Source organism: Hermetia illucens, chromosome 5 (assembly GCF_905115235.1).
Source record: "Hermetia illucens chromosome 5, iHerIll2.2.curated.20191125, whole genome shotgun sequence".
Lineage (NCBI taxonomy): Eukaryota > Metazoa > Arthropoda > Insecta > Diptera > Stratiomyidae > Hermetia > Hermetia illucens.
The window spans coordinates 13341971-13486149 of NC_051853.1; the positions used below are offsets into that span (position 1 = coordinate 13341971).

Consider the following 144179-nt stretch of genomic DNA (forward strand, 5'->3'; position numbering starts at 1 on the left):
TTCGCTGGCGCGTGGTATGTCCTGGTGCGTCAGTGAACGCTACACCCACAGCGATCACCAGGCAGTTTTCTTCGAGACATGTGTCGAACCTCAGGGCAAAGAGCTATCATGAGATTTCAGGCTGGTCTGCAAAATCTTTGGATGAGCAGAGCTTCTTAGAGGTGTGGTTGGATCAACCTGATATAGCAGGCGCCTCTACGGAAAGAGCTGTCCATCTGGCTCAATGCATCGCCAAAGCATGTGATGCGTCCATGCCTAGGAGGTGCGCATTCCCCCGTAGAAGACCAAACTACTGGTGGAATGATGAACTGACCGGCCTTCGATCAGCCTGCCACCGAGCGAGAAGAGCGGCTCAGAGGGCGGTAGGTAGAGTAGATCAAGGGCAGAAAGAGTACAAGGCAGCCCGCAAAACCCTCGAGCTCGCCATCCAGCGAAGCAAGAGGAAATGCTTTAGGGAGCTCTGCTCAGAAGCGGACGTAAATCCGTGGGGAAGAGCTTATGGAATCGTGATGGGACGATTTAGAGGCCGTTCGTCTCCGCAGATCACGTGCCCCGCCCTCTTGTTGAAAATCATCCAGGGGTTATTCCCCCAGCAAGAGGAGAACACCGACACATTCCAACCAGCTCCGAATGTGACGGCAATCCCGCCAGTCACCAGAGACGAGCTCCTCGAGATCTGCGGCAGAATAGGAGACAATAGAGCACCGGGTCTGGACGGAGTACCGAATAAGGCCCTTAAGCTTGCCGTGAAATCCAGGCCGGACATGTTTGCTGAGTTGTTCGAAGCGTGCATGTCCGAGGGAATATTTCCAGCGGTATGGAAGCGGCAGAAGTTGGTGCTTCTGCCTAAGCCTGGTAAACCACCAGGTGAACCATCCTCATACCGACCCATATGTCTTTTGGACACGGTGGGGAAAATGTTAGAGCGGGTAATCTATAATAGATTACTCCCAGTTGTTGAGAGCCAAGGCGGCCTTTCACATCGGCAGTATGGATTCCGTAAAGCCAGATCAACCATTGATGCCATCAAATTGGTTACTGGCTTGGCCGAAGATGCAATTCACGGAAAGGGTAGTACCAGCAAATATTGCGTGGTAGTAACCCTGGACGTGAAACATGCATTCAATTCGGCCAATTGGAATCTAATCCGGAAATCCCTAGCGAAGGTTGGTATTCCCGCCTACCTCGCCGCAATTGTCGATAGTTATTTAACTGAAAGGAGGCTCTGGTACGACACTGATGACGGACCGCAGGAGTACGTCGTTTCCGCGGGTGTCCCGCAGGGCTCCGTATTGGGCCCACTACTGTGGAACATCATGTACAACGATGTACTTAATCTTCCCCTTCCGGAGGAAGCCACAGTGGTGGGTTACGCTGACGACATTGCACTGGTTGTTGTCGCAAAGCATCTCGAAGATGCTGAGTTATACTCAAGCGAGGCAATCAGTGCTGTCAAATGCTGGTTAGAGAGCTCTGGTCTGACGCTTGCGGAGGAAAAAACGGAAGCGGTCCTCATCACGAAGCGCCGGAAGAGAAATTACGCCTGTGTTAGAGTCGGGAATCATATCATCACTTCCAAGCCGGCCATCAAATACTTGGGGGTGGTGATAGACAGGAAGCTCAGCTATAAGCAACACGTACAGTATGTTTGTGATAAATCATCCACTGCCAGTATGGCCCTGGCCAGGATGATGCCGAACGTGGGAGGGCCACGGCATACCTCTAGGTTGCTTATAGCCAGGGTGGTGACCTCAATTATGCTCTATGCGACCCCAGTTTGGAGCGAGGCGTTGCGGATGTCAGTTAACACTAGCAAACTGAATGCAGTCTACAGGAGGACAGCCCTGAGGGTATGCTCTGCCTTCAGGACTGTCTCAGATGATGCAGCATTCGTCATCTCTGGAATGATGCCCATTGACATCTTGGCAGATGAGATGGCGAATATATACCATGCGAAGCCAATCTCTCCCTTATTGCAGACGAAGAAGGCTGAGAGGGAGAGATCCATAAATAGATGGCAAGAGCGGTGGGAATGCTCGGGAAAGGGTCGGTGGACTCACAGGGTCATTCCTGCCATCAGGGAGTGGTTGGAGAGACGACACGGTGAGGTTAATTATAATCTCACCCAGTTTCTCACGGGACATGGAGGATATCTCCAATACCTTCACAGGTTTAAATTGGAGACCTCACCCGACTGTCCAAATTGCGATGGAGTCCCAGAGGACCCAGAGCATGTATTCTTCCACTGTCCGAGATTTGTGGAAGAAAGGAGGAACCTAGAGGAGACTCTAGGAGAGGTGCTGGTACCAGAAAATCTGGTGCCGAAAATGCTAGCACATCAAGAGAATTGGGATGCGGTCAACTCCATGATCGCATCGATTCAAGATAAGTTGCGAAAGGCAGAGGAAAGCAGAAAAGCGCGGTCACGTGCGCCGCGTATAGAAGAAATGGGATTAAGCTAGAGTGAGCTGACTCCGCCCCGTGTTGTAATACCTTATGGGGGTGCCGCGGGGCAGGGAGGGAGTCGGGGGTGGTTTTAGTGGGTAAAAATCCCACACGCTGGTGTGTCCAGACCGGTGTCTTTTGAAGATTTCCACCTCCTCAAAAAAAAAAAAAAAAAAGTCTACGGTCCTCTCCCTTCGACTTTGATGTGACGAAGGGTTTGACAGACAGCACACTAGAGAGACCTTGGGCCTTCAGATCCTTGGTAATGTCCTGCGGAGTAGCTCAAGTCCTGACCACAAGTAATAAGTGACGTGTTTTTTTCTGACGGGAGAATGTATGCGAAGAACTTCGCCTTGTTCTACATGAGATAGTTCTTTGTTGGGGTCCTCTTTAGATTTGAGGAGTATTTGGTAGTTGGATTGTTGATTGCTTCACTAGGACTTTGTTTGTTATGGCATTGGAGATGGTAGTCTCTGTCACCAAGAATTTTTGCGCGGGGTGAATAATAATAATAATTCAGTATTTACCGGCTTCCTTCGAGGGACCTGTGGCGGTGGTTGTGGAGGTTTGGGTTTTATTGGGATTTGCAGGTTCCTGTTGGATTTCAAAGCAGGTCTGCTTGGAGCGAGGTCCGCTGTAAGCTGATTTAATAGATGTCTCCAGTGAGGCAATGATCGACTGCAAACTCCGGATTAAGTCCTCCAGGTAATTGGTTTTAGATAGGACCTCTTCTTGCTTGATCAGTTGGCCTTTGTTTTGTCTCCGTAGGGCAACGATCTCATCGTTACCGTGGGGTTAGCGTCCCTAATTGTTCCGTCAAATCCATTTTTTGAAGAGCCGGTTTTGTATCGCTTTTACATGACCAATGGACGCATTTTACACAGGTTCGACTTTTTCCGGGTGGCTGCCTTTGTTTTGCCAGGCGGCGATTGTTCATTAACTTCGACGCTTAGGCGCTTGGGCCTATGCACATAGAATATTTGCTTGCACTCAGAAGGAAGACGAAATTTTAATAATCTAATAACAGTTTCCTGGATATCGGATTTACAACAGTTCCCTTTATCAGCTACAGACAATAGCAAATCAATTAAATAGTCCCGCGTATATCATAATAAATTTTCAAACTTATACGAAACTTTCCTCATAAAGGAGAACCACCTGACAATAGCAGATCTGATGAAAGTCTGCATTAAAAGTACTCTTCATTACCCCGGGAAGGTGTCTACCCTTTGCAGGCATTAAGTTTAGAATGTGTCTGGAAGGAAAACTGTTTCCTTTCAGCCGTGACACAGCAAACAAGCAGAATAGTCTAGATTGAGTTTTCCCTGAGAAAATGCCTTTTGTATTAGGAAGATATATTAGCGATTGTATGGCTATAACCTCCTTGCATAGTAACATGAAAGGATACGCCATAGTCAGAGAAAATTTTCGAGCATAATTTAACCAGCTTTGTTCTTAATAAAATACAAAAGGACTTTTGTCTAACCTCAAAAATACCATGAACGGTTTACTTTTCATGACCTTATTCCTCGCTCGGAATATAATTTGAAACAATGGAACAACCGAGATTGTGTGTGTCGTCCTGAAAACGCGTTATCCTTTGGTATTTAGATAGACAGTGGATCTTTCCAAGAAGTAAGATACATGCATCTATGGGTACACATGCAAAGCTTCAGCTTGCTGCAGTACTTGGTACGTTGAATACAATTTAGGAACAATCCTTCGGAACTGAAAATTTTGAAGTCAAATAAGAGTTGTATTTTCCGGCGCCAGGTGCAACTAACAGCTCCCTTTTGGAAATTAGGCTTAGTTCACGACGAAGCCAAAAAGGAGCTCTTTCGCCGGAAGCTGCAACTCTTGGAGATACCGAGTAGGTTTGCCCATCCTCCACACATTCGGTTCCACAAGCCAAACAAATTACAAATGTCCCAGGAGTATAGCCATAGTTTGTGGCTTTCAGGATATGGCCTCAAATTGAACATATTGCAGTGTATCAAACTGGAATTGTTTTAAATGCTTTCAATTAAAATGTCACTAAATGAACATCTGCCTAAACTGAATTACAGTCTGTGAAATTCCTGGTCATATTCGGATATTATGCAATATCCAATATCTAAATGCACGTTCATCTATATATATCCAATGAGATTAGGTTATGAGCTGTCGGGTGTTTGGCTTGGCCTAATATTCAGTATAATCCTTCCGGCATAGTGGTTTATGCTGGATGATATTTGATGAGGTTCATTTATCAAAATTCCCACAGAATCAGCAAATTTTCAGTATTTAATAAAGCAATTTATTACGATTCAATAGCAAACCCAATTTATCTGCCATTTGCTTTTATAAATAAATTCAAATTTTAGATGTGGAAAACCGGGATATGCAAATAGAACAAATTCATAAAAGTCAATGTTATTATGTTCACGGTTGATTGGGGTGTACTGTTTGGGGCCAAAGGGGTTTAGGCAGACAGAGCAAAGTTGCTGGAAGGCAACGATCTTTGTTTACTTCCGCACGAAGTGGACTCACACCTCCTAGTTGGTAACCCCGGATAGCTACCGGGCTGACAGCTGTGTCATTCTGTTACCTCACTACACTAGAGTGTCATCTCATGGTAACGGCTTTCAGGCTAATGTTACAGCTTCCTCCGACCCGATAATAATCTTGGCAGGGCTACAAGTACGTACACAGCCATGACACCATTAAGTTGTCAGTACAGGTTCACCATCCCACACAGGTTCAACCATCGAGGGTAATAGTCTTTACGATCCAGAAGGAGAAAGTTTTAGGGTTGGAGCTTGGGAAAGCCACAAGGAAGTTTGATAAACTCAGAGCTGTGTGGCATTTCGTTGTTCAGAAATAGACTGACAGAAACGAAAGTCATCTCACCATAGAGGATGAACCTCATCCGAAAGGCAAGGGTAGAGGAGAAACAACTATTGAAGAAGCGTGGGTGGTTTCACGGAAAATGAAGGCTGCGTAAAGCCGTCATCGCTTGACTTTTTTGAAAAGTTTGGGTGCAAGCCCTAAGCGAGGGGTCCGTGAACCAGGAAAGAGAGAGTAAGTTGCTCCCCATTTGGTCCGGTCCAGCATTAAGTTGATGCGGACTTAGGACCCCATCATTCTCAAAACGAATATCTCTATAAATGTCAAAAGTGGAATAAAAGACGTAGCGATTCCTTCTTCCTAACTCTCCTTATTACACACCAACGAAACTCCTAGAAGACTGCCGAGCTGAAGAAAAAGCTCATAGCTAACGCAAAGTCTAACTCCATAAAATGCGGCGTCAATGGAGGAACAAACCATTGATGAAAGTAGGCGTGGGGAAAACAGTGTAGATCCATCGTCAAGTATGCAAGGTGGCAACCAAACAGACCAAGCAATTACGAAAATTTAACTACAACAAGGGTGGCAGTGACTCGACTATGGAAACTCGAGGTCAACTATAACTACAACATCACCGTCAAAGAAAGAAAGAAGCGACAGACCACGTTCAAAGGACCTTTTCATCAAGCTGAACGAAGGAGGATCTTTCGCTGATCTTCATCAAGAAATCCGGAACAATGTCAAAACAGAAGATGCTGGAGTAGATGTTCAATTTATCTGGCGAACTCAAACCGGTGATATACTTGCAAACTTAGGTCGAAAACTAGTAAGAAGAGTCTCCTTGCTTTTTCCTTTAGACTTTGTCCCGTTCATAAGCAGGGTCAGCTAAAGCTAGTAAGAAAAGTACGTTCTGTGAAATAGTCAGGATTCTTAGCATGAAAGGAGTAATTTGCAGCCTAGAACCCATGTATACCCAGGAGATAAGGGATCTGTATAAAAACGGATTACTCAGATATGAGCACCCTCAAAATGGGAGTTACATCTGTCAATTCCAGAGGACAAAAGTTGGTCATTGTCACTGTTCCTGAGAAGACGGCGATCCAGATTTTTCATTGCCAGAAAATACGGAACGGGTGAATCATTTACAGGATAAGGTGGAGGATAGTTCAAACCCATTTCTCTAAGTGCTGCGAGTACGGGCACGCAGCGGAGTTTTTTCAAAGGGCAGGACAGAAGCACTTTGTGTTACAAGTACGGCGAAGCCGGGCACAAAAGGCAATTCTAACGAGTCGGAAAAATGCTGTTTTTTTTGCAAGGTCCGCGGTTTGCGAAAAAGAAGATTTGGAAAAAGTGGAAAGTTAAGCATCATGATCTATATATGGGAGCGAGCATTCATAGGAGTACAACTGGTCACGACCTGATGGACAGATGGTGTGAAAAGGAAGAGCTGTTGTTCCTCAGCGCGCAGTAAAAAAATAGGAGTTCATTATCATAGTGTATCTCGTATTGGTGCCATCTTGGTGAAAGATACGGTCAATTTGCTAGTGTGGGCCCATGGTTGAGGAGATGGCATCGTTTGGGTTCGTTTTGCGGATGCAACTTTTTTCATCGTTTACAACACACTGAACAAATCTACGTCCGCTTTCTAGAATAAGTTCGGTGTCTTTGAGAACAAGATTCGAAACTTGGAACGGAGACCAGTTGGAGAAGACTCTACCGCTGGAGCCCTTGATTGGGACATGTCTCAACCCAGATTCTCGTGGCACATAATTTTTGAAAATCGTTGCCAGGACGGACTTCGGTAGCATTTCAAAGTTCCGATGCCCTGGTTGCAGGACACTATATATATCTTCAGCGAAGAATGGCCAGTAATCATCAGTACATTTCCTTTAAAGTGACAATGTTCTGAAGTAAGGCAAAAACCTACAACAACAAGAAATATCACGAAATTCGATTTTGGCAAATTTGCCGAAGTTCACTCAAGAGTTGTATATGCGCTAGAAGATCCAGACACGGATCAAAAGACAAGGACTCAATCCTTCGAACCTTATTATCGCAGTTTGCAATGCATCAGCGGCCAAAAGAAGACTCCGTCACGGGAGCTCGCTAGTGTACTGAAACCGCCTCAGACCGCGGCCGATTGCATAGCATACCGGAGACCAAGATGAGGCAATCGTAAGATGCACAGAATACTGGGGGGCTAAAAGAGCACCAAGAAGTTAAGAAGCCAAAAGCACGCTGCTAGCAAGACCTAATCAGCGGCATTAATAGGGTCCAATGGGCTTCGAATATCACCTGGTTACCACAAGACTCGGTACTTATCGATCATTCTGTTACATGGAGGTAGTGAAGATGAAAGAAATCGGGAGAATATATTTTTCTGTCCACCGCATTCCAGCTGACGCTATCAATGAACTGAGGCAGTCCTGTAGGAAAAACGCAAAAAGCACCGAGACAGAATGGTATTCCAGCGAAGCGCTGGAAATTGTGTAAGCTGGCGTTGTTACTCAGCGTGTTCAACGCCAGTTTAACAGCCGGTGCATTCCTTTTCTCTGGACGGAAACCAAAGTGGGTATCCTGACCGAGCACAGGGTTCCCACAGTCCACCGGCAGCGAAATATCTCTGCACCATGAAAGACAGGAAGATGCGCTTTTTTGAGCAGATTCGAATCACCGCAGATAAGGCTGCAGCTGGAATGGTGGCGATTTCCCAGCTGATGGTCAACGTCGGAGATCTCTTATTCAGAAGGTATCATTTGCTGATGAGTGCTGATGAGTTTTATTTTTTACCCAATTTCCGGGTTACCAGTTTGTAGCTGAGTCCCCACAGCCTCCCTTTTACCTCGTCGACTAGATCCTGCCAGAAGTAAAATTTGCTCCTATTTGTTGAAGCCACCCGTGACCAGAATCCTCTGTGCCTAAAATATTGTCCTCCAGAACATCAAGTCTACCTTAAAATTCTGACATCGTCTCATTCAGTGTTAGATAGACACTAAAAAACGTTGCTCCTAAACCGCCAATCTAGACAACTGTCTCGGCCTTAGCCAAGAACCATAAGGTGCTTGCCATTCCGACCCCAGATGGCGATTTTACCTGATATATCAGGGTGCCATGAAGCTCGGTTCTTGCTTCGGCACTGCTCACTGATGAGCAATAGATCAACTTTAATCCCCGGAGCGAACTGTGCTAGCAACTCGTGAGTGGTTACTCTGCAGTGCATATTTATCTGTAGGATCCGCATCATGTTAACCTCCCAAAGCCCGCAGTGTGCGCAACGCTCTCATCAAAGTCACTACGACCGCTGTATAGAGCACAATTTTCCTTTTTGTTTCAGGTAATCGCTTTATGGCCTACCTGGTCGCATCTGCGGAATATTACCCTCTTGTCAGGTCCCCGGCAGATTGCACACGTTTGCCCAAAATCTATAAGTCTGTAACGTCTGGATGGGGTGGTCGCATTTGTGTCCTACGTATTATCCAGCCAATTTTGATTTTCCCGCTGTTAAGAAGCTTCCTCATGTATTGCTCGGCAACTTCCTTTACAGCGAGTTTTTGGCCTCGGGAGTTAGCAAAGGTGATACATTGGTTACCTTTGGACATTCGTACTTGATGTACTCATCAATTTTATTTTTTGTCGGTAAGGCAGTGTGTTATCCTCAGGCCGAATTCGATTAAGACTCCACCGTCCTTTGCTTTCAGAATGGAAGACACTTCCGCTCCGCTATCTTCACACTTCATCCTATAAAGGATTTCTCTGAGGACTTCCGCAAAAGTCTTGCCTTCCGTCGGCTTAATAAGCATAACTCGTGGCCTAGTCCTTGTTCGTCCCACGACCTTTTCTTTTGGTGCTTCACCATTCGAACTCGCCTTAATTTTAGGTAGATGTGTTTCTAATGACACGGGGTGTTTTTGCCTGTTGTCTCCCTTTGTCTTCTTGTTTTGAGTCCTGGAGAGTACCTGAGTGAAATCTCCTCCAGATGCCTCTTCCTTCTTTCGTTTTGTTATCAGTTCACTTTGCGACGGGTCATCTGCCATCCGTTTGGAGCTTGCGGTGTTTTCAGGGAGGGGCACAGTTGCTTTTGCTTTTTGCGCATTCTTTGTTGCTTTACATGTCTGCCTGTAGTACGAAATTCGAGCCAGGAGCTCCTTCAGCTCCAGTAGCAGGCTTTTCACGTCTTTGCTGACATTTACCTGGAGGAATGTCGGGCTTCGTAGTCGGCTTATGGTCAGTTTCAGCAGTTTTCCTGTGTTTTTTTACCGCAAAAATAGCACTGCGTGGTACTGTCGTTACTACCGCCTCTCTCCCATATGCTGCATCACTTTGCAAGACTTTTTCTCTATTTGTGTATCCCGATGTTTCGTCGGGTATTTCGCCCATTGCTGCATCGTTCGCTGGGCACTGCAGCGAGCCACACATTTTCGTGCTACATACAAACGCAGCCAACTCTTTCTCCATTGCTTGCTTCTGCTTCCTCACTAATGCCGTTTTTATTCTCGAAGGGAGCGAGCGGCAATAGTTAGGATTGGATATACTCTCGGTGACAAAGTCCCTATCCCAGTTCTTGGAGACCTGATCTACGCTTAGCTGATCCCGGAACTCATGGACAAATCAGCGCTAGCTCGGGGCAATGATGTGTGCTAACATGGGTTTAGTGCGCACTAACTGATTAGGGTCCCTGAGGGGCTGGCTCCTAATACACGCCACAACTATTGCCTTGGCAGAGCTAGGTTCGCATCACCTCATCGACGTCGAAAAGGAATTGTCGACGGTTCGTTCGCTCATCACCGAGAAACTTTCTCGAGGCTACCATCGGGGATGCAGGTATATCGCCAGTTAGGGGGTCAGAAACTACTTGCTTGGCATCTCGAAGATTCCCCGTATCGTACGCGAACCTGAGGGAATAGTGTTTCTTCTGTCGATGGTGGCTCAAAACTGGACCTTAACCAACGACATAACAGGGCTAGATCGATCTTCGCAATTTTGTTTAAATTCCAGAAATGTAGATGCCTCTGCACCAGTGTCAAGTTAAGGCTGTTCCGAGCTAGTGTTCTCTCCATGAAATGGAGCAAGTGAACTGTTAGTGACTCAAAGATTCCGATCTTCCGGGACATAATCTCGAACAAGAAGCTGCGTGGGCAAATGGACCAGGTGCCAGCAGACGTGTTGATTACAGGACTGAAGTGGCAGTAGATAGGTCCGATAATGCCATTGCTTAAGTAAGGAGTTTATCCTTTGTTGATGTTCCTACTGCAGTGCAATAATTGCCCAGGACATTCAATTCTTCAGTTAACTTCGTCTTTTAATTAGTTTCATCTGAAATGAAAACATTTCGTTTACATTTGAGAGACAATTTTAAAAAATGTCTGTAATTCAACAACTATACAATTTCTAGGAGTTTTTATCACTTCACCATTTCTCAAAGTTAGTCACATACAAAACTCAAAAAGTAATCTTCTCATGTACATCCGCTTACATTAGCTTTCATCAGCACCGAACAGCAGAAGCAGAAATAGGAAAAATAGCATTCCCTCGTGTTGCTTGAATAAACATTAATTTGCATTTTCCACGACGGCTTAGCAACATTCATTCAAACTAGACGCTTTCCCTGTAATACCATTTTCCATCACTGATGCTGGGTCCATGCCAGCGTCGCAGACTACAAAGTAAAATTAATACAACTGTCGTTAAATAACAGAAAAACCGGAGGTGATACACCTTCGTCCTTGCTCCCATAGGCAGGGTAACATCCCAGCGGAAGTATTTTTTCATTTTGCCACGACTCTAATGGCGACAAATATTTTTATTCTGCTCGTGTAATTTTTTATTCTGTGCCGGGTGTTGTTCTTATGACTTTCAAGTGCTATTGTAGTCATCCTTTTTATGATGTTAACTTCAGTCAAGTACTTTTTGGCCACTTGAACCTCGCTTTTATGTGCGTTCATTTGTACGTTTGCGCTTTTTGATGTTGATACAAGCGATTTTGTGGAATTAAATTGGATGGGTAAATTAAAAAGACTTTTTTTTAGCAATTTACAGGGGTGATGCAGTAAATAAGGGGATGAAATCTTATTCAAATATATTTTCAATTAAAATTTAACGCTTGGTCAATTATTATAAACTGCTAGTGTCGCAACAACATAAGGAGGGCTAAAAGAAAGTTTGTGGCTTCACAATAGAAGTTCTGATTTTCGAGCCGACCTCACATGCCGGGTCGGCAGGAAAAAGGCTCCTCTGTCTTGTGTCAAACTGACAGAAGACAACAACACCGACCGGGTGATTGCATCTTTCAAGGTGACGTACCCTCACGAATTTGACGTCCTCGGTGACCCTTCTTTCTGGCCTGAAGGTATATTCATCAAGCATGCAAGTGCCCCAATTTGCCTGTAACTGGATCCGTGTCTACTGTCCGTCTATTTGATCAGAATGTTTGAGGCCTAAGAACCAAGCTAGGGGCCTTCTATCTGTCCGCGCTGGCTCAGCAATACCATGCCATCTGTATCTCCGAAAGCTGGCTGGCTGGGTGATGCCATATTAAATTCGGAGCTCCCCGAAGGGTAGTCCACTTTCCGCTGTCACAGGGACCGGGGTACATCTTGTAAGTCCACCGGCGGTGGGGTCCTAATTGCAATAAAAGATACACTCCCTGCCGAACTCGTTTTCTTCCCCTTTGGCTTTCCTTTTGACTGTGTTGCTCTTCGTGTCTTCCCGCCCAGCTTCCTCGCATTCATTTTATTTTGTGTATACGTCTCCTGTGCTTGCCCTTCTCACCCTCTCATTTCCTTCCTATCAGATTTCCTTCCCTCGCTTTCTTCCTTTGCGGAGATTTTAATCTCCCCATCCTCCAATGGCCTAGTCATCTTTTTTTTTGCGGAGGTGGAAATCTTCAAAAGACACTGGCCTGGACACGCTAGCGTTTGGGATTCCTACTCACTAAAACTACCCCCGACTCCCCTAAGCCCCGTGGAACCACCGTGCGGTACTACATCACGGGGTGGAGTCAGCTAATTTTAGCTTGATCTCCTTTCGTCTCTACGCGGCGTACGTGACCGCGCTTTTCTAGACTCCTCTGCCTTTCGCAGTTTGCTCTAGATGGATACGACCATGGGGTTGATCGCATTTCAGTCTTCCTGACATGCTAACACTCTTCGCACCACATTCTCCGGTATGACCACATCTCCTAGAGTCTCCTCTAAGTTCTTCCTCTCCTCCACAAACCTTAGACAGTGGAAGAATACGTGCTCTGGGTGCGATCCCAACGCTCTTGCCATCTACTTAGAGATCTCTCCCCTTCGACGTTCTTCGTCTGCGATAAAGGAGAGATAGACTTCGCATTATATATATTCGTCATCTCATCTGTCAAGATGTTAATGGGCATCATTCCAAAGATGACGAATGCTGCATCATCTGAGACAGTTCTGAATGCCGAGCATACACTTTTAGGGCCGCTCTTCTGTAGACTGAACTCAGTTTTTTAGTGTTTAATTTAACCTGCAATGCCTTTCTCTAAACTGGAGCTGCATAGAGCAGGATCGAACTCACTGCCCTAGTTATAAGTAATCTGGAAGCACGCCATGGCCCTCCCACGTTCGGCATCATCCTTGCCAGGGCCACACTTGCAGTGGATGGTTTGTCATAAACATACTACACGTGTTGTTAAGCTTCCCGTCTATCATCACTCCCAAGTGTTTGATGACAGGCTTAGAAGTGATGATATGATTCCCAATTTGAATACGGGCAAAATATCTTTCACGGCGCTTGATGATGAGGACCGCTTCCGTTTTTTCCTCGGCAAATGTCAGACTAGGATTCTCTAGCCAACTCTTAACAGCACTGATCGCTTCGCAAGAGTATAATTCACCATCTTCGTGGTGCTTTGCGACCACAACTAGCGCTATATCGTCGGCGTAACCCACCACTGTGGCTTCCTCGGGAAGGGAAAGGTTAAGTACATCATAGTACATGAGGTTCCACAACAGTGGGCCCAGTATGGAGCCCTGTGGGATACCCGCGGAGACAACGTACTCATGGGGTCCGTCATCGGTGTCATACCAAAGCGTCCGTTCTTGTAAATAGCTGTTGACAAAGCTGCAAGATAAGCGGGAATACCAATCTTCGCTAGAGATTCCCGTATTAGGTTCCAATTGGTCGAATTGAATGCATTTCTCACATCCAGGGTCACTACCGCGCAATATTTGCTAGTACTGTCCTTTCCGTGGATTGCATCTTCAGCCAAGCCAGTAACCATTTTGATGGCATCAATGGTTGATCTGGCTTTACGAAACCCATACTGCCGATTTGGGAGACCTCTCTGGCTTTCAACATTCGGGAGTAATCTATTATAGATTACTCGCCCTAGCATTTTGCCCATAGTGTCCACAAGAAAAATAGGTCTGTAGGAGGTTGGCTCACCTGGAGGTTTGCCAGCCTTAGGCAGTAACACCAACTTGTGTCGTTTCCATGATGCAGGAAATATCCCCTCGGACATGCACGCTTCGAACAACTCAGCGAACATGTCCGGTCTGAATTTCACGGCAAGTTAATGGCCTTATTCGGAACTCCATCCAGACCCGGAGCTTTGTTATCTCCTATCCTAGCGCAGATCTCCAGCAGCTCGTCACTGGTGACTGGCGGTATTGCCGTGTCGTTCGGAGGTCGCTGGAAGCTGTCTATGCCTTCCTCTTGCTGGGGGAATAACCCCTGGATAATTTCTAACAAGAGTGGAGGGCAGGTAATCTGCGGAGATGATCGGCCTCTGAATCGCCCCATCACAATTCCATAGGCGTTCCCCAACGGGTTAACGTCCGCTTCCGAACACAGCTCCCTCTTGCTCCATTGGATGGCGAGCTTGAGGGTTTTTTCCTTATAGGCGCGCTTTTTTTGCCCTTGGTCGATTCTGCCTACCGCTCTTTGAGCCACTCTTCTAGCTCGGTGACAGGTTGATCAAAGGCTGGCCAGTTCAGTATTCCACCAGTAGTTTGATCTTCTACTGGGGAATCAGCAACTCCTTCACACGCTTTGGCGATGCATTGTGCGACATGGATAGCTCTTTCGGTAGCGGCGCCTGCTTTATTAGGTTGGTCTAACCACACTTCTATGAAGGTCTGCTCATCCAGAGCTTTAGCGGACCAGTCTCACATCTTTCTCGGTTTCGGGTATGATGGTCTTCTGCCCGGTGACTTCACCCATAGCCCAAAGAAGATTGCCTGGTGATCGCTGAACTTAGTGCCTTCCTAAATTCCGGGCATAATCATCCTAGCCTGCCAATTCCTTCCAACAGCCAACAGCCGATGGTACCTAAGCCCTTTGCGACGTCTGAACGCCTTGCCTGATGCGACTCTGGAAGTCTGTTCTCCCGATAAACTTGCTAGCAGCAGCAGAGGTTCAGACGCGCATCCTTCAAGCAAGGGAGACACAGGAGAGGAGTTACAACTTGCGATCCAGATTAGATGAAATTCGTGAGAGGATGCTGAGAGGATACGTGTAGGGGAACTTGAGGCTATTGTGCGGTGGAGTAAACCAGGCCAGGGCGATGTCTGTTTTATGGACGGTGGTATAGAATTAGCCTATGGTCGTGGTAAATGCTGCCTTTGTTGTGGAGGTTGAGGCAGTCTACGGGAGTGGAATGGTATCTGAAGAAGTGAGTCGTGGGGTCTGTTGTGTGGTAGCGTAGGAATGTATTAGGTCGTTATCGTGAGATTGGGATTTGGTGAGAAACTTAATGAGGGAGTTGAAAAGGAATCTTTCGATATGAATTGAGTTGACATTGTTATAAATGAACTGGTTGGAACGGATATTGGAGTCAGGCGTGTCTAAACGGAGGAATCTCCTGTCGCATAAGCGCAATCGCTCCATTTGGTGCGAGGTCTCCCCGCACCAGGTGACAAAACCGAATGCGATAAGAGGCCTTATCAGTAGTTTATAGCAAAAAAGCTTTATTTCAGGGAGGATTGAGGAGTTCCTGTTTAAGATGGCGTAAGAGTAATTGAGCCGGTACGGATGTTAGAGATAATGGAGTTGACGTGGGGAATTGGTCATAAGCGGGAACTCAGGTGGAAATCCAGGTATTTAAAGGAACGAACGGGGGGATGGAAGCTGTTCTAACATTAATGTTCAGGTTTCGTGTGTCACCTGTCATTCCGAGAAATTTTGGCTCTACCACGGAAGACGATGGCTTCGCACTAACTTGGATTAAGAAGGAGTTTCCAGGAGCGAAGGAATTTATTGAGGGATTGGATGGAGAAGTTAAGTCTGCTTTGCACAGCTGGATTATTACGGGATGCGGTATACAAGATCAGGTCGTCTGCGTGTTGGATGGTTTCAACAGCGTAGGGAGTGTGGACAGGGTGTTTGAGAGGGATGTCGGCGGTCTAGAGGGAGAAAAGGATGTCTGACGAGACTGATCTTTGTAGAATCCCTGCAGAAGGAGAATAAGGGTCGGATAGTGAGTCAGAAATGCGGATGTGAGATTGGCGGTTGGATATGTAACTAAGGATTAATCTGCGAAGGTGGGGGCTGGAATTTGAAGAAGTTGCATAGTTTAAAGTTGAGGCCTTCGTGTCAGATGGAATCAAAGGCCTTCTGAATATCAAGGAGGCCGGCACTGGTAGGTTTTAAAAATAAGGAGGGGGTAGGATGTACTATGGGCACGCTTAGTAGCAAATTGGAAAGGAGGTATGATATTGTTTTTGAAGATGCGGGAGAGGATGATGTTATGTGGGACATGTTAAAAAATGTTGGATGTGGAGTTGACGAAAGAAATTGGTTGCTAGTTGCTTGGGGAAGCGGAGTGGTGCTGTTTTTGAGAATCGGTACCATGTGGCATTTTTCCAGGCTGTGGTGAAGTAGGCTGAGTTGGGACAAGAAGGGGCTAAGCGTCTTAGCACCCTTCTTTAGAACAATGATCGGGATATGGTCACGGCCTGTGGATTTCATGTTGTTGTGGGATATTATAATGGATTCTACTGTGTGGGGGACACGGTTTGAATGGAGGAACAGATTTCAGCTGTAAGGTTGAGGAAGGGATCGGGAAGTGCAGAGAAGGGGGACGGGATGCTGTAAGGTTTTGAATATATTGGCGTACGGTTGTGTCGACATCGGAGTCGGTAATGTGGAGCCAATTATGGTGGGCTGCAAGGAAATTCTTGGCAATGCAATGGGAGCGGTGTTCTGTGGGAGAGAGCTGGCTGATCTGGGTTTGGCTAGACGGGGGCAGGTGCGACGTAGTTGACTGAAAGTATGCTGGTTGAGGGATATGCCTGTATGTTGAACACTGAAGTATTCAACATATAAGGATTGGATTTCGGATCGGATGCGTTAGGTAATGATGTGTATGCGGACTTTAAGGTGGCTGAAATGTGGAAAGTATCAACGAAGGGTGGCTTTCTCCTTGATGAGGTTAAGGGTTTGGGGAGGGATGGTGAATAAACCTTTGTAGGTTAGGGCTCTTGAAGGGATGGTACGGCGGCAAACATCTTGCATAATTTCTATTTATTTTTTATAGCATAGTCGATCTGGGAAAGGGATGGGGAAGGAGGGCAGATGACGGTGGACAATTTGTCCGCATAATTATAAAGGAGTTTGGTTTGGGTTTTGGGTAGCTGTTCGGAAAGATTCACTAGTAGAACTACACCATCGTGGTCAGTGAGGCTCGGGATGGTTGGAAGGTCGATAGAAGTGGTGGTACCATAGGATAGAGTAAGAAGTTTGTTGCTTATTAGGAAGAAGTCAAGGGAGGACTGCATGTTCGGACATTGGAAAGACGATCGGTTGGTGGGGAGGCGGGTTAGTTGAAGAGAAAGGGAGTTTAGAGCGTACCAGTTAGCCTACCTGTTGCCATTCCGGTTCATGGCGGTATTATACCATGAACTATGTTTAGCGTAAAGGTCGCGATTTAATACGATAGAGGTGGGTTAATTGTGGGCTATTGGGTGTATTCTGATATGGTGGGGTAGATGTGTAATATCAGCAGGATCATCGGATTGGTTAGAACAATAGATGCTGGCGAGCAATACGTCGGACAATTGGGTGTTGGCGGAGACGATAGTTCGCACAAGGGAATGGGCGATTGTGGTGGGAATGTAAGGGAAAGGAAGTTACTATCAAGATGGGGGGTTCCTCCGCCTCCGCTGCCAGTTCGGTCGAAGCGGAATGTGGTATAATTGGGGATGTTGAATTTATGTCTGGGATTAAGTTTGGTTTCGTTAAGGTGGTGGAAGTCAGGTCTATGAGTGGGGAGAAAATTGGATAATTCGTGACGTTTCTGTCTACTGACTGTTGAGCAGAACTACCTTAGCAGATATTGTTTGGGGAGACTTGGCAGAAGAAGGTGAGTAACGCTAGGCGCTTCTCCATTGGAGAGGAGAGGGTGTTGTAGATGGGGAGGAAGGAGGTGAGATGGAAGGCAAGTTGAGAAGTGGACGTGTTGAAGAGAACCTGTATCTGCTAGTTTAGATTGGAAGCTGACGGGGGGCGAGTAGCGTTCCCAGTAATGCATGTTTAGGATAAAGAGTGGGACTGAGGTTAAGGAGCAGAAAATGTTTTTTGGAAGGTCTGAGCTGACGGGTTGAGCTGGTGGAAGGGGCGGGGCCAGGTTTGGAAGGATGGACAGATTGAGTTTGGCGGGCGCGAGCTTGAACAAACATCGGACAGTTGCGATAACTCGCCGGATGCGTGTTTGAGAGGCACTTGATGCAGGTGGCATTTTCCCCTGCTTTTTGGGGCACTGTCGCGGACCATGTGGGGGGTTACACTTAACACAACGATAGGGCAGGTTGCAGTTGGACGCGGCGTGTTCAATTCGTTGACAGTTGCGACATTTACAATCTCATGGAACTGGACCCCTTCGAATTTTACCGTACAGTGCAACATCGCTCTGGCCTTTGAGAGTGAAGATTGCTGGAACTAAGGGGAAAAGGTAGCGAGGAAGAGGTGTAAGGGTTTTGCGTTACAATGAGATGTGCTCGTCTTGTATGGGTGGACACTGGTTGCCTCGCTAACTTCTAGACGATGAATTTCGTCTAGAATCTCTTAAGGGGAGTATGTAAAATCTAGTGTGTGCATTGATGAGCGACTGTGTAATTGTTGTTTTGAGCGGGCTGCGAGTTACTTTGAACGACAGTACATTCTTCTTGGTTCCCATGGGTACCGGGGATCTTCTTAGGAAGTACCACAGTTCTAGTTGTTCGTAATTGGAGATCATTTGTGAGCCGTTTTTCTCGTTTTTCTCCTCACTAGCCTCAGGGGGATGAATCCTTTTAGGGCCAGGATCCAGTTCCTGGGGCGGTAGGGACCTATTGACTACATCGCGTTGTCGACGCGCCTTCTCACTAATACTGTTCAAGTTCCAGATAGTCACTTAAATAATTCATGTGCACACACTCACACTATCGCACTTATCAAATATTCACTTAAGCCCAAGGTTTGAACCGCGACCAAAAGTCATCTGCAGAGTTGGAAAGGTTCAGTATGAATTGGAGGAGATGGACGGTCGCAGTCTGCTCGTCACTCACGCGAAGGATCCCAAAGTCTAACCAATTGCTTGGAACTTTGGATGTCTTTCCTGGTACAAGACTGAAATATTCAGCCGCTTACCAGTAGTGATTGCCTCACTGGTCTTGAACTGCATTTCCATGAGCGGGTCTCGAAAACCCAGTTGCCATGTAGTGTCCCCGGCTTCGTGACCGGAGTGGAATTTCGTTTAAATATCAAAATCTCCTAAGTTTCACTACAAGGGAAATATGCTCCATCCAAGGGAATGAGTGATTCAAATGCTGCGCAGCTGCGGACACTTCAACCTTGGGGGAGTCGGTGTTCAGCAAACTGAAAAGTCGATAACTTACTTACGTTTCCTAACTTTACGTACTTTGGAAGTACTTTGCTTTAGTTCTCTCCCCTTCAGCCCTAAAATTAAATTAAAAGGACTAAAAGACCTTAAAAGGGCAGATGTGAGGATATTTTGGTATTCCTAAGGATACTCTTGCAATATTGTATTATTATTATTCTGTTAAGGGAAAGTCGCACCGCGTCCTTGAAGAACTATTGTACCCCTTTTACTGGTTATAGTGTACCTATTGATAATAGTATCTCAAGCAGGCCTGTAACCGTTAGGAACTTTGGTATCTTCCCTACTTCCAGATGTTTCAGATTTGCATCTGGTATTAAGTGTTCTCCCAGATGTCTCGACCTACTTTGCACAAGTGCCGGAAACTGTCCCAGGACGTGTATAGAGGTTTCGTCCTCCTCCTCACAAAACCTGCAGGCAGTGTCCGTACGTATCCCTAGCTTCCCTAGGTGATAGTTCAGCCGACAATGACCAGTGAGAATTCCCACTATGATTCGGAGGTTCTTTTTGGTGAGGTTTAAGCAATCCTTTGTGCGCATGGGTTCGTATCTCCCAATAAGCACCCTGGACTGCTCCATCCCTGGTAGGCCCGCCCAATATAGTTCCCTCAACCGTTTCTCTTCATTTGTTAGATTCATAGCCATGAAACCGTTTCCGATTCCACAGAAGGGTTCTGGCCCGTGTAAAGGCGTCTCTGCTCTCTTCTTGGCTAGTTTGTCCGCATCTCGTTGGAACACAAAGTATCCAGACCTTGTTGGACGAGCCGAGTGTATTCAGTCTCTCAAGGCATTCCCATACCAGTTTAGAGTTCACCTGGTTGGACCTAAGTGCCTTGGTCGCTGCTTGGCTATCGGTGAAAATAGCTATGTTTTGCTCCCTGTATTTTCTTTGCAGATTAAAGGAGGCACATTTGTCTATGGCGTATATTTGCGCATGGAATATGCTAGTGTACCTGCCCATTGGCTCAAAGTACATTTTCCTTGGACCAATGACACCGGCACCCGCTCCCTCTGCTGTGAGGGTTCCGTCAGTGTACCAAGTAATCAGTTGTTGGTTTAAGCCGTATGTCGCAGCGACGCTCTCCCAGTTTGCCTTGTTACTCCAACGTGTTTCAAACTTCTTATCGAAGTGAAACCTCGTTGTCATGTCATCTCTCGGTATCAGTAATTCGGGATACCGCCTAGAAAGAATATCAATCGTCCTTCGATTTAGGCAGCTCCCCGCCTCACTCATACTACCAGCCATCCTGAATATTAATCTCCTTGCCTGCATCTGTATGTGCAGATGGAGAGGGGTTAATCCCAGAAGGACCTCCACGGATGCCGTTGGGCATGTCCCGATTGCCCCACTGATACACACGCAAGCCAGCCTTTGGAGCTTATGTAATTCCCTGGCTTGTGTGCTGAGTTCGGTTCTTTCTGCCTAGATTACCGCTCCATAGGTAATCATTGGCCTTACTATTGCAGTATATATCCAAAGTAGTATCTTCGGGCTGCAACCCCACTTTTTTCCTGCTATGGATCTGCAAGTCATCAGAGCTCTCGTGGCTTTCCGACAAGTGTTTCCGACATGTGTCTTCCAGAGTCATTTTTGGTCTAGCGTAATTCCCAAATATTTTCCCTTTGTTTCTCGTTTAACCTCCATATCATGTAATGTTATGGCTCTCAGGTGATCCAGCTTACGCCTCCTAGTGAATGGTACTATGGTGGTTTTGGTTGGGTTGATCCGCAGTCCCACCTTCCTGCACCAGGCACTAGTAACCCGTAATCCAGTATGGATTCTATCACATAGGGTATCTTCATATTTGCCCCTACAGATTAAAACAATGTCGTCCGCGTAACCCTGGACTTGTGTTCCAGTATTTGTTAGCACGTCCAGGAGTTCATCAATTACCATATTCCACATCAGCGGCGATAGTACTTCACCCTGTGGACAGCCTTGAGTGGTGTTCATGATAATAGAATTTGTACCTGTTTGTACCTCTATTTGTCTGCTTTCTAGCATTTTGCCCATCCAGAGTGCCAGGGTGTTTTCCACTCCTTTGCGGCTCAGGGCATCCTGTATCACTGTGTGCGATGTGTTGTCGAATGCTCCTTCGATATCAAAAAACGCACACAGTGCAATTTCTTTTGTTTCTATCGCATCCCGTAGTACCTCTATCAGCAGTTTCAGTTGACCGTCCTGCCCGGTAAGCGTGTTGACAGTGATGAAGGGGATTACGCTTTAGAACGTTAGTTCTAATATAGTTATCCATGACCTTCTCCACCGTTTTGAGTACGAACGATGTTAAGCAGATTGGTCTGAATGATTTAGGGTGAAAAGGATCCTTTTTACCCGCTTTCGGAATAAAGACCACTTTTGCCCGTCTCCGTGCCCTTGGTATGTAACCCAGTGCAATGCTCCCCCTTACCACCCTCAGAAGAGACTCTAAGATAACTCCTAGACTTCTCTGGATAAGTGCTGGGAAAATGCCATCTACTCCGGGAGATTTCATTGGTTTAAATATTCCCACCGCCTATCTTAGTCTAGCTTCTGAGCATACGTCTTTTGCTAGTTTCCAGCTCTCCTTTCTTCCTCTTTTATTCGTTGTTGGGGTGTCAGGCAGATTGTTGTCGCCTGCCACCGAGGGGTAGAACCCCGGGAAATGAGTTCTGAGAAGCAGGTGTACCCTGTCCTCGTCATTTTCGGTAAATGTCCCATCTTCCTTTTTCAAGCAGACAGAGGATATTCCCCCGTCTTTGGTTACAGCCTTGTACAGCCTGGTTGCTTCTGTGATCTGTTCAATCCCTTCACAGAATTCCCTGAAGCTGTTCCGTTTCGCATCCCTGATCGCGTTGCTATACGCAGTCAGTGCATTTTTATACCTCCGCCAGTCCCCGGTTTGTTTTGCCCGGTTAAAGAGTTTTCGTGCCTCTGTTCTCATTCTGGCTAGGTTCTTGTTCCACCATTGTACATCCCTTGATGACTTGACTGTCTTAGCCGGACAGCTGGCCTCATATGCGTGAATGACGATTGTGTTGAGGTCTTCCACCACTGTTTCTAATTCCAATTCGCTCCTGATGTCACCGCTCCCTTGAAGGTGGGCAATGTTGTTGCTCAGGTGCATTGTGTAGGATTCCCAACCCGTTCTCTTGGAAATCCTTATTATTCTTTTTATTTTGGAGTTACCCTCAATGTCGAATCTGATTATCCTGTGATCAGACATTGATGGTTCATCCGACACCCTCCAATTCCTGACCATCCCGTTCATCAGGGTATTTCCCAGTTATATCTAGTACCTCCTGTCTGGTGCTGGTCACAAATGTTGGAGTGTTCCCTACGTTGCATATTTCTAACTTATTGCTAAGAATAAATTCGAGAAGGTACTCACCTTTAAGATTGGTGTCGCTGCTTGCCCAGACTTCGTGGTTGGCGTTGGCATCGCAGCCGAGAAGAAGTGGTATCGCCTCCTTCTCGCAATATTTCGTCAGTTTTGCAACTTGTTCCGGTGGAGCCCGGCTTTCGTCTCCTAGGAAGTATCCCGATGCTACAACTGCCTCTCGAGTGCTCCTCCCGGCTTCCAATGAGACTTGGATAGCCACAAGGTCCCCGGTTAAGAACTCTGAAAGACATATGTATTTTAAATTACGTTTAAGAATTATGCAAGCTCTTGGTTTTTCACAATTACCTGCATTCTTCCTCCTTGCAGACCGCGAATTTGCCCCCGGTACACCCAGGGCTCCTGAGCCATCACTATTCCAATGTTCTCCTTGGAATTTGCCTTTGCAATTATTGCAAATGCAGCTCTCGCATGGTGGAGGTTTATCTGGACTATCTTAGTGCTGGCCATTGGCTCCGTTATTGTTTGGAGCTCTTCTCCACTGTCGGAGTGTCACCCTCCTCCTCCGACATGGCGCTTTCCTGTGCGTCGCTGTCCACCCTGAGCCCTAGGAGTCCTAGGTCTAGGTCGTCCAGCTTCTGCTCTTCACTGGGCAGCAGGTCTATTTCCCTGGTTGATCTAGTCCTTTCCGCCTCTATGGCTTCCGAGACTTCTTCAGGGACCTCTGTAAGTTTCCCACCCGATGCCTCCTCCGAGGTCTCTTTCCTCGGCTTTTCCCTGTGCACATGCACGGGCATGTTGCCAAATCGGTAGTTGATATGACAACTCCGACGTTTAATTGCCTCCAGGGATCAGTCATCTACCCCGATCGTGACGAGTTTACCCTTGCCCTCCACCTTGCTTCTGAAGACTCTCCATAGTCGAGTATGGAGGTCTTCATTCTGAGCAATTAGGAGTCTCATAAGGTCTTCCGTTTCTATTGCCTTTGGCAGAAAAACTGTCACCATGTGGGCTCCTGGTATATCATCCCCAGCACATGCAATACTGTAGCAATAAACTGTAGCAGTTTGGAGACCTTAAAACTGCATAAGGTCAAAACTCTTCTGGGTAGTTTCATCTGACGCTAAGCATCACCTATTAGTGTCTGAACATAACAGAGTTACTACCTTCTGGTAGACTCAAAGGATATCTCAGTAGCAGCTCCTGAACCAGGTTCGATCATAAGGAATATACTACGGTACTTTTACGGTGTTAATTTCGAAAATTTTAATATTTTGTAGGTCATTTATTGGGTGTCTAAAGGATTGTGGGAATTGACAACTTCGGGCTTGAGATGTTCCTTGCCGACTTAAAGTCCCTTCCTGAAAATCTATTTTAATGTGAAGCTGAACCGGGGATTTCCGAACCTACCTCTTCCCAGCCTTTTCAGCTTCCATACTCTAAATAAAAAATACACAAAACAAAAATATGCCACAAATATCAAAGACAACGTCTCCAGGATGAAATTTATATCCTGTGGTACCTTTCTGTTGTCATGTTGAACCATAATGCAATGAAATATTTATTAATCCCGAAGGTATCCAAGTGAGTGGTTTTCACATTCATACGTCTCATGTATGTCGAAATGAAAATAAAATGAAGCCTGAAACTCTTCACGGCAGGATGTGGGAAAGCTTCCACGTTTCCAGAAACACATTGGGAACAGGCTCGTACACATATCAAATATACATAGAAGTCCCTGGACCGATGTTAAGAGACTGACTTTGAGATTTATTTCCACTTATTTTTCTTTGTCCGTCAAAGTTTGGGAGGCTTGACATCTATGTGTTTGGTTTTCGGGAAATTATGGTACTGAGTTGACTTATCGAGCTATCAGGGGGTAGTTGTTTTCAGAAACGATATTTCGTTGGAAGTTGACATGAGTTGGATGTGCATATAAAATATGTAGGTTGTTTCGCTGCATTGATTTATGCCTCTCTCCATTTTGAATCAAGATGAATATTTAAGTCCAGTTCGGTTTTGAATAATCTACAAACATATTTACAGGAAGAGGTGAAAAATTCTATCCGCCCTAATATTAGGAAGTCGAAGAAAGTGGAAGTGACTAAGCTCGTTCGTATACCAAAACTGAAAAATAGGAAAAATGAATGGCTTTGCGGGGCACCGAACCGACAAATTCAAAAACTATTACCAACATTGTGCAGGCAACTTCCGAGAATGCGCCTTTGAAATAAGTGACTCCTGCCTAACCCTATACTCCCACACTTAACACCTGATCCCAAAACTTGCTTTTCAAAAGATTTTTCAGCTTTTCACCAAATTTTGCCACCTGCCGACCTCAGACCCGTATATCAGCTTCATTGGCTCTGTAGACTGGTGGTCTCAATATTGTGTCGTCTCAAGTTCCATATTTTTGCAGTACGGAGTAGACTTGACAAATACTGGAATACAAGTCCAGGGCTACGCGGACGACATTGTTTTAATCTGTAGGGGCAAATATGAAGATACCCCATGTGATAGAATCCAAACTGGATTAAGGGTTACTAGTGCCTGGTGCAGGAAGGTGGGACTGCGGATCAACCCAACCAAAACCACCAGAGTACCATTCAATAGGAGGCGTAAGCTGGATCACCTGAGAGCCATAACATTACATGATATGGAGGTGAAACGAGAAACAGAGGTAAAATATTTGGGAATCACGCTAGACCAAAAATTACTCTGGAAGACACATGTCGGAAACACTTGTCGGAAAGCCACGAGGGCTCTGATGACTTGCAGATCCATAGCAGGAAAAAAATGGGGCTGCAGCAGGATATATACTGCAATAGTAAGGCCAATGATTACCTATGGGGCGGTAATCTGGGCAAAAAGAACCCAACTCAGCACACAAGCCAGGGAATTACATAAGCTCCAAAGGCTGGCTTGCGTGTGTATCAGTGGGGCAATGAGGGCATGCCCAACGACATCCCTGGAGGTCCTTCTGGGATTAACCCCTTTCCATCTGCACATACAGATGCAGGCAAGGAGATCAATATTCAGGATGGCCGGTGGTATGAGTGAGGCGGGGAGCTGCGTAAATCGAAGGAAGATTGATATTCTTTCTAGGCGGTATCCCGAATTACTGATACCGAGGTTTCACTTCGGTAAGAAGTTTGAAACACGTTGGAGTAACAAGGCAAACTGGGAGAGCGTGGCTGCCACATACGGTTTAAACCAGCAACTGATTACTTGGTACACTGACGGATCCCTCACAGCAGAGGGAACGGGTGCCGGTGTCATTGGTCCAAGGAAAATGTACTTTGAGCCAATGGGTAGGTACACTAGCATATTCCAAGCGGAAATATACGCCATAGACAAATGTGCCTCCATTAATCTGCAAAGGAACTACAAGGAGCACCGATAGCCAAGCAGCGATCAAGGCACTTAGGTCCAACCAGGTGAACTCTAAACTGAATACGCTCGGCTCGTCGAACAAGGTCTGAATACTTTGGGCTCCAGGCCATGCTAGGTTGGAAGGCAACGAGGCAGCGGACGAACTAACCAAGAAGGGAACTTGGACGCCTTTACATTGGCCAGAACTCTTCTGTGGAATCGGAAACGGTTTCATGGCTATGAATCTAAGAAATGAAGAGAAACGTGGGCGGGCCTACCAGGGATGGAGCAGTCCAGGGTGCTTATTGGGGGATACGAACCCATGCGCATAAAGGATTGCTTAAACCTCATCAAAAAGAGCCTCCGAATCATAGTAGGAATTCTCACTGGTCATTGTCGGCTGAACTATCTAGGGAAGCTAGGGATATCTACGGACACTGCCAGCAGGTTTTGTGAGGAGGAGGACGAAACCTCTATACACGTCCTGGGACAGTGTCTGGCACTTGTGCAAAGCAGGTCGAGACATCTGGGAGAACACTTAATACCAGATGCAAAGCTGAAAAATCTGGATGTAGGGAACATACTAAAGTTCCTAACGGTTACAGGCCTGCTTGAGATACTATGATCAATAGGTACACTATAACCAGTAAAAGGGGCACAATAGTTCTTCAAGGACGCGGTGCGACTTTCCCTTAACAGAATAATAATAATAACAAAGGCTGCTGCTATTCCGAGAGAAATGGTGAATGGTGCTGAAAGTTTTCTGGCAACCTTTGGGAGATTCGCTTCGAGAAGAAGTCTCTGCTGCGAGATTTGTAGTCATCACTCTACTAATTTCGCGGTAGGAGGCAATCTATTAGACGAGGAACTGCAATAGGCGGTCAAAATGGTAGAGGATAAGTTCGGAATTGTATATCCAAAGGACGGAATAACCTGAGAATTGATTCTGGCAGCCACAGGTTCTGAAATGCTGGATTGAAATCGGCTAAAGCGCACCTAAAATATGTTCGTTATGTTCTATCGCGGGGGGTATGTTGGCGACGTAGTGACCTGAGGTGTCCACCGAGAAGTAGCAAGTTCGGATTATGAACCTTTGATCCAAAAATTATCCCACCGTCAGAATGTACCCTGCAGAAAGGGAAAGATGTTTGCGGTATTCATCGAAAGCATGAAAAGGTAGTGTGTCCTTAGCAAATACCGCAGGTGTTATATAGCTGCCGGACAATCGAAAGCTGATGCTGGGAAGGAGCCCGTTAGCGGCGGTTGAGATGAGCTACACAGGCAACTACGTAGCTTCTTAAAAAAGACTTTCGGAATAACACAAAGAATTGCTTCAAACAGCTGTTTGGCCATGCCGATATAAACACTTAGAGTTAGGTCTACAGGGCGGTAATGGAAAGGCTGCAAAGATCATCCCAGGTGACCTGTTGTTATCACTCCCTTTCCTTACCATGAAAATAGCGGAAGGCAAATGGATGTCCAGTCTAACGGAGGCATAATACCTTCAGTAACTATGGAGGAATTGCGAGAAGTATGTGGTAGGATTGGCGACATAAAAGCCCCAGGTTTGGATGGCGTTCCTTACACAGCTTAGAAGCTGGCAGTGAAGACTAGGACTAACACTTTCGCGGCTTGCCTTGCTCGTTAGAAAAAAAGCAAAAAATTGGTGTTGTTTCCCAAAGCCAGCAAGTCACCTGGGAATCCAGCATAATATCGCTCTATATGCCAACTAGCTTGTCGGATCGCCAGTTTGATTTCCGGCGTGCCCACTCTACGGTGGAATCTGGCAAAAGGCACACTAGTTTCTAGCGGCTGATGTCCCATGTTGGCATTGCATGTCAAAAATGCATTCAGCTTGACCATCTGAAAGTGAATTAAAGGGAGGGGGCGTTGGCTGACATAGGTGCTCCCGAGTATTTAGCGAATCTGGTTGAAAATTAGCTATTAGATAATAGGGGCCCAAAAGAATGCATTGTCATAGCGGCAGTATCATAGGGCTAGGAGTACCAAGCAAGGAACTAGTAAGTTCCCCTGTTGTTTTACGTTCATTGGATAGCAGCGGGGTGAAGGCGGTGGCGTATGCCGACGACTTGGTGATATTAGTATCAGGGAAGTTTCTGTCCATTATGAGCGACATCATGGAAGGAGCGTTGCGAAAGGTGTGCCTATGGGCCGCAAGATGCGGACTCAGCATAAACCCAACCATAACGCAACTGATGCTATTCACCACCAAGAAAAGGATACCTGAATTCCATCTACCACGGCTGAATGAATAAAGATTGGTTCTTTCCTCTAATGTAAAGTATCTGGGTGTAATCCTGGATCCTAAGCTAAATTAGAGGTTGAACATAGAACTGAGGGTTAATAAGGCCTGCATAACCTTCTATGCCTGTAAGAGAACCTTTGCGAAGAAATGGGGTCTCCGGCCGAGGATGGTTCTCTGGCTGTATACCGCTGTAGTGCGTCCGATCCTGACGTACGGATCTATTGTATGGTGGCAGGCTTTGAAGAAGAAATACAATAGAACGAAGCTTAATAGGATTCAAAGAACCGCGTGTGCAGGTGCTACTGGGGCTCTGCAGTCCTGCCCGGCAGATGCTCTCAATGTACTCCTGCACCTCCTCCCCCTAGACCTCCACATCAAATATGTTGCAGCGTGCAGTGCCGTCAGACTACGTGAGTCCGGATGCTGGGCAGCGAAGTCCTACGGCCACAGCAACATCCTAGATGAAATACCTCGAGAAATCTGGGCATCCCCCACGGACTATGTCACACGCAAGCTGAACTTGACGAGAAATTTTGCTGTGGACCTTCCAACCAGGGCAAAGTGGAAGACCGGTGGCGTGTTGCAAGACTATGACACGGTATTCTTTACGGACGGATCAAATATGGCCTATGGAGTCGGTGCGGGGGTTTTCTCGAATACACACGGTGTATTCGAATCGTATGGTCTCCCAGGTTTCACCAATGTATTCCAAGCGGAAGTACTGGCGATATTGGAAGTCTGTCGACGGCTGGAGCGTGATTCGAGCCCCAAGCGTAACATAGCCATTCTGACCGACAGTCAAGCGGCCATCAAGGCCTTGTACTCAACGACGACATCTTCCCGGCTGGTGGGGCAGTGCAGAGACGCGCTCAACCATCTGGGCGGCATGCTCAAGGTCACTCTCCTCTGGGTTCCCGGGCATAGGAACATAGAGGGAAATGAGCGGGCTGACGGATTGGCCAGGCAAGGCTCTGTTCTTGGCAGTCCCTCGGCGAATACAGTCGGTGTTCCGCTGGCGGCTGTCGGGGGCCGAGTATACTCGCACTACCTAGCAGCCGCGGGCCTGAGATGGCGAAGGCTTACAAGCTGTGCCAAATCAAGGAGAATTTGGCCCGCTTATAACATAGCCCAATCACGAGAGCTCCTGTGTCAGACGCGTGCAAATGCATTCAAGATTACGGCGGTCTGCACGGGGCACTGGCCCATAGGGGAGCATGCCGCTAGGCTCGGCTTACCATACAACTCGCATTGCCGAAGCTGCGTAGAAGGAAGGGAACCCCTCATGCACTTTCTCTGCGATTGCCCAGCTCTGGCTCGAGTCATGCTGCGGACACTGGGTAAACCATTCTTTGGGGACCTCAGAAAGATTTCTAGCTGCAGGGTCGGAGAGCTACTTTCCTTCGTGAATGCTACGGACTGGCTCTGAAGATCCGAGCCGGCGGGACTCTGCTTCCCTGTTCCTATAACAACAATCACGGTCTTAGGAGTTTGTGGCATCAAAACGGCGCACCAAAGCGCTAATTGGGCTCCTCGGAGCGGCCTCTGATACCTACCCCTGTTGTGGAATGTCATGCATAATGGGGCGCTTGCTTTTCCCGTCCCAGAAGAGGCTTTGCGAATGACCTGGCTGAAGTTGTTGCAAACGATGTGGGTGTCTACGCAACGGAAACTGTGAGAGTGGACATTATCGGACGAGAAAACAGAAGCGAGCGCCGTGAAAGTGGAAGTCGTCTCAAAGCCGGCTATCAAATGCCTGGGAGTGGCTATTGAGGCAAAAGTGAATTTTAGGGAATACCTAGAGTATGCAACCGGAGTGGTGGGATCCGTCCAAATTTACTCGTAAGAGGTACTTGCAAACTCTCAGAGATCAAAGCGGGTATTCAGTTTACTGGCTGATGACTTTAAGGGTTTACAGCACTTTGAAAACCACATGAGATATGTGAGACACAGCGAACGAAATGAGTGTGCTGGACCATGCAAGACGTATGGAGGGTCACATAGAAAGCGTTGAATGAGGTCAGAGTCGAATGGTCTCCGGCAACGCAGAGTTTATGAAGTTTTGATGCACGTAGAGGCTCATTCCCAACATTAGGGTGTGGCTGGAACCTAAACGTGGGAGGATCAACTACCACATTGGGTGGTTGCTACAGACACTTTCTGCATTAGGTTGGATGATTCACCGGATTGTGCTAGATGCGCATGTGATGTTTCACTGTCCAAGTTTCGCAATGGAGAAATGGAATTTGAACCAAATGTTGGCTGGGCATGAACTTATTGAGGAGATGCTGAGATCGATTTCCTCCGCAGCCGTGAAAATACAGCGGAAGTTGCTGAAGGGAGAAAGCCGAAAGGAGCAACAAGAAGAGTGGCTAAAAGCAAACCCACCCTGGAAAGTAATACCTGGTGGTGGCTCCACAAGGTTGGGGTTGGAAAACCCGGGGGTGGTTTTTAGTGGGTGGGAATTCTACACGCGCCTGCTCTACCTCCGCCGTTTGTGCAGCGGAGCTGGAGCAAACGTGGTTTTCTAAGACGCAAAAGGAGCTGAGTAGTTGGACAAAAGGGTCTAGAAAAATAATAATGACTCACAAATGGAGCTCACCGGCGTCCAAATTTCCCCAGATAAGATAACACAAAGCCTTTCATACCTGAAGTATCTAGCTCTCGACTTCATTGAAATTTATTTTTAGTGTGAGCTATTCTCAGATAAATTGACTCCAGGTGATGCATATTTAGACGAGGAAGCTCTAACTAGGTCCTGGAACACGTTATAAGAACAGAACATTTCCATATCCTTTAGTTTATTTTATTATCTTCACCCAGGGCGGGATTTTCAACCAACTACGAAAATGTGCAGAGTCTTTTACAGATTGTTGTGCTCTTTCCGAGGAAATCGTTTATGAATATCACATCAAAACAATCTGAAAAACATATTTGTTCCCAATCCTAAAGGGTAGATTTTTGGGGAACCATTTTCAACTTTTGTAAAAGCTTTTAACAAATTTTCCGCATCTATTGTGACTTCAAAGAGTCGTATGTGCATTTATGGCTTGTTAAGATAATTCTTCCGACTTTCGAAACAAATCTAAGAAACGAGCTTACATGTGTGATCCTTTAATGTCTTCACGACTGTGGTTCAAATGTCAGTGCCTGGGAGCATATATGCATACGAATTTAGCTGGAAAGGGATCGAATTAAAAAGATGATTGCATTAGCCAAAAGATACAATTCCATTTTCCAGATTTGCATATTTAACTCAAAGGGAATAATATGTGAAAAGAAATACCACTTTAAGGAGTTTCGAGTAGGCCCCGATTGTGGTTGTGTAAATTTACGAGGAACTGTGAAGCGTTTATGATGAATATGTGATAAGGGGATGGGGATGACACGACTTTGATATCTTTTTATGGAGAACTTCAGTATTCTATAAACATTGAGTGTTTAGTTGATCCATGGATGGAATATCTTCCCCTATACGAAGCCCACTTGCTTGAGTAATTCTAAGTGTGCAGGTTTCCAGCTTACTTACCGTGATTTTGAAGCATTTACACTCGCGACTTCCACCATTTTCCGCCCAGTACCCGCTAGTTAAATTTGCATTCAACTCATATTTTTCGCTACAAAGTAGATTTTATCAAAGGCTAGAACAAATTTGTCGTGAACAGGACTGTCGCATGCATCCCCTTCCAGTACGTAAATATGTTTACAGAGTTTGCCAGCACGGTAGCAAACAGATTTTCTTAGGGAAACCCCTACATGGCGGTGGTGCAGTGAAAAAGCGTTGCCTTTCACGAAGTGTCTATTTAGCCGCAACCATCAGGGTCGTTATCAACACTCCCTAAAACACGACTTTAGTTTGCAGTAAAAGAGCTGACTTGCACCTGAACAGGTTCCCACATTCTTATCTACGCCAGATTATAAAGTTCATTTGGTATGTGCCGTAAACTGCAATTTCCATGAGTAATTTTGCACCGATCCGAATCCAATGGCTGGCTGGCACCTACCTACATACCTGGCTTTATCTTGTGCACGTCTATCACGACGCATATGAATCTATAAAGTAAATCTGTACACAACAGTGTGGGGATATTTACAGCAAGGATGTTATCACACTACATGATCGCTTAGAAGTATCCGACCAAAATTGTTAATTATGAAAATCCGCAAAGTTTGCCTGCCATGAAAAGTGGGGTTTTCACCTGAACACTCACGCGATAAGATGGCAAATATTAACTGAAAATTTGGGAAAGCAGTTAAAAACTTAACGATATGGTGGGCCCTTGAACACTTTTGGTGTTTATCGCTATAAAAAGTGCAAGAACAGAAAAGACTGTGTAACTGAGAATGAGTGTTGTTGTCGCTAAAATTAGCGACGCCTGGGAGGGTGTAAAGCTCAAAGTCATCCCCTTCGACGAGACCCCGAGAGGATCAGTCGCTTACATCTCATTGTCGAAGATTCGCATGGGTAAGGACAAGCTTGGGTAGTTACCAAGGTGGAGGAACCCCAGGCGCACAGCCAAACTTTTCTGTTCCTTAAAAGCGGAGAATGTGTAGAGGCACTGGAAAGTGCGGTTCGGAGTAAGGAACGCAAAGGAGAAAGTGCTCCACTCCATGAAGCCGTTTGAGGATAAGTTTTTCCCATTATAATTTTCTGATAATAACAACACTTTGGCTTTGCTTTGGTTTACACTTTTCTTTCTTTGACCACTTTTCAAGTGACTCTCTCGGTCTTCTCAAGAGCCTCTGTCATCTTGGCATTTTTCGCCTCAGTCTGCTGTAGGCAGTCAACTGTTTCCACGGCCGTTCAATATGGCGTCAGAGGCGAATTCGCGGTGGCGCTCAGGTTCGGGCATCCGAAGTGCCGCCACATCATTCCGCCCCAAACTGAAACCACGTGAGTTCAGCTGAGCAAACCGACCACAAGATGCCGGTCACTGACATTTCGCTAATGCTTTTTGAAGCGACCACGGGCTCGTCGAATGCTTTCGGCCTCGAGAAGGAGACCCACTTGGGCCCGCTTCGGACGTCGCGCTTGAACGAGTGCTCACCTCGCTCCAGAACTCTAAAGGGGCCCTCATGTGGTGGTTGCAGCAGTCTCCGAGGAGTGTGCACCCGAATGGGAACCTGTGAACACGTCCCGAGGTTCTTGGTGGTGTTGACCTCCGCCGTCGCATGTCGGGAAGGTGGAGTCGGTCGCAGCTTCAAAACCGCGTCTCTGAGAAGACGCAGCATTCCAGAGTCGCTTAACCCTGCTTTGATGTCCAACTTCGAACGGGGAGGGCGCAGATTCTCTCCATACACCATATCCGCGGGGTTGGCCGCGAACTTCTCACTTTAGGCTGTACGGACGCCGAGGAGGACGAAAGGAAGCCATTAGGGCGGCCTTCAGCGTCCGGTGCCAACGTTCCAACATAACAATGAAGTGTGGATGGTACGCAGTAGTTGTAAGCCGCTTGAAAGCAAGGAGCTTTCCTAACTCCGCGAAAAAGTAGATTCGAATTGCACTACCTGGTCCGTATAATAACGAGCAGAACACCAAAGCGCGGAATCCACTCTCGACAGAGGGCCTCGACACATGATTGTGCCATAATGTTAGACAGAGGTTTTGCTTCAGGCCACCGCGTAAACCTGTCAATGATTGTGAGGCAATACTTGTACCCGTGTGAGTCTCGCAAAGGATCGATGATGTCGAGATGGATAATGTGGAAGCTCTTGGTTGACCTAGGGAATACACCTAGCTCCTTTCGAACGTGCTTCATGACCTTGCACTTTTGGCACGCGATGCACTGCCTGGCCCAAGAATTTATGTACTTGTTTATGGACGGCCAGAAGTATTTTTCAGTGACTAACAGATTTGTCGTCCTGTTACCTGGATGCGCAAGATCCTGCATTCCCTGCGACAATGTGCGGAATGAATGGCCTGGGTCCCTTATCAACGTTCTCGCAAAGTAAATAAGAGTTTAAATGAAAAATAGGAAACTCCTTGAATTTGTATTTGGAATTTGTCTTCAGGCTCTGAAGTTCTGCGTCGTCTTTTAGTGCCTCGGTAATTGCCGTATAATCGAGCGTGGCCGGGACTGTGATCTCCGCGATTCGAGACAAAGGATCAGCAATCACGTTGTCTTTTCCAGACACGTGTTGGATATCCGAAGTAAACTGGCTGATATAACTCAATGGCCAAGTTGGCGAGGGTACGCTTTGTCAGCTTTTGTCTAAGCGCGATAGGAAGTGGCTTGTGATCCGTGAACATGGGGTACGATCTGCACTCAACAGAGAAATTTTATGCCGAGGTACGCAGCGAATGGCTCACGATCATAGGCGCTATAGTTACGCTAAGCTTGCTTGAGCTGTTTTGAAAAGACCCTCAACGGTTCACAGATTTGATTCACCCGTGGGTGAAGAGCGGTGCCTACCGTTGTAGCTGAGGCATCGAGGAACATAGCTAGGAGTGCATCTGGCTGAGGAAATGCCAGCAGTGTTGCATCAACAAGCTTTTGTTTGACTCAAGCGCATGGACGACCTTAACTGATCACGCAACCTTGCGGGGGTCTTTAATTTTTGTTCCCAGACAAGTAAGCATTTAGGATCACTTGAGGAGGAGCGTCATTGGTTAAGAAACGACGATAGAAGTTTAACATGCCAAAGAACCTTCGCAGATCCTTTACCGTGGTTGGTACGGGGAAAGCTCTTTATCGCCTCAACCTTTTATGGGTCAAGTTGGATACCGCCAGGGGTTATCAAGTGGCCTGTACCGTACTTGACTCTGGAGGAATCTGCATTTCTCAGCGTTTAGGACAAGGCCGGCCGCAAGGAGATGTTGAAAAATGCACTCGAGATGTTCCAAGTGGTTAGATTCGGAAGAGGAAGCGACCAAAACACCATCCATGTGGACGAAACAAAAGTTCGAGTTTCGTAAGACATAGTGGATGAACCTTCGGAAAGTCTGGGTAGCGTTGCACAAGCCGAAAGTCATCCTAGTGAACTCAAAGAGTCCGAAAGTTGTGCAGATAGCCGTCTTCGGGAGTGATAGGTATTTGATGATATGCCTTCGTTAAATCCAAAGTCATAAAAACACGGCAGTTCGTACGTGAGTGCGCAAAATCATGAATGAGTGGGATATCGGTCTGGAATTATCTGAACATTCAGACACCTATAATTTCTACATGGCCACCATTCGCCGTTTGACATAGGGACCAAATGAAGTGGAGAGGACCAACAGCTGTTCGATGGTCTGCAGATACTCTGTTTCATCAATCAATCTTGAGATCCTTTCTGCGCAACAGCAAGCTTCTGGGGTGAAAGTGGACGCACCTTTGAGAAGATTGGTGAGCCGGTAGTGTTGATATGGTGCTGCACATCGTGCTTCACCGGCTGGGAGAAACTACTTTCCGTAAAAAAATTGCGATATTTTCTGCGGAGTGCTGCGTCAAATACGGGGACGCTAAGGTGCGCCAGATCGAAACGCCACGAAAATATTCGGCGCAGGCTAAGACTCAGGTCAATCTGCCTATAGTCATAAGTGCGGTTGGGTGAAGGCCGCTAGTCGCAGGTGGTCCGTGTCGACCGGGAAGGAGGTCCAAGATTGTAAGGCCACGTGGTACCACACTTCAGGTGACCATGGCCGAGGCACCCAACGAGTCGAGTCTTTCTTTGTTATATTAAACGTGCATCCGGTGGTACATTTAGTCGCTGAAGTTCCGTATTTACGAAGTTCCGTATTTACGATGGTATCAGCAAGTTGCGGAGGCCGATGAGTGTCCTGGCGTGCGGCCACTCGAACGCCCATTTCGGGAAGCGGACTTTGACCGTAATTACTATCGAGATTTACCTCCTGAACGCAAAGTACCAACCGTCGCCGCGAGCTTTGCGACCGCGTCGGGCAGTGTTGTGTCAACATAGAGTCGTCCGTTTCCCGAGTTTTGTCTCGGGAAACCTTTACGACAACGGCGTTTGCGTACACCTCCTGCATTTTATCGGTCGTGGCGAACAACACCTCCACCAATTCCGAATCCGCGCAGGCCAAGATGTGCGGGTGCTCCCCGGGAGTCGGTGCAGCCAGAGAGACTTTAACAGCTGAGGGACGTCCTTATCCCCACCCAGCTGAGTCATTTCTCGTAGCAACTGGCTAGGGGTGCAGTCGCCTAGCGTCAGCTCATTCAGGAAGTGATTCAGCTTTGATTCCTCACGCAATTGCAAGATTCCTTTTGAGTGTCTTGGTTGTTGCCGAATTTCTTTGGCAATATGATCAGCTTGCCGCGATTGGGACAGTGCCTAACGACTTATACGAGTGTGAGTTATGTCGTTTACTTAATATTGACCATTGCCACCAAATATGTAAAACACTCTCTTTGTGCTATGTAAACTGCGCTCCCACACTTTCGCTACAAGGTAATGCCCTGTATTTGATGGGATCAGAAGGGACCGATCCACTACATTTTGTAATTAACTCAAATTTGTCGGTCTGTAAAAGGGACAATACATCTACCTTCCATTTTCCCAACTCTGAGAACTGTGACGGTTTAGAGGAGGTCCTTGATGTCATCCTACTAACTAACAATAGGATTCTTACGGTGAAGAACCGGAGAGTGTCTGAACAGAAATCCTTCTTAGATAATAGTTGGATATTTTTCAGTCTAGATCTTGCCGCAGAGGTCTCCAAATCTTTCAGACACCCCAGGAGGATTGACTAGAGGAAGTTTGGTCAAGCTATCTACAATAAATTCGCGAAATTTGGGAAGATTGGCATCACAGACGAACTCAAAGTCTCAAAGAACTCAAGTCAAAGGTCTGGGCTCTGGAAAAGGCATTCGAAACTGCCAAGAGACGGTTTTGGTTGGACGTTTGTCAGAAGATTGCAAGGACCAGCGGATGTGCGGAACTCAGTAAAATTGTATCCATGAAACATAGCAGCCCATCCTTTCTTAAAAAGTTGGAAGGCTTCTAGACGGAATCTTCTGGAGAAACTCAGGAGCTGCTGATGCAGACGTACTTCCTTGCCAGTGAGGAGAACTGTGAGTCTCAGCGTTGTTTGGAGGGTATTTAACTCTAATTGGGCGGGACTATCAAATCGGTAATTACCGAGGATAAATTCACCTGGGATAGATGACTATCTCTGCAATGAGGACGTGTAAAGATTAAAAAAGACCGGACATAACACGTACCCTTGGGAGGTACCGTTGTTAATCAAGGTTGAGTCTCCATCAATCAACAGTTGCCTGGAGTTCCTGAGCCTAAGGATTCAGATTGAGATATCTGTAGGTACCTTGTGTTCCAGCTATACACCTTCCAGCACTTCCCGGTCAAGTCGCCGGTCAGCGTTTTTGATGTCAAAAAAGGCTCGGCTTTTGACCACTATTATGTGAAGGACTCCATTTAGGGAGCCGTGCTGGACTTTTCTTTTCTGTATGCGTAACATTTGTTAGGTAGCCATTGGAAATCCTCAAGGAAGCGAACCAGGTTGAATTTAATAAGGGATCTGAGCAATTTAGCAAAAACATGTGTCAATCAAATCTTGTCTAAAAGTCAGTTTGACGAAAACTTTCCCTTCTTAGTGTTCCCTTTCGTCGGAACAAGGATAAACAGCACACAAACCACCCACTAACCACCAAGTTAACTGGGAGTGGGGGTGGTCTTTCCTATCTTGATTGGAACTGCCGATAGTATTTCTGTGCAGTATTCATTGTGGTCGGTGAAGCCCAGGTAAACGCATTATAGTTGCAAAGCTGGTGAGATATTACAACACTTTAGGTTTCAGTTGGGCCTCGGAAGTGCTGCAATGCTTCCAGCCTGTGTTTGCTCGCATTTGTTGTTTTTGTTTGGCTAATTAGTTGCTTTAAATTGTTGCCTAGCGTTGAGCGATAATAGAATTAGTATCTATCGAGTTGATTGATTGAAATTATTGCTGATTTGCAGGAACATGGAAATATTGTTTATTAAATCAAGCGGAAGGAAATTACATGTTTTAGATCTGCTTGCAAGTATCGTTTGGAAAGTTTGATTAAAATGTAATTGAGCGTCCCCCAATGACCGAGTTTCGATGAATCCTTGCAGGCGTAATATATTCCTGGTATTATTTCAGTTGAATTTTGCATTTTCCAGGGGCTGTTCAGGGTAATTTCAAATACGCAACTAGAGATGGATTTGTTTTATTTGGTGCTTATTGGGGCACATAATCCGGTTGTTATGAAAAATGGTAATCCGGAGTGGAGATATGTGAAACTATTGATCATTGAAGCGGAAGTTAACTAACAAAAATTCGGATGTATATTAAAATTTGAGCTTTTCAACAAAAGAGTATAAAATGACTGCCATATTTTATTTAAGTGCATAATTCCTCTCACAACATCCTCGCGGTGTCCGTTGGAAACCATCTTCGGATGGGCCAAGAGTATGTAGCGCTGGGCTGGGAGTAGGCCCATCCAACTGACGAGGATCCGTTTGTCTGCTGGTCATGTGCTAGGACCATCTGGCGGGGGGATGAGCCGAAGCAACAGCCTGGGGATCATCCTCTCTGCACTGGAGAAGGTGCTAATAGGACCCCAAGCCAAGGTGGAACAGCATACGCAAAAGGCTGTGTGGCCAATGAGGTGCTTGGTAAGACCCTTACCTTGATGGTCAGGCTAGCCAAGGTGGACATTCCCGGACTACTTGTGGGACTAAGACATGGGCTCAATTAAAAAAAAAAAACAAATAAACCGACGATAGAGGGGTGGTGATGCCAGGCGCATCATCGGAGGACAGGAGCCGTCTAAACCAGCAAACTCGGTGCCAGCTGTAGGACTGGTATGCTGAAACCCCCCAGAGTAAGGCGGCAGACGGACTTGTGATTTCCTGGAATCCACTGCCGTCAAGATGGGTGTAGCGAGTACCAGACGAAGTACTCCTAACCTGAAACCCTCGCCGTCGGGGGATCTCAAAAGGAAAAACCGACAAGAACGTCTGTCACCAGAAACCGGCTAAGAAGCGAAGGTCCACTGATGTCCTGCTTAAGAGCCAGTACCAGAAGGCCATGCATATTCCCAGGAATATTGCTAAGAATAAGAAGGCCGGCACTGTCGACGAGCGGGATGAAACAAAATCTCACTAAATACCACGCGATTGTTGAGGAATACAACAGGACACGCCTAGCAAACAAGCAGAAGGCGAATCCCATCGTTCTGAAACGCAATCGATCTCAAGACGAGGTCGAACAAGCTCACAAGTGGAGCAGAGTGGGCAAGAGCTCGGGCATTAAACAACATCTGCAGTTGACGGTCACGAACTGCGAAACGCTTCAGTGAAGTGGCTAGGAGTCAGCGGAGATGGTCATTGAGCATCTCCTGGATGCCAAAGGCAGACACGCGGGATCCATCTTCTGCGTTGATTCCTCTCAGCTTGTCCGTGGACTCCATGTTTTGGCTTGCGAGAACCAGTTGTCCAGGGACTCTCGGGGTTCGTGTGTAGCCAAAGTCATCCCTTATATCTCAAGAGGCAGCATGCGTGGGATGATCCCAGTGAATATTCTAGCCGATGAGGCAAACCGTTTGTACTCGAATCATGAAGCGGGCCTGAGCAAGCAATGTGAGCGAATGAGCTCATTGGCTGCAAGGCAAACGACATTGGACCATGCAGAGAATGGACGGTGGGCACACTGGCTTATCCCAAACACAAGTATGTAAACTCTGCGAAACCAGGGTGAGACGAGGTACGATCTGACTCAGTTTTTAACCGAACACGAGAGTGTGAAGAAAATATGAGAGATTTTAGTCGGTAAGAGTCCGACGTGCGGTCCTAGATTTCAGATGCGTATCCATGATGGATTTTCCCCGGCCCAAAAAAAAAGACAGAGAGACAGGCAGACATTGAAACAATTTTAATAAGGTTTTGTTTTAGAAACAACACCTTAAAAAAGAGCCACAAGTGCAGACCACAGCACTAGTCTAGAAACGTGACTACTGTAGGATTTTTCAAGTAGACCCGCAGATACAATCCGATCTAAGTAGGGTCGATCAAAGCGTTGGTTTTGGTTTGGCGGTATATTCTGGACTGTCAGTGAACCCTCCACCCACAGCGATCATCAGGTAACCAGCAACTCACGGATCTAAAAATAAGGAATCAGGTTGACTTGCGAAGACAATTGACGAGTGAACATTCACGGAAGTGTAGTTGGAGGAGGACACCCTTCCGTCAGACTTATCAGACTGACAATTCAATTGCATACAGGTAGATCAACTGGTTAGTGGCTTGGTTAAAAATGTCATGCATGAATAGAGAAATACTGGAAAATATTATGCAGTGAGTGCTCTTGATGTACCAAAGGCATTGAACTAGACCAATTGGAACTTAATAAGGAAGTCTGGAGCGACAATTGATGTCCGTATGCAGACGACTATGGCTTAGTACACGGAAGATCCAATTGATTAGACGCTGCCTCGTTCCTAACAGCAGAATACAAAACAGAGGCAGTGTTTATCGCGAAGCATAATAAGGAATAGAATAACAAACTACACCAAAATGTCAAAGCAATCAAATACTTTAGAGTAATGATAGACGCTATGCTTAACATCCAACAGGATTTGCAGACTTTACAGAAGGACTGTTTTAAAACTGTTCTGTGGCTTCAGATCCAACCCAGACAATGTGTGAAACAACACAGAAGTAAGGGGATAATTCTTGTGGCTTAAAAATCCTTCCAAACAGATGGACAGATGAACAATGCATAAATTTTAAATAGTCCTTGTTTTCTACGAAAAATTAAGACGCTTGAAAAATTCATAGCAACTATTATGCTAGAAACATGTTGAGAACTCAAGATCGATGTTCACCAATTATTTGCTTACTTCAAACAAACGACTGCGTTGACCGAAACGTACTGCCCAAGATGGTACTTGACTTGGAAATCCCAGCAGGAGTCTCAAATTTTACAAGAATGACAATGACCAACTCGATAACACAAGACAGCCTGATGGATACCTTTGTCAGGCTAAATCAAGGAAATGAGCTGGCAGCAAATGAGAGATGAGTAGGTAATGTGAGTTAAAGTGATATCACCTACCATCATCGACCACGATTCAAACATCACCGAACATCACAACATCACTTAACATCACCACTCAGTAGAGAAATGGTAATGACATTACTCTTGTGATAAACAACGTTTCTTACTGACTCACTCGCAAGAGAGGCAAACGAGCCACAAGACCCGGACGCGGATAGAAGTGCTGCGACTGAATCTTTAGTGAACTCAATAATGAGCCTTATCACGGTTGGAGTTGCAGGCCTGGCCTCAGACTTCGGTAAAAAGTACAGCTTGCTTGAGGATAAGATGGAGTAACCCTTGTATCGGTGAATACAAAAGAGCTTCCGGGAAGCATATACGCGAACGAAAAAGTATGTGCAGACGTCCAGCTCCTTGGGGGCGTTAATATTCGTCGGAATGAAATGGCGGGAGTGATCTGAGCATGAGCACGGGGTCTCGAAGCAAGCGCAAAAACCACACAAAGTGGTGGAAAGGGTTGACTTGGTATCGAACACAGGATCGCAAGGGAGTCTCAAATTCTCTCCGCATACTAGTTCGACGGAGCTAGCGGGAAACTCTTCATGATGCGCTGTACGTAGGCCAAGTAGAAGAAAAGGCCGGACTTGCAATCAGAAAGAGTTATCATGTGCCATTACTGCGACCTTCAGTGTCCTATGCCAGGGTTAACATCCCATTGAATTACGGATGGTACGCAGTCGTCCGATGGAGTTTTAAGCTTAGAAGTTTGCCTAACTGTGGGTAGACTCGAACCGCACTCACTGATCAGTAATGACTTCAGCTGAAACTCCAAAGCATAGGATGCATTCCCAACAAAAGATCTCGGTGATCGATTGTGGGGAAATGTCGGCCGGTGTTGCCTCAGACCACCGCGCGAACTTATCGACGATTGTGAGACAATACTTGAAGCCATTCGAATGTAGATCATGTGAAACCACTTGGAAGACCGAGGGAATGAGCCTACTTCTTTTTGTACGTGCTTGGTGACTTTAGACTTCCGACACGCGATACAATGTCTAGCCCAGGAGGTAACATCCTTATTCATTGAGGGTCAAAAATATTTGCTAGTAACAAGTCGATTCGTTCCCCGAATGCCTGGGTGCCTAAGATTGTGTACTGTATGGAATACTTCCTTGCGAAAAGTGGCGGGAATATATGATCCAGGTCCATTTTCAGAAGTCTCGCAGAGTATTTCGGAGGTTGAGACGAAAAGGGAAAACCCCCGAAATTTGTATTTGGGGTTGTCTCTGAGGCGCTGAAGCACTGTACTTCGGCGGTTGTCGAAAAATCGAACATGGCAGGGATTTTCACTTCTGAAATGTGTGACAAAACGCTGAAGCTACAGTGACCTTGCCAGACATGTACTAGATGTCCGAAGTAAACTAGCTTATGAAGTTCACGTGCCGAAGTCGGCGAGGGGACGCTTTGTCGGGCTTCTGCTTTGAGGTAATGATGATTGAGGTATTATTATTATTCTGTTAAGGGAAAGTCGCACCGCGTCCTTGAAGAACTATTGTGCCCCTTTTACTGGTTATAGTGTACCTGTTGATCATAGTATCTCAAGCAGGCCTGTAACCGTTAGGAACTTTAGTATGTTCCCCACTTCCAGAAGTTTCAGCTTTGCATCTGGTATTAAGTGTTCTCCCAGATGTATCGACCTACTTTGCACAAGTGCCGGACACTGTCCCAGGATGTGCATAGAGGTTTCGTCCTCCTCCTCACAGAACCTGCAGGCAATGTCCGTAGATATCCCTAGCTTCCCTAGGTGGTAGTTCAGCCGACAATGACCAGTGAGAATTCCCACTATGATTCGAAGGTTCTTTTTGGTGAGGTTTAAGCAATCCTTTGTGCGCATGGGTTCGCATCCCCCAATTAGCACCCTGGACTGCTCCATCCCTGGTAGACCCGTCCAATATAGTTCCCTCAACCGTTTCTCTTCGTTTCTTAGATTCATAGCCATGAAACCGTTTTCGATTCCACAGAAGGGTTCTGGCCCGTGTAAAGGCATCGCTGCTCCCTTCTTGGCTAGTTCATCCGCTGCCTCATTGCCTTCCAGCCCAGCATGGCCTGGAACCCAAAGTATCCAGACCTTGTTGGACGAGCCGAGTGTATTCAGTCTCTCAAGGCATTCCCATACTAGTTTAGAGTTCACCTGGTTGGACCTAAGTGCCCTGATCACTGCTTCGTTATCGGTGAGAATAGCTATGTTCTGCGCCCTGTAGTTCCTTTGCAGGTTAAAGGAGGCACATTTGTCTATGGCGTAAATTTCCGCCTGGAATATGCTAGTGTACCTGCCCATTGGCTCAAAGTACATTTTCCTTGGACCAATGACACCGGCACCCGCTCCCTCTGCTGTGAGGGATCCGTCAGTGTACCAAGTAATCAGTTGCTGGTTTAAGCCGATGATTGAGGTAATGCCATTAGTGAAGCGTCCGCCAGCTGTCGTTTGGCTAACTCCAATGCCTGGACAGGTCTCAGTAGACCACGGAATCACACATGAATTTTAGGTCGTGGGTCCAGACAAGTAGACATTGAGAATCGCTTGATGTTGTACGGTTTTGGGCAAGAAACGACGATAGAAGTTTAACATGTCTAAAAACCAACCGAGAAACCAGATCTTTGACCGTTTTAGGTTGTGGGTAACCTGAAACTTGTCTGGATGCGAGTGGGTTCACTCAGGGGAAATCGTGGGGCCTAAAAGCCTCACCAGTTGTTGAAAGAATTTGCATTTTTCAACGTTAAGTACCAGACCGGCCTCAAGGAGACGTTGAAAAAAGCATTTGAGATGTTCCAATCGGACTCAGAGGAAGAGGTTACCAAAACATCATTCAAGTACAGGAAACAAAAGTTAAGGTTTCGCAGGACAGAGTGGATGAACCTCTGAAAAGCTTGCGCAGCATTGTACAGACCAAAAGAGATCCATGTGAACTCGAAGCGTCCGAAGGGTGTGCACATTGCCGTTTACGGAATATTTTCTGGAGCTACAGGGATTTTATTGTAAGTCCAAAGTCGTGAAAACATGGCAGTTAGCGAGGTCGAGCGCAAAGTTGTGGATGAGTGGTATGGGGTAGTAGTCGAGAATGGTCTGAGTATTTAGACGTATGTAATCGCCACATGGTCTCTATTTGCCGTTCGACTTTGAGACCATGGGTAGTGGAGAAAACCAGCAGCTATTTGATCGTCTGCAAATACCCTGCTTAAAAGTATGTCAAAGTCTTTTTTAGCGGCAGTGAGCCTCTGGGGTGGTAATGGACGCACCTTCGAGAGGTTAGGTTAGCCAGTAGTGCGGATGTGGTGCTGTATGTCATGCTTAGCTGGCTGCGAGAGACTCCTTTCGGTAGTTATGTTGCTGTACTTTTAAAGAAGCGCACGAATGCTAGGGTCGGCTACTTCTTCAAAAATGATAGAAAGACTGACAGTTGAGCTGGTGGCAAGTTTTCCTGAGGAGTTGAGCGAGGTTACGGGGTCTATAAAGCAGTCCTTTATAGACCCTGCAACTTGCAGATCCACTAGCAATACATAGTGGCCTAGAAAATGTGCGCCTAATATGGGACTGCAAATGTTCGCTATAGAGAAAGGCCATGCAAACGCTCATCGAAGTCCCAGACTTATATCCACTTGCCTCTAGCCGTAAGTGTGTATTGTAGAAGGGTTCGCGGTCGCTAGTTTGAGTTGTTGCAGGATCAGTTTGTGATTCGGAGATACCGGGAGAACTGAGATGCCCGCGCTCATGTTGTTTAGGTAATTGCGCTTGCTCAAAGAATCGTAGATGGTAAGGCGGCGTGCAGCTGCTTTCTGGGAAGCCGCCGCCAGATCTCCCAACGAGTGTAGTTTTTTGGTGCTGTGTACGTGCACGGCCTGGTATACTTTTTTGCCTTGTCGGTAAAGATGCGGTGGTACCAGCGTACTGCAGGACTCGTTGAGGTCCCCAAGGCGCGACTACTCAATCGCCCATTTCTGTTGGCGGATCGCGCACGAATCCGAGAGTGACCTGACAAACACAAAGCTCGCTTAGAGACCGTAGCCGTGAGGGTGGCCACCGTCTGGTCAAGCTCGGCAATTCAGCCCCCGACACGAACTGGCCAAGATGGCCTGGGTGCCAAAGCAAATTCAGAATCTCCACTCCGACCTTGTCCCCATCCAACGGCTTAATCTCACGCAGCAGTCGCCTAAAGGGAGCTACAGCTTTGCACGCTTGATGAGAGTGTCCTTTAAGTAAGAGCACTCTTCAAGCACGTCAACGAAGAACTCAATGGACTCCTCCAGGGGGAAGAGTGCATGATTAAATTATCAGTAGGGATGGCAGAATTAAATTATCAGTAGGGATGGCAGAAATAGGGGGTTTCTAAGGTTTTGTAGAACCTTTTTAAGTTGACTTATTATTTTTAAAAAAACTTATACTTACTAACATAACATCTTTTGAAAAGGGTAGAACTATGAATCCTACCAGATAGAACCTTCCATACCTGAAACGCCGAGCTTCCGGTTTCCGACTTGGTATCTTTTCTAATAATTTGTATTCAGCATAATTAACATGTCCCCATACCATATATATAGTTTTGCATACTTTCCAGCCCAACATAATACCACGCAGGATTTATGGTGTCTCGCACATCTGTCTGCTGCAAAACGTTCGTGGGACCATAATTATTGTGTCACCGACATTCAAAACCATAGAAATTGTGGTACGCGTACATATGTCTAACCACGAAGCCATCATTGCTTTATTTTTACACTGAACCATTTTACGCAGCTGAAATGAGCAATTATTCAAATATTCAAATGCATATCAAATAATGGGCGGGAAATCGTAGTTAAATTTGGCCATTAAATTTTTTAAGGGTTGTTGGGAAATAATGTTTTTTTACGTACATGTGACATAATATGTGTAAGAAACCTAGAGTACTTCATAAATGTACGTAAGTTAATTATATGTTTACGCATACATGAGAGGGTATGTGCAGGTCACATGGTCGTGTGAATTACGAGGACACCCCGCAGTCACCACCCTGAAATAGCAATAATAACCACACTTGGATCCATGTTCGTTTTGATATCAATGTTCATTTGGCACAATTCAGACCGGCAAAATGGATTTAATACGCTTCGGATTCAAACTTTAAACTTCATAAAGTTTGCGGTTTACTGCGTCCTGTGTAGGACATTTCGGGTTTGAATAGAACAGAGGGTGCAATAGTTGCGGTCTACTCATGTGAACATTAAGTTAATTCGTTTAATTATAGGAAGTATAAACACGGAAATTTATACGATATGTTGATATATGCCAAGATAGCAGGTGTTTATGTAATTCAGTGCTCTTTTAGTATCCTTTTTAAAACGGTATAACATGGTTGTGAATAAGGAATTTTCATATGTATACATGAAGGGTGATCCATAAACAAGGGGGTAAGGGAATTTGTTAAAAATAGGTAAAAGATGAAAAAAATTGATAAAAGCATGAAAAAATAGGTGAGCAGATTCACTCTCACTCCTTTCTAGTCACATCCGCAAAGATGCTATTTCGGGGAGTATTCAAATTAATATGCCAGCACTCGAAGAGAGAAGAAAAGTAAGAAGACCCCACTTGTCCTTATACCACAGTTGCACGTCGGTTCAAGTAGTTTAAGCCTGCATCCTACGTGAGTTGGAGCTTTAGAATATAAGGAATATAAACAGGACATTCTGGGCCTAAGCGGAGTAAGATGGTGGAACTTTGGTGAGTTTTCCTCTCCTTCTTGCCGTGAGTGGTAAAGTGTTTTTGTATTCTAGAAATCCAAGTAGTAGCAGTCGCGAATCTGGTGTCGGGTTGTTTCTGACGCCTAAATCAAGGCGCACTCCTTTGACCTGGGAGTCGGTTTTTGACAGACTTCTGATTACAAGATTCCGGTCCGGGTGAAGGAGTATCCCAATTGTTCAGCGCTATGTACCAACGGAGACTTCCGATATAGTGGAGAAGGATGCTTTCTGCGAGCAATTAAATGCAATACAGGGAAATCTTCCTCAAGGTGACAGTGTGATTGTGATGGGTGATTTGAATGCTAAGGTGGGATCTGACAACAGTTTGCGCGGACATGTGATGGAGAAACACGGTATTGGTGACCGCAACGGTGAAGGTGGAAGGTTCATGGATTTCTGTAACTTCCACCGCCTCGTCATTGGTGGCACATTGTTCGATCACAGAGTCTGCCATGAGGGTAATCAAAGAACGCAAGCAGTAGAAGGCTCCATTGACCGCTTCGGGTGATGGTGTGCAGAACGCCCTCGAACTCCGATACCGAACGAAATCCCGAAGAGTTCTGGTAAGTATACGCGTGGCAAGAAAGAATTTGCTATTATACTGAGCAGGGAAGCGGAAGATGCCGTAAAACGCGAAGTTCAAGTGCTTCACCCGGAGTGGCCAATAGAGCCTTCAACATCTTCCGTCCCTTGATCCGCTTGCACGATCTTATTTCACCCCAAAGCGACTTGGCAGACCACCTGTGTAGCACCCGAGAAAAGAGCATTTTTGATGGCAGATAGCGTTTGATCAGCAAGATAGCTCTTCCACCTTCTAGCAAAGGCGGGATCATACAAGTGCAGCGCATGATGATGATGCTCTGAAACTTGGGTTTATGGGAAAGCACTTTGAATAGGTGCATGGAAAGAATGTCCATAATTTGAAAAGCAGCCTGAACGATAAGACGATTCTACAGTTCAGTCCTCCAATCCAGGCTGATTTCATACCGAGTGATCATCTGCTTGATTACTTTTTCTCATGGGGAGAAATCAACCTCCATATTTCGACGGGTGAACAATAAGAGATCATTCGGTATGGATGAAACTCCGTTGAGGCATCTACTGGGCGTTACCATTCGAAATTGTTACATCCTGGTTAACAATCTGTTGAACAGTTCCTTCTTTTCAGGATAGTGGAAGAAAGCTCATGTGTTCCCGATTTTAAAGAGAGGGAAGGATTCGTCAGTCCTAAGAGCCTTGAACGGGTATATCAAGAAGAAGGAATTATTGTTAAGTGCGTAATTCGCATTTCCATCTGGACATTCGATAATACATGCAATAACGGACCTCTTCTTTTTCTTCAGCCTTTGTCCCGTTCACAACGGACCTAACATCAGATATTTGCTGACGTTTGCCTTATAGACAGCCTCCTGAAGGACGAGTTGCACAGCCATCTCTTAGCATTGATGTGTAGTATGCTGCATAGCAAGTGCTTCGCAATCACCGATGGAAGTCTCATTACTAACAGAGAATTTCATGTTCTGAATGGCTTGCAATAAGGAACAGTGACAGTGAACGAGAAGATTGTGGGAATGGAGAGGGAGCCGGCTGCAGCGCCCAGAGAAGGACACAGTAAGGGCTGAAATAAACGACGAGAAACGGGATGCGTAAACAGGGAAGAAGACTCGCAAAGTGATGCGGCACCCGCAACGGAGACAGCAACCCAGACAGTACCGCGCAGTGCTATAGTTGCCGAAAGAGACACGGTGGAAACTACTGAAACTAACTAGATGATTTCGATTAAAGCCGAGTAACGCTGTCAACTACTCTGACGAAAGCTGAAGAGGAAAGGCTTATTAAGAAATGTGCGGCAGTTGTGAAGCGCATGCGATCTGCGACGTTCCTCCAGAAAAATGTCAGCAATGGGGTGAAAAACGGTCTGATGAAGCTGGAGGAGCTCCTGCACAAAATTCCGTATAATAGGCGGACATGAAGGGTAAGAGAAAATACGCGGGAAACAGAAACAATCGCACCAAGCAGATCGCAGACAACCCATTCTAGAGCGAACTGGGAAAAAAAAGAAAGGAGGAAGGGGCATCTTAAGAAGACTTTACTCAGGTACTCTCCAGGGCCCAAAAGAATAAGGCGAAGAAAGACAAGAGAAAACAACACATCGCGTCATCAGAAAAACCTCTGTTTAAAATTAAGGCGGACACGAAAGATGGACCTCCAAAGGAAAAGATGGAGAAACACAGAGGGACTAGACCGCCAACTCTGCTTATTAAGCCGATGGAAGGCAAGACTTTCGCGGAAATCTTCAGTGAAATATGTTACAAGGTCAAGCCCGAAGATAGCGGAACGGAAGTGTCTTCCATTCGAAAAACGAAGCTGGAGTAGACCCAAGGACAACAAATAAAATTACGTTCTGTGAAGCAATCAAGGGCCTTCTGGGAGAGAAAGTTTTGTTCCCAGGCCATCAAACGCGAATGTCCGGAAATAACCAATATCCGTATTGGTATCACCTCTGCGAACTCCCGGGTCCAAAAATTCACTGTGATGGAAGTTGCGGATCAATACGCGAGGTAGCTTCTAAACAGCGGGAAAATCAGAATTGGTTGGGTAGTGAGGCGTCCCAACCAAATGTTACAGATGTTTGGATTATAAGCACACGTCTGCAATCTCTTGAGGACCCGACAATGCCCCAAATGCCATCCGGCATGCAAAGAAAAGGAGCGCTGCGTCCTATACAAGGACGGTCTCGCGTCTGATGAGACCATAGCTGATTTAGTGCTTATCCGTGAGAAGTCACCCAGCTTCATGGCACCCTGACATATCAAGTACCGCTGCCATTCTCGGTAGGGTTCTTGCCCAAGGTCGACCGGAAGGTTTTGTCTGGATTCGTTGTGTAGAGATAACGTTTCCCGTATCTACCTTACGCCGAATGAGACGATGCCGGACTTTCGACGCAGGCTTGATGCTCTGAAGGATGCTATCTTGGCCACAGAGGGGCAGATCCGGGCCGGGAGTGACTTCAATGTCAGGGCAGTTGAGTGGGACATGCCTCACACAGACTCCAGAGGGAAACGAATTCACGAAATGGCAGCGAGAACAGGACTGGTAATTTTAAACACTGGATCCACCTCAACGTTCCAGTGCCCAGATTGCTAGATAAGCATTCCAGATATAACCTTTGTGTCTGAGTCACTGATGTCGCTGGTGGACTGATGACGAATTCTGAAAGACTTCTCGACAATCGACAATCAATACATTTTCTTCGAAGTGGTTGACTTTTTCTGTGCATGGAACGTTGCAAATGTGAACACGGAAAATTTTGTCGGAACTCTTGAATTAGGTGGATCCACACTGGAAGGTGGGGGTGGTGGGGCGCTAGCTGACACTGCCGTAAACTCAGTTGCGAACCTGATAACGACGGCCTACGGAGCCTCCATGGCCAAGACGGCATTAAGGCGTAGCAAACCTTCTATTTATTGGTGCACGGTGGAAATTGCAGAGCTTTGGAAGGAGTGTCATAGACCCCGTCACTTAACACAACGTCTAAATGAATGGGAGGAGGCATGTATTTTAGTGACAGAGTACAGATCAGGCTAAAGGAGACTTCGCAGCGTATTAAACAGGAGCAAAGCTCGCTGCTGGCTGGATCTAGTCGAGGAGGTGAATGGGGACCCGTGAGGACTCGGTTACAAACTGGTGACCCGAAAAATCGAAAGAGGGCATTTTCCCTTCTTGTTGGAAGATATCGAGATTTTTTGCTTGAGACTGCTGGAAAAGTGCTCGAAAAGCTGATCAGAAGTAGACTCGCTGAAGCGATACGCTCCTGTTGGAGACTTGTCCTCACGGCAGTTCGGTTTTAGAGTGGGAAGATCCACAGTTTATGCTGTCATGCAAGTTGTAGATGCCGCTCGTCCGGCCAAGGCACATAGCCGCGGAACTCGATTAGGCACACTAGAAAATACTTTCCACGTGCTGAACTATCTCCTTGCTATGTGAAATGCTAGAGGGTCAGATGAAGATGCAGGTGACGTTGGGAGTAGCACAGGAATCCGCCCCAGGACCGGACTCTGGAACGCTACCTACGATAGTCTACTCGACATGCCAGAAGAATGGCGCCTAGTTAGTTATGCGGAGGCACTGTCGAACAGGTGCAAAACAGACGTGGCATATTGAGGTGACGGGTTAGCGGATGGATGACTGCCCATGGTGTCAACCTTGCACTGGAAAAACCGAAGTAATCATCCTGACTCAAAAGAGAAATCCGACCCGGCATCCTATATCATTCGGCAATTCGATAATCGAGTCAAAACCAAGGGTAAAGTACCTTGGACTGACTGTTGACTCAAACATGATCTTTTTCGAGCAAATCAAGCCAACAGCGAACAAGACTGCAGCTGGAGTTTCAGTCCCAGCTAGACTAAAGGCAAATATTGAGGATCTTACGATTAGTAGGCGACGTCTCGTGATGAGTTCAATGAAGTCCGTCCTGCTCTACGGTGCAGAGGTATGGGATGGCCCTCTTGGCAAGGGGTATAACGCGCAACGTCTTGCGCAAGTATAGAGACGAGGAGCTTTGCGGGTGGCATCTACGTACAGCACTGTCTCTGAACCGGCCGTGATGGTGATCGCGGGAGTGATCCCCGTTGGCTTCCTTGTCACCAGCAAAGGTTTTGCTTTTTGGATGCAATAAACTTGGAAAACAGAGTGGGGAGTATGTAATTAATAAGTGTCGGATAAAACGTCAGAGTATTCAAAGCAGAACTACGTATGTAGGTAGCACTAAAGTTTCCATTATAACAGAATTGCCAAGAAAATGATGGCCAGGCTTCATTTGTTCCTCTGCAAAACAGAGAGAGGGAGACAGCGGTAAAACCTTCTCGGAAATTTCAAGAGCATCCTTAAAACACATTTGTCTGCAAGAAGAGTGCAGCTTATACGGCAGCTCACTCAGGTTTATTATTCATAAACGTCCAGAGGACAAATAACAATAACAGTTTAATAAAAATGTTTTTTCCTCCAGAACGGTTACCTTTTAGGCTTCTTGGTCGGAATTCAGTCGCAAACTCATTATCCCAGATATGTATTTCAAAACTGAAAATATACTTAAGATTTCCCAGTTAATTTTAGCTAAAATCTCAAATTCATTTCCATAATTACACAAACTGTGGACTTTTGGGCACTTTGTTTTTAATTCTCCAAGAAAATGATACACTGAAAGGAAGAATCCTTCTTAATTTTAGGGTAAGTTAGTTTAGGATAATCACCTTCTAAAAATTTAATAAACTCCTCACTCTTAATTAAATATTTTAAACAAAATTAAGCAACCATTAAGGGAGTAATTTTCCGCTGGTCTTGAGCCATTTCCAGAAGTTGGCACGGTTATTTGTTTGGTAATTGTTATTATGCAAATGCTCAGGTGGTCATGTTACTTTTCTCATTAGTTGACTTAGGCCCAACAGGATATTGTTAGGAATTTTATCTTGTTTTATTTATTACATTATGTGGAGATATTTTGGAATGAAAGTCATACCGGCGGTAATGAAATCCTAAATTTAGATGCGAGTTTCATGGTGTGATATATGAATTGGTAAGGGGATGTTTGGGGATATTACGGTTACCGAAATCTTAGGACTGGATCTTCGCCTACGCCAAAGTATGGCTCCTGACTATATACTTAGCTTCCCCTAGAAATTTCTTTGAAGATTTCAATCACCTTAGTTTAGTTTAAACTGCTTTGAAAGATAAATGGATGATACTGCGTAGCATCCTCTAGCACCTCTGAATTTAGAAAGCCCTCGGAAATTTAAAGCCCCGGTACCGTTCGTAACGTAAGCATTTTCTGGTGGGCAGTGAGATTTCCATAGGAATTTTCCTTTGATATATTAGCATATGGTATGGTATGGATATTCTGGTGCAGCCCCATACTGCAAGTCGTTTCACCACCCAAGCGATTCTTGGTGTGCAGGTTAGCTTGCTCTACTTCCTCTGACGATATTTTCGATATGATTAGAAACTACTTTCCATTTGTTCGTAAGGGATTTTTATTAAACTATACCAAAGAAGAAACTAAATTTTCTTGTTGTTTGCCTACCCCAAGTCGTTGTGCTGCAATACCCACCCCCGACTCCTTCCCTGCCCCGCGGAACCATCATAAGGTATTACATCATGGGGCGGAGTCAGCTCACTCTTCTATACGCGACGTACGTGACCGTACTTTTCTGCTCTCCTCTGCCTTTCGCAGTTTATTTTGGATAGATGCGATCATGAAGTTGACGGTATCCCAATCCTCTTGTTGTGCTATCATTTTCGCCACCAAATTTTCTGGTACCAGCACCTCCCCTAGAGCCTCCTCTAGATTCCTCTTTTCTTTCACAAATCTCATACGGTGGGAGAGTACATGCTCTGGGTCTTCTGGGACTCCATCGCAATTTGGACAGTCGAATGAGGTCTCCAATTTAAACCTCGGCAGGTATTGGCGATACCCTCCGTGCCCCGTGTCGTCTCTCCAACCAATCCTTGATGGCAGGAATGACCCTGTGAGTCCACCGACCATTTCCCGAGCGTTCCCACTGCTCTTACAATCTATTTATGGATCTCTTGCTGTCAGCCTTCTTCGTCTGCGATGAGGGAGAGATTGGCTTTGCATTGTATATGTTCGCGATCTCATCTGCCAAGATGTCAATCGGCATCCTTTCAGAGATGACGAATGCTGCATCATCTGAGACAGTCCTGAAGGCAGAGCATACCCTCAGGGCTGTCCTTCTGTAGCCTGCACTCAGTTTGTTAGTGTTAACTGACATCCGCAACGCCTCCCTCCAAACTGCGGTCGCATACAACAGATTGAGGTCACCACCCTGGCTATAAGCAAACTAGAGGTATACCGTGGCCGTCCCACGTTCGACATCATCCTTGCCAGGGCCATACTTGCAGTGGATGATTTGCCGCAAACATACTGCACATGTTGCTTATAGCCGAGGTTCTTGTTTATCATCACCCCTAAGTATTTGATGGTCGGCTTGGTAGTGATGATATGATTCTCGATTCTAAGACAGGTTTAATTTCTATTCCGGCGTTTAGTGATAAGGACGGCTTCTGTTTTTTCCTCCGCAAGTGCCAGACCAGATCTTTTTAGCCAACTTTTAACAGCACTGATTGCCTCGCTTGAGTATAACTCAGCATCTTCGAGATGTTTTACGACAACAACCAGCGCTATGTCGTCGACGTAACCGACTACTGTGGCTTCCCTCGGAAGGAAAAAATTAAGTACATCGTTGTTCATGATGTTCCACAGTAGTGGGCCCCATACAGACCCTTGCGAGACACCCGCGGAAACAACGTACTCCTGGGGTCCGTCATCGATGTGATATCAGAGTCTTCTTTCAGTTAAATAACTATCGACGATAGCAGCGAGATAGGCGAGAATATCAACCTTCGCTAGGGATTCAGGTATTAGATTCCAATTGGCCGAATTGAATGCATTTTTCGCTTCCAGGGTTACTACCACGCAATGTTTGCTGGTACTACCCTTTCCGTAAATTGCATTTTCGGCCAAGCCAGTAAACAATTTGGTGGCATCAATGGTTGATCTGGCTTTACGGAAGCCAGACTGCCGATCTGAAAGCCCGTCTTGGCTCTCAACAACCGGGAGTAATCTATTATAGATTACCCGCTCTAACATTTTTCCCATAGTGTCCAAAAAATATATGGGTCTGTATGATGATGGTCCACCTGGAGGTTTACCAGGCTTAGGGAGAAGTACCAATTTCTGCCGCTTCCATACCGCTGGAAATATTCCCTCGGACATCCATGTTTCGAATAACTCAGCAAACATGTCCGGCCTGGATTTCCAGGCAAGCTTATTATTTGGTACTCCCTCCAGGCCCGGTGCTTTATTGTCTCGTATTCTGCCGCAGATCCCCAGCAGCTCGTCCTTGGTGACTGGCGTAATTGCCTCACATTCAGAGGTGGTTAGAATGTGTCGGTGTCCGCCTCTAGCTAAGGGACTAATCCCTGGATGATTTTCAGTGAGAGGATAGGACACGTGATCTGCAGAGATGAACAGCCTCTGAATCGTCTTATCACGATTCTGGAAACACTTTCCCACGGGTTTACGTCCGCTTCTGAGCAGAACTCCTTAAAACATTTCCTCTTGATTCGCTGGATGCTGAGCTTAAGAGTTTTGCGGGCTGCCTTATAGCCGCGTTCTTTTTGCTCCTGATCGACCCTACCTACCGCCTACTGAGCCGCTCTTTTGGCTCGATGGCAGGCTGATCGAAGGCTGGCCAGTTTACCATTTCGCCAGAAGTTTGGTCTTCTACTGGGGAATGAGCACCTCCTAGGAGCCATATGGACGGCTTTTCCAGTAGAGACGCCTGCTTTATAAGGTTGATCTAACCACACCTCTATGAAGGTCCGCACATCCAAAGCTTTTGCAGACCAACCCGGAATCTTTCTCGGTTTCAGGCATGATGGGTCTTTGCCCTGTGGCTGGGCACATGTCTGAAAGAAGTTTGCCTTACTTGCGGTACACTTTATGGCCCGTCTATAATAAGCCCATATCGCCGCTCCGCCAGCCATCTGCAGCCCATATGCTACCGTGATGGTTTATATACGGTTCACTTAAGATGGCAATTTCCACCTAAGATTCGAACGTGGTCTGCTCAAGTAAATCCTGATGGACCCGGCAGTGACTGATTTTCTCATTGCAGTGAGCGTCTTCCTAAATTTCGGACATTTGCCACTCCCGGTAATATGCCGGTTATCCTGTCCCTTTTTCACCTCGCACAATAGGCACTTGGGGTCCCTATTGCACTCCCTGGCAATATGACCCTTCTCCCCACACCTTCTGCATCAATGCTGCTGTTGCATACTTTCGTGAAGTGCCTAAACATACGGCATTTAAAGCACTTCTTTAGTGAAGTTGGTGCTGTTAAACTGCAGACAACACATCCAATCCGAACTTTTCCGGCCGCCAACAACTTCTGCGCTGCCTCTGCTGGTACTACTATTGAGGCCGTTTGAGTACCACCATAAGCTTTTCATAAAGCCACAACAGACTACTCGGTAAGTTCTTCCAACTTGAATTGTTCCTTCAGAGCAGCACAAATTCCTCTTTTCGATGTCACTTCCTCGAGATCCTCACATTGTATGTAGATCTCATGTTTTAGGGCACGCATTGCGGCATTCTCCCCAAGTGAATGCTTGACTTGAGTGCGAAAATCATCAGTTTTGTCTACGCTGGATCTGAGATCCTCTTTCTGGGTTTTTCGGATTCTGTTCACATTTTCGCTCAGATCTTTCAGGTCGGGATCAGTTTTGACTTTTCTGAGTATCTCCCCTGCCCTACGGGGGCAGGCGGGTACTGGGGATATCAATCGCATCTGGACGAATTCGCACTTTTGCTTTTCCTTTCGCTTTTTGCTGGTATCTTTAGTCCGTCCATCGTTTTCGTTCGTCTTGGACTTCGCAACGCTGGTCGACTTTTCTACATTCGCTGTATGCTTTCCTCCTTCTGAACTGTTGGTGCTGGTTTTCAGAGTGTCCTGTCTGCCTCTTTTCTCTTAGGCGCCTGCTCATTATTTAGAAGATCCTCCTCTTTTACTTCGTCGTGATTCGATGGTAGTACTGTTAGACGTCACTTGGGGCGCTTGTGACACTGTTGGTACAGCAGGGCTTGGCGTATCCTTACTTTTCTTTTCCTCCATCTGCGATCTATTATAGAGGACTATAATAGCCCTCACCATATTCTTTATGGCTTGGTGCATGTTGTGCTTGTCCTTGATAAATTCGGACAGCTCAACTATTTTTGCTACAAGCTGGGTGAAGGGTAATTCCTCCGGATTGGGCCTCTGCTCTATATGAGGCCCGACATTGTTACTCCTTTTATACGCTCCTTCACCCTTGGCGTTTATTGACCTTGCATGTATCTTATCCTTTACCGCCTTTGGCATTAGTGGAGATTTCATAGTTGACGAGCTTCTTTTGAATGGATCTCTTTCTTGGTCCTGGCGCATCTCCTGCTGTCGCACATCTTGAACATATGCAGTGAGTGTTATCACAGTTTTTGCCGTCCAACGATCTACCTTCAGTTCATCTTTTTTTGGTCTTGTTACTGGTGTTCTCGGTAAGGTCATACTTCGCTTGAACACTTCCTTTTCCGCATCGAAATCACTTGTAGCATTATATGCCAAGGTCACCAAGTTGTCCACCACCGAGGCATTGCGGTCGAGGCATATCGACGACCGGGAGCCCGCTTGCTCACTCCCGAAAGCCGCCGTACTAAGGTTCCGAGTCCCTGCACCGTAAGTTCCCTCCTTCTCTCGTTTTCCATGGTGGTTTTATGTTCTGTTCACCCTTGGCGTTTATTGACCTTGCATGTATCTTATCCTTTACCGCCTTTGGCATTAGTGGAGATTTCATAGTTGACGAGCTTCTTTTGAATGGATCCCTTTCTTGGTCCTGGCGCATCTCCTGCTGTCGCACATCTTGAACATATGCAGTGAGTGTTATCACAGTTTTTGCCGTCCAACGATCTACCTTCAGTTCATCTTTTTTTGGTCTTGTTACTGGTGTTCTCGGTAAGGTCATACTTCGCTTGAACACTTCCTTTTCCGCATCCAAATCACTTGTAGCATTATATGCCAAGGTCACCAAGTTGTCCACCACCGAGGCATTGCGGTCGAGGCGAGGCATATCGACGACCGGGAGCCCGCTTGCTCACTCCCGAAAGCCGCCGTACTAAGGTTCCGAGCCCCTGCACCGTAAGTCCCCTCCTTCTCTCGTCTTCCATGGTGGTTTTATGTTCTGGGTACCCTTCCCATAGCCATTTTGGTCCACGCACCAGGGATGAGGAAACACTAGTCCATACCCACAGAAAAGAAAGTGCATGCACATTTATTGACACATCAATAGGTATGCCCCTATCCACCAACTGGGGTCGCACCTGATCGGAGATCTGGCAACTTCTCACAGGTCTGTCTGTCCGTCTGTCCGTCACACACATTTTTCTCGGAGATGCTTATAGCGATTGACACCAAATTTGATGGAAATGTAGGAACTGTAAACGCTCACGCATACACTGAATTACATCCTTTCACGCAAATTTAGGAGTGAGGGGGGAGGGTCCCCATACATACAAAAGGGAGGAGTACATTTTTTTCGAAAGGTGGAGAGTGCGGGGGTTTAAAGTGAACATTTCTTTAACGGAGCCATTCTCAGAAACTACCCAACCGAAAAATCTGAAAAAAAAACAAAAATCTGGCGCTACATAGTGCCTAGGCTTCAAAATAGCCTACATACCGATATACGGTAGAAGATGCATATGAGGCTATAACATACAAAAACTAGTTACCATTGATATTTCTTCCGGAAAAATTGAAAATTACAGAGAAGGATGTCATTTTCATTGCTTCGACAAATACAAAATTGAATTTGAAAGTGAGAAAAAGGACCTTAATCCGTGAAAACTGGGCAAATAGTAAAATCAAAATTAATTGAAACAAAGGTCATTGTACTCCTCAGTGCGAATATATAGGTATACATGTATAAATTACAAATTAATTGTTAAAATCAACAGACGGTTCCGATTCGATATTACGGCTCCTAGTGCCAAAATGCTCCTGAAAATTACATTAACCAAGTGCAAAGCAGGTCGGGCAGCTTTCCATACTTTTCCCTCATTTTATCGCACTCAGAGCTCAAATACTGAATAGGAAAATTTATGATATTCTAATTGATTTACTCAGAACGTGACATGAAATTCGAAAAATGTATTACCAAGAGATTTTCCGAATTTGTGCTTAATGCAGCGGCAAGTAGCCTGCCATGTCATCCAGGAGCAATGTCTGGCTGTCGCTTCCTTGTTGAGCAGCAAATCGATTCAAGCTTCGTTCCAGTAAATGTACTATGTGTATTGATCGTCAAAGTATCTATAGATTTTTTTTTGCGTATTGTGTACTATCTGAAGATATATCCACTTGGACAAATTTTTATGTACTTCAATCATTCTCATAAAAGAATTAAGATTGTGGACAGTAGGGATCAATTTGTAAAGCATTGTGGAAACAAAACCTTATGAAAACCGATTCAAGGTCTGTGTGTTTGCCGCAATCTTATTATTTTTTAGGAAAAAAATTGGATGGCAGTTTTTAGTCTGGAAATTTCCAAGCATACAGCAACTGTGCGACCGCCTGCTCCCCACTCCTGTGGCGAGTTCTAAAAATGTGTGGAGAGCGCCCATGGTGTCATCTGATCGCTCACATTCGCAACATTGGAAATAAATTTCGAATGCCGCGAATCCTGCCACGCCACACCACCACGTGTTGACTGTTGCCAACTACTAGCGGAGCTATGCCTCATTTTGGGGAAATATGCCTAATCGTACCTCTAACAGAGCTTATCAATAAGCTGCCTCCCCGATCTACCGAGGAAGGTGGTATATAAGACCACCTTCCTCGGTAGATCGGGGAGGCAAAGTGAACAAAATTATTCACACAACCTCAAAAGTCATTCAGCAAATATTACACGTCGTATTTGACCTGGTAGGAGGGAGGGATAGCTGCAGCCGGAATGGTTGAGTTACACCTATGTGTCTCAGGTGAGAGGGATGTTACGAATTACGTAGCCAGGCCGGAAATATAGTTGTGTGACCTCTGGGACGTTTCGAACCACCTGAAGCAGCTATGACCGAGGCCACCCGTGGATAGGGTTTTGTGATGGGTCGACTACCCATCCTTGTGAAAACTACAGCATCTCAAGAATCCTGGAACATTTGCCTCGGATTGGACAGATAAACGATGACGACAAACCAGACGTCAAGCGAACTATTCTTTCGGATCCTGTAATATACGCTCTCTGATCAAACCCATGAATCCGCCAAGGGCATCCTTCAATAGGTCAAGATTTACAAATTGAGCATGATTGAAGTCAAGGAAACAAATTGGATTGATGATGATGATTGGCTTATCAACGTGCACGCCTGACCGAAGTTAAGGAAGATGCAGTGACGGATTAATCTTATGCACGACTGGAGGACACTGTTTGACTCACTCCCCACTCCTGATGACAAAATAGAGTTGGAGGATTTTAACGCGAAAATCGGAAATTAAAGCTGGCATCGGAGAACTAGTGGAGGTCACAGCCTTCTTGGGCGTCTTCGACGTCGGAGGAAAGTAGTTCGGACCTCCAGAACTTTGTGCAATGGCCTCCGGGCGGCATCAGTCCTTATTAAGACGCGCTTGCACGACTTAAAATCGCTGGCCAAGCTGGCGACGTTTTTCGCATGGTTTGTGGGTGGCGGTGGTTTGATCCGTCTCACGGCGTCTGTGAGGAGATGCTACAGGTCGCTTGAATTTTTATGCTCGGCCGCATGTTGAGAATTGGGTCGCTTGGGGGTTTCAGGTTTTACCCGTAGACAAATTCCGCGGGGCTTGCGTTGGCCAAGTAGGACGAAAGCTTGGACTTGCGACCAGGAAGATCGTCTTGTGCCATTATAGTAGCCTTCAGCGTCCTGTGTCATCTTTCCGGCATACCATTGGACTAAGGGTGGTAGGCAGTTGTCCAATGGCGTTTGAAGCCAAGGAGTTTGCTTAACTCCGAGGAAAGAGAGGATTCAAACTACATTTGCTGGTCAATGATAATGTTCGCCGACACATCAAAGCGTGAAATCCACTCTCGACGGAGGGCTTCGGTACATGATAGTGCCGTAACGTCTTTTAGGGGAATCGCTTCAGACTAAAGCGTGAACCTATCGATGATTGTGAGGCATACCTGAAATCGTGCAAGTCTCGCTATGGACGAACAATTTCGAGATGGATGGTATAGAAGCGCTTGGTGGACTTGGGGAATATACCTACTTCTTTTCTCACATGCTTCCAAGTTCTACACGTTTGACATGCGACGCATTGTCTGGCCTAAAATTGATGACGGTTAGAAATATTTCTAAGTGACTAGCCGGTTAGTTGTCCGGATGGTTGGGTGCGCGAGATCGTGAACAGTGTTGAATTCTCGCTTGCGAAAAGCGGCCGAGCAAGGCCATGGTCCCTTTTCTGAGGTCTCACAGTATAATGTAGAGGTCGACCCGAAAATGAGGAACTCCCTGAAAGTGGATTTGGAATTACACGTGTTGGATGTCAGAGGTTAGCTGGGTTATGAAGGTGCTTGAGTTGATGAGGGGACGCTTTGTCGGATCTCTGCTTTAAGGCAAATGTAAGATGCCTGTGGTCCATGAAGACTGTGAACGGCTTGCTTTCTAGGCAATAGCGAAAGTGCTTTATTGCAAGATACGGGGGTAATAACTCACGATGGTTGGTACTGTAGTTCTATTAGGCGGGGTTGAACTATTTTAAGAAGAAGCTCAACGGCTTTCAGGTTTGGTTCGCCTTTCGACGATGGCTGTGTCTGAGGTATCGACGAAAATGGCTAGAATTTCATATTTTTGAGGAAATATCAGAAACGTGACGTCCACCAGCTGCTGCTTGGTTGACTCAAATGCCTAGATAGCAGCTGTGGACCACTCAATCAGTCGGCTACCTTTGATGTTGGGTCAGGACAGATAGTTATTAGGGATTGATTGATGGTGGGCGGCCCTGAGCAGGAAACGACGGCAGAAGTTTATCATGCCCAAGAACCTCAGATCCTTAAAAGTTTTAGTAAGTGGGAAGCTCGCAATTCCTTGCTCCTTGTCCGGGCCCAATTAGATGCTATCTGGGGTTTTGTTGTGGCCGAGAAATCCTACCTGTGGCTGGAGGAATTTGCACTTTCCAACGTTTAGAGCAAGACCGACTTCAAGGAAACGTTGAAAAATGCACTTATGGTGGGCTATGTTCTCAGATTCTACAGAGAAGGTGACCAGCACATCAACCATGTAAACAAAACAAAAGTGTAGGTTTCGTAGAACACAGTAGATGAATCTCTGGAGTGTTTGCATCGTATTGCACAGTCGAAAAGTTATTTTGGTGAGCTCGAAGAGTTTGAAAGATGTGCATATTGCCCTTTTCGGAATGTCTCCAGGAGCTACGGCAATTTGGTGGAAGCCTGGGCTAGATCCAAGGTAGAAAAAGTGAATTAGTGGTTTGGGATATCGGCCCGGAATAGTCTGAGCGTTTTAGCGTCTGTAGTCCCCACAAGGTCTTTATTCGCTGTTTGGTTTATGGGCCAAATGGAGTGGCGACCAAACATCATGCCTTACCGTGTGATATTTTTAAAGAAGTGCATCAACGCGGGGTACGGCAACGTCTTCGAAAATTATGGATAGAGTATCCAATCGGCAGGTGGAGATCGTCTCTGATGTAAAGTCGGTTGTGGGATCAATTAGGGGCTTGCATTGGAGATCCACTAGCATAGTGGCACAGGAAGTCTGCGCCCAAAATGGAAATGCTAATGTCCACTGTAAATCCCATACTCAGGTCTACTTGCATGTAGCCATAATTGCAGATCGACGATGAATTTACTGCCGCCAATTTCAAAGCCTGAGGCGTTAGTCACTAGCGCTTAGATATAAGAAGAACCGATGTGTGGGGTCTGATGTGTCGCGGGCCAGCGCAAATCGCGCCTCGAGCTGGCGGAACCACGCCTCGAGACTTTTGCACCGTAAAGATGGTACGCCCACGGTCACGAGTTGTGGACAAATGAAATTTTCCCAACATCTTCCTCCAATATCGTAGCGCTTTTGATGGGACTTTTCTGTGAATTGCGAATGGGGTCGCTTTGTTTTTGAATTGCCAATTTTCACATGAGATCATTCCACGTTATGTTGAACTTAGTGGGTTACTTTGTACCTTTTATGACGAGGTGACCTGCATTGACCGATACCATTTTGGTCTATTTCACGAAGTGATGACAGGCAACCTAATATTGCCAGTTCGACTTTTCGATCATTTTATCATTCACACAAGTGATAATGTTAAATATTAACTCCGTTTCGGTTTGTGTTGAAAAGCACTGAAAAGTATCTTTTTAACTAGAAAAGTACTGAAAAATGGGAAAAAGTACTAAGGTACTAAATTTAGTACTTTTGGTACTAAAAAGTCAATACTGTGTGTTCTTAGCTCTCAAAAAGAAGGTGGTAGTTATTCTACAGTTTCCTAATATGATTGAATTTCAATCTATAATATCCAAGAAAAAGTGAAGCACCACATGATGACTGTCCTTCATACTCTTTTGGTCAAATTCGAACAACAAACTGAAACTCTCCACGTTTGTAGATTTGTCCTTCCTGGCTCTCATGGCCTTTGCCCGCCAGTGTTCGAAGTCAGTGCCCGAGTTTTGTTAACTCACCATGCGGGTAATGCCTCTCTTCGTTAGGTATTCAACATCCGCCAAGTTCCATCTTGGGTAGCCTGGTATTCATAATCCTCAGCTTGAGCTCGCCGCCAGAACTCAAAGCTAGTATTACCTACTGAAGTCACTTTAAGGCACCCTCATCAGATCCACCATGAAAATATTTTTTCCATTTTTCCGTGAGGATAGGAAATTATCCCTCCAACATTTTGCTATTCTAAGGGAAAACTCCCGTGACAGCGGTCAAAAATGGGACTGCAGTTTGCGGATATGTCCTCTTCTTTCCCGCCTTCGTGATTCCTACGAGGGCCAGCTTCATTGAAGTCCCTCTTGCTGATTTGCTCACCCCCCGATCGTAGTCCCCGCAGAAAGCGTGGATAAAGGCAATAGTACGAACCACACTAAGGCTACTCACCACAGATGCGTTGCCCTTATGCTTACTGACAGAAGAGTCTGCTGTGTCCAGTGTTGGCTTCACCGAGGTTACCCATTTGTCTCTACCTTCCACCGAAGATTCTGCTTCCTTTTGTCTGATTTCTCTGGACATTACTGCCCTTGCTGATGCAGTCACATCCATATCTCGGAAGCTCACCTTTCTTCCGCTCATCCTCGTGACGGTGAAGAAATCTGTTCTGCTAGGCAGGATTCAGTGTTGTCCGAGGGGAGCCAAAATGTATTGCAGTATCAGAAAGGTATCTACCCAATAAATCATCCTGAGTAGTCAAAATATTTCGAAGAGTTCCCCTTATTAACTGATACGAATGCTGTTTGTTACAGCATTCTGAATGTCCACTATAAAAGATATGTTTCAAGCGAAAAGATAATTTTTATAGCTTTCTCTTCTAATGTCAGGGCAATACCGTTATTACATCATGAAAAAAATTTACAGGCACATAATTCAATTGTTCATTCCTTCTCGAAAACGAGGAAGGAAGCAACATGCTAGCAGCTAAAGCACCAGCAAATTTGTCGAAATTCTTATCCAAAACGATTAAGGTACAAAAAATAGAGCTTCGAAATAACGAGATCTCAGCGTCTTTCTCATAATAATAAGATATAAATTTCAAGAACAATTTCATTCAACTTAACGTACATTGCCATCCCCCATACACCCATGTACCTAGGAATGTGCCAGGATACTCCTTGAGCATGACGTGGTAAGAAATGCTTCTGCTTCCGTAAAGAATGGAGTTGAAAGCGATTCACCCCCGAACGTAATTTTTCTAGTTTAAGCCACTTTTGAGGCGTTCTAATGCGCCCCTTAAGGAAATCTTCATCTTAAGTTCTACATCCTTAAGACGTCTGTTATTATATTAAATTTTCGACGAGGGTTCGTGGATTTTGCTAGGGGGAAATTTGTGGCAGTGCAAGTTTAAGAGGCGTGAAAAAGAATGCTTTTTTTCGTGTTGATTTTAGTAATTTGTAGGGTCGGAGCGTGGGGGAAAATAATGATTTTGAAAATGATTATTATGGGATATTAAAGAAATTGCCATGTTTTGATTTTTTTATAACCAAAAATTGTATTGTTATTTTTGAATTTTATGAACTACGTATCTGTGGGGTTATGGATGACTGGCTCAATTTATGTCATTATATATCAGATATCAAGGAACTCTTTGACTCACAGATTAAATTATCTGAAATTGATAATTGAAAGTATAACTGATTAAACCGCGAATCGATGGCTGCAGGTATTTCCGTGTACCAGTGCCAAATTATTATTGACTTCAAGCGTTTATTGTCTTCTGGCTAGTGAACTTTGCCTCGAAAGATTTCATGTGAGCTGTCAATTAAGTCCTTAAACTCTTCCAAAATTATCCTGAATTCCGACACAGAAGATAGAGGGGTAGCATATGAAATGATTACCAGTAAAACCAAGGATTACAGTCAGGACCGCCGGGAGGATGTGGTTATCCTCCTCTCGATTACATCAAAACTCAATTTTCTGCGAAATGTATTAAAATTTTAATTGAATTAAACCTTTTCAGTAAATCGACCAGGAGATTTAAAAAAAACGCTACTGCGACAGGATACGCTCTCACTCTTCTGCTTATATACCCGCGGTACAACCATAAAGTATTTCGTTGCTGGGAGAGCTCTGGTCAACACTACCATATTTAGGTCACAATTTCAAGATGCTTTCCGATGGGTTTCCCTGGTATCGAATTTAACTCTGGTCTTAGTATTTTCTCTTTCAGATTATAAGCCTGTGTGGAGTTGCCAAATATCCCATCAGGAGCGTTCCATCGTGCGGATAAGGGAACGCCCACCTGTGGATAAAAATTGGCTATGGGAACGATACCCAAAAATCAAACTAAATGTGGAGGTCGAAAAAGGTAGTTTTTTTACGGTGCAAGGCTTTGGAAACCCCCCAGTACCGGCGGCTTTCAGGAGTGGGCAAGCAGGCTCCCGGCCGTCGATATCCAACGACCGCAGTGCCTCAGTGGAAAACTTGGCTAGTTTGATATCTAATGTGATAAAAGATCTTTGTGGAGTGGAAATGAGATCTCTACCGGTTCCCTTTCGCAAAAGCTGAGGGCAACATTACCCCTAGGGAGTCGAGATTCGTCGCGGGACTCGGAACCAAATATGTAAAGCCCCCGGACTGAAAAAATTATCTATGCTGTAAAATGCGACCGTGGAAGGCAGCAAACTGCAACAGCGTTTGTTTCATTGGGGAACGCATAAATGAACTCTGTGAGTTCATTAAAGAGAGACGGAATATCCGCCAAAATATCAGGACTCTGATACGTGGCATTAAGTTGTGCTATATTAGGGCCGTGGAGGAGAAATATGCCCAAGCGTCATGTGGCAAGGTAGGTAGGTAGGTAGGTATCAGTGGCCGCTCCGAGGAGCACAATTAGCGCATTGGTGCGCCGTTTTGATGCCACAAACTCCTAAGACCGTGACTGTTGTTATAGGAACAGGGAAGCAGAATCCAACTGGCTCGGATCTTCAGAGCCAGCCCGTAGCATTCACGAAGGAAAGCAGCTCTCCGACCCTGCAACTAGAAATCTCACTGAGGTCCCCAAAGAATGGTTTACCCAGTGTCCGCAGCCTGACTCGAGCCAGAGCTGAGCAATCGCAGAGAAAGTGCATGAGGGTTTCCCTTCCTTCTCCGCAGCTTCGGCAATGCGAGTTGTGGGGTAAGCCGAGCCTAGCGGCATGGTCCCCTATGGGCCAGTGCCCCGTGCGGACCGCCGTAATCTTGAATGCATTTGCACGCGTCTGGCACAGGAGCTCTCGTAAGCGGGCCAAATTCTCCTTGATTTGGCACACCTTGTAAGCCTTCGCCATCTCAGGCCCGCGGCTGCTACGTAGTGCGAGTAGACTCGGCCCCCGACAGCCGCCAGCGGAACACCGACTGTATTCCCCGAGGGGCTGCCAAGAGCAGAGCCTTGCCTGGCCAATCCGTCAGCCCGCTCATTCCCCTCTATGTTCCTATGCCCGGGAACCCAGAGGAGAGTGATCTTGAGCGTGCCGCCCAGATGGTTGAGCGTGTCTGTGCACTGCCCCACCAACCGGGAAGATGTCGTCGTTGAGTACAAGGCCTTGATGGCCGCTTGGCTGTCGGTCAGAATGGCTATGTTACGCTTGGGGCTCGAATCACGCTCCAGCCATCGACAGACTTCCAATATCGCCAGTACTTCCGCCTGGAATACACTGGTGACACCTGGGAGACCATACGACTTGGATACACCGTGTGTATTCGAGAAAACCCCCGCGCCGACTCCATAGGCCATCTTTGATCCGTCCGTAAAGAATACCGTGTCATAGTCTTGCAACACGCCGCCGGTTTTCCACTTTGCCCTGGTTGGAAGGTCCACAGCAAAGTTTCTCGTGAAGTTCAGCTTGCGTGTGACATAGTCCGTGGGGGATGCCCAGATTTCTCGAGGTATTTCATCTAGAATATTGCTGTGGCCGTAGGACTTCGCTGCCCAGCATCCGGACTCACGCAGTCTGACGGCACTGCACGCTGCAACATATTTGATGTGGAGGTCTAGGGGGAGGAGATGCAGGAGTACATTGAGAGCATCTGCCGAGCAAGACTGCAGAGCCCCCGTAGCACCTGCACACGCGGTTCTCTGAATCATATTAAGCTTCGTTCTATTGTATTTCTTCTTCAAAGCCTGCCACCATACAATAGATTCGTACGTCAGGATCGGACGCACTACAGCGGTGTACATCCAGAGAACCATCCTCGGCCGGAGACCCCATTTCTTCACAAAGGTTCTCTTACAGGCATAGAAGGCTATACAGGCCTTCTTAACCCTCAGTTCTATGTTCAACCTCCAATTTAGCTTAGGATCCAGGATTACACCCAGATACTTTACATTAGAGGAAAGAACCAATCTTTGTTCATTCAGCCGTGGTAGATGGAATTCAGGTATCCTTGTCTTGGTAGTGAATAGCATCAGTTGCGTTTTGGTTGGGTTTATGCTGAGTCCGCATCTTGCGGCCCACAGGCACACCTTTCGCAACGCTCCTTCCATGATGTCGCTCATAATGGGCAGAAACATCCCTGATACTAATATCACCAAGTCGTCGGCATACGCCACTACCTTCACCCCGCTGCTGTCCAATGTACGTAAAATTTTGTCCATTACTATTAACCAGAGCACCGGTGAGATAGCACCGCCCTGGGGCGTGCCTCTGTTCACTGCTCTGGTCAAGCGGTTGCCTCCCAAATCGGACTGGATTATCCTGGTACTCAGCATGGATATAATCCAATGCGTGAGATACCCCTCCAATCCAATACCGGTCAAGGCTTCCTTGATGGCGTTGGTACTGACGTTGTTGAAAGCTCCTTCTATATCCAAGAAGGCAGCAAGGGTATACTGCTTGTACTGCAGCGACCGTTCAACCGTGCCAATTACCTCGTGGAGGGCGGTTTCTGTGGATTTTCCTTTGAGGTAGGCATGCTGGGACTTAGAGAAAGGCGTTCTCTCCATAATCGTCCTTAAGCGAATGTCCAGGACGCGTTCTAGGGTCTTCAGCACGAAAGAGGTCAGGTGATTGGCCGAAAGTCCTTCGCGGACTCATGACCTCGCCTGCCCGCTTTCGGTATGAAAACCACCCGTGCGCGCCTCCAGGACTGCGGTACGTATCCTAAAGTGATGCAGCTCCGGTAAATCTCAACAAGCCATGGCATAACCCTTTCCTGCTGCTTCTGTAGCATGACTGGCATTATGCCATCTGGGCCTGGAGATTTGTATACGGAGAAGCTGTTTATAGCCCAGCCGATTCTATCCCCGGTAATTACCGATTTGATAGTCTCGCACAGCTGGGGTTGCCGCAAACCCTCCAAGCGAGGTTCTGACTCACAGTCCTCCTCGCTGGAGGGAAAGTGCGTTTGCACCAGCAGTTCCAAGGTTTCACTAGAAGATTCCGTCCAGGAGCCTTCCGACTTTTTAAGGAAGGATGGACTCTTATGTTCCTTGGACAGAATCTTATTGAGCCTGGCGGATTCACTAGTGCTTTCAATGCTCTGACAATAGTCTAGCCAAGACCGCCTCTTGGCGGACCTGATGGCCGACTTGTACTTCTTTAGGCAGTCCTTATATGGCTGCAAGTATTTTTGCCTGGCAAAGTCACGCGGAAGACGCAGGTGTCACCTCCTCAACATAAGATATGAAAGCCCTGGGGGTTTAACGTGAGTACCTGCCGTGAAGGCATAATCCCATGGTCCTCTTCGGACATGGACTGATTTTGGGACCACAATCAGAACCCTGCCATGCAAGCACAGCGGTCCTGGTTTATATTGAGTGCAGGCTCAGCATTCATACCAGTAGATGCGAGGCCTATCTAACACCTCTGCCGCAACTAAGGAGTACGGCATCCGAGATGTACAGCGCAACTCCACGCTCGAGCTCCGAGGAGCTCTACCCGCGATGTAGGCATAACCACAATCACCATGAAACTCTCACTAGGGCGCCAACCGCAAATAACCGGGCCGAGAACACATCCTCCAGGAATTCTCCTGGAGCATACGCTCTCAGAGGGCCATTCCGGTTCCCATGGTACCAGATAACCTCCGGTGAGGCTTCGTGGTGGAGCCACTTCAGATGAGTCCCTTGCAGGCTCGGGTCTGATCGCCCTCCTCGAGTACGTGGGGACGGAACTCCCCAACGGGAACCAACATAAGATATGTGAGAACGCGGGCAAACGGAGTAGGGATGGAATAAGTAAGTAATGGTATCCAACAAGCGGCCAGAAAGACAAAGGCCTCTTCACCGAAGAAAGCTGCGCCAGAGAAAGTTTCGAGAACCGCCCCAATTTTGAAAAAAGGGGAAGAGCGTGCAGCTCGTAAACCCGAAGGATGGACAGAGATGGACTGCAAAAAGCAGCAGAAGGAGAAATAAGAGATCCGTCCAGAGATAATCATCATTTCTAAGAAATAAGATATGTCCTACGCCGATATCCTTCGGAAAGTCAAAGATGATCCGAAATTAACAGACTTAAGCGGCAGTGTGAGTCGTATCAGGCGTGCGCAACAGGGAGATCTGATGCTGGAGATAAACAAATCCAGCGAGAAGACAGCTTTCGGGGTCAAGTTGAAAAGATGCTAGGTGAGCAAGCAAACGTGAAAGCTTGAAAGCAACAGATAGTGATCGAGTGCAAAGGCCTAAACGAGGTCACATAACGAGAGGATATCTGTGCTGCGCTAAGGGAACATTTCAACCTTAGCGAAATAAAAGAAGGTGCCATCAAAATGATGAAGAAGGTATATGGAGGTACACATACCGCTTTTATTAGCCGGTGGAATCAGGGATTAAACTGATTACTACGAGCAAGCTAAGAATAGTTTGGATCGTGTGCCGACTTAAGGCGCAAGTATCTCTTAAGTGATGCTTCAAATGCCTCGATTTCTGTCATTTGCGGTAGCATGTACTAGTGAGCATGATAGGTCAAGAAGGTGCAGGAAGTGTGGAGAAGAGGACCACCTTATCAAAGACTGTACGGGAGATCCACGATTCATGTTGAACAAAGGGAAAAAGGGGGTAGACGACCGGCACGTTGCGGGCAGTGGCAGGTGCCCGGCATATAGGAGGAAGCTGAATCGGAGCGTCAAATGAGGTTGTTACAAATCAACCTCAACCATTGTGAGGCACCTCAAGACTTGCTCTTGCAAACTATTCGGGAGTCGAATGTGGACGTGGCGGTAATATGTGAACCTTATCGAAATTACGTTGGAGCTACGTGGGTGAAAGACTCATCGAAAAACACGGCGATATGGGCATGTGGACGGCAAGTCATTTAAGAAACAATGGCATTCCCAATAGCCGGCTTTGTAAGGGCGAAAGTCAACGGCGTCCACATCTACAGCTGTTTTGCTTTTGCAAGTGCAACAATAGTGCAATATGATGCTAAGGACCGCAGCTCCGAAATCATTACCGGTAATTGGCTTAGACTGGGGAAGTCGAGTAACAAACACCAGGGGCCAAATCTTGCTTGAAACCTTCGCGGAGCTCGACATCAAGCCAAGGTTGAATGCGTGCCCACTTTCCGAGATTATACCTCGTTAGCGAAAGGGATGGTAAGTGAACACTACACCCACACAGACCATCAGATCATCTTTTTCGACATTAGGAACCGAAAGGGCGACGGTCGAGTGAGCCAACAGGAGTGAAAAAATCAGGATATCTGGGTGGTCTTTCGGAGCTTTTAAGGAACAGATATTCCTGGCGGCTTCAGGAGGAGGTTACTACCATGAGCCAGTTTTGTCACCAGGTAACTGAGATATGTGACTCTACAACGTCGCGACGGAAGTTCCACTACAGTTGGAAACAAAACTACTGGTGAAATCAAGAAGTCACGCTGTTGAGAGCATCGTGTTTGCGAGCGAGGAGGCTTTTCCAAAGGACCAGACGGAAGCCAGAACATCAGCAGTCGGAGAAGTAAGCGCAATTGCTACAAGCAGTTGTGCCTTGAAGCAAATACGAACCGGTGGGGCGCTGCTTACAAGGTTAAAATGAATAAGATTCATGAATCAAAGTCACCCCAGGTGACGTGCCTACGACTTTTGTTCAAAAGAATAGCAATCCTTTTCCGAAAACAGAAGGAAAGTGGACCTTAACCAAGGATGCAACGACGTCTTCATAATCCCAGGGGTTGCTGAACTACGGTAGATCTGTGGATGAATGGGGGATATTAATGCTCTGGGATTGCATGAGATTCAGAACAAAGCCCTAGGGTCGGCAGCTAAAATCAGATCCGCATGGTTCATCCGAATTCGAATCCTCCTGTATTGAGAGATAGGTCGAGCGCAAACATGGAGAATTGAACCTAACAGAGCTTCTTACGGAACACGTTGGATGTACGTTGCATCGGTTCGGATTGGATGAGTCCCCAGACTGTCCGGAATGCGCCGCATGGGACCTGGACCATGTTATGACCCTTTGTCCAAGATTTGTGAATGAAAGACGGAGGTTAAACGACGCAGTTATCGGACCCCATAATTTCATGGAGAAGATACTGAGTTCCGCAACAAAGTGGAGTACGATAAAAGCAACAATAACTGCGATACAGGAAAAGTTGCGGAAAATGGAACGAGTCGGGAAAGCGCGACGGACAATGTAGTGTAAGACAGTGACTTAGTTGCACTGGTGTAAACCAAAGCCCTCCTCGCGAAGTAGTAATTCACGGTATTCCCGCGGGGATATTGACGAAGAAGTGGGGGTGGTTTTAGTGGGTGAGAATCCCACACAGTGCGTCTTTTCGAGATTTCTACCTCCACCAATAAAAAAAAAATTAGATTATGAGTTTGGATATGTATGTTGGGGCCGTTCAACTTGTTTCGCCACTCCATGAGCTTCGAACAAGGGATAATGTGCTCTGTGTCGTCAGATTCTTCTCGGAAATCCGCATTCATTCCGAAGGATCCGCCTTCTTTCTCGTATAAAGACAATGCCTCTCATTCGCTTGAAAATTGATAAGGATCATTCCTGGACCCACTAAATCACTCAGTACTCTTCGAAATGCACTCTCAGTGCAATTTTCTGCAATGCCAAATTCGTCCTACTGGGCATCATACCAGATGGGGGTGGCACATAATTAGTAGGATGGATTTCACCAACCTTTGGTAAGCAGTCTGTGCCAATATTATGATTAGAAGATTATGGAATTGCCAATACGTATATTGATAGTATTGTCATGAACGTTTCCTTCTTCAGTGCGTGGAGGTCTAGCGCTCCAACGTACATAATGTTTCACAGCAATTGCCTCAATACGGAGCCTTAAGGAATATCTGTAGTCATAATTCACTCTTTTGGGCCTGCTGCCTGCTCAATGCCGCGGAAGCCTCTGTGGAGGTAACTTTCGATTAATGGAGCTAAGTAATGCTAGACGGCAGTGAAACCACTTGCCCTTTCATGAAACTGCTAGTATCGGATTTTCGAAACTCTACACCCAAGAAGACTATACAGGAGGAGGGAATCCACTGGCAAAGAGGGACGGAATATCACTGTGTTTCCTTCGCAAGGGAGAGGTATCTTACCGGACCGGGAACCATATGGTTAATGCATGGGTGTGTAGATGGTTTTCTTGTCCGTGTTTCCCCATCCTATGTGCATTGCTCGAAATGTGATTGAAACTACGTGGGAGCACACCAATGCACTGCATCACATACACGGCGCTAACACCAGACCTTATGCGCGAAATTTTTCTACCGCAATTACCGTCGAGGTTGATTGTGTGCAATGATTTTTCTTCATCATAACATTTCGAAGAATGCACTGGGAAACGTATACAGTCCTTCTGCCTACACGCTAATAATATTGCTTCCTCGCCTATATCTGGGTTATTTTTGGGGAAGGGAGTGGGGATCTTCTCCATAACCAATTTTTATACACGAGAGGATACATTACTCATTCCTACCCGACCTTCGCATAAGCATATTCACGTTACCACCCTCAGGGTTTCCTTACCAGCACGGATGGATGCGTCTGATGAGAGTTCTAGCATCTCCACTCCACACGGGTCAGAAAATCTAGCTGTCACATGTCAAGTATTATGGAGTAAAGAAGTGAAAACATTGGTGGACACTCATTGGTTATTACTAAGGTAACCTTAATTGAGCATATCGGTATCTATCCTGTGCATGAATATCTGCTAAAGCGGGGTTTGAATAAATCTGCAGGAGAATTTGTAAGCTTCTTAAAGTTTGCAGCTATGTATGTATTAAACAAAACCCTGAACCAGGTAAAGTGTTCCAGTAGAATCGCATATTTCAATAATATCCTTTCTTGGAGGATTATGTGTTATTCGTCTTACGATTTTCATATACTTTTCGACAACGGCAACTTAACTATCTTTCGTCATTTCCAAGGTAAAAATAACTATTACAATAATCTTTTCGTCTGAGTGGCCCGTAAGATGGTCATACCAACCTTTTCTGATGCTCATACGTTTCAGATATTTATGGCATTATTAAATATTTTTGGTTCCTTCTATGTAATCGTGTAGACTTCTCCCCATCGAATAGTGTCTTCCTTCCATGATGGAAACTTAATTTGTGGAGCAAAGTCCCGCAGAGACATTTCTTCATTTAATATAAATGTAAAGACGTCTAGTTCCAATAAGTCTAAATCGATTACGGCGTTAAAAATTTATGACTCGATTGATTGATTGAACGCCAAGTCAGTTATTTCAGATGAAGAGAACTTTAAAGGGCGGATTTTTTTATCTTTTTAATAGATGAATTCCTTTACAATAAAAAGAGCGAAACTATTATAATAATGTCCAGAACAATCTCGTGGGGTGCTTCATATGCGGCACTTTGTGTAATGTTCAAGTCGGAATTCTTCTTTAATCTCCATAAACTCGGATGAAATTTCGGGCTGGATCATCCTCATCCATATGAATTAAGTGACCCGCCCACCGCAACCTATTGAGCCGGATTTTATCCATAACCAGACGGTCATGGTATCGCTCATAGATTTCTCCGTTATGTAGGCTAGGGAATTGTCCATCCTCATTTAGGGGGCTAAAAACTCTTCGGAGATTCTTCTCTCGAACGCGCCTAAGAGTTCGTAATTTTTCTTGCTAAGAACCCAAGTTTGGTGGACTCAAAGAGGATCGTACCCCCCCTCATTTACCTCACCATCACGGATCACTCTTTCCAGGGTCAGATTAAAGCGGACGCATGATAGGGCATCCCCTTGTCCTAGACCGTGTGATTGTCGAATGGTCTCGAAAGTGACCCTGCTGCTTTTATCTGGCCTCGTCCATTGGTCTGGGTCAGCCTAGTCAATCTTATTTATTTCGTCGGGGGCAACATGGGGAGATTAATTATCTCACCCAGTTTCAGCTGGGGCATTTTGGGTATTGCCAGTATCTCTATAGATTCAAGTGAACACTTGTCCAAAAATCTGAAAACCCAGAGCACGTATTCTTTCACTGTACGAGATTCAGGGATGAGAGGAGAACCCTAGAGGAAACTTTAGGTGAAGGGCTGATGCTGGAAAATACGGTGAGGTGAATACTAGTATCGCAGGAAAATTGGGATGGGGTCAACTTAATGAACGCTTCAATCCAAGGCAAACTGCGAAAAGCGAGAGGTAAGGAAGGCGCGGTTATGATCCTCGCATATAGAAGGGATAGGAAAAACAGGTAAAGTGAGCTTACTTCGCCCCGTCTACCTTGACGATTACCTACCTTCCCGTGGTTATGGAGCTCAGAATGGGGGATTCTCCCGGAAGAGAAGCGGTCATCAAAACCTCAAGCCAAGGTGTAACTACCGTGCCGAGGGATGAGCGGTCCCAGTTTCAACTAGCCTTGCCTCAGCAAAAAGGGGCTCAGCCAGGGCAATAGTTGCCAACTATGAAGAAACTAAAAACTTAAAAAACAAAAGAAATGAACAACACTTTGATCATGATGAGCGAAGGGACAACTCTGAACTCTTCAATGGAGAACCTGAGAGTAGACTCAGATTAAGGTTCAGCCAGCAACGGGCAAGTCTTCATTTCCAGCCAAGGCTGTCGAGACCGATGGATGGGTCTTGTATAATTACAACAATCCTTCCAGTCACGATACAGAGCAGGGTGAGCAGCTTGGGAGGAAGCTTCTCCTAGGTGTAAAGAGTCAGTTGTTATATACCGTAAAATGTTACGGATAAACTTTACCGACGAAACCACGAACGAGTGGCTCACACAGTATTGCTCCTCCTTCAACAATGTGTGGGAGGATGCGCGACTGGAGATCCTCGAACTTGCAGTCCAGAATAACTCCAACACCTCCACTTGGATGCTATTAGGTAGGGATGCTATCCTGAATCGGATATAAAGAAGGTTCGGAAGCAAATGGGCTATCGGCTCTACTAAGGGGTTGGGACCGTCACATTACAAGTGCGGGTTCCTAAAACCATGGAAGGGGACGTGCAGCCCACGGCATCTTCATCTGAGCCATAGATGAGGTGCTATATCTCTCAGATAAATTTGCAGCATTGTAAAGCGGCGACTGAAGTGTATTGAGGCAGGATTTCTTAGGGTTCCCCACGGAGATGGGTTCTCTCTCCTCTGTTATGGCACCTGGTAATCGACACCTTGCTTTAGCTCCTGGAGGACACAAAGGTTTTCGCACAAGCATTTTCGGACGATTTAGCCATATAATTTCTGGGCAAGTTTGCGCAACAGTAAGTGACCGCCTCAGTGTAACACTGCATATAATCCATAGTTGATGCCTTCATAATGGACTTACGGTGAAAGCTAGGAAGACTAGACTAGTTGTGCTCACGAGAAATGTCAAATGGGGCGGCTACACCCCAGCCACTTTAGCAGGGGCGGACATCCAACTGGTACAAACAGTCAAATATTTAGGAGTACACCTCGACTCCCAGTTAATGTAAAAGCATCATATCCTGGCAGAATACCACAAATCCTACAGATTGTTTTGGTGCTGTACTACTGCGATAGGTAAGACCTGGGAACTTTCACCAAAACGGATTCATTGGATGTATAAATCGATAGTAAAACCAATTTTGATGTATGTGTCCATCGTGTGGTGGCCGAGACTGAACTTTGCTAACAACAAGAAGTTACTGACGAAGATGCAGAGAATCGGTTGCCTTAGTATTACTGAAGCAATGAGTAGTACGCCGACTCGAGTGCCACGGTCGGCGCTATTCTAAATTTACTCCCAATTTATGTGGAGGTGAAATGGAAAACAGCTTATGATGGATGTAGGCTAGAGGCTATTGGGGCTTGAAAAGGCGGATCCTGCGTCCATCTGGAAATTTTTCGGCAAATATCAGGTGGCTCTCATACCGGCGGATCATATTGTATTCAGATTCGTCTTCGAAAAGACCTAATCCATCCAGCGAAGAATGGTCCATAAATTGTCATGAGTCTTTTGAATTACAGACTTGATAATCTTCACGGATGAATCAGTTATGGAAAACGGATCGAGTGCAGGTGTGTTCTTGGGAAATCTTATTATTTGACTGGCTCGACCTGTTGGAAAAATAAGTACCATATTCCAGGCGAAGATATATGCCATTTTGTTGGTAGCGGAAGAATGTTTTCGGCAAAAAATGGAGGTATCACAACATTCGAATTATTCAGATGGTCGGTCAGAATTATCAGCGCTGAACAGCAACGACATATCAAGCCAGTTGGTGTGGAGTTGTCATCAAGTGTTGCTAAAACTTGGCCGACTGAACGAAACGTTCCGATGTGGGTACCAGGGCATTCAACATCGCTGGTATTGAGGAAGTTGACAGACTGGCTCGCCAAGCTTCTCAATGGACAATGGTGGGGCCAGAACCAGGTTTTGGCATCCGGCCATCCACTGTCAAGTTCACTTTGAGGGGGGACGCAGCCGAATAGAAAAATTTGAACCACTATCGGCCGGTGAAAATCCTCGTGAAGGAACCCGGGGTCGCTAGAGCGGCATTTTTGTTGTCCCTGAAAAAGTGGTCATGTCACACTAGAAAGGACAGTGCCCCTAGAAGTACCACATGGAAAAAATCACCAGATTGCTGGTCTTGGCCAAATGCAGCCAATGCGAGGAGAAAGAAGAGACGGCCCTGCACTTCGTATGTAGCTGCCTGGCCTCCTCAAACCCCAGCGGAAGATACCCTGGTACGGTCTTCTTCAGCGAAAAGTCTAAGCATTCTCTGTCTCTGGAGAATGTTCTCAAATTCGCGAAAGCCTGCGAACGTCGTCGGCGAGAGGCCTATGAATAGGCGATCGCCGGGGATAATACAATGGGCCTAGCAAAGGTCTGAGTGCTTGGAGTTGGCTCTCCCCTACTAAACTAAACTAACTACTCCATCCCGTTATGTAATATCTTATGGTGGTTCCACGGGACAGGGGGCGAGTCGGGAGTAGTTTTAATGGGTACAAATCCCACACTTTGGGGTGTCCAGGCTAAAGTCTTTTGAATATTTCCACGTCCTTACCGACATAAAGGACAGAAGGTCAGACAGGCAGACAAACAGAGAGTAGTCTGGTATTAATCATTTATACCATCATCATTTGTTTCACTCATAACCTTAGAAATGACGATCATCATCATCATCATCAACGGCGCAACAACCGGTATCCGGTCTAGGCCTGCCTTAATAAGGAACTCCAGACATCCCGGTTTTGCGCCGAGGTCCACCAATTCGATATCCCTAAAAGCTGTCTGGCGTCCTGGTCCACGCCATCGCTCCATCTTAGGCATAGACTTTCCGGGTGGGATCATCTTCATCGATACGGATTAAGTGACCCGCCCACCGTAACCTATTAAGCCGGATTTTATCCACAACCGGACGGTCATGGTATCGCTCATAGATTTCGTCATTGTGTAGGCTATGGAATCGTCCATCCTCATGTAGGGGGCCAAAAATTCTTCGGAGGATTCTTCTCTCGAGCGCGGCCAAGAGTTTGCAATTTTTCTTGCTAAGAACACAAGTTTCCGAGGAATACACGAGGACTAGCAAGATCATAGTCTTGTACAGTAAGAGCTTTGACCCTATGGTGAGACGTTTCGAGTGGAACAGTTTTTGTAAGCTGAAATAGGCTCTGTTGGCTGACAACAACCGTGCGCGAATTTCATCATTCTAGCTGTTATCGGTTGTGATTTTCTACCCTAGATAGGAGAAATTGTCAACGGTCTCAAAAATGTATTCTCCTATCCTTATTCTTCCTGCCTATAGCATCCAAACTGCAAATGTTTGGGAAGTTTAGAGAGCTCTCATGTTACTTCAACTTGGTCCTTTGACTTTATCTTATGTAACTCGTAAAAAATGTTTGTTATGCTCTCAACATATAGTTGAAGAATTGGGGAGTCCTAAGTCCGTAGCCACTTGATGCCGGACCGGACCAAATGGAGAGCAACTTGGTCCCACTCTTTGTGGTCGACTCCATTTGGTCCGGTCCGGCATCAAGTGGATGCGGACTTAGGACTACCCAGTTCTTAAAAAAGGTGTCTAGCTCCCGCCAAGCTTTGGTTTGAACTGTGGGCGAATTTACGTTGAATATAATTTGCCCCCTTGTCGTGTTTTGCGAATTATAAAAGAGAGCGTATAACATCTTCGAGCCGCATCGTTCACGCTGCTCCTAGGGCAGAAGTGATACAGTGTCTGATGAGTTGCCCCTACCCTGGTACGAAACCGTAGCCGTCTTCATCCCTCTTTTAATATAGTTGGAGTTTTTCTTTATTTTTTGATTGAATAAATAAAAGCCCTAGTCCTGTCTTTCTAGATTAACAAGGTCACAAAATATTTGTTTCCGAAGGTCTTGTTGCATCCAATGGGAGATGGTGATCAATGCCAGGCTATCACCATATTATGGATCTTAAACCGCCATGAAATGTCCAGGATTTTCAATTTCGAGCTCTATTTGCTGCTCTTTCTGCTCTATGATATGTACATATATTAAAGCATGAGAACTACGAGCATGTGGCAGATTTTACTAATATTTAGATACAGGCCTATATCCAAAGATAACAAAAGTCCAATAACTTTAAAAGGTCGATTCAAAACCCGAATGCCACTTTAAGCCCCATCGTGTTACATACACCAAACCACCCTCCTATTTCCTTCCTCTGAAAATATTTTCTGTCAATTTGTTTGACCGCTGAACTTCGTGCCCTTTCGCAATAATTTTTCTCAGCTATTGGCTGACATTTTATTTCCTCGCCGATTGACTGGATGTTATCTTAAAACAAGACTTTACCCCACATTGTGTCACTTAAGTCATTTCTCTGCTTGAAGCTTTTGGGTCCGTTTCCTTTTGTACGTACGTAGATTTCGAATACGTGACAGAGCTGAATCCCAAACGAAATCTTGAACTGGAGTTCCCAACAACAAGCGCGGCACAGGACGTATCACGTCCCCGGAAAAATAAAAAATACAGAAAACGGAAAAGGAGGAAAATGCTCAAGTTGGCGCAGTTTTCAGGATTCGAATGAAATATGCTATGAAGACTTGACTTTTCTCTGGTGCCGTTTTTGAGGCACGATGGCGGAGTAAATGTATTAGGAAATGTTGAATGTCACAAATGAGAAGGGAGAATCGGTCGCATACTCAGGACTTATTGTGATGAGATTCCCTTCAGGTTACGCGGTCTTGGCGAAGATAAATATCGCGCACGTTTTCGGTTTAGTACTTCGCACCTCATAAATTACCTGCCATCCGTACGTAAGATTTTCACCCGTGAAAAGCCGGTCTGCCATTATTTTCACAAGGTTAATGGAGTATCAACGTCTTTTACGCATCAGGCTTCAGGAAGTACCTATAATAAACGATGGCATGAAATAATTGTGAGAATTTAAAAAAGTACCTTGTTTGGAAACTTGTGGTGAATAATATTCTTGGAAACAACTTCGATACAAAGCTTCCGTTGTATCCTCTTCTTAACAAAAGTTCAAGATTTATGATGAATTAGCATCCGTACCAAACAGCGGCGTTGGTTATACCTACCTAATGAGTCTATTGGTTTGTTAGTTAGAAAAGTGAGGGTCAACGGGGGTCTAACCTCTAACCACAAATTCTGTCATACACTTACTGGTTCACCTGATATCTCTCCAAACAACATAAGGATCCAAAGGAACCTTCTCGAATTGCTTTACAAATTCGACCACATAGCAAGGCAGGTTTTCTCTAGGAATTCTGGTTTAGAGGATGCTCTCGTGTCGCAGTTTCTATGGCTTCTGAAACCGGTGCTGAAATCGCATCGGAAAAAACTAAAATAAGCATATTCATTGCATTCGGTAATTTGGAAAATTTCAAACGACAAATACCTGCTATTATACGCGAATTCCGCAAACATCGCGAAAATTTTGAGGCGGAGTGGACGAACTTTCGTATTGACGTCTTAAATAGGGGACATGTTCACCCAAAGATGCCGGAATGCAGCTATTTATAAAACACATTGCGAGCTGATCCCACCTAATTTTAAGGACCCATTAGTTATTTTTTTTTGGATAGGGGGCTGGGATCTCTTAGTGAGGTCCTTTAAACATGAGTGGAAAAGCAAGCAGTCTAGAAAAACGATGATGAGCTTCGTATTGGAACGAGAGCACAACTGTGGAATGTCCGCTTCTTTGAGGCAGGTATTATAAGAGCTCTTACTGACCAGGTCGATAAGTGGAAGGATAATATCATGGCAGTCCAGGAAACGAACTTTTAGGTATTTGACCCCTGAATGCACACAACTTTCCAAAGTGGAAAGCTTCCCCACCAAAGAAAATGCAGCGCATCCATGGTCGTTAATAGGAGAGTTGTCAAAAACATCATTAACTACAATCCAAGTAGTGAACGAATAACTGCAATTCGAGAAAAACAGTACACGATACAAAAAAACATGGTTCGGATATTTACATAAGTATATCGTCGCGAGCTGAAATCCAAAGAAGAGTCCACCAGGGTTGCATCTTGTCACCAGCGATGTTCTTGTCTTATTCAGAGGACGTAGAAGAGATCAATGGACTATGATAACCTCGACTACGCTGATGAAATCTGATTGCTTTCTTACCGAGTCATGGACCATTAGATCCGAGCTAACTAGAGTTGGACTAAAAATAAACACCAACAAAACCAAAGTTCTCAGTTTGATGGATCCGAACGATGATCCTGATGATTAATCTTTAGCTGATGATCTATCTGTATCTATAAATTTGTATATCCAGGAAGCACCGTTTCTGCTGACGGTGATGCATTAACAGTGTTAGATCCACCTTCGCTACCTTGTTCAAACTCTGGAAATGAAGTAAATCTCAACCCCAACATCAGCTTCAGACTGTTAACCACCACTGCAACTGCTCTAAGCCTTTCTGAGTACTTGTCTGAAACGTGTTAAGGAGATACGCTGAGTTGATATAATTTCGAACGAAGAACTTGGTGGTCGCACGGAATTGAATCAACTTATCAGAAGATGAAAGTAGTAATGGTGGCAATATCATGAAGTGAAACCAACTCCTACCAGATAGCAGACGAATGGGTCGTGCCAGGAATACTTGGCGTAGAGCAGTGGAGGGGGAACGCAAGGTAGTTCGAAATTCCTGGAAGGAATTTAAATGTATTTCAGCAAACCGTGTATGATGACGCATAGATGTTGCTGATGTGGTATACACGCCCAAGGGGAATACAACCATAATACAAATTTTAATTGAAACATCAAAAGATGTTTATTGTAAAATGATTTTTTCCTTTCTAATCGATAATACTGTCTCGTTTTAAAATAGAGGGACTAGGGTTCATCTCCATTGCCGGCACTGCAACTCCCGAAAGTATGTGAACTTCTATTGAGCCGTAGTCTGCGTCACGAATTATATAATATTTGACTTCGCTTCTCCAGAGACAATTCCCAAATCCACCACCAATCAGTCGAGACAAAACTAACTATTATATATGAGAAGTAATTCAATCCTTCTTTCTTCTATTCTTGGCGTGCTTTTACCTACTTACGTTGGATAAATCTTAATATTGACATGTCCTTAGGGCTACTCTACTATAGACCCCCCTTACCAAAAAAAAGCTGTTTCCGAAAAATACCATGGCTATCTACAATCAGCACCATCCTTTGTAGAGCCACTCGCGTTCTTCTCTATCATCATAATTTATATCCCCAGGCTAACTTTAAGCCAGAGAGAAAGGGCATTTCCACTGGCTTACATATACCTCTTCTCTGTGGGTTTCCAAACACACGTGTTCTCTTTGTTACGGTTCTATCTACCCCCCATTAAGTCATTCATCTGTCTCGGAGTTTCCATCAATCAAAGACTGGCTCATCTAGTCACACTTTCATGAAAGTTTGCTTATCCAAAGCTCTTGTACACTTATCAGTTGCCCTTGTCGATTTTAGGCATGCATGTTTTCTGCCCAGCAGTTTCCCCCATATTCGAAAATCCTTGTAGAGGTATATCTCCTAGGTACTCCGTAGTGAAAGCATCCACGCAGTCTCAGTTTTCAATAAGACTATATTCTAGGTCCAGCAGAAAACAAAGGATAATGCAAACATCCACGGCGACCAGAATCCAAAGTTAGGTCGACGTGATTCGTCCCCGCTACTAGCGCTGATAAAGATCATATCTACAACTGACCTAGACCAAGTATTTTTGCGAGCCAGTATTTTCTGCAACTACCTGCAACTACTCCGTTGCGTTTGTTTCTCCACTCTCCCATTCGAAAGATCAGATAACTTCCAGTAAAATGTCTTGTCCCTCAGTCTGTTACATTCCTTTGCAAAATGTCCTTTTCTCCAAACTTTCTGTACCATCAAACGGAGTGCACGAATATGAGGCATTTGAAGCACCTCCCTTTTTGGTGAGGTCCATTCTCATAGACTATCGAACACCTGCCAAATTTAAATTTTCCCTATGAACAATATCTTCTGTGTTGTCTGCACTGGTAACCGTACACATTTTTAAACGTATTTATTTCTTTCGCCATAAGTTGCTGATAGTTAAGTGCCACTTGCAGACATAGTATATTTCGGCTTATCCCCAGATACTGTGAGGGGCCTCAGTGAGATCCTCTTGGGAACCAGAGCTGGCACATGAAGCTAACTGGTTATCAAATCATTAAACGAAAGCGTAACTAGCCTTGTCTCGGAAAGAAGGGGCTCTGCCGGAATCAACTTGCTTTCCCTGGTAAAACAAAGATCATGACCGCGAATTACCAAGAATTCCAAAATAGGGAACAAACACAAAAATTAAACTTCTGCTATGACAATCATCCAACCTTGAGAAAGGGGCAAACCTGAGCTCGTCGATGGGGGCTCTGAGTCTAGACTCAGATTCTCCTCTCATTTAATTGGAAATCAATCCAATTAGTACTCGTTCGTTCACGGATTAGTCAGAACTTCCGACCCCGAGCAAACCATCTCCGGTTAAACCAGCTCCGGGAAAACTATAATCCCCAGTTGTACCGAAATTGAAAGGAAAGGATCTTCCGGGACATCTGCGACTAAGTCCCAGCAGAAGTACCAACAGTTCTCTAACAGTCCCCACTCATCATCTCAAAGGGCAGCAATGAGGGCTCGACCAGAAACTACTACATTTTCATTTGCAACCAAGGCTATGTATGACGATACCGATCCATCCAGTTACGATATTGAGCAATGCGAACAACTTAGAAGGAAAGTCCTAGCTGTAAGGGCTTCATCTTCTCAAGGTATTAATTTATGCTTCGAGTCAGAAGGTGCATACCATAAAATGTTTGCCGATGAAAAGGTCTATGAGCTGCCATCGTTCAAAAAGTGCGTTCTCTAGCTTCTAGGAGGAGGAGTATCATGGCCCTGAAGTTCTGAAACAATTAGGTGCGCAGAATAACCTCAAAACCTCCGCCTGGCATCCTCCGACATTGCGGCTCTCGTCGCGGGATGAATGGTATCAAACAATATCACGCTCTCGAATCACAGGTGCATTGATTTCGTAATTGACACGAATCGACCTCCAGCAAGCACAATTCAGAATTCACGGCAAACAGATTCGACAGCGTTCAAAATAAACTGAGCCCCTGGTAAACACATAGATTCTACGTTGTTGGTGGTAAGGGAGGCGAGAGGTACGGAAGCGGGCGGGATAGTCAACACGGACAGGTTTATTTTGAAAAAGAGCGAGCGGCTGAATTTGCGCTGCGTTTTCTCTAGGGCAAGACAATTACAATCACGGAAGGGGAACCAAATTACAGAATAATATTCAAAGAGACTTCTCACGAGGGAGTTAAAAAGCATTATGGAGGTTTGGACTGAGACGAAATCAGTACAGGAACGCAGTATCAAACCTGATATTTTGGAAGCACGGCTTTCAAAACGGAGTTAACCATCGAAGTTTACGCCCCGGTTGAGGATAGAGTTTCGATAGGACAGGGAGCAATCACCAAGAGAGTAGGAAAAAGGGTGGGAGCGATTAACTGTGCATCAATAGACCAAACTATCCAGATTTGGCTGCAGGGAAGCGGGATGGGGAGAATAAAAATAAAAGAGATCCTATAATGGATCCTTGTAGCACACCAGAGGAGGGGGAAAAGGACTAGAAGTGCAGATAGGAGGAAAGCCCTGTAATAAGTGATGGAAGAATGTTTAGAGAGGTGAGTTTGGCCAATAGTATCTCATGGTTGACGGAATCGAAGGCCTTAGAAAAATCTGTGTAAATGACGTAGACTTCCTGCCGAGAGTTGAGGCATTTGGCCACAAAATTGGTGGAGTCCAAAAGTGGATCGACGTTTCATGAAGCCGTGCTGCTCCTTAGCTATAAGGTGGCCGAAGTGGGTGGTCACCGACGTACAGGATGGGAGGAGCGAAATAAGGCGGTAAATCTCAGTAAGAGTATGGTCACCACCTTAGTATATAGGAAAAGTAAGGACTTCTTTTTTTCACAGGCTGGGAAAATAGCACTCTTCGAGGCTCTTATTGGAAATAATAAAGAGAGGAGGGTGAAAGCGGTTACAGCCTAGAGGTTTTTTTCAGGAAGAGGTTGGAAAGACCATCGGAACCAGATCCGACGTTAAGGTTGGCAATCAGGTACTCCACCAGAGAGGGAGTAAGGAGGGAAACGACAAGAGATTCGGAGAAAATTGCACTCAAAAGGGAGAGAGAGGAAGAAGAGGGGGGAAGTAACTGCAAAGTCCATTACATGATCGCTGAGAAGAGCAGTGGAACCAGAGAATTTGATGAAAACGGGACGGGACTGGGAAGCATTGTGGGCGTTACGGATGTTAGATCAGAAAGGCTCCAGGTTACCACGCCCCAATTAGACTTGAATAGTGTCCAGATAATCCTTCCCAGACTTAACTATCAGAGACTTAATTGAAGTCCGCAGAGCTCTGAAATGGTGAGAATATGCACGGTTTGTGGTGGATAAGAACTTTTTCCTCGCAGCTTGCTTCAGGCGAAGTTTTTTAAGGATTTCAGTGCTGAACCATGATGGGTAGGAGCTCAGGGATTTGCGGGAGATAGGAACGTAACTAGGAAGGAGGTCGGATGGAATCGAATAAAAGGAGAGGTAAGCTTAGTCTTAGGTTAATGGTGAGAGAATGGAGCCCAGTTAATTGACGCCAGAGCTAAGTTCAAACCCTCAAAGTTGCCCTAACGAAAGTTGAACGTAGAGGATTTGCACATAGTATGGCAGTTGAGAGGCAGTAGTTGCACCTCGAACTCAAGAGCAGGATAGGAGTAACATAGGGACGAGCAAGAGACGATTGAGAAAGGAGCAGTTGTGGCATGTTTGAGAGGACTAGATCGAGAGTTCGATTTAGATGATTTGTGGTGCGGTTGAACTAATATGGGCGGCGAAGAGCCAGTTTGCCCACTCCCAAAAGCGTTTAGTACTGCGAGTCAGAGCCTGCTAATCATAGGTTTCCTCCTTCTTGTTCATTTGGTTTTTATCTTCTGGGTATCCTTCACAGAGCAATCTTGGACCACGCAATAGATTTATACCAACAGCTGGTCATGAAGAGTCTGAATAGAATGCGCCACCTGAGACCAGGCTTGATGGGAGATCTAACCACTTTTTTATCCACCTTCTTTTCGAGAAATTTTGGTTTTGTTAAAATTTATAGCCCATGAATATTTATGAATAACTTGGATAAATGTCCTGTTAAGGATTATTTAGGGGTGGAGCCATTATCGTGTAGGTATCTTAGATGTACATAATATGTTCTGTTTTAACGGTAAGGCCAAATCCACAATGTGGTTTATATTGGGCATCCTAGACCATAAAGAGGGCGTGGACGGCCGGCATGTTGCGGGAAGCAGCAGATGTCCGGTATATAGGAGGGAGCTGAACCGCACAGGCAAATGAGATTGATACAAATCAATCTCAATCACTGTGAGGCAGCTCAGGACCTGCTCTCGCAAACCATTCGAGAGTCGAATGTCGATATCGCGGTTATTTGCGAGCCGTACAGAAACCACGGTGGTGCGCTTGGGCGGTGGATGCGTCTGGCAACGCCGCAATCTGGGCGTGCGTAAGACAGGCCATTCAGGAAGTCATGGCCCCCCGGCAGCCGGTTTTATAAGGGCGAAGGTCAACGGTGTCCATATTTACAGCTGCTACGCTCCTCCTAGAGCAATCTTAGCACAATATGAGGAGATGTTAGACAGTCTGGTGTTGGACGCTAGAGACCGCAGCCCTAAAATCATTGCGGGCGATTTCAACGCGTGGGCCCTGGAGTGGGGAAGCCGATCGACGAACACCAGAGGCCAAATTCTGTTGGAGTCATTTGTGGAGCTGGACATCGTGCTGGCCAACGTTGGATGCGTGCCCACCTTTCGAGGAAGAGGGTCGGGTTCGATCGTTGACCTGACATTTGTTAGCACTTCACTGGTGAGGGAGATGGCTTGGCAAGTGAGTTAGCACTACACCCACAGTGACCACCAGGCCATCTTCCTCCGCATTGGGAACCGGGGAACCAGTCAACGACGCTCTGGAGGTGGAAAGGCTAAGGCGATTGGCTGGTCTATCGGAGCTTTCGACGAGGAGACATTCCTAGCCGCATTGGAGGGAGCCCATGATTCGGATGGAACAGTGGTGGCAAGGGTCACATAGCTGTCTCAGCGTGTAACCGAAGCATGCGACGCTACGATGCCACGACGACGTTTGCACCACGGCAAGAGGCCAAACTACTGGTGGAACACGGAGATCGCTGCCTTGAGATCCTCTTGTCTCCGAGCGAGGAGACTTTCCCACAGGAGAAGGGGAAGGCCGGAGCACCAGGAGCGTGAGGAGGAATACAGGGATCTGCAAAGCAACCTTAAGAAGGCCATTCGGAGAAGCAAGCGGGAATGCTACCAGAAGCTCTGCATGGAGGCAAATACGAATCCGTGGGGTACAGCCTACCAAGTTGTAATGAAGAAGATCCGCGGGCAAAAATCACCTCAAGTGACGTGCCCACGGCTCTTGTTGCAAATAATTACAGCTCTTTTCCCGCAGTAAGAGCAGGACGAAAGAGAACCCCAACTGGCAGCTCAGCAGGACGTCTTTTCGATTCCTGATGTTACCGAAGAGGAACTTTGGGAAATCTACAGACGTATTGGGGACAGCAAGGCTCCGGGATTGGACGGAATTCCGAACAGGGCTCTGAAGGTGGCGGTCAAGGCCAAACCAAGGTGGTTCGCAAGCACATTCGAATCGTGCATAGCGGAAGGAGTGTTTCCCGACCAGTGGAAGAGGCAGAAGCTGGTCTTGCTACCGAAGCCCCGAAAACCACCCGGCGTGCCCTCTTCATATCACCCTATTTGTCTTTTAGACACCATAGGGAAGATGTTGGAGAGGGTGATTTACAACAGGCTGCTCCCGTTCATCGAGCTTGCCGGTGGTCTTTCGGAGCGGCAATATGGGTTTCGGCGAGCCCGTTCTACGGTCGATGCAGTAACAAAGGTCGTGGAATTGGCTCGAAATGCAATGGCCATGGGCAAATGCTGTGCTCTGGTGACGCTGGATGTCAAAAATGCTTTTAAATCAGCCAACTGGGGCTGGATTAAGGGCGTTTTGGCCAAAATGGGTGTTCCTAGCTACTTGGCTCGGCTCATCGAGAGTTACTTTTCGGACAGACTTCTCTAGTACGAGACGGACTACGAGCCGAAGGAGTACATTGTGACAGCAGGTGTGCCTCAAGGTTCTGTACTGGGACCGCTGCTGTGGAACATAATGTACGACGGAGTGCTTGGCCCTCGCGTGCCGGAGGAGACAACGCTGATTGGTTTTGCGGACGACCTGGCGGTAGTTGCAATTGCAAAGCATCCCGAGGACGTGGAGCTTTATGCAAATGAAGCCATTCATACCATCAAGTCATGGTTACGAATGGCCAAGCTGAACCTGGCGGACGAAAAGACGGAAGCGGTCCTCATTACCAACCGTAGGAAAAACAACACGGTTACCATCCGGGTTGCTAATCGTGAGGTCGTCTCAAAATCGGTTGTCAAATACCTGGCGGTGATGATCGATGGCAAGTTGAGTTTCAAGGGACATTTGAATTATGCGCGAGAGAAGGCAGCAAATGCCAGCTCATCCCTTGCAAGGATGATGCCTCACATGGGAGGGCCGAAGTATAGTCGCAGGCTACTCATCGCGGGAGTGGTGAGGTCGATCCTGCTATACGCGGCCCCTGTCTGGGCGGGAGCGTTGAACCACGCTGTCAACCGGAGGAAGATAAGTTCGGCATACCGGACAATTGCGCTAAGGGTGTGCAGCGCATTTAAGACGGCGTCGACGGAGGCAGTGTGTGTCATCGCAGGAATGATCCCTATAGATCTTCTAGCGAGCGAGGTACATTGGCTCTACGAAAAACGGAAGGCAAATCCAGCCGAGGTGAATGCGGATTTCCGAAAAGCCATCAGGAGAGAGTTGTGTGGCAACTGGCAACAACGATGGGATAACTCCGACAAGGGCAGGTGGACCCATACATTGATCCCGTGCATCGAGAAATGGGTCAACCGAAAGCACGGAGAATTGAATTACCACCTGACACAGTTCCTTACGGGACACGGTGGCTATACGAAATACTTGCATCGCTTCGAGTTGGACGAGTCTCCCAACTGTCCTGAATGCGGTGATACACCCGAGGACCCAGAGAACGTTATGTTCCATTGTCCCAGATTTCTGCAGCAGAAAAGGAGGCTGAACAGCATCTTAGGGGCGGACATCGAACCCTCGAACCTGGTGGAAGAGATGCTAAAGTCGGAGGAAAGCTACATGGCGGTAAATGAGGCAGTAGCCGTGGTGCAGACAAAACTCCTGGAGTTGGATCGAGCTCGGAAGGCGTCGCGACGGAGACGTGACATGGACGAGCTGTTATAGCGAACCAGCGCTTCCCCCGCGAAGTAATACTTCACGGTGGTCCCGCGGGGAAGGGCGGAAGAGTGGGGGTGGTTTTAGTGGGTGCGAATCCCACACACTGCTGCAACCTGGCGCAACAGCGTCTTTCTAAGATTTCCACCTCCATCCATAAAAAAAAAAGAGGACCATAAAGTTAGTAACAGGGCCAAATTTAATAGATCGAAAAACAAGGTCCTGCTCATATATGTTCCACTGTTCAACTCTATATGCAAGAAAGCAATAAATAAATATACAAACAGATGGGTACAAAGGCAGATACTGAATTGATTTCCATAAAGATTTATTCTATACAAAACCTTAACGAAATGAGGACAATACGACCATCACTTCAGTCAAAACTCGGAAAACTAGGATAATTAGTGATGCATGGAGAATTACTCTGTGAAAACTTTCGCTGCACTTCATAGTTCCGTACCTACCCAACGTCATCAAGTAGAAAAGATTCGCGGTTTCGGAACTTCACTGTGAAGCTAGTGAAAGTGTACACAAAGCGAATATTTTGGCAATTCACAAAGGACCTTATCATACCTAAACTTGCCTTCTATTGTTGAAAGTTTATCCGCCTCAGCTGCGCTAATTCCTCCACCCTACATTTGTTCCGACAGGAATAATCAACTATTCGTGAATTAAGTTGAAATGGAATAGTTTCAAGGTTCACTTGAATGGTTTTTGTGGCTATCCCTATGAGGATGTGCTGAGGATTCACGTTTCCAGGAAGTTTAAAGTGTGAAACGGAATCTTGTAAGGATTTCATCTTGTACACAGGAGTGAACTGGCTGGAGGAAAGCTATATGGGTACATTTTCCCTTATGACAAGGTGTCCTTTCATGAAGATGACCAACAGATTAAATGACCCTCTTAGCTTTAAAACTGTCGGCTCTGTTCCGAGACAGATGCCCAAAACCATTATAGTGCTAAGATATTATTGTACGGGGTTGGAAATTAATCCTTTCTAGTTAAATGGACTCGGAGGAAAACACATGGGACAAGTACAGCTGAATTGCACATTGGAATGCTTATGGAGAGAAGGCAGTAGGGGACGTAAGTAGTCCAGTTGATGAGGTTTTGGACAGGAATAATGGATGGGAGGGGGGACAGCAAAAAAACATACGTTGTCCTTGACGAGTGGAAGGATCTAATATGGAAAAATCCTCTCAACTTTTGCTATTTAGTTAATATTGAAGTTAGAGGATGTTAACTAAAGGAAAAGGATTTCCCACGTTCCCAGGGAAGTGCGATTTTACTCTCCCTCCCAGCCGACTCCAATCTAAGGACAATTACCTGAAACAGCCAATTTATTTGTGAGCCACGGCTCATATTCCGAAAAAGAGATGACCCTCCTCCCCGATGGTATTACCTGGGAAGCTGGTCGAGCAGACAAACATTTTGGATAATTGAATGTTCAAAAGTTTCCCTCGTATATAATTCATGGCGATAATAGTCACATTATGCAGGATGTTCAATTACCAAAAGTCCAATATAAATTCGACCGTAACTCCTAATTACGTGGTCTGTAAATTAGAACAAATACGTTTTGTTTGGCGGCGCGAGCCACATAATGGCTCCCAGAATGTCTTCTAACGGCCATATAAAAACCATCTTTTGCTCCTTCTCGCTGTAAAATTGCATTCCCGAATTGACTGGAAAAAGTTTAACCATTTGTAATAATTTGTTTGGGGTCTGGTTGGAGCTTACAAGCAAAGGAGATTATGGAAGGTGGACACGAAGTTAAAAGCAAGGAGGCAAGACTTTGCTTACGGAGCCAAGCCTTATAGGCGGAATTCCACTATCGAAATCGACCCTGGCATGATAAAGTTCATGAAAATCATATTTTTAAGGATAGTCTGATTTTCACTATAAATCATTAAGCAAAATTAATTTCCTGCACTCATAAATCTCGGCAAGACTGAACGAACGCATTCGAGCGTGAATTATAATACGATGCCGATCTGAACTTCAGGAGAAGTTTCAATTTCCTTATAATGAGTGCCATTGTTGGTGCAAGTCGTCCCAGGACGAGACTGCAAGGACAGAGTGCCGAAAGTTTTCCATGTTGCTACGGCCGAGAAGATTCCTGTTTTTGATAGGACCATATTCGTTAAATCATCTGAACTTGCATTTGCTTCCACGAAAAGTTATTAATTGGCAGGAGGAGCACGTTAAAGATATACTTTTGCTGTGAGGTATCAAAGTTCAAGCCTTGTCATACTGAAGAGAATACCAAACAATTTTGAAATAATTGTTGGCCTAAAGGAATATTTCAGCCTTACACATTATATATCACAGGATCTCCATTAGCGGATATAGTGCTACTCGCTGCAGCTAGAGTATATCAGCACCACAGGTCATGTATGATGCGTCCAATGACGGGGAATTCACATAGGTAAGGTTTAGTGGATTCCCCCTCCTCATCATAAGATGGACACGCATTTAGGCTCTGCCACTTTTGTTTATGAATATCGATGGCTGCACGCCTATCTCCATCCTTTCGTCCTCCGTTAAGATCTTCAAACGGATCATTAAGTCCATTATCGCTGAGCACTGTAACTCCCGACTTCCAGTTCGCAAACCGACCTAACCACTCAGCCGAGAGCGCTTCTTTTCTTTAAAACTGAAATTCTTCTTGGTATTCAACAGACTTCAACTCCAACCTCCTTCCTAGATCTAAGAAAAGCTTTCAATATCGTATATAATACGGTCCCGCTTTTTCGCTTTCTGCAATTCTCAAATTTCTTCCGCACCATTGTAAGCCAATCTTTAGCTTTCTAGATGTCAAGCCAACACCCAAAAACACTTTTCACCCCCATACATACGTCCAACAGGCATTCCCCAAGGTTCAGCCACCTTGTTTCTCTATTCACGGCTGACCCACCTAAACCGAGTCCTGACCGTAATCAGATCAAAATCCTACAATACGCAGATGATATCGCCTGCTTTGATTCCTCTCAAGTGGTCCCTGGGTTCCACGTTACAGTCTGTGAGGACCAATCTAGGGACTTTCTCGGGTCGTGTGTCGCTAAGTTCAGCGATGTCGGCGAGGGCGTAAAGCTCAATGTCATCTTTTACGACGATATTCCCAGGAGACCGGTTGCTCGCATCTGGTTGACGAAGATCCGCATGGATAAGGACAAGCTCGTCCAGTCCCTGCGCCTTGAAAACTCCAGGATTCTCATGGATGACTATATTGTTATCAAGGAGGAAGAACCCCAGACAAACTACTACTTCGAAGAGTGCTTGGAGGCATTGGGATTATAAGGTGCGGTTCGGAGTTAGGAACGCAAAAGTAAAGGTATTCCGCTCTGAAAATCGGACGACAACCTAGATCCAATTTTCGCTGCCAACGAGATGTTGGAGGAGATGAGGATCGCCGGTCCATCGGAGACTGACGAACCCCCCAAGCAAGTAGATCATGCTGAGGGTAACCCGGATAAATCTGCAGCATTCGAAGTGCGCTTTGGCTAATCTGCTTGTCTTCTTCGTAGAGAAGGCATCGACATCAACTAATACAGGAGCTTTTGGTCGAAGGCGACCGAACCATCAAAGGGCTCCAAAGCAAATAGTTTAATTTATTCCACAGCACAGGAGATGCTGATCAGCACCGACTTGGAGCATCTATCCTGGCGAGGAAAATTCTGCACGCTTTTCTGTGGCCGCACCTGAGTTCCAGCGACCCAGTCGTGGTCAAACGTGTATGTTTCCTAGGCTTATATTATTATTATTCTGTTAAGGGAAAGCCGCACCGCGTGCTTAAAGAACTATTGTGGTCCTTTTATTGGTTATAGTGTGCCTATTGATCATAGTATCTCAAATAGGTCTATAACCGTCAGTATGTTCCCCACTTCCAGATCTTTCAGCTTTGCATCTGGTAGTGTCCTCCCAGATGCCTCGACCTACTTTGCACAAGTACCGGACACTGTCCGAGGACGTGTATAGAGGTTTCGTCATACTCCTAACAAAACCTGCAGGCAGTGTCCGTAGATATCCCTAGCTTCCCTAGGTAATAGTTCAGCCGACAATGACCAGTGAGAATTCCCACTATGATTCGGAGGTTCTTTTTGGTGAGGTTTCAGCAATCCTTTGTGCGGATGGGTTCGTATCCCCCAATAAGTGTCCTGAACTGCTTCATCCCTGATAGGCACAGAAGGGTTCTCCGCAGCCACGCTCTATCAGTTTGCTTTATTATTCCAACGGGTTTCAAACTTCTTATCGAAATGAAACCTTGTTGTCATGTTACCCCTTGGTATCAGTAATTCGGGATACCGCCTAGAAAGAATATCAATCTTCCTTCGGTTTAGGCAGCCCCCCGTCTCACTGATACTCCCGGCTATCCTGAATATTGCCTTCCTTGCCTGCATCTGTATGTGCAGATGGAGAGGGGTTAATCCCAGAAGGACCTCCAGGGATGCCGTTGGGCATGTCCTCATCCCCCCCCCCCTGATAAACACGCAAGCCAGTCTTTGGAGCTTTTGTAATTCCCTGGTTTGTGTGCTGAGTTCGGTTCTTTCCAGTCCATAGGTAATCATTGGCCTTACTATATGGTACTATGGTGGTTTTGGCTGGGTTGATCCGCAGTCCCAGCTTCCTACACCAGGCACTTAGTAACACTTAGTCCAGTTTGGATCCTATCACATAGGGTGTCTTCAAATTTGCCCCTATAGATTAAAACAATTTCGTCCGCGTAACCCCAGACTTGTATTCCAGTATTTGTTAATATGTCCAGGAGTTCGTCCACTAAAATGCTCCATATCAGCGGCGATAGTACCCCACCCTATGGACAGCCTTGACTAGTGTTCATGACAATAGAATTTGTACCCGTCGGTACTTCTATTTGCCTGCTTTCTAGCATTTTGCTCATCCAGAATGGCAGAGCGTTTCCCACTGCCTTGCGGCTCAGGGCATCTTCTATCTCTATGAGCGGTGTTGTCGCACACAGAGATACTCGGCTTATATGGCTCACAACCGGTCAGCTCCGCCAGAAGAACTACAACATTTGGCGAATACCATAGCAACAAGCAAGGCCAACCTGTTGATACGTTGCGATGCCAATGCAAGGCATATACTTTGGGGCAGCTCAGGAATCAACGAGAGAGGTGAGTCATTCTTTGATTCTATTATTACAAAAAACCTATAGGTGTGTAACAGGGGCAGTATACCAACCTTCCGTTTCCCCAGCTCGGAGAACTGTGACAACTGGGAGGAGGTCTTTGATATTACCCTAATAACCGGCAATTGTATTCTTAGGATGGAGGACTGGAAAGTGTCTGACCAGAGAACCTTCTCGGATCACAGTTGAATACTTTTTAGTCTAGATCTCACCGCAGAGGTCTCTAAACCCTTCAGAGACCCCAGGAGGGTCGACTGGAGAAAGTTTGGTCAAGTAATTAAAACAAACTCTCCGATGCGCAAATTGGTAAGATTGGTACGACAGACGAACCGGAGTCAAAGGTCGGGGCTCTGGAAAAGGCATTCCATACCGCCTTTACAGTCTCGTGCCCTTCTAAGTACAGCAAGAAGACATTGCCACCGTAGTGGAATGAAGATCTCTCCAGTCTCAGGAAGCTGACCAAGGAAATCTTCAACATCTGCTACAAGCATAAATATTGGCAGCCATACAAGAACTGCCTGAAGAAGTACAAGTCGGCCATTAGGGCCGCTAAGAGGCGTACTTGGTTGGACTATTGTCAAAATATCTAAAGCACCAGGGGATCCACAAGGCTCAGTAAAATTCTGTCCAAGGAACATAAGAACCCATCCTTTCCGCAAAAGTGGGAAGGCTCCTGGACGGAATCTTCTAGTGAAACCTTGGAGCTGCTAGTTCAAACGCACTTTCCCGTCAGCTAGGAGGACTGTGAGTCAGAGCCCTGCTTGGGGGGTATGCGGCCACCCTAGCTGTGTGAGACTATCAAATCGGTAATTACTGAGGATAAGATCGGCCGGGCTATAAACAGCTTCCCCGCATATAAATCTCCAGGCTCAGATGGCATAATGCCAATCATGCAACAGAAGGAGTAGAAAGCGTTGTATCGTGGCTTGTGGAGATTTACCGGAGCTGCATCTCTTTAAGATACATATCAGAGTCCTAGACAAAGCAAACAGGCGCGCTCATGAGTCCACAAAGGACTTTCAACCAATCAGCTTGACCTCTTTCGTGCTGAAGACCGTAGAGCGCGTCCTGGCTATCTACGATTATGAAGAGAACGCCTTTCTCTAAGTCCCAATATGCCTATCTCAAATTCAAATCCACTGAAAACGCCCTCCCCGAGTAATTGGCACGGTTCAGGGGTCACTGCACTATAAACAGTATACCACAGTTGCTTTCTTGGATATAGAGGGAGCTAGTTTAGTAGAAGTAGTTAGTACGAAAGCCATCAAGGAAACCTTGATCGGTATTGAATTGCAGGGGTATCTTACGCATTAGGTTATATCCACGCTAAGTACGAGGATAATCCAGTCGGATCGGGGAGGGAACCACTTGACCAGAGCTGCGAACAGAGGTACGCTCTAGGGTGGCGCCATTTCACCGGTGCTCTGGTTAATGGTAATGGACGAAATTTTACGAACATTGGACAGCAGTGGAGTGAAGGTGGTGGCGTACGCTGACAACTTGGTGATATTAGTATCTGGGATGTTTCCGTCCATTATAAGCGACATGATGGAAGGACCGCTGCGAAAGATGTGCCTGTGGGTCGCGAGATGCGAACTCGACATGAACCCAACCAAAACGGAACTGATGCTATTCACCACCAAGACAAGGATACCTAAATTGAATCTACCATGGTTGAATGAACAAAGATTGGTTCTTTCCTCTAATGTAAAGTATCTGGGTGCAATCCTGGATCCAAAACTAAATTGGGGATTGAAAATAGAACTGCGTATAGCTTTCTATGCCTGCAAGAGAACCTTTGCGAAGAAATGGGGTCCCCGGCCGAGGATGGTTCTCTGGATAGACACCGCTTTGGTACGTCCAATCCTAACGTACGGCTCTATTGTTTGGTGGCAGGCTTTGAGTAAAAATACAATAGGGTGAAGCTTACTACGATTCAAAGAACCACGTGTGCAGGTGCTACTGGGGCTCTGCAGTCCTGCCCAGCAGATGCTGTCAATGTACTACTGCATCTCCTCGCCCTAGACCTCCACATCAAAATACGTTATAGCGTGCAATACCGTCAGACTATGTGAGTTCGAATGCTGGACAGCGAAGTCCTACGGCCACAGTAACATCCTAAGTGAAGTATCTCGGGAAATCTGGGCATTCCACACGGGCTGTGCAGCCTGCAAGCTGAAGTTCATGAGAAACTTTGCTGTGGACTTTCCAACCAGGGCAAAGTGGAGGATCGGTGGCGTGTTGCAAGGTCACAGTAGCACAGTATCCTTTACGAATGGATCACAGATGGACTGTGGACTCGGCGCGGGGGTTTTCTCGAATACACACAGTGTATCCGAGTCGTATGGTCTCCCAGGTTTCGCCGGTTTCGCCAGTGTATTCCAGGCGGAAGTGCTGGCGATATTGGTAGCCTGTCTATGGCTGGAGCTTGATCGGAGTCCCAAGCGTAGCATAGCTATTCTGACCGGCAGCCAAGCGGCCATCAAGGCCTTGTACTCTGCGGCGACATTCTACAGGCTGGTGGGACAGTGCAGACACGCGCTGAACAGTCAGGGCGACACGCTCAATGTCACCATCCTCTGGATTCCCGGGCATAGGAACATAGAGAGGAATGAGCGAGCTGACAGATTGGGCAGGCAAGGCTCTGTTCTTGGCAGACCTTCGGCGAATATAGTCGCTGGTAGCTGTTAAGGGCGGAGTCTACTCTACGACTTAGATGGCGCAGGCTTACCAGCTGTGCCAAGTCAAGGAGGATTTGGCCCGCTTATAACATAGCCCAATCGCGAGAGTTCCTGTGCCAGACGTGTGCAAATGCATTGAAGATTACGGCGGTTTACACGGGGCACTGGCCCATAGGAGACCAGGCCCTCAGGCTCGGTACACCCTACAATTCGCATTGCCGAAGCTGCGGTGAAGGAAGGGAAACCCTCATGCACTTTCTCTGCGATTGCCCAGTTCTAGCTAGAGTTAGGCTACGGACACTGGCTAAACCATTCTTTGGGGACCTCAGAGAGATTTCTAGCAGCAGGCTGGGAGTGTTGTTTTCCTTCGTAAATGCTCTAAAGATTCGAGCCTGCTGGACTCTGCCTCCTTGTTTCACGTAAAACCTTAAAAAGTTAATAATTATATTTGAAATATGATATTTGAAGACTATTTTACATTTAAATGAGTTTCGGGTTTCAAGAACTTTAAGATGTAAGGGGATGTTGCATGTTAGCAAATAAATCCCTAGTCAGTTCCTCACTAGGTAAAAGGAGGAAAATTGTGCACCTGCTGCGAAGGCATGTACACTACCATTCGCATTTATAATAATCTGAAATGAGACAGACACATCCTCCTTGCCTCCATTGGCTCCATATAAGAGATCGCAAAAGTTTGATATCAATGCATCTTCACTACCAATTTTCCATCAACAGCTGGAAATCCCATCCCTTTAAATGCAAAATCGAAGCATTAACTACTGCCAATGTTCGAACTATGCTCTTGCCCCATATCACTGATATCTAAATTTGTTATTTCTAGACAAATAACTTTATTCCGTTCAGTATCCACCATATCAAAAATCGAAGGGTGTTTTCAGATTGAAGTCATTTATTACCCGATTCAGAGGACGACTCCATACACACACAATCGAAAAGGACTGAACTTCAGACATAACAAATTGCCCTTTTTATCTGGAACATATGTTACACTTTGCTCGCCAAAATGGTCCATTTATATATTTATAGCCGATAGTCTTGAACCTTCTTCCAACTGACGGGTGAGCCTTACCCATCCTGGCTTCCGTTAATACTAAGGACAAACGGAATTCAGTTCTTTAGGGGGAAATTGGTGGACTCACTGAAAAGCTGTCCTTGCGTTTGTTTCGAAAAGTATTTAAATTTTCATTGTTTGATTACGGAAAACAGTTTCACTCAACAAAAATCACATGAAAAGAATTGGTGGAAATTCTTCTCAATTGTGCATTGGGGAGGGGTTGTGGGGGATTTTTATCTCTTGGCAATCGATAAAATCTTCAATAAAATTTTTTAATGCTTTATAATTGAATAATAATAATAATAATCGTTGGCACAACAATCCATATTGGATCAGGGCCTTGAAGTGTGTTAGAGCACTTCATTCAAGACCGTAACGGTACACTACAGTAGACTGTAGGAGACAATGTGGTCAGCATTGCGCTCGCCCGAGATTATTACCCTGATTTGACTCAGGTACTCATTCACAGCTGAGTCGACTGGTATCCGACGTCAAATCACGATACAAATCCCTCTGCCACCAGCGAGATTTGAACCGCGACCTTCCGTACGACAGCCTTGCGCTCTAACCACTCAGCTATCCGGACACATTGAATGTAAAGGAAAAATGAAAGATTATTTCTTGTTAGAAAAGAAAATAAACTGCTGGAAAATTTGAAAGGTTTTTCAATGTTTGACCACAAGCAGCAAGGAATGATGAATGAAAAAAGGAGTTTGTTTTTTAAAATAGGGTCAAATCCGGTATATTTATGAACCAGTTGTCCCCTTGCTCAGTGCTTGTCACAATCTGTAATTTTAGTTGTTTAGTGTTAGTGATTTTGCTACTTTCACTTTTAGATGACGTCAAAGAATGGTCTATTGCCCCTTTACTGTTTTCTGTAGTGCATATTATAAGGTAAGATCATACATTAAGGTTTTATTATAGGACGGTCAAATATCAAATCCCTCCCTCCCTCTTCTTTCTCTTATAAACAGCTCCAATAAGCAGCGGACACCTAATACCAGTAGATTCAACCCTTCATAGAAACCAATGGAGTATAAACTACAGTCACCGAAGCGCTGGAAAAGGGTAACCTCGTTGGCCAGTTCTGTGGCCCACTTCTGTCTATATACCTCCGTAAGCCAGAAAATAGAGACTCTGACCGAACTACCTTCCCTTTGATGGAGACTTGAGTATCAGCCAAAATAGCTATGTTTCACTCAGAATTCGGGTGACTCCCCACCCGTCCGGATTACGCTGTCACATTCTGGAAGACGTGGCAATACCTACTCCTATTTCAACTCCACGACCAACTTTTGATTCGTCACTAAAGGAAAAAGTGTTTAAACTTTGTGGCACCTTAGCGGTCTTCCAAGAATACCGCATGAGGGATTCTCTGAAAGCCCAGTTGTATAACCTAGTAAAAGTACCGAAAGTTGGTCGTCTGTTCAGTATCATCTGTCCATAGAGCAATGAAATTCGCTTCATTGTATTCCCTTAGCGCAGGCCACCATATAGTTACAATTGAAGACTGGATGGACTTCGGCTGTATATACCCACAGAATCATTTGTGGATGGGACCTCATCTTCAAGGCCTTTACGAAAGGGCATAGAAACTGGATATGCTTTGTTAACTTTAGTGTTTCCTGTTCACTCCTCGGTGGCGTATAGGGTCACAATCAGATTGCGTTTCAGTTTCACTATCATCACACTTAACGCTGTGCAAGTGATATGAACAACACAGGCACCCATGGTAACTGGGATTCGGACCCAGAGCAGCGAGATTAAGAGGCTGACGCTCTACTCCTCAACCATCGCGCCGTTAACCTGCTCTTCAATTTTTCCTTTGGGAAATGAGGGTTCCCACGTCCACATCCACTTGTCGAACTGAAAAAATGGGATCGGCCTGGATGGCTTGTAGCTCTTCTTTTTCTTCAGCCTTTGTGAACGGGATTCACAAGCGGTGCAACCCCTTAACGATCGCGGATATCCTCATTTCGGATGTGATCTAAACGTGTGACGCCACTAGTCCAACGTAGCATCTTCGTCTCCATTACCGCAAGACGCCGTTCATTGTCTTTTATAGTCGGCCAACACTCAGAACCATAGAGAGCGACTGGACGGACGACATTGCGGTAAATTTTAGATTTGAGACGTTCGTTGATACGCCGATCACCAAGGACACCAGTTGTGGAACGCCACTTCATCCAGGTTGCGTTAATGCGTGAAGCAATTTCATAACGCAGTTCTCCATTGGCTGATAGCGTTGACCCGAGGTATTTAAATCGCTCAGTTATGGGCAGATCACTGCCGCTGACAGTGATTGTGCCTGTTTCATGGGGTCGGTCGTCAAAATTCTGTTTTGTTTAAATTCAATCTGAGACCGTGTTGCATGAGGCGATCATTACATTTTTGAACAAGTTGCTCAAGATCATTTTTGCTATCAGATGCTAGGAAAACATCATCTGCATAAAGCAGTGTTAGGTTCTTGTTTAGGATCTGCGGGATCCTAAGTCCCCATCCACATGATGGTGGACCGGACTAAATGAGGAGCAACTTACTCCCACGTTTTTTAGTCCATGGATCCCTAGCTTGGAGCGTAGCACCCCAAGCGTTAAAAATTGAAAAAATCAAAAATGACTGACGGTTTCGTCCAGGGCAGAGGTGAGGCAGCGTCTGATGAGTTGCCTCTGCCCTGGATGAAACCGTCAGTCATTGTTGATTTTTTCAATTTATAAAGCAGTGTGTAGGGCGCTGGACGCTGGATATCCCGTGTGACGGTGTCCATAACAAGGACAAAGAGGAGTGGTGAGAGGGCGCTTCCTTGATGAACACCGACAGAGACACGAAGCGGTTTTGATATACCCGCCATACTTCGAACTTTACTTTTCGGATCGTGGTAGAGCAATTGCACGAGTTCTTCTGGCACGAAGTGTTGTCGTAAAGCATACCAGATGAGTTCGTGTGGTACACGGTCAAACGCTTTCTCCAGATCCAGAAATGCAATGTAAAGAGGGCGATGCTTCTCACGGTGTTTCTCCATGAGTAACCGCGCAGCGTGTATGGCGTCAGTAGTTCCGCAGTTCTTGACAAATCCGGCTTGATTCACGGTTATTTCAACGATTTCGCGAATACGGTTGTCAAGAATCCGTTCAAAAATCTTCATGGTATGGGAAAGTAACCGGATCGGACGGTAATTTGAACATTCAGCTGGACTACCTTTCTTTTTCCATATTGGAACACTGGTACTTTCTTGCCAGTCAAATGGTGTTCTTCCTTCCTGAATAACCCGGTTAAAGAATTCACTGAGCCACAGTGTTGGGTCCCAGCTCTTCATTTTCCAGAGCTCAAATGCGATGTCGTCAGGTCCTGTTGCTTTCCCCGATTTCATTTGTTTTATTGCCTCCTCGACTTCAGTTGCGCTGACTGGTGGAACTGCTCCAAATGTCGGCAATGATTATGTAAGTGGAGGATGAGCAAATTCTTCAGTTGAAATTTGTTCGAAATATTCTCGCCATCTATCCGTTGCGGCTCGATGGTTGCTAAGCAAAGTACCGTTCATGTCATTAACACAACAGAAGTGTTCGATATTCTGTGTGCGTTCATCACGGCTTTTAGCAAGTCGATACAGATCTCTCTCGCCATCCCGAGTGTCCAGTTTATCGTAAAGATTTTTGAAATGGTTCGCTCGGGTGACAGCGACCGCTTTCTTTGCTTCCCGGTTGGCATTCTTATAAATTTGCCAATTAGCAGGTGTTTTATCGTCGAGAAATTTGTGGTAGAGGCGTTTCTTTTCACGGACCTTCATTTCAACATCATCATTCCAAAGCCAAGTATTTCGGTTGATGTACCGCTTACCCGGCTTGGTGACCCCGAGGGTTGCAGAGGCCGCTTTGTGGATCGTGTCTTTCATTTGGTTCCATGATTCTTCCACATTCGTAATGGTTGGCAATCGTATGAGTGAGACCGTTTCTTCTTTCTTCTCACCAAATCGCCACCATTTAATGTGCGGCGGGCCAGTGCGTTCCTCACGCTGTTTTATCGGTGGCTTAATTCGCAGGACGGCAATCAACTGCCGATGTTGAGGTTCGATGGTCTCATAGGGAACGACTTTGCAATCAGTGACAGTGGTAAAATGTTGGCGTCTTATGAGAATATAGTCGATTTGCATTTTACTGTTCCTACTATAAAATGTGGGAAGATGAGGCAATCGTTTGATGAACCATGTATTCATAAGTACAAGGTCATTGGTGTCCGCAAAATCGATTATACGCTCGCCACCTTCATTGCGCGCTTCGAACCCCTTTCCCCCATGGCACCTGTTACCGTCTGCCTTTTCACCCACATGACCATTAAGGTCGCCGGCAATGATTATGTAATCGTCAGCAGGCACGTGACAAGTCTTTTCATTGAGAAGTTGCCAGAAGGCATCTTTCTCGGCATCAGGTCGACCTGTCTGTGGTCCATACGCGGTGAGGATGTTAATAGTGCGATCAGCTGATATAATGGTGAGTTTCATCAGCCGATCATCAAATCGTTCAACTTCTTTAATGGCATCACGGAAACCCTCTGAGATGGCAATGCCAACACCATATTGAGTGTGTGGGTTACCAAAATAGAGAAGTTTGTAGCCATTTTTACCGCGTTCGCGTTCAATGTCGCAGCTTTTGGCACCAGACCATCGGGTTTCTTGCAGAGCGCAGATGTCAATGCACCTTTTCCGAAGGGCTCTTGCGAGTTTCTCCGTCTTTCCAGTTAGAGTACCAACATTTAGCGTGCAGACACGTATTTGTTTTGTTCATTGTGTGCGGACTAACTTGCTTACGTCCTGATGGCGTCCATGCGTCAAGAACCCTTGCCCATTTCTCGACAGGACCGGGGCCCGTCCTGCCGCGTCGACTGAGGTGGACGCCCTAGCATTTCTCCGAGGCTTGTGACTCAATCCGATCATCATGTTTGTAACGACATTCTATGCATTTTCTTGGTCGACCTGTCGCGGCGCCTGTCACCAAGAGAGATCAGGTAGGATTTAGCATAGTAGGATAACTCCAACTGTACTCTATTTATCTCTTTCCCTGATCTCAGCATTTTATTTTTGTTTTACTGAGGATAGTACAGAGTACGTTGCCTCAAACCCTCCTCCTTTACCTAGGCTTGGGACCAGCACACTATGTTAATAGCATGGCGGAGTTTGGATGGCTTGTAGTTGTAGCGGCCAATTTTGAATACGCTTTTAGCTAGACTGGTGGACAGTTTCAAAGTCTTGTTCATAAACTCTTACCTCGTTCCAAGTCATAATGCGTTTACTGAATGTAGAGTCATTAGCTCCGTTAGCAAATCTTACGGATCCCGTTTTAAAGCACGGTTAAAGTAAACCAGTCCAGATTAAATTTGATCAAATAGTATACCTCACATACACGTCATCTTTACGATTATATAAAAACGAGTGGCTACTCCTTGCGTAGAGGTGAGATAGCGTCTGATAGCTTTTCTTTGCCCTGGAGGAAACCGTTAATCGTATTCATCGCCCTTCTTATCTGATATACAATTTACCCCACCTCTTTTCAATGCCAATCGAACAAATATTGTGCCCTGTGAGGTTGGGCCTAAGAATACACTCAAAGTCTTCCCTGCTAGTCGTAAGTGGTGACTAAAAGGGGTCGAAATTTGTGGGCCAGCAACCTCCGAATTTTGAAGCTTTATTGCTATGGAAATGCCAACAACCTCTCGGATAGGGACTCACCACACGCCAGATACCTTTGGCTATCGGAAACGGACTATGATTGGTTTCCGGAATGTCCGAAGGCTCCCCAGCAACTGTCGCTTGGGACTTCATGAATGCTAGCTTTCTCCAACTTGAGCAGGAATCCCAATAATATAATCTGGACATTCTGATCTAAACGAAGTAAGATGGTGGGAGTAGTCCTCTACCTTCTGCCACACTAATAGCAATGTACATTTGTACTGTGGAAAGCCAAGTGGAAGCAGACGCCAAGTGCAAAATTCCGATCCAGGTTAAGGAGCATCACAATTGTACAGTGCGTGCACCAACGGAGACTTCCGATATAGTAGAGATGGATACTTTGTCCGGGCATATTTACGCAGTTTAAGGAAGGAAGATGTCATTGTGATCTTGATGGGCGATCCGAATGCCAAGGTGGTCTCTGACAACACGTTATTCCGACAAGTGATAGGGAAACATGGTCTTGGCGAGCGTAACGGTAAAACTGGGAGGTCCATGGATTTTGCCGCTTCCACCGCTTCATCGCTTATGGCGCATAGTTCGAGCACTGAGCCTGCCATAGGGTCAGTTGGGTTTCAACTGAATACTCCCATACTTGCAATCAAATCGACCACTTAGTGATCATCATCAATGGCGCAACAACCGGTATCCGGTCTAGGCCTGCCTTAATAAGGAACTCCAGACATCCCGGTTTTGCGCCGAGGTCCACCAATTCGATATCCCTAAAAGCTGTCTGGCGTCCTGACCTACGCCATCGCTCCATCTTAAGCAGGGTCTGCCTCGTCTTCTTTTTCTACCATAGATATTACCCTTATATAGTTTCCGGGTGGGATCATCCTCAGCCATACGGATTAAGTGACCCGCCCACCGTAACCTATTAAGCCGAATTTTATCCACAACCGTACGGTCATGGTATCGCTCATAGATTTCGTCATTCTGTAGGCTACGGAATCGTCCATCCTCATGTAGGGGGCCAAAAATTTTTCGGAGGATTCTTCTCTCGAACGCGGCCAAGAGCTCGCAATTTTTCTTGCTAAGAACCCAAGTTTCCGAGGAATACATGAGGACTGACAAGATCATAGTCTTATACAGTAAGAGCTTTGACTCTATGGTGAGACCTTTTGAGCGGAACAGTCTTTGTAAGCTGAAATAGGCTCTGTTGGCTGACAACAACCGTACGCGGATTTCATCAGTAGCAGTAGATTTAGTTCAAAGTAGTTTACGCGGTGACAAAAGGAAATTTCCTGTTTCCCTGGTCATGGAAGCGGAAGATACCGCTGAACGCAATGAGGTGTATATCTGGGAGGCCTATCAGACCCACAATTTGGCTTAAGTAAGGCCTGGCTTAGCTGAAAATGCGATACAAGTATTGCGCAGTGATTAGCCTAGACCTGGAAAATATATTCAACTCGATCAGTTGGAACCTTATAAGGAGATCCTCAATGACGATTGGTGTAGCCAGTTACTTAACTGCGGTTGTCGACATCTATTTAAGGTTGAGGTAGTAAACGCTGGTACACAGACAATAGAACCAAAGAATTAATTGTCTCCGCGGGTATTCTACAGGGTTCTTTTTTGGGACGGTCATGTTTAATGATATCCTCAATATCCCAGTTGCTAGCGAGGCCACAATAGTCAATTTCGCCGATCGCATCGAAGTGATTATCATGCAAAACATCTTGCATTCATGGGAAGCAATCACTGCTATAAAGAAGTGGCTGAAAGACTCAGGGACAGACGTAGAGCATAAAACAGAGACGGTGGTTATCACGGACCGGCTTAGTGAAGCCACTGCCCGTATCAAAATGGGGAAGCATATCATCACTTCAAAACCAGCAATTAAATACATTGAAGTGATCATTGATACGAGGCTGAATTTCAACCAGCACCAACAACATATTTGCACTAAGCCAATTAATGTTGGTGATATGGTCCTCGTATGGATGATGCCAAATGTTGGAGAGCCGCGATAGTATGCTGCTTATAGTTAGAGTGGTGAGCTCCACACTGCATACCATGATACCACATCCAATGTTCAAAAAATGAGGATGGTCTATTGAAAGACTGCCTTAAGAGTGTGCTGCGATTTTAGAACCATCTTTGATGAGCAGTTTATGCGGTAGTCGGAATGATGCCAATCGACATTATGGCCCATGAGATGACACGCATCCATGATGGTCACAATTCCTCCTCTAATCGACAAATGAGAAAACGCCAAAAGGGAGGAATCGTAAACAGGTGGCAACAACGGTGGAAACGTAAGGAAATGGGTGAATGGACCCACAGATTGATCCTCAGCATCATGGCGTGGACGCAGAGAATCCATGATGAGATAAGCTATGACCCCACGCAGTTTCTCTCGAGACATGGCTTTTTTTTTTGAGGAGGTGGAAATCTTGAAAAGACACTGGTCTAGACACACCAGCGTGTGGGATTTTTACCCACTAAAACCACCCCCGACTCGCTCCCGCGGAACCACCATGAGGTATTACATCACGGGGCGGAGTCAACTCACTCTAGCTTAATCCCATTTCTTCTACACGCGCGCACGTGACCGCGTTTTTCTTCTTTCCTCTGCCTTTCACAATTTATCTTGAATAGATGCAATCATGGAGTTGACCGCATCCCAATTCTCTTGATGTGCTAGCATTTTCGACACCAGATTTTCTGGTACCAGCACCTCTCCTAGAGTCTCCTCTAGATTCCTCCTTTCTTCCACAAATCTCGGGCAGTGGAAGAAAACATGCTCTGGGTCCTCTGGGACTCCATCATAATTTGGACAGTCGGGTGAGGTCTCCAATTTAAACCTGTGAAGGTATTGGAGATATCCTCCATGTCCCGTGAGAAACTGGGTGAGATTATAATTAATCTCACCGTGTCGTCTCTCCAACCACTCTTTGATGGCAGGAATGAGCCTGTGAGTCCACCGACCCTTTCCCGAGCGTTCCCACCGCTCTTGCCATCTATTTACGGGTCTCTCCTTCTCAGTGTTCTTCGTCTGCAATAAGGGAGAGGTTGGCTTCGCAATGTATATATTCGCCATCTCATCTGCCAAGATGTCAATCGGCATCATTCCAGAGATGACGAATGCTGCATCATCTGAGACAGTCCTGAAGGCAGAGCATACGCTCAAGGCTGTTCTCCTGTATACTGCACTCAGTTTGTTGTTATTAACTGACATCTGCAATGCCTCCCTCCAAACTGGGATCGCATAGAGCATGATTGAGGTCACCACCCCGGCTATAAGCAACCTAGAGGTATGCCGTGGCCCTCCCACGTTCGGCATCATCTTCGCCAGGGCCATACTAGTAGTGGACGATCTATCGCAAACATATTGCACGTGTTGCTTATAACTGAGTTTCCTGTCTATCACCACCCGCATGACATGGCTGTGGTATCAGCCATGGCATGGCTGTCTATATTTTTATACTGGACAGCTCACGCAAATGTCCCAGCTAGGATGGTATTCCGGAGGACCGGTAACATGTTTTCTTCCATCGTCCTAGGCTCACAGAGGAAAAGATGGGCCTAGAAAAGACATTGGAAAGAATAGCACCGAAAAGTCTAATTGAGGAATTCCTGTGTGCCAGAAGAACTGGAATGCAGTTAATGACATAGTGGGGCGAACTCAGTGCAGATTGAGAGAGGCAGAGGAGGCGAGAAAGGCGCGGTTGCAAAGGCGATCGATGTCCATCCCGCAACGTAATAGTTTACATTGGTTCCGCGGAAAGGAGGACCGAAATTAGGAGGTGGTTTTAGTGCGTAAAAATCCCACATGCTGGAACATGTATATCAGTGTCTTTGGAAGACAAGAAGACAGTAAACCGATTTTAATAAAGTTTCGTTTTACACCTTAAACAAACTGCATGCATTGGCTAGGATCCAAAGAGTGTTGTATATTATGAACCGATAAGACCCGACGATCCGGTAACTACAGATTGCTATGGATAAGAACTGATTAATTATAGTCGAGCTTCTTCTTTTATTTCCCACTACCACCTCCAGAGGTGGGGGTCAAAATTAATTAAATGGTTAAATGGTTCGCGTTTCCAGGAGCCAAAACTTTTTAAGGGAAGGTGACCTTCGCAACTCTTCAATGGGGTCACAGAGAGGGGACCTTCCTTCCTTCTCTTCCAAAAGGAAGACCAGGGGGGACTAAAGAGGGGACCATTATCGGGGTTGTAAAAAGGGATTACTCTCATTCTTTGTCCATGATATCAACCTTGAAAAAACGGACATATTATATGAAGGCCTCAGCAGCGATTCGATTCAAGGGATACCATGGCTCCCAACTACGACTTTAGCTCAAAATAAACTCTAAGTCTTTTCCAACAAGCGAATACCTGAATATATAGAGAACAGCCAGCTTGCATGTTACTATGCTTTTGAATGTTGCCTTCCTCCGCGCAAATCTCCTGCTTGCACTCCTAGATATATTGGAGCTCAGCCCCCGGTTGTCTTCTATCAAAGATGTTTCTCAACATAGCTCTGTCATTTGGCTTTCTCCTTGTAACGATAATAATCAAAAAATACTCCAATTATGATGAGTTGACAAAAACTGCAATGGTAATTAAAACCCAAAACTATCACCCTCCCAGAGATTCCACCCCCGATTGGATGGTCCATTGCTCGACAATCGCATTAAGTTTTAATCTTTATAGAGCTGAGTTTCTTTGGACATGCGGAGCTCGCAACAATACAACATCCGCTCCTTCGAATCCCTTGCAACAATTAGACTATCCCCACATGCAGCTCCTCCGTTAGCTATCATTGCGCTTAATCTCTTAATGCTGCAATAACATTGAGAATTGATAGCACTTTAGAGTAGGTAGCCTTTATGCAAAAAACAACCCTCGAACCCATTACTATTCATCGCCGTTTCGGTTCGCCACCACTTCTATGAGCTTATTGCAGTGACTATCGTTGCAGGCATGGCGTACTGGACACATTTCGTATTCCAATTTCTCTACAGCATAGATAAAAGAAAATGGACAATTGAAGGAGCTGATTCTGGCAACCAAGAGAGAAGCGTGCTGCCCCAAAGTTCAGCATAAATTTTCGGAAAAAGGAAATACAACCAAACTGCGAAGGCTGTCGGAGGACATGACAAAAGTAAAATGAACAACGAATTGATTTCCTTCGTCAGTGGAAGCTGCATTGGAATTAATGTAGGACCAATGGAGCGAAAGCAGCCCGGCTTTAAAATAATTGATTTTAGGGAAAGCACTTTCAACGCTTCCGAAATCAGTAGGAAACGATGGGGGGATACGATTTAATTTTTTATTAGCTCTACAGTTAACGACTTTTTGTTGAAATTTTTATAGGGGTGGTAAGTTAAGAATCACCGATTAGTATGTTCTAAAATTGGGATTGCTCCCATCCTTTCTTTCATTATTCTGTCAAGGGAATTTCCACTGCGTCCTAAAAGAACTATTGCGTCCCTTTTAGTGGGTATAGTGTACGTATTAACTACAATACCTTTAACTGTTAGGAATATTCTTTGCTTCCAAGTATTTCAACTTGGCATCTGGTACTAAGTACTCTCCCAGGTGTCTTGACCCACTTTGCACGAGTGTTGGAAACTGTCCCAGAACGTGCTTTCCCATGCTGCCTTCAACTTTCAGACCAAGTGCCTTCTAGGCTTCTTAGTTATACTGCTTTGAAGATAGCTCAAATAGTTTTCCTCAAACTTCGACCAAAAATGCCTCTGCAACTCTTGATTTTGCAACCATCCACGCGACGTGGTCAAAGGGTAGTATAGGTCCCGGGGCGAAACGTGGATTGGTACCCACGATGGAGCATAAAACCTGGGAAATGCCTGCTGAACCAACACCAACAGCTCTACTACCAAACCCTATCTCCACCTCCACGTGGTGACCGCTGGGAGCTCTTTCTTGACGAAAAGCTGCAGACGGAGAAGGATGAAGGCGAGTCTCCCGCGCCTAAAAACGGGACAAATTGTACCAACTGGTCCTCCAGGTTGGGGGTTGGGTAGGGCTGACAACCCTACACGGAAAACAACCTGTTACGAAGCCACAACAGGAGCCTCGGATAGGACGGATGTTAAAACGACGGACCCGGCAACGACAAAGGAACAACGATTTGCGCATTTTCTCATGGAACGTCCGCTCCCTGTACAGAGATGAAGCTGATAAGCAGCTAGCCGATACCCTGTCCCAATATAGGGCTGATGTAACAGCGTTGCAAGAGATGCGATGGACAGGGACCGGTTTCCTGGAGAAGAGCCACTACACCATATATTATAGCGGCCATCCAGTAAACCATGTGCTCGGAGTAGGTTTCTTAGTCAGCCAAAAAATGAAGCCTGCTGTTATCGGCTTTGAAAGTATAAGCGAACGGCTATGCACTCTGCGCTTGCGAGGCAAGTTTAGAAATATAAGCCTCATAAACGTTCACGCCCCTACAGAGGAGACTGCAGAGTCGGAGAAGGATACCTTCTACGAGGCAGTAGAAAGAGCCCTCGAAGCCTGTCCCAGATATGATATCAAAATCATACTTGGGGATTTTAACAGCCAAGTAGGGAAGGAGCCCGTATTCAGGCGATACGTTGGCTCCCATAGCTTACACGAAAAAACAAATGATAACGGACTGCGGACTATTCAATTAGCAGGGTCACACGAAATGGTTTTTGGAAGTACCTGGTTTGCGCGGAAAGCGGTCCACAAACATACGTGGGCCTCTCCAGACGGGACCACTTTCAACCAAATTGACCACGTGTTGATCGAACGCCGCCACCTCCCAGCCTTGATGAATGTCAGAACATATAGGGGGGCCAATATAGACTCGGATCACTATCTCGTTGGCATGGTGCTCCGAGCTCGAATAACAATACCACCTAGAATCCCCTCTGACAATCAGGTGAGAGTGAACACTGAAGCCATCCACAACACAACCCTCCGCGAGACCTATAAGAGAGAAATGGATGCCGCAATAACCGCAGTCAATAGAGGACCTGGAGATGAAGCATCAACAAATGATCTTCACAACCACCTGAAGAACGTTATCATGGATACGGCCACAAATATACTTGGCCCCAGCCGCAAAAGGAGTCGGAACGGCTGGTTTGACGATGAATGTAAGCTAGCAACGGAACGGAAGAATGCCGCATACCGAGTAATGTTGCATTCTCAAAGAACGCGGGCACGCGCAGAGACTTATCACGAACTCCGTCGAGCGGAGAAGCGACTTCACAGACGGAAAAAGGAAGCCTGGGAGAACCAACAAGTCTGTGAACTAGAAAAGTACAGGGAGCAACCGCACCAGGCGCGGAAGTTTTACCAACAAGTCAGCAGGATGAAGCCTTATACACCTCGATGCTCATCCTGCCGAGACAAAGAGGGAAATCTGATTTCCGACAGAATGGGCATATTAGAGCGATGGGTTGAGTACTTTGATGAGCTACTGAACAACCAGAACATCGGTGAGTTGGAGGTCCCGCCAACTGAAGACGACGGACAAATACTGCCACCACCAAGTTTAGGAGAAACAGTCCGTGCAATTCATCGGCTAAAAAATCATAAGTCGCCAGGAGCCGATGGAATTACAGCCGAATTGGTTAAATATGGAGGCGACCAGTTACACCAAGTGGTTCATCAACTTGTGCTCAAGGTATGGGACAGCGAATCAATGCCTGACGATTGGCAGCGAGGCATAATCTGTCTCATACATAAAAAGGGAGATATCACACAGTGCAGCAATTATAGAGGTATCACGTTGCTGAGTACCATCTATAAGATATTCTCCACTATCTTGCTAGGCCGGATAGCCCCATACGCCCAGAACATCATTGGCCCATACCAAAGAGGCTTCACTCCAGGCAAATCAGCAACAGATCAGATTTTCTCTCTGCGGCAGGCGATGGAAAAACTGTTGGAATATGGACAACAGTTGCACCATCTGTTCATCGACTTTAAAGCCGCCTATGATAGCATAGCCAGGGTAAAACTGTACACGGCCATGAGAGAATTCGGTATCTCGACGAAATTAATAAGACTGACTAGGCTGACCCTGACCAATGTGCGAGGCCAGATAAAAGCAGCAGGATCACTCTCAAGACCATTCGACATCAACAACGGTCTACGACAAGGGGATGCGCTATCATGCGTCCTCTTTAACCTGGCCCTCGAGAAGGTGATCCGTGATGCTGAGGTGAATGCAAGAGGTACGATCCTCTTCAAGTCCACCCAACTACTGGCCTATGCTGACGATATCGACATCATGGGAAGAACCACCCGAGACGTTCAAACTGCCTTCATCCAGATCGAGCAGGCGGCGCGAGATCTTGGGCTGCACATCAATGAAGGCAAGACAAAATACATGGTGGCAACGTCAGCACCGAAGACGAATCAACCAACAACATCAAACCGCACTGGTCAAACACAAGCACGAACAAGAATAAGGATAGGAGAATACAACTTTGAGACCGTTGACAATTTCTCCTATCTAGGGTCGAAAATCACAACCGATAACAACTACGATGATGAAATCCGCGCACGGTTGTTGTCAGCCAACAGAGCCTACTTCAGCTTACAAAGACTGTTCCGCTCGAAACGTCTCACCATAGGGTCAAAGCTCTTACTGTACAAGACTATGATCTTGCCAGTCCTCATGTATTCCTCGGAAACTTGGGTTCTTAGCAAGAAAAATTGCGAACTCTTGGCCGCGTTCGAGAGAAGAATCCTCCGAAGAATTTTTGGCCCCCTACATGAGGATGGACGATTCCGTAGCCTACACAATGACGAAATCTATGAGCGATACCATGACCGTCCGGTTGTGGATAAAATCCGGCTCAATAGGTTACGGTGGGCGGGTCACTTAATCCGTATGGATGAAGATGATCCCACCCGGAAAGTCTATAAGGGCAATATCTGTGGTAGGAAAAGAAGACGAGGCAGACCCTGCCTAAGATGGAGCGATGGCGTGGGCCAGGACGCCAGACAGCTTTTAGGGATATCGAATTGGTGGACCTCGGCGCAAAACCGGGATGTCTGGAGTTCCTTATTAAGGCAGGCCTAGACCGGATACCGGTTGTTGCGCCGTTGATGATGATGATCCACGCGAAGAATGCTTCTCAATAAATCGGTTGAGGGATGACAGCCAATGGTGTTTTTCTACTGTCATCCCTTGCTGAATCTTCTTCATCTATTATATTTTCCCAAGAGCTGCTTCTGCTGGAATCTAATTATTGCAATCTCAGCCTCTTTCAACTTTTGAACTGAAAAAAAGGCCTGAATTCCAATTCTTCCAGCGAAGGCATCTTCCCACGGTACTAACCAGCCGAGGGAGACTGGAAAAACGAAGTATGAAATCTGAGAAAGCATCCTCTCCTGCACTAATTTCCCCTACATGAGCCAACATTTTGGAATCTGCTTGAACGACTGCCGCGAGAGGAAGCTGCCTTTCCAAATTTTTTTTTTGTTTTTTTTTTTCGCAATCCCCGCATAATTTTAGAACCAATTTGTTGGACGATAATTCAAGCAGGTCTTTCCAAGTAGTTGTTCAATTTAATTATGGTTGAACAAGGCAGTGTCCCTAGCTTCCCTCGGTTATAGTTTAGCCTGAAGTAATCAGTGCGCAATCCTACTATAATCCAGAAGCTCCTCTCACTGAAGTTCATGCATTCATTTGTGCGCTTCGTTTCGTATCCTCTCATAAACTCTCTGGACTGTCCCATTTCTGGTAAGTTCACCGAGTATAGTTGCCTTGGACGATTCTCTTCATTTTTTAATATAATATCCATAAATCCATTTCCGATTCCACCGAAGGATTCTGGTCCATATAGAGGCGTCCCTGCTCGCATCATGGCCAACCCAACACGGCCTAGAACCCAGAGTACCCAGACTTTATTGTGCAAACCGGGCATGTTTAGTCTCTTAAGGCATTTCTATACCAGTTTGGAGTTCACCTGGTTGGATCTAACTACCTTGATCGCCACTTCACTCCCGGTCAGAATAGCAATATTCTGCCCCTATAACTCCTTTGTAAGTTGAAGGAGGTACACCTGTCTACGGTATATATTTCCACCTGGAATACCTTTTGGTTCAAAGTACGTTTTCTTTGAACCTGTAATTCAGGGTATCGTTTAGAGCTTCCTTCCTCCCGTGATCCTATAAATCGCCCTCCTTGCCTGCATCTGTAAGTGCAGATGCAGAGGAGTTAATCCCAAAAGGATCGCCAGGGATGCCATTGGGCATGTCCTCATTGCCCCACTGATGCACATTCATATCTGCCTCTGGAGTTTGTGTAACGCATTGGTATCTCTGCTTAGTTCAGTTCTTTCTACGCAGATTACCACCCCATAGGTAATCATAAGCCTTACAATATCCAAAGCATCTTCGGGGTGGTAGTCATCAGAGTCCTTGTAGCTTTCCAGTAGGTTTCTCCAAGATGCGTCCTCCAGGGTCATTTTTCATCTAGTGTAATTCCATTCCATATTTGGTCTCTGTTTCTTGTTTTACACTATGCCATGCAACCTAATAGCTCTCAGTTGATAGTGGTTTTGGCCGCATTGAGCCGCAGCCCCGCCTTCCTGCACCAGGTACTACTATCCCCAGTTCAGTTTGGATTCTATCCTATAGGGTATCTTCATATTTGCCCCAAGAAGTGCCATCAACGTAACGTGTGGACATGTATTCCTATATTTGTTTGCTCTCCTAGTTCATCCACTACGATATTCCACATAAGCGGTGATAATACCGCGTCCTGTAGACACCCTTGTGTGGTATTCATAACTATAGAATTTGTGCCTACCGGTGCTTCTATTTGCCTACTCCCTAACATTCCTTCCATCCTGAAAGCCAGGGTGTTTTCCACTCCTTCGAAAATCAGGGCACCTTGTATCTCTGTGACACTGATGTAGGGGTTTATTTTCTTCATCATTTTGAGTAGGAACGATGCTAGGCAAATTCGTCTGAAAGATTTAGGGTGATTTTACCGACCTTCATTATCTGGGTATATACCCCAAGGCCCCACACCACCCTTTGAAGAGACACTAAGAGGACTCCTAGGCTTCTCCGGATTAATGCTGAGACGATGCCATTTACACCGGGTAACTTCAGTGGTTTAAAAGTTTCCTAGCTTCCAGTTCTCCTTTTTGCTCCTTTTGTTCTTTGTTGGGATGTCGCGCAGAAAGTTGTTGCCTTCCTGTTAGTCTTAGGTCTACCTTAAGGAATTGAGCCGAACTGTTCACGAAACGGGAACGAAAATCCGGAAAATACCCAAGAAAATGGCAAATCATCGCCTTAGAAGCCTTAAATCCGAAAAAGGTACTCACCTCCTCGTATAGTGTCGCTGCTTTCCCAGATTGCGTTGACATTACAGCCGAGTAGAAGTGGTACCGCCCCTGTCTCACAGAAATTTACCAGTCTAGTGGCTGGCTCCGGAGAGATCCAGATGTCGTCTCCTGGGAAGTAGCCCTATGCCACGATTACCTCTCGAGGGGTCCCAAATTATTTGCATGCTTCCTACTTGCAGACAGCAAATTTAAACCCAGAACACCCAGGGCTCTTGAGCCAGCACTATCCGAATGTTATCCTTCGAACTTGCCCTTGCAATTACTGCAGATGTTGCTTTTAAGTGGAGATGACTTACCTGAGCTATCCTAGTGCTGGCCAGTGATTCTGTTAGTATTTGGGACTCTTTTCAAATATTGGAGTATCACCCTCCTCCTTCAACATGGCGCTTTCTTGCAAGTCTCTGTCCACCCAAAGTCCTAGAAGATCCAGATCTAGGTCGTACAGCTTCTGCTTTTCATTGGGTAGTAGCTCTACTTCTCTGTTTAATCCTGTTCTTCAGCCTCTATGTCCTTCGAGATTTCTTCGGGGACCTCGGGAGGTTTCCACCCGATGTCTCTTCCGAAGTGTCTTTTCTCGACTTGTATGTTGCAAATTTATAGTAGGTATGGTAATTTCGAAGTTTGGTTGCCTCCAGAGAACAGTCATCCACCCCGATCGTGAGGAGTTTACCTTTGCCCTCAACCTCTCTCCATAATCGTGTACAATGATCATCTTTCTGAGGAATTAGGAGGTCCATAAGATCCTCCGTCTCTAGCCTTGCGGCTATAAGAACGAACACTCTTACCAAATGAGCAGGTGCTATATCGAACCCAGTGCATGCCGACAATTCTACTCTTTCCCTGGCAATTTAGGGACTACAGTCCTAAGCCATTCCGCAGTGGCTTCCGTCGGGCAATCTAACAGTATGTGACCTGGTCCAAAGTGTATCTCGGTGGACACAAGCTTCGCATTCCCTGCTTGCACATTTGCCCTTACACAACGTCTTCGATAGTTTTCTGTTCCTCACGAGTGAGTGTTTGCTCCGGAAACCTCTTTGGCATTATGGGCAGCCGAACACTCTTAACGGCTCTAGCATAGCTAATGACGGGCTTCCTGATTCCTGCCGTCATCCCTGTCCTTCCTGGAATCCCCCCCCCCCCCTTGACTTCAAGAGCGCGATAGTCACGAATGCGAAGGGGGACCAGACTACACAGCAATATTCAAGGATGTTTCTGAAAAGCGAGTTGAAGGGCTGAATTGAAGTAAAGCCGGAGGAGGAACGTGGGATAAAACCGAACATTTTGGAAGCTTTATTGATGATGTGAAGGAAGTGGGAATGGAAACAAAGTTTGTCGTCGAATATTACACCCAGGTCTTGGAAGGAGGTCAGTAGTAAAACGCGTGGTTCACTAAAAGAATAGAAAAAGGATGTTGCAGAGGGTTTAAGTGAATAGCCCATCCAGTCGCATTTGCTGGCATTCAGTGTTAGCTTGTTGACCGAACACCAACGTACCAAATTATCAAGAGACGAAACAGAGGCAAATAATTTAAAGTCGTCTGCGTAAAGCAAACCCGGGCACGCGAGGATGATATCGGAAGCTTTGGAGGAATCCGTGTAAATCAGTGTCATCAATTAAAGCATTCAGAAACGAAGGTGGTAAAGACCAGAAGGTTTGAAACCGTAGATCTATGTTTCATGAAACCATGCTACCCTTTGACAATGATGTGACCGAAGTGCGCGGTCAACCGTTGTTAACGTATCTTTCCAGGATTTTCGAGCAAGAGGAGAGATGGGGAGTGTAGCATTCTTCCAGACTTTTGTTGTAGATTATACTCAGGGAGAGGGAAATGTGTTTTCCACAGTTAAGAAGGAAGAGGTTAGGAAGTCTATCAGGCCCAGGTCCGACATTTGGGTGAGCTGGTGGTGCTGGAGGAGCTGTTTCCGCCTAGCCCGGAACCGCTGGTATGAGTGAATGAAGTGCCAGGAAATATGGCAGCGGCGGGAAGTGGAGCTTCGTATGCGTCTCGATATTAAAAAGTAGAGCGGATGTGTTCCGATTCGTGACCTGCTGAGGAGGCTGCGGAAATTGTCCCGTTCAAGACGCGATGGAGTGAGACAAGCAAACCTGATGTTGGAAGGCATTGCTAATGAAATCAACTCAGATTGAGAGGCCTGGTGCACAGACTCCTGAGAAGATGTTGAGGCTACGTTATTAGCCACAGTAGGAAGCATCTTCAAAAGTCAAAGTCTCGCCGAACGAATTCTTAAGCCACCAGGAACACGTAGATAGGGACGACTTAGCAGATCGTTGCATTTTTGGCACTGCACCAGCGTTGCGATTCACTTTTTCGGGGGAATTCAGTGATTGTGCTGTATCGCTAGGCTTGGTTAAGTCATCCTTGGCAGAAGGAGAAGTAGAAACAGATGAAGATATAGTTGATACCGCCGGTTGAGGGACTATATTCGACCGTGGTATCAAAGTAGAAGCCTCAACGCCGCGTTGAATGGCTGTCAAGGTCGTAGATTGTTTATTAAGCAGCTGTATAGCATCCGACAGCGTGGAGCCATAGCAGGTGTTGCAACGATAGGGTATGTTGTTGGCAAATTTTGCTCGAATCTTCAAAAGTACTGCAGGAATACCTCAGCCGATTCAGGTTCGCTCTTACAGGCCTCTTCTGGTTTCAGGCCTTCTCTCAGTGGCATGTTACCTTCCTGTTTTGTCTCTTTTTTTTTTAGCAGTGGCCTTTGTTTGTTGTAGTCCTCGCAGTAGGCTACTATTGACCTTGGCTCTACTGCCTGAGGCATCATCTTTCTAGGTGTAATCTACTGGCTCTCAGGTTTTCGGAGATGGGCTCCCGCCTGGTTGGCCAATTTGTGTGTGGTACGGGGTCCCACTAATTTGTTTTTAGTTTTTTTTACGTTCGTTTGTGTACTCATATGGTTTCCACAAGTATGGCCGTTAGAAGGTGAGGATATCAGTTAGGCTCCGTTCGAGTACAGTTAGTTAACCCAGACTGCAAACTATCCAATGGTCGCGGTTCGTATGACACCCTGGATTGGGGAGGTGTTTTTTCGACTCCCTAGTAGTTAAGATCCGTACCGTTTTGTTGATAGTAGGGTCACCTCGTGCAGAGGGTGGCTATCATCCCTCACGGATTGCTGATCACGCTAGCATTGAAAACTCGTCGGCGAAAACTTGGCGCTTTTCTAGTAAAAGCATCCCACGAACGACAATTTCCCTTTTCCAAATTGCGGATAAATCCAATTAAGAGGATTTCAACAAAAATGCTGGCTACCACGGCTTTGAATGTAATCCAAAGCTTTGAATTTTTCACCAAGCATCGAACAAAAGGAACTCAAAGGATAAAGAACAATTACCAAGTTTACGTGAAATGTAAGAACCACTCCGGGGCGTACGTATGAAAAATGCAAATGGAAAGCCTCGCTTTTGAAAATTTACTTATTTGCCAAAGAGGATATGCCCTAGCTGTTGTTATTCCTTCTCGAACGGAACACTCCGGGCCTCTTATATTCTACATTTGCCTCTTGGCTCCTGATCCTTTCAAGTTCGTTCTATTTCGCTCTGTTTTTCCCTATTTCTGACTGGAATCTAGAATAACTCGCGTTAGTGTGCTCGTTACGTGTTCACTCCGACGTTTGCTCGTTTGTTTGGTGTTTTTGCACCTTTTGTACGATTTTAATTTTCCTGTGGTATTTCCGGCATTCTGACTCTGTTCTCTTATGCACTCGGCAACAGCCTTGGTTACAGGATTCGTTACTCTCCCTTTCTAATTGTTTTCCTGCTTCACCCTATCACAGACAGGAATAAATCCAATAGGAAAGTTAAAACACAATACGCAAATTGTTCGTGAAGCATTTTCACAACAATCACTGGAGAAAAACTACGCTAAATTTTCCTTTTAATGTGGAAAATTTCGACACTATACCCTGGATATATCTAATGGCGTGGAATGGTGTCAATCGGCACCGGCGTGTTCATTAGTTCAAAACGGCTGAAAATCCTAGTTGGAGAGGCAAATGTCAGCCCTAGCGACCCACATTTTCCTGATGGATTTTCCAGAATTCCAAATTGCGCGCTATTCTTCTCTCCAAGTTTTAAGCTCCTTTATTTCTTCTAGAGGTACTCATGTATTGTTTCAACTTACAAAGCAACGAAGGAGGTGATAAAGTCGATGGGATACGGTTGAGTGAATCCATTGTTAGATGACATGAATACGAAGCTTGGAGACTGATTTTTTCGAATAAACTCAAAAGGGAAACAAACGCCTGTTTAACATCTTTCAGGAGAAAATGAAGCAATACGAAAGCAGTCGGATAAATTGATGCAACGGTGCTCCCAGGTTTGCACTTTTTTCTATTTTAAAAGTTAATAAACTGTAAACCACGTGACGGAACATGGACCAGCTAAGTGTACCAAGTGCATAGACTGTAGAACCAGTGACCACTCCGCCAACTAGCACAAGTGCCCCTCGTCAAAGTGACAGCTATGGAGGAGCAGGTCTCTTCTTCTCGCAGCAACCTGATCCTATCTGCTAGATTGATTTTAATGCCCCTCCACCAGAACACCCCTATCTTCCTCCGTTGCATTACGCAGGGATAACCGAGCCTTCGGGTTTCGCGTGCACCTTCTAACCAAGCCACCTAACACCCGTATGGCAACCAATCATGGATATTAGGGCCATTAAGCTGAACATCAGGTACGAGCTCTAATTGTTACTAAGCAAATACGGTCCGAAAGTAGTGCTCCTGTGCGAAACTAGGTTGCACTATCAATACAAATGCCCACCATCCTAACAAAAACCCTCATACCTTGCTGTAGGCACCGCGCTACTGGTCTCTAACAAATTCTGCGCAAGAAAACAATTTCTTGCCTCCAATGCCTTTAAATCGCAAGATATTACTATCGAGTCAACCGAGACCACTTCGATTCATTGATCCAAAAGACCTACCAACTTTCAAATCCTTTAGGTCAACCCCGTCCAATTGGATTTTATGGGGACTGGTTAAGGCGCCTCCTACATCAATAATAACGGTCACAAACTGCACGCCTGGGTGACCACATACCCGGCTGCTTCCAAATTTAATCTGACACTCCCAATCTACAATATAAGCCAACCAGCAACATCAACGTGTTGCCGAATCCAAACACCGTTCCATGCCTTAAAAACGTACCACCAATCGATCCATTCGTCCACTGCCAGTAATATTCTGGGACCTCAGCATCACCAGTTGGCGGCTAATAAATCAACCTCTTAAACCCAGACTGTCTCAGTTCCAACTCCCACAGAACCAAGAGATTTAGTACAATACAATTGACTGTGTGGTTCGGCAATATGCTAAAGCAATTCAGATGGTATGCGCAGAATTCGTGCCTGCACGCTGCTTAACTTACGTAACTCCATTTTTTCTTCTTGAACGAAATCGTGCAGTACACCCACTTCAAGAAATTCCCTTCAAGGAGACTTATTAGGAATACTTACCTTAAGAGCGAGATCTCGATACCTCAATCTGTGAAAGGATCTTGATACTATATACTAACCACCTTCATAATGACCTCTACAATATCCAACTAAATTAAAACACGTTGAGGGAGCTTAGGCAAATATCCTTCTGAATTGCCAACTGCCAACCTTGATGATATCCTTCCGCAAAATATAGCCCCTCCTTAAAAACCAATTGTGCTTGCGAACCGGTATCCCGAGGTGGCGGTAAGGAAGACGGGCGGCAACTCTGTCTACTGAACCAAAACCCAAGTGTGCGAAGAGAGCCTTCATAGTGGTGGCACCGGGAAACGATGTATAACATTAGTTTGCCGGCTGTGATGCTGTAGGCGAATGCTCCAAAGGCCTAATTAGGACGATCAGACCCGGGACTCATCTGAAGTGGCAATAGGTCACGAAACCTTACCAGGGGTATACTGGTACCACGGAACCGGGATAGCCACTGAATTCACATACTTCAGGAGAATTCCTGCTGTATGTCCGTTCAGATGGGTTGTTGCGGTTAGCCCCCTAGTGGAGGGTGTTGGTTACCTTCAAGCGAGCAGAGCCTTTCGGACCTCGGTGTGGAGTTGAGTTTCAACACGGGTTCCTCACTCCTTAGTTCGGTAAAGATTTAGGTAAGTCTTGCATTCATCAGTATAAATGCACTCGATATAGAGCATTATAGCTTGCTGCAGCGGTGCTCTGATTGTGGTCAAAAAATCAATCCGTGTCTTAAGAAGACCGTGGGATTAAGTCTACGAGACAGGTACCCACGTAAAGCACAGTGATGTAATTGTCGTTGCGATCCATTTCATGAAAGTCCACTATTCCACTCTCCAAATGCTTGATTTTCAAACCGAAGTTAACTACCTTCGATCCTCACGGTCCCAGTGTCAAACAAACCAGTATATTGGTCTATTCCGAAACCCAATCCTATTAAAAATACTTACTGGTTCAATGACGTCGATTAACTTTGTCAAACGCAAGACCGTCGCAATATTCACCAAACAAAGGAAGAGGAAAAAGTTAACCAAGCATGGCAAAATCCGATTCTTAAGAAGTGCTCCGTATCCATGCAAGTGCACTCAAATGACATGCTTCCCAAATAAAAACGAAAATCCTATCCTTCCGGATAATTGAAAACCTATCTCTATCCTTTCATCCTCCTCAAGATTTTTGAGCGGGCCATCAAATCAACGGTAGTTGAGAACTGCGATAGAAGCGACTCTTTCCCGGACAATTCGCCAACCACAGTTAAGCATGCCCTCATAGTCCTAAAAACCGATGCCTTTCTCGAAATTCACCGCAAGAGGCACCTCCAATACCCTGTCTTCTTTATATAAAGAAAACTTTTGGCCCCGTATGGAAATACGGACTCGTTTGTAAGCTGGCCAACCCCTCTTACTTCAATCCACAATTCTGTAAGTTAATTTTTAACTTTCTAAAACGGCGATTATCCTAAATAAAACTTCAGCAGCAATTCTTCCTTACACCAATGCAACTGGAATCGCAAAAGGTTTATACCTCTCAGTCCTGGTTGGAAGGCCACAGTAAAGTGCCTGATGTAGCTCGCCGCGCATATAGTCTAGTCCTGTAGCACCCACAGTTCGCAAAGTGCTTCGTCTCGGATGTTACTACGGCCGAGGGGGAGGGGAGTTGGAGGAGGTATATCGCTGTTCAACATCCGGACTCAAATACTCTTACCGTTGCCCACGCAATAGGGTTATTGAGGTTCATGAGGAGGGAGTACATTAGTAGATTAAGAACATCTGCCAGAAAGGACTGTAAAGCCCCAGTAGCAGTCGCACGCGCGGTCCTTTAGATTCCTCGATTCTAATCAGCCACAGGGACACCTTTCTCAATCCATAATTTCACTCATAACAGAGGGAAACATCTCTGACACCAACATCACCAACACGTCGGCATACGTCACCACTTTAACCCCGCTCCTGTCCACTATCAGTATAATTGCATCAATAACTACCCTGTCTGGTTCATCATTGAAGTCCACAAAACACTACATCAAAAACACACTGCGAGGAAAAAGTTCCTGTCCTCTAAAACCTATGCTGACTTAGTATCTTTCAAATCTTTACGTTCCTCGACCAAATCTTTAACACGTAAATTCAGAAACGAATATGTGACCAGTGTTGGAGACACACTAAACCTCAAACTTTTGTGTTCCCACATTCGCAACTCCCGTTGTCCTGCCCAGCTATCTCCTCGTTCATTAAATTCTCTGGTTCCTCAGCTAACTCCCCCCAACAATCTTGTGATTTACTCTGCTGCTACTTTTCCTCAGTCTATGTTCCCCCTCCTTCCTCCGAATCCCTCCCGATAGTGGATGTAGTCTGCCCCGCATCGCCTACTATTCCTCTCCTTACCCCTCTCCTTGTCGAATACCTCACTGGCAAACTTGATGCCAATGTCGGACCTGGCTACGATGGTCTTCAAAACCTCTTTTTGCACAAAACTGGTAAGGCCATCCCCCTTTCCCTATCTCGAAGAGAATCATTTTCCCGGCTTGTGGAAAGAGGCTCTCATCACCTCCATACACAGAAGTGGCGATCGTACGCTTGCCGAGAATTACCGTTCCATTTCCCTCCCCTCCTCCTGTTCCAAAATCTTGGAAAGATATGTCAGCGACTTGTTGTTCGCCCACATAGTGAAAGAGCAACACGACTTTGTTAAGCGTAGGTCCACTGTCTCCAACCTGCTGGACTTTACCAACTTTTTCCGCAAATGTCTAAATTCACGGGAAGAAGTACATACCGTTTACCCTGATTTCGCTAAAGCCTTCGACACTGTAAATCACAAGATACTTCTATCCAAACTCTCGTCTCTAAGCGTTCCCATACCACTTGTTTTATGGCTTGCCTCTTACCTTTCCAACCGACCCTGCCTCGTCTCTTTTGACGGCTGCACTCCCCGCTCCTTCGTTCTCCTCCTCCTCTGGCGTCCTACATGTATCTATTCTGGGCCCTATGTTATTTTTATTTTTTATGAACGGCTTTCCCCCGTCCTTACTTGACCCTGTGTGCTCTACACCGACGACCTTAAGCTGTTTTCAGCTATATCGTTGCCTATGGGCTGTGTTTCCCTTCAATCTAACCTAGACACTCTGGTTCGTTGACTAATGGTTTACCGCTAAACTTCAGAGAGTGTCACTCAATGTGCTACTCCCTAAAATCCTCACCCGCCAGCATATTGATGCCGGTAAGCGGATGGGTGACTGCTCATGGTTTCAGCCTTGCGCTGCAAAAAACTGAAGTAGTTATCTTGACCTGAAAGGAAATCTCGACCTTACGCCGCATATCGATCAGCGAGTTGACTGTGGAGTCAAAACCACCTGTTAAATACCATGGTTTAATGCTCGATTCAAAGATGAGCTTCTTCGAGGAAATCAAAACAACAGCGGATAGGGCTGCAGCTGGAGACTTGGCCTTCAGTCGGCTAATGGTGAATGGTTTGGGAGCCCAAAATCTACTAGGAGACGTCTCCTCTTGGGAGTAACGCCGTCGATTCTGCTCTATGGTAAGGAGATATTGGCTGATGCCCTTGAAAAGAAAGTGCAACGTAAACGCCTTGCTCAAGTCCAGAGATGGAGAGCGTTGCGAGTCGCATCTGCTTATCGCACTGTTTCTGAACCGGCTGCGATGGTGATCGCGGTAGTGATCCCCGTTGCCCTCCTTGCCAAGGAGCGTAAAGCTGTCTACCGCCGTAAGGGCGAAAACTCGAGAGAGGTGGTTGCACGTCAAGGACGTCAACGCACCCTTATCTGCAACTCTCTTGGCGAAATGAGCCAAAGGGCAGATGGATTGCGTGGCTTATCGACAATTTAGACCCGTGGCTGAACCGAACACACGTGAGATGTGAGATTATTTCGTTATCCAACTTATAAGCGGGCATGGACAACTAACTGAGAGGAATCAAAGCAGGAGACATCCCTCTTGCCGTTCAGAAGATGCTCGATGACCATCTCTGACAACTCGGCCTCAACAACGGTCCAATTTACTCTACCGGATTTAACATCTGCCATCGGCAACCGATAAGTTGCTACCGGGTACGTCAATAAAGGGTTTCGCAATGCGTATCTCATCAGTCAGTCATTGTTCTTTCACTGTTTTCATAGGTTGCTTGCTTAATCTCATCTTGAGACCTCTGGAAAGCTTCGCCGAGTGCACCTTATCAGCCGCTGGTGTTTCACTGCTTTTAGAGATTGCTTGATTGTTTGACCTCATCTTTAGATTGAAGGCGGTAGATTTCGCCTTCTGCTGGTTTCCCATTAGTTGCTGTTGTACACCTCGATTATCACTTCGTTGGGTTAGAGGTTCACTTCAACCTGCTCGTCGACAGTATCGACTCCCTTATTCTCAATTTAATCTGACACAAATTAGGTGTGGGTGGCCTTCCGGTACTGGCTCTTCAGCAGGATTCTAACGGAACTCTGCTTCTTCGCTGACTTCCCATGGCTGCCTTATTTCCCTGGGGGACGCCCATCGTCGACGGTTTTGAAGTACTGTCGCTGGTACTCGCTAATTCATCAGCCGGCTCACTCTCGGAAACTCCTGCTGTTGGTTTCAGCTCAGTGACGCTGTGCCCACTGTACTGCTCCCGAACGCAAAAATCTCCTGGCTGTCGGTGGATGACAGCAGCACGTCATTAGATGATGCGCCTGGCGTCGTCACCTCTTCTGTGCCCGCTGAGTCCACTTCTTGGGCCCACAAGTAATCCGGGGAAAATGTCAACCTTGGCTGCTAACCCGACGACTAGGTTACCCTTGTTACTTGAAACTGAAAATAATCGAGGTATCCAGAGCTCGTATACTAGAGACCAAGTGTTGGCCATACAAACCTCGACTTATCCTGTTCCACCTTGACTTGTGATTCTATTAGCATCTTTTTCCAGTTCGGGAAGGACGGTTCTCGGGCTATTGTTTCGGTTCATTTTCCGCCAGATCCGCTTGCCGCTGGCCCTATACACTCTTGGTTTGTCCGAATACGGTTTCTAACGGCCACCAGTGGGGGGGTTCAAAAGTGAAATGATCACCTCGTGCAATACGATATGAAATTGCTTAACGCATCAACACAATTTGGATGAACTTCTGCAACTGGCGTTCTTTGTGATCGACGTTTCAACGAACAAAGGGCACGTAAATGTTCCTCCAATTATCAAACTGAAGACGGACGTTTATCAGAATCCTGACGGTCATCCCCTTTTTCGACTAACTAGAAAGATCTCATAGCAGTTCCACAGGGACAGCAAGGACTCCGATGAACAATTCCTTGAGGGACTGTCACTTTTCACTTTCGTTTGGGAGAAGAGTGAACAGTAGGGTGGAACTTCACAACCGGTTGCTAACCGTGGTAAAATGTTAATTTCGCCTCTTAAGCAGCTCGTCGTCCTGAATGAGAAGCTTTTTTTTCTTTACTCCTCATTAACGTTAATCTAATCCCCGAGAGTCAAACTTTTAGACCAATTTCTAAGTACTTAGAAATATTCCCAAGGAGCTGTAGCTGATGTATGTTTCTCTACACTAACAGCATAACACTAGCCTTTGTCCAAGTTCCGAATATCTTGTTGAAATAATTCCTTGCATGGTAAAAGGTAGAAGGATGTCCATCTCTTGGTACGGTAATAAAATTTCGTTTAAACTGCAAATCCACCTTACCAGACGAGATACCATGGTTAACGGAGCGAGAAGATGACAAACAAACTTTACAAATTAAATTGACCCTGGTGTCCTGAGCTATTTAAACTTTGACCAGCATATGGGTGGAAGTTTTCGTCGTAAAACGAAAGGTGGGAAAAGTTCTTTAGGTACTTAACTTTAGATGGATTGATGTTTGAAGTTCAGGTAAGAGTCTGTTAGACAGGAACTTGGTACTCATTTGCATGCATATGATCCAATTCCAACATGTCCAATGCTGATTTCTAGAAATTATTAATTATCAATGACAGTAAGATAAAATAATTCTCAAAGAGAGGGAAGGGATGTCAATTTTCATAGCGCTATGACCTTTCTACTTTATTCCAACCGACGTTTCCTATTTTTTCCGCTTCTTGTTTTTTCAATGGAGGAATGGCAGGGATAGCGGAATGGTTACTGATTTCTGCAGGAATCCACTGACACGTTTTCAGCCAATTGAGCGATTTCGATCCCAGATTACTGGTGAAATAAAAGTAGTTGGGAGCTGGATGACTATAAAAGACAACGAACAGCGCCTCGAGGTAGTGGAGCCGAAAATGTTGCGTTGGGTCAGTGCCGGAACCCACCATGATCACACTTGAAATAATAACGTTTGCGTTCGAGGAAAAGTCGCAAGGGAGTCCCCTTCGTTGCTATGAGCATGTACTTCGAAGTGACATGAACTCACTTACCAAAATTGGTCCGAGCATCTAAGTCGACGGGAAATTACCAAAAGGCCCGCTAAAGCATGATTTGATACTCCTGTATTCAACAAAACTTCATTAAAATCGACTCATCGCTTGTCTGTCTGTCTCTCACACGGAAAATTTTATGAACCTATTTTCATGAAATTTGGTGCAATATTTGGGGAGCCTAAATTTAAGATTAATTCGAATAAGGTCAAGGCGTGGGTCAGCAACTTAGCGCCATAGGAGGATATTCCCACTCTTACGAACCTTTTGAAAACGGAAATTTCTGCATGGTTTGAGCCAGACTGTGTGAGAGCCCAGGACATCAGGGGAAGCCGTGATGAATTTAGGTACAATACCTGTAGCTGACAATATTTTGGGAACTATAACGACCCGCTCGAGATGCCAAATTTCTTTGATTTAAAGAACCAGTGGCTCATAGTTCACCTTCTTCTCCACGTATTTCCGTCCGATGTTGCTGTTATGGGGGATAGCAACATCAATAATAATCAATTAACAATACGTCAGGCTTGTTGTGCGAAATATGGCGATTAGTTAGAACTTACCGGTCCCAATACATGCTGTAAGCAAAACTGTCGAGTACTGCCTGCGGCTCATATTAGTAAAACGGACATGTTCCCGTGATCAGCCTATGCTTGTATTCAAGGTTTTGTGAGATGGTCTAACGTCTCTAACGCTAAACCACACATTTTGCACTGGTCGTTCTCCACCCGTTCTTTAATGATGAGCTTTTTATAAGATCGGGTGGCGACCACGCCGTCCTGAATGGCACACATGAATCCCTCCATTTTAGCAAAAAGCTCCCCAGCACACAGTCATTTGTTTGACAAATTCAAATCGACAAATGGCTGTCAAAGACAATTCACGTGTTTACCGTGCATTGCCTTCGACTTCCATTCATCGATCCGCTCTTGGGTCGACTTCAACCCACGCAGTGGATTGAAAGATCGATCCTTCAAGTTAAGTGGAGCCAACCCATAGTTTGCCTTACAGACCGCCGCGCGCAAGAGACTCTGCTTTTACTGAAAAAAGAAGCGCGTAATGAGTCGACTTGGCGATGATGTTGTGACGCCACGTTAACCACGCCCCTGCCTTCGATGTGACAGAATGCTCTTTGTATCGAGGTGCGCATTAGCTCTTCCACTAATAATGGACGTTATAAATTTGTAGTGGGTTGATAAACAAGTAATCGGTCTTGTATCCGCGGGGTCTTGTACCGTTTCCATTTTAGGGATAAGGTAGGTAATCCCCGCAGTGAGGGTGCCAACCGACCATGTACGCTGGTGAACTTTTTGTACCAGAAGTTCTGCACCCGATCCAGACCTGGGGCCCTCCAGTTCTTCGAACTGTTTATGGCTCGTCGAACTTCCTCTTCGGTAACCTACGCAAAATTCATGCCGATGTAGTGACATGGCGGGTGCCCACTCCAATATTCTCTCGCTTCCATCACCGAAAACTGTACGGTCTAAGCGCTTTGTTGGAGTTCGTTGAGTGATCTGGGAAAACTCGACTGGTTCCTCGCATAAGTTCGAGTGACTTTTGCCATACCATCATAACCGACTGCACTGAATCTCTCACCTGCCTGCCAGTGCTGATCTGATCCAGTCTCTCAATGTCCTGCCTTAATGAGTCCCGCCGACGTTCTAAATGAATTTTCCATGGGGGATCGCTTCGGTCACTCAAACCAATAACACGAAAACGAATCTCCTGGCCATCCAACCTGACAGCCGTAACTTCACTACAATATACAAGTGATTGTAGTGGCAGAAGTGATACACCAGCATGATTTGAGATGGAACCTTCGGAGTTGCTGAAGATGTATAGAGCCTGGGAATACCTAGTCTATCAAAGGATCTATTTCCAGGAGTTCTATACACACTTTTTGGAATGCGTCCCGAACCTCAGTGGAAACTCCAGCTAGACAGTGCAGAAGAGTGCTTCGGCGATTACTAAAACTGTTGCCTGTAGTGTGGCGTTGTATTATTGAAGCCGCCGCCTCTGCCCCCATCGAATCTTGGTCAACAGTTTCCGAGATGACTTTAAGCCGAACACGCCCCCTCATGGTGCCCAGGATTGTGTCGCTGCGAGTAATAAAGCGGATAAGGAAGAGCGGATGAGGAAGAGGTCAATTTCTTCAGTCCACTTCATCCACTACCTACTCGAACCTGCTGAATTGGTGGCCACAAATTGTGGCGAAACAGCTGCACCAGGTGAAGCAATGCTCCTGATCCTGGCGCCTAGACGTCGAACCGCCTCACGACTAGCGGTTTGGACGCCATGCTACCCAGTCACCAAATCAGACGACTCCCGCCGGTTATCCGTACCTTAAAATCCTCGTTCTTCTCATTTTTGGTGGTGCATTTTATCCCTAGCTGTCAGGTGTGGTGACAGCTTCATCAGTCAGTAATCTAAAAGACTGCAAAGTTCCTGCACTTTCCTCACCTACCCCCTGAGACGCTGCGGTGGCGTACAGCCATTCAGACTGAAGCTATCGATCTCCCCTCCTTTCATAACCGGGATTGGGACCGGCTGCGGCGGAGTTTTTTTCCTTTATTATTTATATACTATTTATTTGGTTAAATTATGATTATTCTTTATGTAAAGTGAAAAAAACGCCGCAGGAGACGGCGCAGGACCGTTTGCCTTCTCCTCAACTGTTTCTGCTTGTTCGATTTGCGAGTTCTTTCTCTTGTGAGTTGTTCGCTTTCGCTAAACGATGTCTTCCCGAATAGGGTCAGGTCCCTCGGTAACTACTGTAGCCATACGGGTGTCGTTTTTTGGTATAGGAACCCGGCAGCATGGTTCCGTTAATTCGTAGTCCAATTCGCTTTGACCAGCGTCACAGCGGATACCGATCGTTTCAATTACGCCCTGTTCGGGCTAGATAAGGAGGGAAGAACTCATCTTCGACGTTCTCGAGGACTGCTCTTATACTCGACTAAGGGAGCAGCTCACAATACGCATTCATCCCAAGGGTACCCGAATTCTGCTTCCCACGACTAAATGAACAAAGATTGATTCTTTTCTACAATATAAAGCATCTGGGTGTAATCCTGGATCCAAAGCTAAATTGGAGATTGAAAACAGAACTGCTGGTTAAGAGGGTCTATATTGCCTACAAAAAGACAAGCAGTTCTTAGGATGTACACAGCCGTGGTACGTCCCATCGTAGCACGCGGTTTTATTGTGTGGTGTCTGGCGTTGAGCAAAAAGTGTAGTACAGTTCTGCCTGCCAAATGCTCTCAATGTACTTCTACAATTCCTTCCCGTAAACCTTCATATTAAATACGTTGTCAGACTACGTATTCCCCGCGGAAACTTTCCTGTGGACTTTCTAACCAAGGCAAAGTGGAATACCGGCTGCCTGTTAAGGAACTATGACACAGTATCTTTTATCGAGTGTCGAGTCAGTGTGGGAGTTTTCTTGGATGCACATAGTGTATCCAAGCGATGGAGTCTCTCAGGATTCGCCAGTATATTCCATACAGAAGTACTGGTGATTTAGGAAGCCCGTCGATGGCTGGGGTATGATCTGAACACCATTTGTAATATAGTCATTCTGACCAACAGCCAAGCAGCAATTAAGGCCTTGTACTCAGTGAGGACATTGTCCGGACTGGTTGGACAGTGCAGAAATAAGCTGAAAAATCAAGGTGACATGCTCACGGTCATAGGAATATAGAGGAGAATGAACGGGCTGATGGACTGAACAGGCTCTGCTGTTGTCCTTCGGTGGGAACAACCTGAGTCCCGCTGGTGACTGTTAAAGGTGAAATCTATTCGCACTACTTTGCAGCCGCGCATCTGTCGACCTTAGATGGCGAAGGCCCACCACCTGTGCCAAATTAAGGAGAGTTTGGCCCGCTTATAACCAAACCCGACTGCAAGAGCTCTTGTGCCAGACGCATGCAAATGCTTGGACAACTACGGCGGTCTGCATGGGGCACTGGTACATAGGGGACCATGCCGCCAGACCCGGCGCATCCTGAAATTTGCCTTGCTGAAGCTGCTGAAAGTAGGGAGAAACCCTTAGGCACTTGCTTTGCTGATTATCCAGCTCTAGCTAGAGCCAGGCTACAGATACCAGGAAAACCTGTTTTTGAAGGGCCTCAGCTGCAGGGTGGGAGAGCTGAAGATCTGAGCCGACTGAACAATACCCTCTTGCTCTCACCACAGTAATTATGATCTTAGGCATCGAAACGGCGCCTCACAAGGATAACTACCCTAATTTCAAAGTCATCTTATACTTATCTCCAAAAAACTCGAGTTAAAATAAAGACATAAAACCAGTAGATAAGACGGGTATTACCGTCAAAATACTAATAAATTTATGACTTTCACTTTTCTCTGAAAATCCACTTTCAGCCATTTTCCTAACTTCTTCATAAAAATGACCAATTTGCTTCCATTCCCAATTATACTTCCCAGCAAGGACCTTAGGCTCGTTAATAATTCTAGAACTCACTTAAATATGAGAAAAAATGCTTTCCACTTAAAAGCAAAAGTTAAATTGCTGCAATTGTCTCAGAATCCTCCTTTCATTACACTTATCCCTTCGGATTTGGCTAAAATGAGAAAATACTAACAAAAATCCGTAATGAAATTAGAACGTAATGCTGAGACTATGATGATCCGAAAAAGCCTTACGCTAACATTGGCGACTGAACTCGTGCCAACAGGACGATGGGGAAGGTTTGAAGATACTTCATAATACCGCAAAGATGGTACTGGTGGATGGGAGCTGGAAAAGTATGTGCAGAAAAAACAGTCAGTTTCGAATAAGGGTGGAGAAAGTATCCCGGAGATTCGGAGTATCGAAATTCTTTGCGGAGTACCTGAGGAACGAAAGCGAAGGATTCCCATTATCAGGACTATCAACTCATTTATTTTTCGGGCATCTGAAGATTGTTTATTGTATGTTGATGTTTGCAAATCTAGAAATCTATCTCTATCTATCAAATCTAAAAATTAAAATATTTCTTCAGTCTCAAATACATTCCAATTTTTCCCGCAGATACTCTACCCCAAATGTTGTATCCTCAAGTGGAAGCTCCTAAACTTATACGAGCAAATATGCAAGCAATAAACTCGTCGCTAAAACTCTCCAAATCTTTGATTACATTTGGAGAGGATTCACCCGTCGTCCTTTTTCGTCGGATTACCATTTACTCTAATGGATCAAATTAATTCAAGGCTTTGCCTCGTTCTGCTTAGCGAAGAACGGAGAGGCCTCGTCTTTGAATACGAAAAATTTATTTGTTTAATTCGAAAAATTTACATAAAGTGCATCATTTAAGAATAAAAACGTCTGAGATGACATGCGATGTGAGAATAGCAAGCAGAATTTCCGTTGAGAGTGTTTGAATGTTGTGGCCTTATTTCGGGAGCGTTCACCGTTTTATTGGTTCAAGGATCAGAGCTTTTTGCATTTTAATTTTCTGGGGGTAATATTTCATGGTTTCCTTTGAACCGAGCAGGGGCTTTTCAATCCTGTCTATTTATACTTCTCAGGAGTCGTCAACGATCTTTAAGGGGTCACTTATGATACGGAGAGCGGCATCCCCGAGGTGCCGGAGCAAGTAGTTCCGACCCCCTAGCTAGCATAATACATGCGTCCTAGGTAGTAGCCTCTCGAAAAAATTTCTCGTGAAAAGGGAACTGGGAACGACCGATACACGCCGGGACATATTGGAAGTCCCCGGAGCCGTCGACAACTAGCCTAGCTCTGCCAAGCTGGTAGTTGTATGATGTTTCAGGAGCTAGCCCCTTCGAGGCCCTGGTTGAGTAGTGCAGCATTGAACCAGTATTAGTAGACCGCATTGGCCCGAGCAAGCGTTGATCCGTTCCTGAGTTTCTGGATCAGCTAATCGTTGGTTAGTCCTCAGGGAGCTGGGGTAGGGGCTTTGTTCCCGAAGGTATCCCCGTTCCTGACTAGTGCAGCCCGTTCCCTTGCACACGATGCGCTGGAAAAACATAAATGGCGAATACAAACGATACGAACGTGGAGATAGTGGAAATGGAGGACGAGCTGGCTGCCTTTATACGCACCACGAAAATGGGTCGCTTGTCCCAGCTTCCAGTGAAGGACACACCAAAGGTTGGAATACCCAACGAGACATCGGGATGTGCAAATAGAGAAGAACACCCGCAAAGTGATGCGGCACCTGCAACGGAGACGGCAACCCACACAGTACCAGGCAATGCTGTTGTTGCTTAAAGAGGCACAGTAGAAACTGCTAAAGCTAACCAGATAGTTTCGAATATAAGCCGAAGGAGAGGCGCTGTCGACTATTCTGGCGAAAGCTGAAGAGGAAAGACTTATTAAGAAATGCGCGGCAGTTGTGAAGTGCATGGGATCTACGACGTTCCTCCAGAAAAACAAAGGGGTGAACAAGTCGGGAAACCGGAAGCTGGACGCTTCAGGTACTTAAGCTTTTCTGTATCATATGAGTGTGCATTTGCCCCATAAGTACATAGTACCTAATATATGCATATATTATGTAAGAGTATCCACTTTCGGGTAATATTGAATTCGCAAAGAAGCGACAAATTTGACCTATTATAACTTTGTTAGTAATAGTACGATTTACACCAAGCTTGTTAGGATCAGGAGGAGGACCCACTGCAACTCACTGCATGCGTGAGTGCTCACAGTTCCCACTTTTCCACCAAATTTAGTGTCAATCGCCACATGGGTCTCCGAGAAAAATGCGTGTGAGCGATGAATAGACAGATAGGAGGAGGAGTGGCCAGATCTCCCATCAGCCGCGACTCCGGTTGGCGGATAGGGGCATACCTAATGATGTGTAAATATATGTTCATGCACTTTCTTTTCTGACTGTGTATGGGCGAATGTTTGCTCATCTCTGCTACGTGAACCAAAGTGGTTATGGGAAGGATACTCAGAACATAAAACCACCATAGAAGGCGAAAGAGGGAGGAAACTTACGGTGCAAAGGCTCGGAACCTCAGTACCGGTGGCATTTCGGAGTGAGCAAGCGAGCTCCCGGTCGTCGATATCCCTCGAACGCAAGGCAAGGCAACAACTTGGTCACCTTGGCAAATAATGCTGCAAGTGATTTGTATCTGGAGGAGGAGGTGTTCAAGCGCAGTACGACCTTACCGAGAACACCGGTAACAAGACCAAACAAAAATGATCTGAGGACAGATCGTTGAACGACGAAAACCATGATGACACCCACCACATATGTTCAAGATATGCGACAGCAGGAGGTACTCTAGGACCAAGAAAGGGACCCATTCAAAAGAAGCTCGTCAATTATGAGATCTCCACCAATGTCAAAGACAGTAAAGGGCAAGGTGCAGGCAAGGTCAATAAAGGCCAAAAATCAAAGAGCGTAAAAAGCAGTAAGCCTGTCGGTATTCATAGAGAGTAGAGTCCCGATCCGTAGCCATTACTCTTCACTCAGCTTGATGCAAAACTTGAGCTGTCCGAGCTTATCAAGGACAAGCACAATTTGCACCAAGCCATAAAGAATATGGTGAGGGCTATTAGAGTCCTTTATAATGGATCACAGACGGAGGATGCGCCGAACCCTGCTGCGCCAATTCTGAAAACCAGCACTAATAGTTCAGAAGGATGAAAGCATGTAGCGAATGTTGGAAAGTCAGGCAGTGTTGCGAGTGCCAAGATGAACGAAAACGATGGATGGACTAAAGTTACCAGCAAAAACGCGAGAGGAAAAGCAAAAGTTCGAACTCGTCTAGCAAAAAAGCGAGAGCAAAAGCAAAAGTGCGAGCTCGTCCAGATGCAAGCGTGATTGTTATCTCCAGTAAGGGCAATCTGTCCAACGTCGAGATACTCAGCAAGGTCAAAGCCAACCTAAAAAATCTGAGCGGAAATGTGAACAGTATCCCAAGAGCCCAGCTACGAGCTGAAAGGATCCACCGTAGGCAAAGCTGATGACTTTCGCACTCAAGTCACAAATTCACTTGGGGAGAATGCCACAGTGCGTGCCTAAAAACATGAGAGCCGCATACGATGTGAGGATCTCGATGAAGTGAGATTGAAAGTAGAAATTTGTACTGTTCTATAGGAACATTTCAAGTTGGAAGAACTTACCGAGGAGTCCGTTGTAGGTTTACAAAAAGCCCATGGTGGTACTCAAACGGTAACAATACGAGTACCAGCGAAGGCAGCGCAGATGTTGTTGACGGCCAGAGAAGTTCAGATTGGATGAGTTGTCTGCCGTTTAAGAGAACAAACTTCACTAAAGAGGTGCTTCAAATGCCTGACGTTTGGGTACTTCACGATGGTATGCACTAGCAGCATTGACCGATCCGATCGATGCAGAAGGTGTGGGGAGAAAGGCCATATTGCTAGGGAGTGCAATAGGTACTTCAAATGCCTATTATGCAAAAAGAGACAGGATAACCGGCGTATTGCCGGAAGTGGTAAATTTCCGAAATTTAGGAAGTGCTGACTGCAACGAGAAAATGAGGTTTACTCAAATAAACCTCAATCATTGCAGGGTTTCCGCGGTATGCCTTTAGATTGCTTATAGCCTGAGTGGTGACCTCAATAATGCTCTATGCGATCCTAGTTTGGAGGGAGGCATTGTGGATGTCAGTTGACGGTAGCAAACTGAGTGACGTATACAGGAAGACAGCCATAAGGGTATGCTCTGACTTCAGGACTGTCTCAGATGACGCAGCGTTCGTCATCACTGGAATGATGATATCTTGGCAGATGAGAAAGCCAACATATACAATGCGAAACCAATCTCTCTCTTATCGCAGACAAAGAACACTGAAAGGGAAATATCCATAAATAGATGGCAAGAGCAGTGAGAACGCTCGGAAAAGGGTCGGTGGACTCACAGGCTCATTCCTGCCATCATGGAGTCGTTGGAAAGACGACATGGTAAGATTAATTATAATCTCATCCACTTTCTCACTGAGCACGGAGGATATCGGCAATACCTGCACAATTTAAATTGGAGACCTCACTCGACTGTCGAAATCACGATGGAGTCCCAAAGGACCCAGAGCATGTATCCTTCCGCTGTTTGAGATCTGTAAAAGAAAGGAAGAATCTAGGCTGTAGAGTGTAGAGAAGAAAGGTGACTAAGCTAGAGTGAGCTGACTCCGCCCCGTGATGTTATACCTTATAGGGGCTCCGCGAGGCAAGGCGAAAGTCGGGGGTGATTTTAGTGGATAAAAACCCCCTATACTGGCACGTCCAGATCAGTGTCTTTAACAGATTTTCTAATCCTCAAAAACAGGTAGACAGACAGGGCGACATACAGACAGACAGTCCTATTTTAATAAAGTTTTGTTTTACACAAAATCTTAAAACAGGCTGATATGGTTGGAGGAGTTTCTGAGCGGAATTTCGTATTATAGACAGCCATGGAGAGTAAAAGAAAATCTACAGGAAGCAGAAACAACCGCTTCCCCCAATGAGAACTTCGCGCGCGCTAAACGAATCGCAAACAGCCCGTTGTGGAGCGAACTGGAAAAAAAACGAAAGGAGGGAGGGGCACCCGAAGGAGACTTCATTCAGATACTCTCCAGGGCTCAAAAGGAAAAGGGGGAAAGGGACAAGGGACAACAACACGCCGCGTTATCAGAAAATATCTGCTTGAAATTAAGGCGGACATGAAGGGTAATAATCTCGGGCGAGCGCAATGCTAAATATATTGCCTCCGATAGGGTACTTTAATCCTGTAGTGTACCGTTACGGTATTGAATGAAGTGCTCTAGCACACTTCAAGGGTCTGATCAATTTGGATTGTTGCGCCAACGATTATTATTATTATTACGAAGGATGGAGTACCAAAAGAAAAGGTGGGGAGACGAAGGCAGACTAGACCGCCAACTCTGCTTATTAAGCTGATGGAAGGCAGCACTTTTAGGAAAGTCCTCAGTGAAATCCATTAGAAGATCAACCCGGAAGCGGAACAGAAGTGTGTTCCATTCGGAATGAAGGGTGGTTGAGTCCTAGTTCAATCATGCCCGAGGACAACAAATAAAGTTACTCTCTGTGAAGCAGTCAAGAGGCTTCTGTGAGAGAAAGCTTTGTTTCCTTCCCTGGAACCCACGTGCTCTCTGGAAATCCCAGACCTTGACTGCCTCACAGAAAAGAACGATATAGAAGAGGCCATCAAACACGGATGTCCGGAGGTAACAATGTCCGGAGGTAACAATGTCCGGAGGTAACAATGTCCGGATTGGTATCGTCTCTGCGAAATCTCGGCACCAAAACCTCGCTGCGGTGGAAGTTGCGGAGCGATACGCGAGGAAGCTTCTAAACAGCGGGAAAATCAGAATTGGTATGTAGGACGCGAATCCGGAGCAGGTGTTTGGATTATGGGAACACGTCTGCAACCTGTTGGGAACCTGACAGAAGGGTAACATGCCGCAAATGTAGTCAGGCAGTCCATAAAGCGAACACCCGCAACGAGAAGGAAAGCTGCGCCCAATGCATTCGCATCCTCTACATTGATAAGCACCGGAGTGCAACCGCTCATGAGTTGCCAGGGCAGTTCGCCCAGGACCGGGGGGATGGCTTTGCCTGGATTCGGTTATTACGGATAACGTCTTTCAGTGTCTACCTAATGCTGAATGAGGCGATGCCGGACTTTCAACGCAGGCTTGATGCTCTAGAGAACGCTATCTTGGGAACAGAGGGACGGATCCTGGTCAGGGGTGACTTCAATGATAGGGCACTTGAATGGGGAAACGAATTCTAGAAATGGCGGCGAGAACAGGACTAGTAGTTTTAAACACCGTATAAACTCCAACATTCCGGCGCCCAGGCTGCGAGAGAAGCATTCCAGACGTAATCTTCGTGTCAGAGGCACTGTTGTCATTGTGATGTGAGTTCTGAAAGATTTTTCGACAAGCGACCATCAAGACATACCCTTCGAAGTGGTTGACACAAACTCTCGGTGAACACCGGGAGGTTTGGCGAAACTGTTGAAACAAGTGGGGCCGCTCTGGAAAGTACTCCTGGGGGTGGTGGCGTAGCAGCTGACACTGTCGTAAATTCAGCTATGAACCTGATAAAGATCGCCTGCGTAGTTTCCATGCCCAGAAAGGCATCGGGGCGTGGCTTCAATGTATTGGGGGACATGGGAAATTGCAGAGTCCCGGAAGGAGTGCACTGACTCCGCCACTAAACGAATGGGAGGGGGCATTTACCATAATGACAGATCAGCCAAAAGCAAAATCCGCAGCACAATAGACAAGAGCAAAGCTCGCTACTGGCAGGATCTGGTCGACGAAGTGAATCAGGACCCATGGAGACTCAGTTACAAACTGCTAACCCGCAAAATTGAGGCTATGCGGAAACCCTGTTCACTTAAGGCTGAGAGATTGTATCCGCACTATTCCCTGCGCACCCCGTACAGGATGAAGACGTCGCGTGGAAAGCGCCGAGGATTGCCTACTTTTCTGTACAAAAGAGTACAAAAGAGTTGGAACAGCAAAAACCAGAAGGCGGCAGGACCCGATGGTATTCCAGCAGAAGTATGCAAACTGGTATTCCAATATCGGTCAGACCTATCGTTGGGCGCATTCGCCGCTTGCCTGACAGAGGACATTTTCCCTTCTTGTTGGAAGGTGGCGAGGCATGTGCTAATCAGCGAAGAGAAAGACGATCCTAGGTTGCCATCTCCATGCCGCCCACTTTATACGCTTGACACTGCTGGGAAAGTGCTCAAAAAGCTCATTAGCTGCGCTGCGGGAGCTTTTCTCCATGGCAGTTCGGTATTAGACCAGGGAGATCCACAGTCGATTCTGTCATGCAAGTCGTGGATGCCGTTCGTCGAGCGGAGGTACATAACCGGTGAGCTCAACGGGTGGTGCTCCCCATAATGCTTGACGTCAGAAACGCCTTTGACTCCATGAGATGAAAAGACATTCTAGGCACACTAGACAATACTTTTCACGTGCCGAACTATCTCTTACGGATACTGAGCGACTATCTGAGGAAACGCTCTTTGCTCTATGAAACGTTAGAGAGTCAGAGGAGAATAGTGGTCACGTTGGAGGTAGTACAGGGATCCATCCTAGAGCCGTACCTCTGGAACGCTTACCATGATAGTCTATTTAAGCTCAACATGCCAAAAGAGATGCGCCTGGTCGTTTTTGCAGATGATGTCGCGGCGCTTGTTGCTGGACGCACTCGTTGGGCAACAGGCAAAGTAGACTCAGCATATTAATGCGACAGGTAACCGTATGAATGACTACTCATCGGTTCAACCTTGCACTGGAAAAAACCGAAGTAGTCATCGTGACTAGAAATAGAATTACAACCCTGCATTTCATATTGTTCGGCGAGTCGACAATCGAGTCAAAACCAACGATAAAGTACCTTGGACTGACTCTTGACTCAAAGATGAGCTTTTTAGAGCAAATCAAAGCGCCAGCGAGCAAGGTTGCTGCTGGAGCTTCGGGGTTAAATAGGCTAATGGTAAATAATGGGGACTTACGTCTAGCAGGGCACGTCTCCTGATGAGTTCAACGCAATTTGGCCTACTCTATGGTATAGAGGTAGGGGCTAATGCTCTTGGCAAGGAGGTATATCGTAAGTGCCTCGCGTAAGTATAAAGATGGGGAGCTTTGCAGATGGCGTCTGCCTAAGGCACTGTTTCTGAACCGGCCATGATGGTGATCGTGGAAGGGGTTGCCCTTGTTGCTAGCGATCTTCGAGCCATATACAAGCACAAGGGAGAAAAGGTTGTTGCCAGATATCTATATGAGTGGCAAAATGAAACTAGAGGCAGATGAACTCCGCGGCTCATTGGCATCTTAGGTGCGTGGCTGAATCGGAAGCTTGAGGAGACTGTCCTGACTTGAGGACAGAGGACGGAGGACCGAGGACCGAGGACAGAGGACAGAGGACAGAGGACAGAGGACAGAGGACAGAGGGCAGAGGACAGAGGACAGAGGACAGAGGACAGAGGACAGAGGACAGAGGACAGAGGACAGAGGACAGAGGACAGAGGACAGAGGACAGAGGACAGAGGACAGAGGACAGAGGACAGAGGACAGAGGACAGAGGACAGAGGACAGAGGACAGAGGACAGAGGACAGAGGACAGAGGACAGAGGACAGAGGACAGAGGACAGAGGGCAGAGGGCAGAGGACAGAGGACAGAGGACAGAGGACAGGGGACAGAGGTCAGAGGACAGAGGACAGAGGACAGAGGACGGAGGACAAAGGACAGAGGACAGAGGACAGAGGACAGAGGACAGAGGACAGAGGACAGAGGACAGAGGACAGAGGACAGAGGACAGAGGACAGAGGACAGAGGACAGAGGAAAGAGGACAGAGGACAGAGGACAGGGGACAGAGGACCGAAGACAGAGGACTGAGGACAGAGGACAGAGGGCAGAGGACAGACTACAGAGGACAGAAGACAGCGGATAGTGGACACACGACAGAAGAGGGAGGACAGAGGACAGAGGACAGAGAACGGAGGACAGAGGACAGAGGACAGAGGACGGAGGACAGAGGACCGCGAATCAGATGAAGGAATGAAATCCTACCAAACGACATGCGGAGTTCCACAAGGGTCTGTCCTAGGGCCACTCATGTGGATTATTATGTATAACGGGGTACTGACCCTAGACCTTCCTACTGGTGTGGCCTCCATTGGTTTCCCGGACGATATTGGTGTGACGGTTGTTGCACGCCTTCTCGAGGAAGCCGAGCTCTATGCAAATGAAGCAGTCTATGAGATTAAATCCTGGTTAGCTTATTACCAAGCGGAGAAAGTGCACTTCCATGAAGATCAAAGTTGGAACGCAAACAATTTATTCCAAGCCTGCACTTAAGTACTTAGGTGTAATGATTGACCAGAGGTTGAATTTCAGTTTGCATGTGGAGGGTGCAGCAACCAAGGCATATAACATCGGAGCGCTGGTTGCGAGAATGCTACCAAATATAGGTGGCCCAAGGCCGAGCCGTCGACTCCTTATTTCATGGGTGGTCAGTTCGATCCTACTGTATGCAGCCCCAGTATGGGCAGATGCACTGGAAAATATAATTAATAAGAAAAAAATTGGAGCTGCGTATCGCATAAGTGTACTCCGAACATGTTGCGCTTACAGAACAATTTCCAATGAAGCAGCTTGCGTGATAGCAGGAATGATCCCGATTGAGATTCTGGCGAAAAAAATACAACGACTTTACGATCGAACGTACCTCACCGGAGAATCTCCTGCCCGTCGGCGACAGTTCGCACGAGCTGACACTGTCGCGGAATGGCAAGAGAAGTGGGACGAGTCAGAAAAAGGCCGTTGGACTCACAAGATCATATGGGATATCCGGAAATGGATCGAGCGACCTCATGGCGAAGTAGGTTTCGACCTAACTCAATTATTGAGCGGACACGAAGGCTATCGAGCATATCTGTATCGATTTGGGCGTGATGATTCGCCATATTGCCCATAGTGTACAGACATTCCAGAGGACGCAGAACGCGTCTTTTTTCACTGCCCCAGATTCGAAACCCAAAGGGCTACATTAGAAGCTACAACCGGGGAGCTTATGGTGAAAGCCAAGGGGATATGGACCGAAGTTGAAGAAGTGATTACAGCCATCGGAAAGAAGCTTAGGCAGGAGGAAGTCATCCGAAAGAATGAACGCGAGAGGAACACGAATGTTGACATAAGCGCAGAATAAATTCTGATCCAGCCCCGCGACGTAATACCAAATGGGAGTCCCGCGGGGAGAGTGGAAGGAGAAGGAGGTGGTTTTAGTGGGTAAGAGTCCCACATAACCATGTGGCAGGAGCCTGCGGTAGATTTTGAAGCTTTCCACCTTCCATCGGCAAAAAAAGAGGACAGAGGATAGAGGACCGAGGGCAGAGGACAGAGAAAAAAAGGCCGAAGACAGACGACAGAGGAGAGAAGACAGAGGACAGAGGGAAGAGGACAGTGGACAGAGGAGAGAAGACACAGGACAGAGGGAAGAGGACAGTGGACAGAGGACAAAGGACAGAGGACAGAGGACAGAGGACAGAGGACAGAGGACAGAGGACAGAGGACAGAGGACACAGGACACAGGACACAGGACACAGGACAGAGGATAGAGGACAGAGGACAGAGGACAGAGGACAGAGGACAGAGGACAGAGGACAGAGGACAGAGGACAGAGGACAGAGGACAGAGGACAGAGGACAGAGGACAGAGGACAGAGGACAGAGGACAGAGGACAGAGGACAGAGGACAGAGGACAGAGGACAGAGGACAGAAGACAGAGGACAGAGAACAGAAGACAGAGAAAAAAAGACCGAAAACAGACGACAGAGGACAGAAGACAGGGGATAGCGGACAGCGGAGAGACGACAGAAGAGGGAGGACAGAGAACAGGGGACCGAGGACAGAGGGTTGGTGAAAGCAATTCCCTGATTTGAAGGCACCGCAAAACGTGAATGTTCCGAGGCTAGCCCGAAGTAATGTGACAAATGGTTCCAGGCTAGCCCTCTGACGATGGGGAGGTGTTTAATTGGTAGTCCGACGGCGTGCCTTTCCGGGTTTCCAACACTCTGTACTTAAATAATACATTCATCTACCCCACTCCAAACAAAAAAGAGGATAGATTGCTCAGTAATAATTAGCAATGCATGGATCAGGAGGAAGGAAGCAATATTTAAAATATTTATGGAACGCGGTTTTCCATACGCTATTTTTGGAATGAAGCCAAGATATCTAGAAATCTCTACAGTGAAACGAGTATGTATCTATGTCCGTGTGTTAATGGCCATATGTTATTTACTGCAACCGCACTGGAATACACAGATCCATATACGCGTCCTCTCTTTGCGTAATAGATATGTACACGGATCCATATGTATAAACTTATCCTTGCCTTCGCCTTGAATTCCAACTCAGACTAATCCAATAAATTTCCATGCCATCAACAACGCCATTCCGAAATTGTGTCAGGAAATTACCAGGAAATTAAAATCCTTAGAACTGCGAATAGTTTTTGTAGTAACTGAATAGATCGTCTTGAAAAGGGTACGTATTTATCAAATTATCACACAAAATTATCCTCCGGACATGTCCCCCCGAGTGGATATAATCGCGAGGACTTGCTACTAATCGATTTGATTGGGGAATTGCCATTCTTACATGAGTCCTTTACGAGGCCGCGACATTTTTCTTGCAGTTCCTTCAATCTTCCCCCAACACTAATTTGCTATTCAGGAAGACATTTAAAGTAGTGGCGGATTCGTCCATGACGTGGTGGATATTTAATTAAAGAACTCCTTGGTGCAGACGTTAGAAATGGGTCTGTCTTGATGGCACTTTAATTACGCTCTTGATCAGATGACGAAGGAGATTAATTTCAACTTGTTCAAATGACGGATTCTGCAGAAAAGTAAGAAGGCAACGGAGAAATTGCCTTCGTATCTTTAGCCAAGAATCAACAGCGTTCACTTAAGCAGGAACGCGACGATAAGAGGCATAAATTTTCAGCATATTTCGTGACTTATGTTGGAAAATTCCAAACATTTTTCATCACTTTTCTTTTAAATAAAAATTAAATTCATTTGTTTGTGATTAATTTGAATTCTTTGACAGGTTTCTTTGGTGTTGTTGTAAAAGACGTTGGGAGCACACCTGAAACAGTGTTATTTCTAAATTAGAGGATAATTACAACTTCATGTAATCAGAAGGCTTTTGAGTTGTACATCGCACGCACGCCTCCTTCAACTCGGTTGCCGCAAACCAAAACGAATGCGTTGCGTGCCACTGGCTCTAGTTGAGTTTTCTTGCTGGACCAAGGGCTTTAGTTTAGCTAAGGAGGCCCGTTTGACCGGGCCCACAGCGTTGAGGCTTGAATGACATAGGTCTCACTCGAGGACTCCAAAGGGGCCTTCGCAAGGTGGGTGCAATGGCTTCCGAGGGGCGTCCGTCCTAAATAGGACATGCCACGGTTCTCGCTTCATTGGTGGCGGTTTCAGCATTGGCATTTCGTCCTTAAGCGGAGAGTCGACAGACCGGTAGCGTTGAGTCCCGACCTGATATCGAGAACAGAGTCGCTGGGGAGTCTCAGGTTCTCCCTGGA

General features: G+C 46.0%; 1 long non-coding RNA gene across 1 annotated transcript; it reads left to right on the forward strand.

The window, feature by feature from the left end:
- Positions 1 to 37603: 37603 nt before the first annotated feature.
- Positions 37604 to 38317, forward strand: LOC119658375. The gene is made up of 3 exons (XR_005250223.1): positions 37604 to 37790; positions 37978 to 38069; positions 38164 to 38317. It is a non-coding gene; the product is annotated as an uncharacterized LOC119658375 (long non-coding RNA).
- The last annotated feature ends 105862 nt before the right edge of the window (positions 38318 to 144179 follow it).